This window comes from Peromyscus eremicus, chromosome 15 (assembly GCF_949786415.1).
Source record: "Peromyscus eremicus chromosome 15, PerEre_H2_v1, whole genome shotgun sequence".
NCBI lineage: Eukaryota > Metazoa > Chordata > Mammalia > Rodentia > Cricetidae > Peromyscus > Peromyscus eremicus.
The window spans coordinates 83313128-83457306 of NC_081431.1; positions in this window are offsets into that span (position 1 = coordinate 83313128).

The window sequence follows — 144179 nt, forward strand, 5'->3', positions numbered from 1 at the left end:
TCTATGACTAAGGAAAGCTGCTGAAGCCAGACATGTGTCAGGGGTTTCCCTGAATGGAGGCCCATAGAGGCTATTTTGTGAAGCTGTGAAGGAGAAACCTGGATTGACTTGGAAAACTCAAGTTATTACAGATGCCTGAGTCATAGCATACCTGCCAAGGAAAGTGTCTAACAGGGAGTGGAAACAGCTGAAGAGAAAGAAGTGTGTTGCAGTCAACAAAGTCGAAAGGAGTTAGAGATCTGAAGAGTGCTTTGATATCAGACTTGAAGATGAAGGGTTTGGAGTTTGTCGAGCTGGTTTTCAGTCTTGCTTTGGTCCAGTATTTCCTCACTATGCTTCCTACCCTATGTTTTGGGATAGTAATATGTATCCTATGCCATTATATGTTAAAGTATATGATCTATTTTTTGATTTTGATTTTATGGGGGATTACAGTTAAGCAATTTAATGAACCTCAGAAGAGACTTTGGACTTTAAAATATTATTGAGACTGTGATAGTTTGGGGACCTTGAAGTTGGACTAAATGCATTTTTCATTATGAGATGGTTACAATCTTATGGGGTCCAGAGAGTGGAATATGGTAGTTTGAATGTAATTGTCCCCCATATGCTCATAGTGAGTGATACTATTATGAGGTTTGGCCTTGTTAAAATATGTGTAGACTTGTTAAAGAAGTGTGTCACTGTAGGGGTGGACTTGCTGTGGAATAATCCTTTTTGAAGTGAAGATTTGTCACTGTGATTGGTTTAATAAAGAAGCTGACTGACCAATAGTTGAACAGGATAAAGTTAAGTAGGAAAGCCAGACAAGGAGAATGCTGAGAAGAAGGGTGGAAAGAGGAGTCACCAGCAGATGGAGAATGAGTCACATACAAACAATGGGATAGAGGTGAAATCCTTGAGCCTTGGGATAGCACATAGACTAATAGAAATGGGTAAGCTGTAAAAGCTGGCTAGTAATAAGCCTGATCTATTGGTCAGGCATTTGTAATTAATAAAATGTCCCTGTGTGTTTATTTGGGAACAGCTGGTGGTACAGAATTTCCATCTACAAATGGTGCCCAACATCCAGGGCCATGTAAAGCCTGAAGAAGCTTAAAAAAAGATTCTAAACACACAAAAATGGAGTCTAAGATTCTTGGTAACTGCTTTTTCTTAAGGGGCTCAGTTTGCTGGTGGTGGGCAGAAGCCTAGCTCCTTTAAGAGATGGCTTCCTGACTCAGCATTAGTAGCAAAAACCACATGGCTCTTTTAAAAGTGCCTTCTTCCAAACACTTAAATGGGGTTTATGGGCAGTGGGCAGTGCACTACTTGGTGGCAGCATGGATCAAAAAATTCCTCAGATTTGGGGCAGTAACATGGCTCCTGTGGGATCACCACCATGAAGCTAAGCTCTCACAGACTAAGGAGGGAGGTGGAACCAGCCACCAAATACAGGGTTTTACTCTTAACCAAGCTGCTTAGAAGTTTAAAGTCTCATGTGGTCAGAAAAAGACAGATATATGCAATAAGGACAAATTCAGGTTGAAAAAAAAATCTCTAAATGGTTTACAGTGTGTTTAAAAATAGACATAAGCTTGGGAGAGAGAAAAGAAAGAATATACACAATCAGATTAAAAAAATATAGTTTTAAAGTAAAAAATAAGTCCTTAAAAGGAGAGTTAAAGTAATATAAAAGAAAAAAGCCATATAAAGATGGAAAATACATAGATAGTCTGTATACAGTATGTTATTTTGTTGTCTTTAAAAGTTTTGACTGCTAAGGAAGGAGTAATAGCTGCTAAGAGACATTTGATTATAAACGCTACTGTGTTAAATCAACCTATATGTTCTGAAAATATCTTGACTTTAAAATGGAATCTAAAAGTTATGTTACTTAGGAAAAGAATCTCTGCTTTTATTTCTATATAAAATAAAAGGCAGCCATTTTATGGAAATCCTGGGTATTGACCTGGTCAGTGTCCATCTTCCTGGCCAGTATTAAATAAAGCTTGCTTTAAAAAAAAAAAAAAGCTATAGATTCTTTCATAGTTAGAGAAAATCTGGTTTGATTGAGGATGAACCCCTGAAATCCTAACTCCATATATTAAAAAATTAACCTAAAAAAACTACAATACATTTGAGGTATATTTTACCTGCTTGAACATAAAACAAAAAAATTATCTTTGGCCAACTTGTGTACAATAAACACTCTATTCTTGAATTAATGAAGATATGTATGTTACCTTTAAAAGTTTATGTATTTTTAGAGCAAGGAGTCCAACACCAATGAAAAGAAGTGGTCCAGGAGATCCAACATCTCAAAATACCTGTTACAGTCTCCTTAGAATCCAGCATTCAAAAAAGCTGGCCGGGTGGTGGTGGCGCACGCCTTTAATCCCAGCACTTGGGAGGCAGAGCCAGGCAGATCTCTGTGAGTTCCAGGCCAGCTTGGGCTACCAAGTGAGTTCCAGGAAAGGCGCAAAGCTACACAGAGAAACCCTGTCTCAAAAAACAAAACAAAACAAAACAAAACAAAGCTACAAGGCTGCTGACTGAGATGATCCAGTCTCACAGAATACTCTAGCCAAGACCTAACAATTATGCTGATTTTCTCAAGGTTCCCTCAAAGATTACCAGTGCCCCCTCAAAGATAACCAGTGCCTCCAGAAAAAGGGAAGTAATCTAGAGAAAACAATGTGCAGAATCCAAAAATCTTGGTTATGGATGTTTGTTATAATTTAAGGGTATTTGGCTCTAAGTTGTCATTGGTAATGATCAGGAAAAAAGCTGAACAAAGAAGATTATATTCAAGTATCTCTTTCTGAAATGAAAAAGGGGAAATATAGAAATGATAGGATAAAGTGGTATATTATTGAATATAATTTTAAACCACAAAACAACTAATAGTCTTAAATATTTTACATTTGTTTGCATTTTTGAATATTGATAATTGATACACATTTAAAGTTAATTTTGTTATACTGTATGTGTGTTTCTGTTCTTGTTTGGGTTACTATGTTCATGCAGCTCATTTGAAAATGTAACATATAATTAAAAATACAGATTAATAGTAATCTATAATATTCAAATTATACTCATGTTACATATGTTCTCAAGGTCATAAACAGATATATTTAGATAGATGGTCTTCAAGCACTTCAAAGACTTACAGAATATAGCATTTAATATGCTTAATAACTTAAGGCTTTATATGATAGTGAGACATGACTACTCCTGACAGCACCAATCTACTTCAGAGAAGATAATGGGCATCGAAGAAACTCCATATGGAGTTTGCTTTCTGGTTGTGGCAATAGCTAGCCATGTGGGCAAAGAAATTGCCCTTCCTTCAGTTGTTGACAGATACTGTCCAATCTGAACCATCAGGACACAAAAGAAAATAGCTTCCAACTTTTCCAAGACAAGATAAAACAGTCCTTCAAAATTCTCTACTTCTCATAAAAGTCTGTCAGTTATACTAGGCCTGCAGGCTGAAGATGGATACCCCAACATTACAGAAGAACTTTGGGTGCCTGTCCAGGCAGTAAGCTATCCTTGTCATTAGGTAACAGCTCACCCATCTGGGGTCTTTGGTGGAGTTGAAGACTAGATAGCTAAAATTATAGTTTTCCTTAGGTATGATAAAAAGGTAAATTACATGTAAAACTTTAGACTCACCAAGATAAGATCAATAATAGAGTATTTTCGCTAATTTTGCTAAATACAAATGGACTAGACATTGTAACTAGTTCTTACTTGATATCTTTTTTTTGTATATATAATTTTATTATGTTAAAGTTAAAACCTTCCTTTTTAATTAGACAGAAAGGAGAAAATATTGTGGAAAAAAATTTTTTTTTGTATACTGTGAGGATTTGTCCCTGTGATTGGTTTAATAAAGAAGCTGACTGGCCAATAGCTGAACAGGATGAACTTAGGCTGGAAAGCCAAACAAGGAGAATGCTGTGAGGAAGATGGGAAGAGAGAGGAGTTACTAGCAGATGCAGAATGAGTAAGAAATACAAAATAGGATAGTAGTAAAATCCATGAGCCTTGGTTGGGTATTTAGCTCAGTAGTAGAGTGCTTGCTTAGCAAGCACAAGTCCTTCGGTTGAGTCATCAGCTCTGAAAAAAAAAATCCATGAGCCTTGGGGCAGTACACAGATTAACAGAAATGGGTTCTTGTAAGAGCTAGTTAGCAACAAGCTTGACCTATTAGCCGAGCATTTGTAATTAATATTAAGCCTCTGTGCTTATTTCAGAATGGCTGGCAGGACAGAAACTTCTGTCTACATGGATTTTGAGGTGTCTTATGCTTAAGATACCTCCTAGTGTCTCAGTTCACTTCCTGTTGCATGTGAGTCAGGATGTAAGAACTGTCAGGTACCTTTCCAGCACCGTGTCTGCCTAATCACTACCAAGTCTCTCCATGATGATAATGGACTGAATCTCTGAACTGTAAGTCACCCAATTAAATGTTTTCCTTTATGAGAGTCTGTGGTCATGGTGTCTCTTCAAAACAATAGAAACCCTAAGGGGAAAAAAACCATAAACTGAAATGCCTTTATCTTGCTCTACCTTTATCTTGCTGCAATATAGTTTTAGCAATGTTAGCAGCTAGGTGACTACGCACAGTGTTCTTAAAGAAACCCTCGGCCATACCACCCTAGTGACTGTATCATTTGTAAATTTTAAGGGAACATTGAACTGAGTATAGTGAGTATGCTAAGGGTATGTGGTTAAAGGGAAGCTGCCCCCTAAAATTGTGCCCAGTCCAAGACCATGGTGGTTTTCCTGAGACTTGGAACATCATCTATAAGTATTGAGCCCTCCATTCAGTATAAGTACAATGGCTTTCAAACCATGAGTGCCAGAAACCCAGGGCTTATATCAGCTAATCAGAAACAGAGTTAATTTTTAGGAACTTAAAGACCAATTATACATGGGCATCTTTGTTTAAAAATGTTCCGTTTCTCATATACCAACAGAAAAAGAATCTAATCATATTTCAAGGTCTTACCTGCTACCTAAATATCCCTCTTAACTGTATTAATATATTTACATGCCTTATTTATTATTATTATTATTATTATTATTATTATTACTATTATTACTATGTGGGGGGTAGCTCTGACTGTAGCTCATTCTGTAGACTAAGATGGCCTTGAACTCATGGAGATCTCCATGCCTCTGCCTCTGAAGTGCTTGGATTAAAGGTGTGGGCCACCATACCTGGCTTCTAATTAATTATTTAAATGTTGACTTTGAGAGCCCTTTATGAGTTGCAGATAGTTATTCTTTGCCAGAAGGTGGCTAAAAAATGGTAGTCTAGACTGTGAGTCATTTTCTCATTCTCTTTGTGTGTGTGTATGTGTGTCCATGGTTATAGGTGCACAGGTCTACTTGTGTTTGTGCATCAGCAGAAGACAGAGGTCAGTCTTGGTTGTCATTTCTTATGTGCCATGCACTTTTTTTTAAAGACATCTCTCATTGGCCTGGTACTTACCCAGTGTGCTAGGCTTGATAATTATCAGGCCTCAGAGATCCTCTGATCTATGCCTCACAAGTACTGGGGTTATAAGCACATGTCACAGGGCCTGCTTCTTTATTTGGATTCTGGGCATTGAAATCAGGCCTTCATGATTCCTAAGAGGCTAGCCTTGAACTCATCAAGATACACACCACTCTGCCTCCAAAGGGAGTGCTGGGATTAAAGACATTTTCCACCATGCCCAGATTTATCTGTCATCCCCGTGGTATGAATTTATATAAAGTAAAAATCCTAATTATGTCATATATAATTTTTTTCTTTTTTTTATTAGTTACACTTCTACTTTTCCAGTCAACTAACACTCTATCTTGCCTCAGGTCCTGAGACTTTTCTTCTATGCCTTTTATACTCATAGTATACTTCTAGATTTGGAATTCATTTTGAGTAAAATTTTATATAATTTAACTTAGACTGAATTTCATTGTTCCTGTAAATGTCCAATTGCTTCACTGCACTATAATTTGTTGATAATGATGCATCTACCTCCTCTGAATTTCTTCTGTACTTTGGTCAATAATCAGTTAGATTTATTTGTTTGAGTGTCCTTCCTTGATCTCATTTCTTCTAATATTATACATGTCAATTGATCCATAATGCCATATTATCTTTAGTATAATATTTGCACAAGTTTTGAAACTGAATATATGAGAAATTCCTTCCCTCTACAATTTTTATTTATTTACTTATTTTTCTCTGTGTGTGATGTGCATGTTTATTAATTCATATTTTTGTCTCTGTGGGAGTGCATGTGTGTGTAGGTCACAGATTATTATCAGACTTAATCAATAAAATCCAGGACATGAAAGATGGCTGATCTTACTGACCTCATTGGCCATCTTACACTGAAGATCTTCTAAGACTGGAAGTACAGTTGAGTCATCCTGGCCACTAGGATGCATTGACATGGGCTCTTGGGGATCTGGACTCCTATCCTTAAACTTCCAAGGCAAACACTTTGACTTCTTAAACCAGCTCTAAAGTCTCACTATCCTTTTTAAAAGCTATTTTATATATTGAAACTCCTCTGCATTTCCATATAAAATCTCCCATAATTTGTCTAGATCTTTAAAATTATTTCTGATATTTTAGTCAGAATTCTGTTGATATTTAGGTAAAGAGAAAATTGTTTTTTTTTAATATGTTTAGTTTCCAAAGCACAGAACCTCATATGGTTCCATTTACTTATATTTTTATTTTTCACTAACATTATACTGTTTTCATCAGAAGATTCTTACACACACACACACACACACACACACACACACACACACTTCTTCAGTAATTGTAACTGCTTACATTTATTATTGTTGTTTTAGTTTTGTGTTTTGAGATGATCTCATGTACTGGCTGTCCTTAAACTCACTACTTAGGTAATAATGACAGTGAACTCCTAATCCTCCTGCCCCTTCTTCTCCAGTAATTAGGTAACAAGTGTATAACACTATAACTGCCATGGAACTTCATTTTTTTTTTAATTTTTATTTTGCAATACAATTCAGTTCTACATGTCAGCCACAGATTCCCTTGTTCTCCCCCCTCCCGCCCCCCTCACCTTCCCCCCAGCCCGCCCCCCATTCCAATCTCCTCCAGGGCAAAGCCTTCCCCACAGACTGAGATCAACCTGGTGGACTCAGTCCAGGTAGGTCCAGTCCCCTCCTCCCATGCCGAGCCAAGGGACCCTGCATAGGCCCCAGGTTTCAAACAGCCAACTCATGCAATGAGCACAGGACCCAGTCCCACTGCCTGGATGCCTCCCAAACAGATCAGGCCAATCAACTGTCTCACCCACTCAGAGGGCCTGATCCAGTTGGTTACCCCTCAGCCATTGGTTCATATTTCATGTGTTTTTGTTTGTTTGGCTATTTGTCTCTGTGCTTTATCCGACCTTGGTCTCAACAATTCTCGCTCATATAAACCCTCCTCCATGTCACTCTTCCCCACAATAAGATCTAGTGATCCCACTGTCTTCTGAGCTCTCATGGTATCATTTCCCTGCTTTTCTAGAATCATGTTTCTTCTTTCAGGGCTTTGCTGTTAGTTATTGTCTTATACCCAGGGTGTAATAACTGTTGCTTCTCTCCCTCACTTCTGAAGAGAAGGTTTAGCTCACTACTCAGCTATTCACTCTCTATCATAGACAGGGTCCAATGAGTGATATCTCTTCAACGGCTGTTGACTATATCAAAAGAGGGATTTTGAGAAAGAAAGGGAGGACAGGGCTTTGGTAATGGATCAGTTGGTAAAGGGTCTGCATTGCAAACATGAGGGTGTCTGTTTGATCATTAGAACTTACATACAATAGCTTGGTGTGGTGGCATACATTTGTAATCTCTGCACTGGAAAAGCACAGGCATCTAGACCTTTGAAACTTTGATGCCAGCCTCATCTACTTAGAGTTGTAGGTCAGCCAGAGTTACAAAGTGAGATTCTGTGTCAAAAAATCAAAAAAACAAATAACAATAAAAGCATTAAAATACCAACACAAACAAAAAGTATCAAAGGACGGTTTTCTGTTCCCTCAATGGTAAAATTAAACTATCCATATTTTGGTGCTTGAGAAACTCAGTAAAGCAAACATCTGATGTTCCTTGTGGAGCTGGGAGCATAGAGTAGGTGCTGATGACATAGGTAACTGCCCTTTCATTGGTCTTGAGTTCTGTATGCACTGTGATTCAATGTGGATTATCATCCATTAAACAGATTATTACATTGTTACTGCTTGATGATTTCATACTACTTAAAGCCATCTGTCTTTCACAGACATTGGGCAATACTTTAACATAGATCAAGAATAGGAATCAAAGTCTTCAGGGGCCCTCAAAGCCTTTAATTATAAAATATTGTGCAACTTAATTTTCAACTCACTTGGAAAAGTTGAGAAAACATTTCCCCCATTTGTATGCATTAAACTAAATCTCATGAAATACTTCATTGATTTTATAATCCTTGCCATTAGTACTTAAGTGTTTATATGATTCCATTCCCTAATAGTTAGAAAACTTGTTAGGACATTATTTTCTGTGGTTTTCCTCTCCTCCAGGATTTATTGTCTTTCAAGCACTGCTGGTTTTAGAGCATGTATTCCTTGTGTATACATTGTCTCTTCAGGATCTTTCTCTCTCTCTCTCTCTCTCTCTCTCTCTCTCTCTCTCTCTCTCTCTCTCTCTGTGTGTGTTATATGTTTTGATATGAAAATAAATTGTCCTCCATAAGCTCATGCATTTGGACATTTGCTCACCAGCTATTGGTAACATTTGAGAAGGCTGTGAAACCTTCAGGTGCTGGAGCCTCTTTGGCAAAAGAGGATTACTAGACAAGGGACATGAGGCTCCCTAGACCAGCCCCACTTCATATCTGCTGTTTGTTTCCTGATTCATAGTGCAATTCTGCCAACGACCTCTCATTTCTGCCACCATGATTTCCATTGTCATAATGGACTTTATCCTCTTTAACCACATCTTACAGGAGTTTCTGTTGCTGTGATGTAAAAGCATGGCCAAAAGCCACTTGATGAGGAAAAGTTTTATTTTTCTAATACTTCCATACATTCCATAGTTCATAAGGAGCATAGTCAGAGCAGGAAATTAAATAAGACCAGAAGCTGGAGGCAGGAGCTGAAGAAGAAGCCATGGAGAGGTGCTGCTTACTGGCTTGCACTCTCCCTGGTTGCTCAACCTGCTTTCTTATGGTGCCCAGGCCAACCAGCTCAGAGACTGCACCACCCACAATGGCAGGGCCATCCCGGATCAATCAGTAATTAGAAAATACCCTAAAGCTGGATTTTATAGTGTTGGAGGAGATCTGTTTGTGTTGCTTGCTCCAAGAGCACCAATTGAGTCCTACTTCTTCAGAGAGTAAGAGCGGAGTCCATGTTTAGTTGGCCAAGATGGACCAAAGAGTTTCTTCGTGGACTCAGAGGGAGATAGAAAGACATGCTGGGGAGGAAGAGGAGGAGCCAAGGGTTTTCGAAGGCCTTTCTGTCCAGGAAGTGGAGAGGGGCAGGATCGTGTTTCATTTTGCTCAGTGGATCTCTCAGGTATATTCCCTAATATTTATCCCTGAGTTTTATTTTTAATAAATGACAAAAGAAATCTCAGTATTAAGGAAGCATTTTCTCAATTGAGGTTTCTTCCTGTCAGATGACTCTACCTTGTGTCAAGTTTACATAAAACTAGATGGTAAAAACTGTGAGCTGGAATAAACCCTGCCTGCCTAAAGTTGGTTTTTTTGTCAGATATTTGTTCAATGCAATGAGAAAAGTAACTGATAACACATATGTATTATTTATAATGCATTGTATACATATGCACATGCATTTTGATTTAACCTTGTTAAAATGCTGAGAATTTAAAGTTGTTCTTCCTTCCTTCTTTCCGTTGTGTGGAGGAGAGGGGTCAGGGATTATGTACAGCAGAGATTCTAGTTATTGAGTGCAGCTTAATGGAACTTGCAAGCCTGCACTACACCACAGAACAAGTTTGTAATCTGGAGAAGTAACCAAGGACTCACAATTCAAATGCCATCTCTCAGGTCTTGAACCCAGGAAAGACTTGTAGAGACTTCACTGTTAGAGATGGTACCTCAGTACATGCTTGACCTCTTAATTCCACACATGCACTGAGCAGATGCAGATTCTTACAGTCTATAGTCTCTACCAGCTGAGGTGGACACTGGACTCGTGTGTGTGACAGTGTGGTATCAGAATACAGAGCCTAGATCAGTGGCATGCAGTGCACAGAGGCATTCCACTGGTTTCTGGCTATAATACTCGGGTGTAAAGAGCTGAGGATACACTAGTACATGTCTCAGCAATGTGCCTTTTGTAGGAATAAAATCATTCAGCACTTGGAAAATCATCACCCAATGTGAAAGGGATCAAAGGAAGAGGTCACCATCACAAACATCAATTCTAAGAATGGGTGTGACCACATAGGCAGTGACTGGTACTTCTTTCTGGGCTAAGACCAATCACTTACATCTTAAAAACCACATACCAGGGCTTGAGTGATGGCTTCAACAGTGACATGCTTGCCTTACAAGCACGAGGAACTGAATTCCATCTATTTAACACCTGTAAATAAACGTAGGGCCTGACAGTGGGTGCTTATAACCTCAGAGCTGGGGAGAAGGAGAAACATGGTTTCCTGGGGCATGTTGAGCAACCAGTAGCTCCTAAGGCAACATCTAGGTTAAAGAGAGATGTTGTATCCCCAAACAAGGTAAATAGCAATGGAAGTTGTTCTCTGACCCCACATGTATGTATGCACCTGCACACATATGTACATGTATGCACACACATACACACATGCTCAATCTCATTATATTTTTTAAAATATTAAAAATGATTTAATTCACAATTCACCATCACAACAGCCGTTTTAGGTAGGAATTATAAGGCTCGATTTATACATGAAAATGCTGGGCAATGGGTTTTAAAATTTGATTGTGATATTGTAGTAAGTAATGACAAAACCAAGATTTGATTTGAAATCAGATTTTTTTTGTGTTATAACTAGAAATGCATTGACTTTATTCATTCATGCCTCCTTATAATTTTTGCTGTCTTTGTTCAAGGCAAAACAGCAGAGTGGATGAAATAAGATTTTGGTATAAAAGAAATCTGTGATGGAATAGAGAACTGTTACACTGACTTAAGATTAGCCTAATTTCTCAGAGACACAGGATCTTCAATTTATAAGTATTGATGTAAGGAAATTCATACAGTGAGTACAGAACCTCCATAAAGCAGGTTTGTAGGTTTTGGTTTGAGTTTTAAATTTGTGGATATATTTCTCTAAGTTCTGCACACTGTGGCACTAGGAAATGGAGCCTCAGAATCTATGTCTAAAAGGACAAAGGAGGAACACACAGCACATGGTTTGCAAAAGGAAAGGAATACTTTTTTTTACTACAGAGACCCAGGAAGGAAATATGTTGAGAAGGTGGGCATGAGAGGGAATACATAGTATTACAATGATGAGATTCACCCATGTGTTACAGAATGGGAAGGAAGGAAAGCCACAGTCCTTCCTTGTTGATCCATGCTGCCTAATGAAGATGCTCAATAAACATCCATATTTCAGGCACCAGCACTACAAAGGCAAGCTGTGCCCAGCCATCAGCAAATGGGTAATGAGGGAGGAAAGGCAGATGTGGTTTATCACTGAAAGCCTGCCGGAAACTATGGATGCTTGCATGCCTGCTATATTAGTCATGGTCCTCTAGAGGAACATAACTGATAGAATTAATATATATTTAGGTATGTATGTATGTATACTGACACCCTGTCTAATTTGGCACACACATACACACACACACACAAACACACACACACACACACACACACACACACACACACACACGGAATTTATTAGAGTGTCTTAGCTGTGGTCTGACTAGTTCAATAATGGCTTTTTCTATGGAAAAGCCAAAAATGGAAGTTACTCAGTCCATAACCATGAGGCCACATGTCTCATCTGGTCTTTAGTCTCTATTAAAATCCTGAAGAGATAGGTTCTAATCCTAGCCGAGGAATACATGAGAGAAAGAGAGGACATGCAGGCAGAAAACAAAAGCTCCTTTCATTCACATCATTTTATATGGGCTACCATTAGACAGTATAGCCTGCTGAGAGCTGCTGGTAGAAATGGCGTTACCAGAGGCACAGTAATATACTGCAGACGGCAATTGATAGTTCAGGTGTCAACCAGCAAGATAAATAATTCTCTGATGGAAGAACCCGTCAAGCACGGCTTACAGGGCCACAGACTCTAGGCATCGTTGCTTCTCTCTGTAATTTCACATGTGCAGAAACAGCTGTGGTATCTCTCCTATACATGTACTATACTGTGTAATCTCATGTGATATGTATATGTAATCTCATGATTACATCTCAATCTTATGGGCACATATATCTGTGGGTGGTAAAGAAGATGATCTCATTAAGCTGTATAATTTTGATACATAGAAAATATACTATGATGTTTCATACCAAGATCTATTATTCCACAAGGACTATAAGACACTTAAGCCCTGTTTTTTTTTTGTTTGTTTGTTTTGTTTTGTTTTGTTTTGTTTTTTTCGAGACAGGGTTTCTCTGTGTAGCTTTGCGCCTTCTCCTGGAACTCACTTGGTAGCCCAGGCTGGCCTCGAACTCACAGAGATCCACCTGGCTCTACCTCCTGAGTGCTGGGATTAAAGGCGTGCACCACCGCCGCCCGGCAAGCCCTGTTTTTTTTTTTTATCACTAGCACAGATTATTGGCATAAAGAAAACAACAATTTCTTCTCAGTTATAAGACAAGCCACATACAATTAATTGATTTAAAACCTCAAGAGCAAATTCAAACTTGACTGAATGTCTCTGTGAATGGATAGTAAATTAAGTTTTCACAGATTATGTGCAAGGATGGAGTTTCAGGTGTCTAAACCAAGATTATTAAGCATAAAGGGACCTAAATTACTATGCCAGCTTCCTCTGCCAGGTCTAGCTGATAACAGAGCAATGGCCATTCTCTACTAAATTCCTTAGCAATAAACATTCCACACAAACTTCTAAACTCAATTTATGATATAAAACTCAAGGTTCAATTAACTTACTGTTTATTATTTAGGTCCCAAATAACAATTAATCAATGAATCAAGTCCAGAAGAAATAGCTTTATGTCCAGCTAAACCATGAAAAAAAAATCATAATTAGCCAGTGCTGTAGAAGATGGTCTGCCGCACAGCCTTGAATAAAGAATTACAAATTCCCGTCCTTATGATCTGGAGCTATAAACAGGATAGAGAATATATTTTTAGGTTTGGGATGCTTTCAGTGTGACTGCCTGGAAAAGTGCCAAATACCATGTCCCTGCCTATGTGTTGCCATGGTAAAAAGCTCTACTCTATATTATTTGCTCAAGAGAATGCACTGTGACCCCCAAAATGTAGCTTTTTATTGCTTTTCATTGAGATGATGTATAAGAAACAGCAGAACAAAGGAAAGAAGAAGACAACTTGAGAGAAATAGAGCGTGATCATCATTATGTATATTGAGTCTTATTCCCTCAGAAAGAAACTATTTCTAAAGACCCCCAGGTTAAAAAAAAGTTTCCTAAGCCCCACTACTCTGAAGGCATTCTATTTACAACCCCAGAGCAGTTCTGGGAGCTGGAATCCTGGGCTACATTAGTAGCCCACAATGAAGGTGAGTCTTCCCACTTCAAATGATCCAATCAAGAAAAGGTATCATAAATGTGCATACATACAATTACATCTCTTCTGTAAAGCTTAATTTCCAAAAGGAAAGGAATAACAGGGTCATAATTCTGCCTTACATGGTATAACTGTTACGCATACAACCACAAATGTATTGTATATTTTAAAATAGGTTTTATTTTATTTAAAAAACAATATTTAATCTTTTAATGTTTCATTTTAAATATGTTAAACACTGATATTATCTCAATTGATGTCCCATTACATGATAAAGAGATAGAGGATCAAAAATATCATTTAATTTATGCACAATCACATTTGTAGTAAAATAGGACAGAAATATTCATGTCAACTACTATCCTCATTTCTGCAACTGGTCACATGGGTTTAGCTTTTATTTGTAACTACCTTTCTTACTATCTATTCTACGTTTCCTCTAACCACAGCAAGCACTTCAGTGTTTTTTGTTTTTTGGTTTTTGTTTTTGTTTTTGAGAAGAGACCCATACCTTCATTCCTGAATGATCTGGGCCTTTGTCATTCTGCTAGGATTAGGTATATTGGGATTTCCCACTGACTTTAATCACAGGACATGGTAATACCAAGAAATTCCTTGAAGGGTGTATGGTACACCAGGCATAATTTCCTTCATTGCGAAAAAGCAATTCAATTTCCTGTGGTAGTCAGAATCCATCACCCCTCCTAACAGTTTTAATTTTTCCATAGTCTATTGGCTTAAAAGAATTACAAGCTCAAAGTGGCCAAGGGGAAATCTGAGCTTCCATTTCAACTGAATATTTGGTGTGTCTTGAGTCAGGGGTGCTTCCTTGTCTATAAAAAAAATTTCTAGGTTAGTGGAAATCAAGATCTGGGAAGAAGAAACCAAACCTTTCCCGCTGAGTCACTGGGGTTGATAGTGAGTGGAAAAAAAATCCCCCTTTTCTACCCTTTGATTCCTGGATGAAACAATCCTGTTTATGTGACAATCCATATCACATATCACACATCACATAAAGCACCGATTCAAGCTCATAGTTCCCTTGAGGAACCATGCTCCTGCTCCCCAGGCTATTGTTTATAATTGGCTCTATTGCTGTGTCTTCAGTAGCCCATTCCATCTTTCTGTCAATCCAGCTCCTTCAGGATTATGGGAACTAGGTAAGACCAGTCAGTAGATTCTATGAGCATGGGCTTACTCTCATTCTTTTCTGGCTGTGAAGTGAGTTCCTTGGTCAGAAGCAGTACTGTGTAGAACACCATTATTGTTGATAAGCGCAGTCTGTAATTTCACAGATGGTAGTTTGGGCTGAAGCATTACTTCAGAAGAGGAAAATTCATAACCAGAAAGGCATCTAGTGCAGTAAGGACAAAGTGTCCTTTCCATGAATGAAGTGGTTTAATGTAGTCAGTCTGCTACCAGGTCACTGACTGATCACCCTAGGCTCAGGGTTGGTTCTCTGCTGTTTGAAGATCTGGTACTCAGCAGGTGGTCAGCAGTGGTGAGTGGAAGTATGTGTTGTTGAGCCCATGTATAACCCCATCTCTGCCATTCTGGTCACTATGTTCAGGGGATTATTGGGCAATCGCAGAAATGTCTGGAGAAACAGGATGAATGTCCATAAAATGGTTCATCTTGTTGACTTTATTATTGAACTTCTCCTTAGCTGAAGTCATCTTTTGAAGAACATTTACACGAGACACACGTACCTTCACTGCCATTGCCCACTTGGAGAGATTAATCCACATATGCTTCCCCAGACGTCTTTCCCACCAATTTTCCAATCACTTTCTTTCCAGGATCCTCAAAATCTAGCCAACTCATTGACAACAGCCCATGAATCATTAAACAATTAAACATTTGGCCATTTCTCCTTCCAAGCAAAATATATGACCAATATGAAGATACACACCATTTGATAAATGGGTTGCTACTATGTATATCCTCCTTGATTACCTGATAGGTCAGTTAATACCCACTTCATAATGGGCAGTTCCATTCACATGGTACATTGGTGCCCATTGTCAAACAATGAGTTTCTTTTAAGGCCCAATAGGAGGCCAAGAGCTGTCTCTCAAAGGAAGAATAGTCTACAGATGCTGGTAGAGCCTTGTTCCAAAATCCCAAAGGTTTCCTCTGTGATTCACCTCTAGGTTACTGTCAAATGTTCTAAACAGCCTCCTTATCTGCCACTGACACCTCAGGTACCATCAGGTCTGCTGCATCTTATGTACCAAGTGGTAAATCAGCTTTCACAGAAGCCTGAACCTGTTGACGTGCGTTCTCCTGTTCCAGGCTCTACTCAAAGGTAGCAGCATTTTGAATCAATAGGTATATGGACTGGAGTAACACACCCATGTGATAAATGTGTTGTCTCCAGAATCTGAATAGTCCCACTAATATTATGCTTTAAACTTTTTGATGGAAAGGGCCAGCTGCAATAACTTATCCTTTACCTTAGAAGGGGTATCTCTGCATCTTTCACACCACTGGACTTCTTGAAATTTCAATGCAGTAGATGGTCCATGAATTTTAGTTGGTTTTTATTTCCTATTGTCTGATGCACAAATGCATTACCAAATTCAAAGTGGTTGTTACTTCCTGTTCACTTGGTCCAATCTGCATAATATCATCAATAGACTGGACTAGTCTGTTATTCTGGGGAAGAGACAGGAGATCAAGATATCTTCAAACTGAGTTATGACACAGGGCTAGGAGAATTAATATAACCTTGAGGTAAAACTGTTAAAATGTACTTCTGGCCTTTTTTAGCTGAAAGTAAATTGCTTTTTATGGTTATGGACAGGTATCTAGGAAAAGGGCATTTGGTTGATCAACAGCTGCATACAATGTACAAAAGATGTGTTAATCTGTTCAAGTAAGAATAGCACATCTGATAGAGCAGCTGCAACCAGAATGACTATTTGATTAAGTTTTCAACAGTCAACTTTCATTTTCAACAATTTATCTGTCTTCTGCAATGGCCAGATAAGGGAGTTAAAGAGAAATACGTTAGGAACCACCACCCCTGAATCTTTCAAGTCTGGATTGTGGCTTTAATTTCTGAAATTCCTTCTGGCATATAATATTGTTTTTTCCCCACTATTTTCCTTAGTAGAGGCAACTCTAAAGGCTTGCATTTTGCCTTTCCAACCACATTAGCTCTCACTTCACACATCAGGAAATCAAGGTGGCAATTCTGGCAATTTCTTTGTGTATCTATCTCAATTATACATTGTTTAAATGGGGAAGTAACAAGATGAGTTCTCAGACCCATTGGTCACACTGTCAGACTTCAGTTAAAACTCCATTTATTCACCTTATCTCTGTAAGCCCCTACTTTGACTGGAAGGCCACGATGCTTCTTTGGATTTCCTGGAATCAGTGTCATTTTAGAACCAGTGTCTAATAGACCCTGGAAAGTATAATTATTTCCTTTTCTCCAGTGTGCTGTTACCCTTGTCAAAGACCACATCCTCCACCATGAGAAGGACCAGAAGGCATTCCTTTCTAGGGGAGGGTAGGAGAAATGCCATGAGTAAAATTTAGATACTTCAGGACAGTCCCTTCCTCAGTGAAACCTGGCTGCCTTTCACTAATTGGGTTCTGGGCTGCAAACTAACTCAAATCTGGAAATTGTTTAAGGGTCAAGATTCCCTCTTGCTATGATTCAATGTGGGCTTTTACTCACTTATTTAAGAATTTTTTCTGCTTATACAGATAGAATAAACATCTATTATATATTTTTATCTATTTTGTTCCTGGAAATATCAGGACTGGTTAACAATTACCAAATGTCCATATGTCTCTTGCTACCCTGAAAATCATTTTGTCTAGCCTGCCCATTGTGGATCAGGTCTTATGGACATTGCTTTGCCTCTGATGCCCATTATGATAACTAGGCTCACCTTGCCTTTTGTGATTCAGTGATGCCACATGGACCCTGCTACTTCAGGACCCAATTAAACTTATTGCATTTAATTATCGAATTTAGCAGTGGCAACTCCAACACTAAGGTCTAGTACAAGGAAAAATTCCATGACAAAACTCTTCAAATGTTCTGATGTCCCTCTTCCCTATTTTGTGTCTTATAAGATTAGTGAATGGAATGTCTTCTGGTCCTTCTCATGGTGGAAGATTGGGTTTTACACAGCATTGCAGTTTCCCTGAGCCTTAAATTTCCTTCATCAATACTAAGCCAAAGGATATCAAACATCCCCAACTTTTTTCAGTAGGCCATCTTTTGACAAATGCTTCAGCCAATCGATCAAAAAAATTTGAGACATCTTTTAACTGAATAGCTTTCATATTAAGTCTAGAATGTCTTCTTAGTGGGCCTATATGGAAAAACCCAGCCCAATACAATTTTGTTCCTTCCATTATCCCATACCCTTAAAATCTATTCCCATGTAGATCCCATGGACTTCTGCTGGAATGAATTGAACGCCTTAGTGTTTAGGTACTTCCTCATGAACTAAAATTTCTATCTGCTCTCTATGATCCTGCTAAGCCTTGATTCTGGTTACTGTTCTAGAGGCAAATATTGCTGGGCCCAGAGGGACATCAGTAATATCTTGTCTGGCATTATCTTCACAGTAAGTTATAACAAGTTAGGCAGATATTGAAAAATTATTTCCCTCAAGCAAAGAGAGAGCAATATTGCAGGAGGTTGCATCTTTTGCTTAGATTGGAAAGATAACTTCCTTGGGTAAGAAAACCCTTCATAACACATAAAATTCAATGTCATAAGCCTCAGTAGGGTCTCCACACAAATCTTTATCACAAGTTACTGGATTCCGTTCCTTACCAGTCAATGACATCGTTTTAGCTGCCAGCATTCACTGAGGCTGGGACTTGATTTTTCATTGTAATTCAGCCAGCTTTATAATGAGAACTTATTTCTGATTTACCATAATTTGAACTCGGTTGGAGAGAAGATTCTCTTACAGCGCACACTTACAAACACTTAGGCTATTTGTACATACCTGGAGCTGGTCATTCATTCTTTCCTTTGATACCATATCCTGAGATGCTAGAAGTTGGTTAATATTATCATGAAGCATATTCTTTTTCTTTGTCAGTTTGTCTAGAGATTTTTCTACAAATTACCAAGTTTTGAATAAAAGAGTCTAGTTTCTTATTTCTCACAGTAAGTGCATCATGATAATCAAATACATTTTATCACTAAGATTTTCAAATAGATATAATTATGAAATTTAGTGCTTTCATTCTTCCATAACAGGTTTCAGTAACTAAAGTTGTCAGCAAATTGGAAATCCTATTCCACGGACTTAAAAGAATTCATATTTATGAATCTGCTTTTCTAGAACCACTTCTGATATCACAATCTGTACTAGTCATAGTTCTCTAGAGGAACAGAACTGATAGGATGGATATATAATAGGATGTATTAGAGTGTCTAATCCAACAGTGATTGCCAGAAAACGGCCAGGTCAAGAATCCAGTCTACCTGGTTGGATGTCTCACCTGATGTTCAGTTTACCACGGCATCACAAAGAAGTAGGTTGCAATACCAATGAGGGAATTCCTCTGCAGCAGGAGAGATAAACTTGACAATGAGATCAAGGGCAAGCAGGCAAAAAGCAAAAAGCTTTCTTTTTCTATGTCATTTTATATAGGCTGCCATCAAGAGGTATGGTCTGTATTTAGAATGACTGTTGTGATTTGAATGATCCAGTTAATAAAATCTCCCACAGGTATGCCCAGCTGCTTATGCTTGACAATCAAACTAGCCATCATACCTTCATTTCAGAAATGGATAGGTAATGTTGGGCAATACATGAGTATCTACAATTTGATCACCTTTCCAAGTCAAAGTTCAATCTCTAAGAAATGGTGTATGGAACTAGGTGGCTGTGATGATAAATTTTAACTGTCCACTGGATGTAATCTAGAATCACTTAGAAATGGTCTCAGTGAGGAATTTTCTACATTACTTTGGCTGGTAGGCGTGCCTTTGTGGAGATTTTTTTAGTTGGGTCAGTTGAGGTGGGCAGATCCCCTTGAGTGTTGGCAGCACTGTTCAATGGCTGGACTCTAGATTGAATGAGGAGGCATTGGGGCTGAGCCCTAGCACACAGCAACTTATTGCTCTCTCTTCTTGACTGTGGGTACAATGTGAGTAAGCACTTCAAACCTGCTGCTTCAACCTCCCGAAAGGACTGACTGTACAGTTGTGAGCCAGACAAATTTTCTCCCTTTTTGTCAGGGTATTCTGTCACAGAAATAGGAATGAAACTAAGCCAGCTGTTAAAAAGTCAAAAGTAGGAAGCAACTGAGATGAAGTCACAGTAAGGACATTTTCTCCTTTTATAAAAGCCTGAGCTTTTGTTTAAAATCATAATTGTCTCTGCCCACATCAGAAATTAAAGCCATATTTTTGAAGTTTCACATAAAGTAGTATGTTCCCCTCATATTATTATTATTATTATTATTATTATTATTATTATTATTATTACTGAAAATTTACTTACTTTGGGAGACAGCCCAGCCTGCCCTCCAACTCACTATGTAGCTGAGGATAAAAGCAAACTTCTTATCTTCCTGCCTCTACCTAATAGATGCAAGGATTACAGGGGTGCACCATCATGCCTTCTTTCTGCACCCCTGGGGATCAAAGCAGAGCTATGTGCGTTCTAGGCAATATTCTAAAACTAAATTGCATGCTCAACCCACCTTTTTTATATTTTAAAATGAATAAAACATTTCACACAGAAGCTTTCCAGATCTAAGCTAGCCATTGGCTACCAGGCTTGCAAATATGCTCTCAATGTTACACAATTGTTGCAGAGGGTGAAGAAAATATGAAATCTCATTAAAAGCTATCTTTGGGTAAATTCTACATTCATGCTTTTACTTACCTTCTTGAGGAGACTATATAATAATTGCCACATAGTCCAATTGATTCTGGCAGTTAAAAAAAACAGTGAAGTCTCATGATTAATAAAAAAAAATACAGGTCTAAAGTTAGGAGGCCTAATTCCAATCCTGGAACACAAAATACTGTATAAGTACTCAGGGGAAAAGAGCCTTATTAATATTGTTGATTATAATGCCTGTTTCATGGGGTTATTCAAAGGATCAAGTTATATTCAAATACAGCTGCACAATAATAAAGACAATGATAATAATGATAATAACAGCATCTGATGTTAGCTTTAATTATATTTGCAATAAGTTCTCAATTAATATACACATAGATTTGTCATGATACAATGTCCCATTTAGGAAATGACAGAAATGAAACCACCTCAATACATTATTGGAAGAATGGGAGACAAAGTCAGCAACTCTTCATAATAACAGCTGAATGAGGAACATGGCAAGGCAAGTTTGCATTCAAAAGCAGAATAATGGAATTCGTTTTCTTTTGGATTTAGAAGAAGTTCAGTGAATATCAACTACCTTATTAGCATACTTTCAGAGGATATCACTCATACTCTTCAATATGTAGCCCATATGATTATTTAATTACAATTGATAATGTTAGTATAGAGTACCAACAAAACTAATTTGGGTATAATTTACATTTTGTTCATATTTGAGTGTTCAGTTATGGGCTGAAATGTCATCAGTTCAAGAGATAAACAAGTGTATAAGTTCATAATATTTTGTGTGTGTGTGTGTGTGTGTGTGTGTGTGTGTGTGTGTACGCGGCGCGCATTCCTATGCACTTGTCTGTGCATAAATATATGGGGGCCAGAGGCTAATGCCAATGACTTCCTCTGTAAAGTTCCAAATTAGTATTTTTAAGTGTTAGCATTTAAAATGAATATTTTTAAATATGTTATTCATTCTTTAAGAATTTTATAAATTATATTTTGATCATATTCATGCTCCTCTTCCAATTCCTATAAGAGACAGCCTTTTGCATACCCACCCAACTTGTACTCATTTTTTTTAATTAGTTCAATTTTTGCTCTCCATATACTCTTGGGGTGTGTGGCCATCCCTGACAACAAAATTGACCTTCCAGCACTACACCCTTCAGGACAACTGACTTTTCTCTCTCTAGACAGCTATCAGTTAATGAAGGTTTACTCTCTGGGAGCTGAGAATTCATGCCCACTTCCTCATCCATGTTGGAATTTTATCTGTCTTGAGATGCCCATGTCTTGTGAATGTTGTCACACTGGCTCTTGAGTTTATAGGTGCATTTGTCTGTTGTGTTTGGAAAACATTGTTTCATTGTATTCATCCACCGTCTTTGTCTCTTATAATCTTTCCACCCCTATTCCATTATGGTCCCTGTGCCTTTGTGAAGGGGTCTGATGAAGATGTTCCATTTAGATCAGAACTCTCTATATTATCTTATTCTTTCCACTTTGACCACCTGTGAGCCTCTGGCTCAGTTGATATCTACTGCAATAAGACTTCTCTGATGAGGTCATAGATGCACGAATCTACAGGGTTTCTCACTACAGCTGGTGTACTGGCTGGTTTTGTGTGTCCAATCAACACAAGCTAGAGTCATCAGAGGAAGCAGACTCAACTGAGGAAATGCCTCTATGAGATCCAGCTCTAAAGCATTTTCTCAATTAGTGATGAATAGGGGAGGACCCAGCTGATGGTGGGTAATGCCATCCCTGCCTGGGCTGGTGGTCCTGGGTTTTATAAGGTGGACAGAACAAGTCATTGGGAGCAAGCCAGTAAGCAACTTCCCTCCATGACCTATAATATATCAGCTCCTGCCTCTGGGAACTTGCCCTGTTTGAGTTCCTGTCCTGACTTCCTTCAGCAATGAACGGCAATGCTGAAGTGTTAAGTCAAATAAACTCCTTTCTCCTCAACTTGCTTTTTGGTCATGGTGTTTCATCACAGCAAGAGAAACACTACCTACAAGAGCTAGCCTAGAACTTACCACACAGGTAAAATATTACACTGATTTTCCGATCCTCCACTTCTTGAGTGCTGAGATTACAGGCTTGTGCCACCATGTATTGCTCTGTACTGGGAATCAAACTGAGGGCTTTGAGCATACAAGGCAAGCATTCTACCAAATAAGCTATATATAGTCCCATGATTCCAGTTTCTCTCATTAATAAGTGCAACACGGTTAGAATGTGGGAGGAAAAGATAAACAATCTCTGATTTCAGGACAGAAAAGAAAAAGGAAGGAAAAATATTACATGGTTATTTGTGCTGCCAGACACCGAAGCATCTCATTTCATCCTTGAAGATACCTTAGTCTATGGACATTTAATCCAATTTTGCCAATGAGAATATGTAAGTATGTAAAGTAACCTGTGCAAGGTTATATGATTAAGAAACACTGGATATGGGGTTAGAGAGAAGATATTTGCTCCTTTTCTAGATAACTTCAGTCAAGTTCCCAGCCATCATGTCTGTTGACTCACGACTACTGTGGAATAATTCTTTCTTTACACTGTGAATATTTGGTCCTCTCATTGGTTTAATAAAGAGCTGACTGGCCTATAGCTGGGAGAAGGAGGTTAGGCAGGAAAACTAGACTAAGAGGATGATGGGAAGGAAAAGGATGGGTGGAGTCAGAGGAGTCACCAGGAGATGCAGAAGAAGGAGATGAACTTGCCATACTGAGGAAAGGTATTGAGCCATGTGTTACAGTGTAGATAAGAAATACGGGTTACTGTAAGTTATAAGAGCTAGTTAATGACGGGCTGAATCTATGGCTGAGCTTTCATAACCAATAAGTCTCTGTGTAGTTATTTGAGATCTGGCTAGCATGACAAAACAACTCCACCTACTCATGATAGGCAAAGCATATCCACATAAAACCTGAAAAAGCATATGAAAAGTTTTCAAACTTTTAATCCAGTGCCTTAAAAAAATCTATGATAACGATTTATCATTTATGCATTTTGATTAGGAAGAACAAGGAAGTGTATTAGCATAGATTAGCAATGAGAAGACATCTTTCCTATCTTTTAAGGGTCAGCAAGGACAGCATCTATCAACCAACATGAATAAACCTAAAACACTAACAGGAGATCATTTCCAGGAATGGGAAACGGCCAGCAATACAAGAGTCAGATTCAAGATTTGAATTTCCAACCTATGCCATTTTAATGACATTGTGAAATTTGTAAAGGTAAGGTGGGAAATAAAATGGTGAGATAAATTGGGTGCCTACTCATAATTCATCTCACAAGAGACTCTGTGAATAACATTATTGAACAGGATATATGCCTCATCATATCTGCATTCAATCAAATAGAAAATTAACAAAATCATGTAGCATACATATTTTAACATGGAAAGATATCATTTGCAGTGAATGAATTAATGAATGGATAAAAACAACATAAATCTATGGATTTAAAATTTAGGATTTTTGAAGTGTCATTAAATAATGTTAGCTTCCAATTGAAATTTTTACCTTTTAGAATTCTTTCAACTGCTTCAGTACATCTATGAGTCAATAATTGCAACAAGTTCCAATATAGCCTGGATACCACCATGAACCTTTAAATCTCTAAGTCGATTTATTTAACTGGAGCCTTGATTTATAATTAGAGTGCCAAGTAATAGCCAAGTCCAAGATGCAGATTTGAGCATTTTCTTATATATGCTGCTGTTTTTCTTTCCCAAAATGTATTCAAGGGTTTATTTATTCATGCATGGGTTTTCATATCTTTGGACTCAAAACATAAATTTTTTAACAGCCCACACCTTTCTAATGGGAGAAAAACTAACCAATACACACAAATAAGCATACATATGCACAGAAATCTAAGTTCCATGGTGTTTTCAGGTCATTTTCTAACTTCAAAGGGCTGACAATTTTTTAAAAATTTAGTGTGTGTAATTATATGCATACACATGTGTATGAATATATGCATATATGTGAATGTGCAGTTTGTGAGTGTGTGTGTGTGTATGTGTGTGTGGGGGGGGGTGTGAGAATTCACTCACAAATGCCACAGCGCACTGTGCCATTCAGAAGTCATGTTTTGGGGAGTGGGTTCTCTCCCATTGCTGATGTTTCTGCTGGTGTGGCTGCATATTCCTGGTTCACTGGCTTGTGACTTTTCAGATATTCTCCTCTCTCCGCTTCTGATCATCTCATAAACATTTCTGGGATTCCAGAAGTTTGCCATTAAATCTATCTTCTTATGTGGGTTCGGGGCATTTAACCTGGGTTTTCTGTCTTGCACAGCTAGAGCTTTTACCTGCTGAGCCATGTCCTCAGCTCATCATTTTTAAGTGCATCTGCCCATTATTGCAAATGCAAAGTTTTAAAAGAGAAATACTCTAGCAGGCCTTTAATCGCAGCACTTGGGAGGCAGAGTCAGGCAGATCTCCATGACTTCAAGGCCAGCCTGGGCTACAGAGTGAGTTCCAGGAGAGGCACAAAGCTACACAGAGAAACCCTGTCTCGGAAAAAAACAAACAAACAAACAAACAAAAAAAAAACCAAAAAAAATTAAATCATAGTTTGACGATTCCATGTATCTCACTCTTTTCCTAATTTGCTTTTAGTTGTTGTGATAAACACCATAACCAAAAGGAATTAGGGAGAAAAGGGCTTATTTTAGCTCAGAGCTTATAGTCAGTCTTTCAGGAAAGTCAGGACAAGAAGTCTACATAGAAGCCTGAAGGCAGGAACTGAAGCAGAAAAGAAGAGTTAGTTTGCTTTTTTTTTTTCCAAGACAGGGTTTCTCCATGTAGTTTTGGCTCCTGTCCTGGATCTTGCTCTGTAGACCATGTTGGCCTCGAACTCACAGAGATCTGCCTGGCTCTGACTACTGAGTGCTGGGATTAAAGGTGTGTGCCATTGTGGCCCAGTGTTAGTTTGCTTTCTTTGGCTACCTCAGCTGCTTTCTTATATAAGCTAAGACCAACTGCTCAGAGATGGCCCTGCTCTCAATGATCTGGACCCTCCCACATCAATCACTAATCAAGAGAATGCCCCAGAAATATGCTCACAGACAATCTGAGGGAGGGAAATATTCTCTTGAGCTTCCCTCTTCTCAGATGAATCTAGTTTGTGTCAAGTTGACAAAAGTGAATTTTCACACTATCCACGTGTAAAATAACACTACTGTTGCCCCCATTAACAAAAGGTATTCTGCTAATTCATCTATGAAGGTACTAAAGAGTTTATCTATCAGACAGGTTGTTTTGTTACTTAGTTGTAGGGTAGGATTTTATACTATGTACAGAGGGAAATAGAACATCATTTGAAATAAGAAAATCTGAAGTCATTGGGAAGGCAGCTGTGGTAGTTTTAATAAAAATGGCCCCCATAGGCTCATTTATTTGAATGTTCAGTCATTAAGGTGTGGAGCTACTTGACAGGGAATAGGAAGGATGACTTTGTTGGAGGAAATGCATGATTGGGGGTGAGCTTTGAGTTTCCAAAAGCCAAAGGCAGCCCAATGCTCTCTCTTCATGCTGCCTCTGCATCTGGTTGTGAAACTTTTTTCTACTTCTGCAGCATGATGTCTGTCTGTGTACTGCCATGCTCCCTGCCAGGATGATGGACTAAACCTCTGAAACTGTGAGCAAGCCCCAATTAAATGCTTTCTTTTATCAGAGTTGCCACAGCCATGGTGTCATTTCACAGCAGCTTTTTATAGAATTTACCTTACTCCTTTTGGTGGTTCCAGGCTGAAGAACTTTCACTATAACAATCCTCTTAGCATATTAGGAATCTGGTGCTTCCTATGGCTTACTTCACAAGATGGCACAAGCTTCCTGCTGAGAGCAATTGTAAAGCTATACTATAACTTGAAAAGTGAAAAAAAAAATTGCAAAGTCACTCAATAAAACCCAGGGGGAAACAAAAGGAAACTTGAAAAGAGAGATAAACTATCTCACAAAATCTCCTTAAGCAGCATGGGAAAAGCTGTCAAGTTTGCTTTGAGATTACACAACAGAGGTGATAAGGCAGTTGTAAGATAAATAGAGAAGTTGGAGGGTATGGGAAAATGATTGAGTTCGATGTACAGAACATGTGTGAAAAGCTAGGTGTTCTGAATGCAACACTAATACTTTCCCTATATTTAAACCAATACAGAATGAAGAGGATGCCTGGGGCTCACAGGCCAGCCAGACTATCTTAACTGCATGAACTCCAGAACCCAGTGGAAGACCCTGTTTCAAAGAAACTAAAGCTTGGGAGTTGTTGAGGAAGTTGTCTAATGTTAAACACAAGAAAAACAGGCCAAGGAGCTATCACAACTGGAAGAGAGCTTAAGACACAGCTTGCAGATAGGCTAATTTGGACTATTATAAATTATGAGGAGAAACACATTTTATACAAACAATGAAGCCTAATTTATTCAACTTAATGAATGGAACTTAGGGTTATGATTCCCATAACCCTAATTCCCTATACTCCAAGCTGAAGGAACAGTGGTACATCACCCTGGATCTGAAATAAAAGTATCTAAAACGTTTTCTACCCATCAAAAATCAATAGGTAAAGGAAACGAGAATAGGTGTCTGAAAACTAAGAGAATAAATACAAAGCAAAACTACCACATAGATTACCCAGTCGACATGTTTATCAACACATCTGAAATGGCTGGGCTTGACAATTTAGATTCATTTTGTTGCTTTGATAAAACATGACCAAACACAAAAGCAACTAGGGAAGGAAATGTTTTATTTGATTTAAACATCTAGATCACGAACATCATTGATGGAAGTCAGGGCAGCAGCTCAGAACAGTACCCTGGAGGTAGGAACCATAGGGGAGCAGTGCTTTCTGCCTCACTGTCTGGCTCATTCACAGCACCATGCCCATGGAGTTTTCATGTACATCCCAGGATCATCTACCAAGGATAGTACCATCACACTAGGCTGAGCCTGTGGACATCCATTAATAATCAAGATTCCTCCACAGACACACCACAGGCTTATATGATCAAGGCAGTTCCTCAGTTGAGACTCTCCTCTCAGATGAAACTAGACTCTTACAATTAATGCTAATTAGGGCAATGTGCTAGGGAAATTAAAGTCTGAGAATTACAACAGAACACTTCAAATAATCTAACCCAAATCCTAAAACACAAGAAAATAAAATTAATAGTTCAAACTATATTTATGAGTACGTAGGTGTGTGCAGAGTCCAGTAAACTGGACAGGGTTGTGAGAGAAGGAAACACATGTTTCCCAAAGGAAAGAAGAGCTAGGAAAGGCTCGTGAAATTGGAAGGAAGAATACAGAAGAAGGAAAGGTTTAAGTGGACAGCAAATAGAGGGAATTAAGAGAGAGAAGGCAGTGGTAAGACTCCAACAAAACTAACAATGTATGAGAAAGCCATAGGGAAATCTGATACTTGGTAAGCTAAGTAAACAAAAGTAAACAGATATGATCAGCAGCATGCATGCTGAAGGTTAAATGTCATAGAGAACAGGAAAAACTGTACAGAAGAAAAAGTACAGAATGCATCACACAGGAAGCATAGAGACAGTCTGGAAATGAAAGTCACTTAACTGAAGTGGAAAGAACACTAAAGAGACTCCCTGTATTTAAAGAGACACTGGCTAGGAACTTTTTGAACTTAATGAAGGGCACCAAACTCTTAGTAAACATTTAAAACTCTGCTCAGATATTCAAATACTAAGGATAAAAAAGATGTCATTTTTCTGCATGTGAACATCCAGCTTTGCTGGCACATTTGATGGACATTCTATGTTCCCTGCAGTGAGTGAATTTGGTATCTTTGTCAAATATGAGACAGTTGTAATTATGTGTACTAATGTTTGAATCTTCTACTTTGTTTGGTGCTAGTGCCATACTGTTTTTATTACTGTAGCTCTGAATTATACCATAAAATTTGCACTGTAAATCCCTCCAGGGCTGATTCCCTCATGATTGCTTCAGTTTTTCAGGATCTTCTGTGCTTATATATAAATTTCTGGATTTTTTCCTATTTCTGTGAAGAAAGTCATATCCGTTTTTATTTGGATTTCATTGACTCTGTTGGTAACATTTGGTAGGACGGCTCTTTTTATCAATGCATGAGGATAGCAGAATTTTTCGTCTCTTAATGTCTTCCTTAACCAGAGTTTTCACTGTATAGATCTTAAATTCCTTGGTTAGGTTTATTCATATACAGGGAATTGTGGACAGGAGCGTTTCCATGATCTTGTTCTCAGCATAAGACCCATATCTTTCACCCTACACAAAAATCAGCTCCAAATGGATCAAAGACCTCAGTGTAAAACCTAAAACACTAAAACTGATGGAGAAAAACTACATAATACCCTACAAGACCAACCTGTGAGAAAAGACTTTCTGACTAGGACTCCATTTGCTCAGAAATTAAGTCCAACAATTGACAACTGGGATTCCATTAAACTAAAAAGCTTTTATTAGCAAAAGAGACAGCCAACTGTGTGAATGAGAAGTCCAGAGAGTGTAAGAGGAACCTTGTTAGCTATACACTTGACAGAGGATTAATATACAGAAATACAAAATACAACAACAGCAAAAAAGAATCAAGAAACCAAATGACCCAATTAAAAAATAGGCTAAGGTTCAGAACAGAAAATTCCTAAAAGAAGAAATAGAAATGGCTTAGGGAGATGTAAAATACTGCTTAAGGTCATTAGCAGTCAAAGAATTGCAAATTCAAATGACTCTGAGATATCATCTCACTCCAGGCAGAATGGCCAGCATGACAAAAACAGCTGACAGCAAATGCTGGTGAGAGTATGGAAAAGAAGAACCTTATTCACTTTTGCAAACTGGCTGCAGCCACTATGGAAATTTATGTGAATTCTCAAAATCTAAAACTAGATCTGCCACCTGACCCAGCTGTAATACTTCCTGTCTTATACACCAAACTTGATATTGTGCTCCATAGATACTTGCTCAGCAATGTTCATCACCACTCTACTCATAATAGCTAGGAAATGGAAACAACTTAGGTGTCATTCACCAAGTGAAGGGATATTGAAAATGTGGCACATGTACAAAATTGAATTCACTTTATCTATAAAAAATGGAATCATGAGAATTTGCAGGTAAATGGGTAGAACTGGGAAATATTGACCTGAGTGAGGTAACACAGACAGAGAAAGACAATTTATACTCTCTCTTATCTAGGGATTTCAACTCCGAATCTTTATATTTGTGCACATAACCTGAACAAAGTATAAAAATCAGAAAACAAGAAAGAGAGTATGTGGGAAGAGAGGTAAATAACACTACCAGATGTTAGAAAAAGTCATAAGGAAAGTCCATTATTTCTTAAGCTTGCTTAAAAAGTTATACATATATATATACATACATACATACATACATACATACATACATACATATGTATGTATTCATGCACACATACGTATCTTGAATATAAATATATAGTTTATATATATTTTATATAGTACAAATAAATATATTTTATATATTAAATATGATCCATATATCAGATATAATATATAGTATACATTTACTTTTATATATACATAAAAACTAATATATATATATATATATATATAAATGGAGTTATGCCATTGGGTGATTATGCTCTCTCCCAAAACCATACACTAACTAAAACCCCACTGGGAAACATTCTTCCAAGTTGGTGGTCATGGGAGTCCAAAGGAGAGCAATGTAGGTGATTGCCATTGTCTTTTCTTGTCTGCCAGGGTTTGAAGGTGACCCTATTGCTCAAGGTATCACACATTTGGGCTGGAGATATGTCTCAGTGGTTAAAAGTACTTACTGCTCTTGCAGAGGACCCGAGTTCAGTTTCTATCACGAGTATCTGATAACTTACAATATCCTGTCACTTCTGAAAATTCTTATATATCTGGCCTCTGCGCATATCTGAATTTATGGGTATACATAACCTAACACATAAACATGTGCAGATAATTTAAATACTTTGTATGCAGGAATTGTGGGAATTAAGCTGGAACTTAGCTTGCACCCTTGTCCCCAAGAACTGGCTCTTATCACATCAGAAGCAGCTATGCAAGAGCAAATAGTAGTTCTACCCAGCTATAAAGCAGATGAACAACAGTGACTTACCAAGCAAGATACCCCCAATGATGAAACAGCGACACTTATGTCCTGGGGATAACCCATAGCTGTCTAACTGAACAAAAGGCCTGCTCAAAAGGAGTGAATTCATGCTCAAAACTGTAACCCTAGCCAACTACACATGGCTAGAAAGGTCATAGACCTAGAGAAGAACTGACTACTATCATTTTCTAAGCCAATAGAATTTTGAACTATATTCTAAATATTTATCTTTCTGCCCACATAAAACTGTAGTGCTCACACCTCACCAAAAAAGCTTTTCTGCAGCCAAGGCCACTACAGATATCTACAACTGGTCAAATTGTTGGAGAATAAGTGACTATGGGTACCCAGCTCTGACTGGGTCATTTGTAATGTAACCCTTATACTAAGAATCAAGGAACTGTATGAGGAGAGGGGTGGTGTAGGAGACAGAAGACCTGCATACCTGATACAAGAGAGTATCTTCTAGATAGGTCAGAGAAACTACTTTCATGAAATCTTAGCAAGGTCTGTGTAATGGCTATTTGCTCTGCCAGCAGACCCAGTCACTCTAATTGTGCCTGGCCATGTAATAATGTAGCAACGCCCATGTTACTACCCATTCACCATGTCCGAGCGAGGGGCTTAGGATTAAAAAAAGAGACAAGACAGCGTGTCATTATGGCACAGCCATATCTGAATGGAACGGCAGAAGTCATAAAGCCAGCACAGCTGCTTTATAAAGATCCAGCAGAGCTGAGCCACATGATGGCTGCCACATCACCTTTGGTTTTCATCTCTACCTGTTACATACTTGGGGCACTTTTAATGTTGGGTTGATGGAAAATTCCTTATGAATCATTTACGCCTTCTTCCAGGAATGCTGCTTCTAAGCTTACCCAGGAAAGTCCTGAACATACTATTCCTCCCCACACACTTTGAGGGAGATATCCTTATCTACTTGAAGGTCTTCCTTATGCCTTGGAGGCTGTGACACATAAAGAAGCCAGAAGTCTCTTTATGAGGCTATGAGACATTCTTGAAACATTTGTCCCTCTACTTACACTGTAACAAGATATTCAAAACAAAATAAAATTAAAAAGGTCAACAAGATCCGGTGGCTAGAGGAGTTGGCCACAGTTTAGATTACAAGCCTCTTTCCACCATACACTCAGACAATTATGTGACATACAACTCTCCTCTACATAGAGACATGATGATAAGTAAAGTATGGAGTGTAAAGATGATAAAAGTATGAGGTGTTAAGACCTCCCTCTCCTAGAAGTTAGCTCATGCAGAGCCACTATAATGTCATATGACCAAGGAACAACAGAATGCCAGGATTAGACATATAGACAAATTCTATAAAGATATAAATGGGAACATTGATTGTAATTACTGAAGTTTTAGCCTGAGGATTTTTCCTGGGCAATATGAACACTAAGAGTTAATAATACATTGCTTGAGACATGGCAAAATGCCCAGGGTGGTTGAAGATTTTGTTTTGGTCTAATATCCTTAAAGCAACCAAAACAACCAGCCTGAGCACAGGCTGTCACATGTCTCTAGATTCTCAAAAATTGGGTTATGGGGTTAATGAGTAAGAATGATAATTCTGTTTATTAATGATGTCAAAACTTGGGGGAAAATGATTGGAAATGATAACTCTGTTCTGTCATAGTTTATTAACGATGACTGAAAGATGAATAAAAGGAAGTGAAACACATGTCCAAAACCAAAAATGATATGATCTATGTTTTGGAACATCATGAATGTATCCCTGCTAAGTAAATTCTGTATAAATAAAGAAACACTCTGGCTGTTAGTCAGTCAGGCTGCAAGATTCTCCCGACCACCATGGTCTGGCTCACTTCCTTCTCCTGCCAACTCCTTACATCCTCTGTAGGACCCATCCACCACTCGGGAATGGCTCCCGGCACATTTGTCTCAGTAGAATGCTATTTTTTGAAGGAGGGAAGAGGCCTTAAATACAGGCTTACAGCCCAGTGGAAGAACCTGGAAGGGCAAAAGTTTGCTACAGATGTTTTACATTCTAGCATTACACCAATATACAGGATACGCAAACAAAGAACCTTTGGTAAGCTGTTTATGAGTAATGAAACCAGCAGGGAATTATCATAGGAAGGACATCTGATCAAGGTCAGCAAGCAAGGTAACAGCTCCCCAAGGAATGGGCGCCAGGGCCCAGCATAATAGAACACCAATTGGAGCACCCCCTCCACATGTATCTCACAACCCATACTCTCCTGGCATCTTTTCTCCCACTTGTCACTGTGTCCCAGCCCCCAACTCAACTGGACGTCCTTTGCTGAAACACAGGCCTCTACTGCCAGAAGACCAGGTAGGCTGCCTGTTGACATTCTCCACTTTCACTGTTCTCCAAGCAGATCCATTCTCTCTCATGCTCATCCCTAGCACTACAATAGGTCAGAAAACTCCCCCCACACACACATATGTCCTGTAGTTCCTGAAGATTATCCCTTCCTGACTTCTGCCCTTAAATGGAGCTGCAACCCAGCCTCCCACACCAGCAAGTATTCCTGTGAACACAAGAGCTAGCCAGACCAGTGAAACAGTGAAAAGACAGGGATTACTCTCTCTGAAAATCCAGAGGAGAAACAGAAACCAAGGAACAAAACACAAACAAAAAGACAAACCCAAAAATCAGTACTTAGACCTATAGTAACCCCAAACTGAGATGCCTAAAGGTCAGCTTAAGAACACAATCATTAACAACCAGAGTAATTTGTCTCCACTAGAGGTCAGCTATCCTACCACAAGAGCCCTGAATATTTCAGAATAGTTGAAGCATAAGAAAAAGATCTTAAAATAAACTACATGGAGATGACAGACATCTTTAAAGAGAAAATGAATAAATTGATTAAAAATATTCAGAAAAACACAAATGAGCAATTGGAGAAAATGAAGAAATATCTTTAAAAAAGCCAGGAAAATGGAAACAAACAATGAGAGGAAATGAATAAATTTCTTTTAAAAAGCCAAGAAAAACCAACAGTTGAAGGAAATGAACAAAACTGATCAATCATAAAAATGGAAATAGAAGCAATGAAAAAAACACAAAAACAGAGAATTCTGAAAATGAATTAGAAATTCAAACTACAGAAACAAACTTCACCAAAAGAATACAAGAGATGGAAGAGAGAATCTCAAACATTGAAGGTTCAATAGAAAAAAAATGGATGCATCAGTCAAAGAAAATGTTAAATCTAAAAATTCCTGACACAAAACATCCAGCAAATCTGGGACACCCTAACCTAAGAAACAGAAGTAGGAGAAGAGTCCCAGGTCAAAGGCTGAGAAAGTATTCTCTTTTTTTTTTTGTTTCATTACGTTTTTTTATTATTAAGAGATTTTCTATTCATTTTACATACCAACCACAGATTTTCCTCTCCTCCCTCCTCCTACCCCTCAACCTTCTCCCCCAACCCACACCCCATTCCTGCCTTCTCCAAGAGTCCCCATGGAAGAAAATATTCTTTTTTTTTTTGGTTTTTTGAGACAGGATTTCCCTGTATAGCTTTGTGTCTTTCCTGGAACTCACTTGGTAGCCCAGGCTGGCCTCGAACTCACAGAGATCCACCTGGCTCTGCCTCCCAAGTTCTGGGATTAACAGCGTGCGCCACCACCACCACTCGGCTTGAAGAAAATATTCTTAAGTAAAACAGTTTATTTTGTTTTTTTTTAACCTAAAGAAGGAGATGATTATAAAGATATAAGAAACACAAAATAGCAAATGGATTGCATCAGAAAAGAAAGCCTCCTCACCACATAAAAATCAAAACAATAAATGTACAAAACAAACAAAAAATATTAAAAGCTGCAGGCAAAAACACCAAGTAATGCATAAATGCAATCTTATTAGAATTATACTTTACTTCTCAATGAAGATTTTGCAAGCCAGAAGGATCTGGATTGATGTGTTACAGACTCTGTGAGATCAAAAATTTCAGCCCAGACTACTTACCCTGAAAATCTCTCAATAGCATAGATGGATAAAAGAAAATATTTTATGATAAAATCAAATTTAAATATCTACATACAAATCCAGCCCTAAAGAAGGTGCTAGAAGGAAAACTCTAACCTAAGCAGGCTACTGTTCCCATGAAAACCCAAAACATATATAGTCTCACAGAAAAATCAAAATAAAGGAAGCACATGCACACACACACACACACACACACACACACACACACACACACACACCATCAGAACAACCACCACCACCACAACAACAAAATAACATCAATCAACAATTATTTGTCCTTGTTATTTCTCAATATCAATGATCGCAATTCTCCAAATTAAAGGACACAAACTGAGATGCCTCTGCATCAAAAAACACACTTCAACATCAAGAATAGATATTACTACAGGGTAAAATGTGGGAAAATGATACTCCAAGTAAATGAACCTAAGAAGTAAGCTAGCATAGCCATTTTAATACTAAAAAATCGACTTCAAACAAAATTATTAACTTCTTTGTGCCAACACAAGGACATCTACTTTTATCAAAGAAACACTACTACAGCTTAAATCATATATTGACCCTCACACACTGATAGTAGAAGTCTTCAATATGCCACTCTTAAAAATGGACAGGTCATCCAGACAAAAGCTAAACAGAGAACTGTAGCTGACACACATTATTAACTAAATGACCTAACAGATATTTAAAGACCATTTCAGCCAAATACAAAGGAATATACCTTCTACTATGTACACCATGGAACTTTCTCCAAATTGACCATACTTGGACACAAAATTAGGCTCAACAGATAAAGGAAATAAAATAACCTCCTGCATCTGATTAGAAAACAATGGATTAAAGATGGACATCAACAACAACAGAAACGTCAGAAAACTTGTAAACCAGTTGAAACTAAACAACACTTTACTGAATGAAAAATGGCTCAAGACAGAAAGAAATTAAACTTTCTAGAAATTAGTAAAAATGAATATAAAACATACTCAAATTTATCAGACACAATGAAGGGATGCAAAGAAGCAAGTCCATAGAGTTAATGCCTGCATTGTAAACAAGCAAACAAATAAATTAGAGAGATTATATACTAGCAACTTAACCGCAAATCTTAAATCTCTACATCAAAAATATGTAATCACACCCAAGAAGACTAGATGGCCAGAAATAATGAAATTCAGGACTGAAGTCAATAAAATAGAAACAGTGAGAAAATAAACAAGACAGACAAAACTTCACCAAAACTAACTAAAAGACAGAGAAAGAAATACCTAATTAACAAAATCAGAAATGACAAGGGAGACACAAAAAAGACATTGTGAAATTCAAAGAATCATTAGTTCAAAGTTTAAAAAATATTTACTCCACAAAATTGGAAAATCTAAAAGGAAGGGGTAATTTTCTTAATAGATACCATTTACCAAAGCTAAATCAAGATCAGATAAACACTTTAAATAGTCCTATAACACCTAAGGAAATAGAAGCAGACATTCAAAGTATCCTAATCAAAAGAAATTGAGGGCTGGACAGTTTTAGTACAGAATTCTATCAGATTTTTTTAAAAGAATACCAATACTCCTCAGATTATTCCACAAAGTCAACAAAAAGGAACATTGCCCAATTAATTTTATAAGGCTACAGTTACTTTGATACACAAGACACATAAAGACTCAACACAGGAATAGAATTACAGAGCAATTTCCCTTATGAATATAGATGCAAAAATACACAACAAAGTGCTGGAAAACTGAATCCAAGAATACTTCAAAAGATCATCCACCATGATCAAGTAGGCTTCATTCCACAGGTGCAGGGATGGTTCAGTATATGATAATCAGCAAATGTAATCAACATTATAAATAAACTGATAGAAAATAAAAACTCATTAGATGCTGAAAAGCTTTTGGCAGAATCCATCACCCTTTTGTGTTAAAAGACTTCAAGATATGAAGGATACAAGGGACATAACTAATCATAATAAAAGTAGTGTATAGCAAGCCAACAACCAATATTAAATTAAACAGAGAGAAACACAATTCCACTAAAATCTTGAATAATTCAAGACTATCCACTCTCTCCATATCTATTCAATACAGTGCTTGAAGACTGAGCTAAAGCAAGAAGACAATTGAAGGAGCTCAACAGGATACAAACTAGAAAGGAAAAAAAGTCAAAGTATCTTTATTTGCAAATGATGTGAGAGTATATATAAGTGACTCTAAAAATAGCACCAAGGAACTTCTGCAGCTGATAAACACTTTCAGTAAAGTGACTGGATACAAATTTAACTAAAAAAATTCACTAGCTCTCCTTTACATAAATGGCAAACAGACTGAGAAAGAAATCAGGGAAACACTACTTTTCACAATAGACGCAAATATTATAGGATATCTTGGGGTAACTCTAAGCAAGCAAGTGAAAGACTTGTGTGACAAAAGTTTCCAATCTTTGAAGAAAGAAATTGAAGATGTCAGAAGAAAAAAAGTTCTCCCATGCTGATGGATCAGTAGAATTAACATAGTAAAAATTGCCATCCTCTGAGAAGCAATCTACAGATTCAATGCAATCCTTATCCAAATTCTAAAACAATTCCTCATAGAGCTTGAAAGGACAATTTTCAATTTTCTTCAGAAAGATAAAAAACCTTGGATAGCTAAAACAATCCTGAAAAATAAAAGAACTACTGGAGGTATAACCACCCCTGATTTTAAGTTGTACTACTGAACAGACATATTGATCAATGGAATTGAATTTAAACTCAAGATGAAAATCCACACACCTATAGACACATGATTTTTAATAATGAAACCAGAAATATACATTGGAAAAAGAGAGCATCTTTAAAAAATGGTGCTGATATCTGAATGTAGAAGAATGCTAATAGATGCATACATATCACCCTATTCAAAACTCAAGTGCCAAGTGTATCAAAGACCTCAACATAAAAGCAAATATACTGAGTCTGATAGAAACAAAAGTCAGGAATAACATTGAACACATTGGCACAAGTAAAAACTTCCTGGAACACCACAGGCTGGGCACTAAGAACAACAATTAGTAAACAGAACCTCATGAAACTGAAAAGTTTCTATAAGGAAAAGGACATCATCATTCAGACAAAGCAGCAGCCTACAGAATGGGAAACTATTTTTACCAACTCCACTTTTGACATATGACTAATATTCAAAATATATAAATAACTCAAGAAAGTAAACATCCATAAACCAAATAATCCAACTCTAAATGGGTTACAATTCTAAATAGAGAATTCTTAATAGAATAATCTTAAATGGCTGAGAAACAAAGAAATGTTCAACATCTTTAGCCATTTGGGAATTACAAATCAAAATTATTTTGTTAGTATATCTTACAACAGTCAGAATGGCTAACATCCATAAAAAAGTGATAACCCATCCTGCAAAAGAAAAAATATGGAACAAAGGAAACACTCTTCTGTTACTAGTGGGAATATAAACTTGTACAACCATTTTGGCAATCAATATGGCAGTTTCTCAAAAAAATTAGAATTAGTTTACTTCAAGACCCAGCTATACCACTCTTGAGCATATACCCAAAGAATAGTCCATCCTACAACAAGAACACTTGCTCCAATATGTTCATAGCAGTTTTAGTCATACTAGCCAGAAACTGGAAACAACATAGATGTCCCTTAACAGAAGAATGGAGAAAGAAAATATAGTATGTTTACACAATGATGTACTACTCATATACCAAGGGGAAAAAAAAAAGACAAGGAATGACATCATGAAATTTGCCAGCAAATGGGTAGAACTAGAAAAGCTCATTGTGAGTGAGTTAACTCAGGTCCAAAAGGCATATATGATTTTATTCACTTACAAGTGGATCTTTTGTCAAATAAATGATTACCAAGGTACATTCTGTAGACCTGGAGAGGTTAAATAAAGAGGAAGATTCACAGAGCAGTGGTAGTGAATGCCTTTAATCCCAGCACTCGGGAGGCAGAGCCAGGTGGATCTCTGTGAATTTGAGGCGAGCCTGGTCTACAGAGCAAAATCCAGGACAGGCACCAAAACTACACAGAGAAACCCTGTCTCAAAAAATAAATAAATAAATAAATAACTAAATAAATAAATAAATAAATGAATGAATGAATGAATGAATGAATAAATAAGTAAATAAATAAATGAATAAACAAATAAATAAATAAATAATAGAGGAGGATTCTAGGGGGATGCATGTTGTCCTTGGTTTATGTCCAGTTGTCATCAGAGAATCTTCCTCCCGAAGAAGATGGGAGTAGATGCAATGAGAATTTATATAGAGAGACTAAATTGGAAGTCTATGTTGGGTCCCTCCCCTCAGAGTTGGGGAAATCCCACAGAAGAGGGTATATAAAGATTTTAGAAGTCAGATGGGATAGAGAGCACCAGGAGAACATGGCCCACTGAATTAACTAAGCAGGGCTCATATGGGCTCAATGAGACTGAAACCAAAGGCACCAGGCCCGAATGGGTCTGCACCAGTCTCTTTGCATATATTTTATGACCCTTAGCTTGGTGTTTTTGTGGGACTCCTAGCTATGAGAGAAGATGTGTCTCTGACTCTTTTGCCTGCTCTTGGGACTCTTTTCTTCTGTTTGGTTGCCTTATCCAGCTTTGGTGTGGGGGCTTTTGTCTTGTCTTATTGTATTTTGTTTTGCATGTTTGGTTGTTGTTTCTTGGAAGTCTGTTCTTTTCTGATAGAAGACAGAGGGAGAATCTATCTGAGGAAGAGAGAAGTGAGTACTATGGATATGTTCTGTATGCTCTAAATGTGTTGCTTTGATTGATTGATAAATAAAGTGTTGATTGGCCAGTAGCCAGGCAGGAAGTATAGGTGGGTCAAGCAGAGAAGATAATTATGGAAACAGGTAGGCTGGGTCAGGAGTTGCCAGCCAGACACAGAAGAAGCAAGATGTAAAAGTACCAGTAAGCCACAAGTCACATGGCAACTTATAGATTAATAGAAATTGATTAATTTAAGATATAAGAACATATAGCAAAAAGCCTGCCATGGCCATACAGTTTATAAGTAATATAAGTCTCTGTGTGTTTACTTGGGTTCAAGCAGCCAGCTGCAGGGCCACAGGAGCTGAACAGAAACAGGAAAAAGTTTAGCTACAAGTGAGGGTGGAGCTAGGGGCACTGGAGAGAGGGGAAACTATGGTCAGGATGTGTAGCTAGAGTTTTCTCTCCGGGTTCCGCCAAGCCCCGGCAGTCCGATAGCCCACTTATAAAATAAACACACAGATGCTTATGTTATTTACAAACTGTATGGCCATGGCAGGCTTCTTGCTAACTGTTCTTATATCTTAAATTAACCTATTTCTATTAATGTATAAGTTGCCACATGGCTCGTGGCTTACTGGTGCCTTACATCTCGCTTTTTATGGTGGCTGCTGGCAGCGTCTCCCTGCCTCAGACTTCCACTCTCAGAATTCTCCTCTCTGTTAGCCCCACCTACACTTCCTGCCTGGCTATTGGCCAATCAGTGTTTTATTTATTAACCAATCAGAGTAACACATTTGACATACAGAACATTCCACAGCAAGGATGTATTGTATGAGAGAAGAATATCTTTTCATTAAAAACATCTGCATAAAGACAATATCAGTCAACAAACCAGTGTGGATGGATAGGGTCAATTTCAAAAGGCTCCCACCCCTAGATGAAAAACTACATGGAATCAGTAGCTGCTGAAAGAGAGTGAGTCAGTCTTCTCCTAAGATGACCTCCTAATAGGTTATACAACCAAAAGTGATCAAACTTAAACTTGTGTATATCAAAATCATGATAAATTGGGTTCAGCAAATTGGGATGTGTGAGTATTTGTAACAATAACAATTATAGAAAAGGTAAAGACTTAAGTGGAGTGGGATAACATGAGAGGATTTGAAGGGGTAAAGGGAAGGAGTAAAATTATGCAAATAAAGCATTCTCTGAAATTCTCAGAATAAAAAAATATAAATTTATAAAGGTTGATTACAAAGAGAAATTGAAACTATATTTTTCTTTGCAAGAAAAAATAATGATGTCACCCAAATATATTTAAAAGATGGTAAAACTCAAATTTCTCTATCCAAAAAGACTTCCTTTCCCACCAAAGTATAATAAATAAAAAAACTGATGGAAGATGTTATAAAAACATTTGCTCAAACAACAACAACAACAACAAAAATATGAGTTTGATCCTTGAAATCCACATGAATGTAGAAGGAAATAATGACTTCACAAAGTTGCTTCTTTGCAAAGGAATGTGTTTAATTTAACTGTTTAAGAAAAATTTCTTGTTTTATTAAAAATTAATAAAATGGATGATCTACATGGGTATCTTTATAAGACACCACTACAAAGCCTAATAACAAATGACAATAGATGTGCTAGTTCATGCCTGTAATTCCAGGACTTGAGAAGTGAAGGTAAGAGGATCAGAAGTTCAAGATCATCTATGGCTATATGAGTCTCTGCCTTGAAAAATAAGACTAATAGCATAAAATGTGAGCCAGGAATGTATCAATAGTCATCTCTTTTGGTAGATAATTTAAATCAGCTATTTGCTTTGGAACAATTTATCTTAAAAATTAATGGGAGCCTGGAAAAATGGCTCAGTGGTTAAGGTACTTGTTGTTCTTCTGGAGAATCTGAATTCAGTTCCCAATACCTATGTCAGGCAGCTCAAAATTACCTCTAATTCTGTCTTTTGATATGTGCATTAAATTTCCAAAGAATACATGAAAAATAATATAAAAAGTAAGTTACAAAATATAGACCTATCTTTAAAAAAGCCTCAATATGAGTATTTGAATAAATTTTAATAAATATAAATTCTAACTAAACACAATAAAATAATTATAAATCATCAACTTGATGTTAAAAATAAAAAAGCAAAAGTGATTAGTTACAGGCTGTGTAATCATATAATTTCAGTCTCACAAAATAGTTACCTCCAAACCATGCACATGCATGTCCAAATAAATATACAGGTTTACTCACAGAAGCATTATATATAACCTAAGCCCAGAATAGCAAATGTATCCAGTTTAGTGTGCATAAATGAATGATGTATCTACTTAATTAGCTTAATTTTTGAAATAATTAAATTTTACATAAATAATACTGGAAGGCATACGATGCATATCAGTACCTAAACTTATTACAATTCTACTTTGAAGTGTTTCACAACCAAGCACAATCTCTCCTAACATGAGAAGTCAAGATAAGCATTATGTGTGAAAGCGTAAAAGGAAGAGCTCTTTCCTGTGACCTCAGGCATCTTCTTGAAAGGTGAATTCTGCCCTCTGCACTTGCATTTAAGAATTTTCTTTCATTGAGACAAGTGGCAATAAAAAAGACTTAAGAGTAGGAGTGACTTGGGAAAAGGAAAAGATTGGCAAGAGGGGGAGGGAAGAAAAGAAGGTTATGTGTACAATCAAAGCACATTATGTGTGTGTGTGTGTGTGTGTGTGTGTATGAAATTATGAAAAAAATAATTAAAAAAATTAAGCCTACTTTTAAAGTCAAACATAGTTAAAATTGGATAATAAATAATACCCAAATTCTCAAATATTTAAACACAAGTAGTATATTAAACATCCAAATGTAATGCTGAGTGATGGTGCTGCATACGTTTAATCCCAGCACTTGAGAAGCAGAGGCAAAGGCAGGCAAATCTCTGAGTTCAAGTCTAGCTTGGTCTACATAGCTAGTTTCAGGACATCCAGGGCTTCATAGAAGCACCCTGTCTCAAAGCAACAAAACAAAACAAAAAAGCAATTAAAAAAGAGCCTTTACACATGTAATTTAGTTTTCTTGAACTATCCTGTTTTCTAGTTCAATGATTATATTGTGATTGATTGATATTAAGATGCAATTTTATGTTAAAATAAAATACAATGTCTTATGTGTGGAGGTAAACTTGATTTTGGAGTCTTAGTTTCCGCTATTCTGAAATAGGGATATGGTTTGGATGGAAAAAACTTCAAAATATTTTCAGACAAAAGAATACAGATAGGACTTGTCACATTGAAATATATTTGTTCCAAACTCTCAGCTGTGGCACATCTGGTTTCCTCATTTTTGACAATTGTCTGTTCCATTGTAGAGTTTTGAAAGTACGGTCAAATTTAGAAATGTTAAATCTGCCATGTTGCTTAAGCCATAAAATGATTCTGCCTAGAAAGTATTTTCTGACCCTGTTGCCTGCCAGCTCTGATTTTCATGGACACCAAATTTCATTACTTCTAGAATGATTCACTACATCTCACTGATTATGAACTCCTCAGTAATAGAATTATGTAGCATGAATAATTTTGAGTGACTCTTTTCACTAAGAATGTAGTCTCTGATATTCACTCATGCTGTGATGGCAATGAGGCACTGGTTGGTTATTTTGTCAACTTTAAACATCCTAACTAATTTATAAGATTAACAAATGACTTTCATTTTATCATATATGAAAAAAATTTTGATTATTAAAAGATAATAGTTTTTCTGTTGCCCAAACACATTTTTTCAAACAAAAACATAACCTGCCAAAAAAAGAAGTCTCCTAAATTAGAGTTTGGGCTGGTTTTGTTTTTGTCTTTCCATGGGAATAACATCATCCAACTAAGGAATCTAAAGACCACTGAACAAATGAGATATATGAAGAAGTGCAAATCATTAAAAGAAAATGTCTCCCAAAGTTTTCCTAACAGCATGGCACACATCCAACAGAGTAGAATTTCATAAATTTTTGAAAATATTGTTTCTGCTGCTCTCTACAAACATATAATGCAAATAGTCATTTGTAGTCCCAATTCAATTAAAAATCAGTTGGCTTTGGAGTTGGAGTGTGGCTTTCTCCTCCTCTAAACTCAAGCATGCTTGATACCAGAAAATCCAAAATCTCTATTTTATGTCAAAAGAGTTATCTGGTGTGGGACAAAAGTAAACTAAAATTAAGGGACAACTTTATTGTCACTAATCTCATAATCCTTTGGTTTTATTTTGACTTTTGAAGACTTTTCTTATGATTTAAATATTATTTCAAAATTTGTAAGATTAATATATGTCTTTCTATAAAGATTTTCTGTCATGATATGTTTGTTCATATACAATATTAACTAACTCTACAAATAAGCTTCTCCCAGCTTCTTGTACATAATTTTGGCCATGAGTTTGAAGCAGATAACTAGGAATTTTGTGTATCTCAAATGTTTTTAACAGATTATAGTCCATTAATCTCTCCGAGATCTGCTGCATATGGCATTTAAAGTATTTAAGTGTTTTGCAGTAAACTGTGTTCATTCCTAAGAGTGATCTTTGAAGTCTCCAAAAAGGTGATGGGGCCCCACAATGATGAGTCTATGTAAATTGTGTGGTAACACCATTAAACTGACAAAAACCATCCCCAAATTAGTTTTGAACTACAAACTGCTCAGGACAACTTTTAAAGCTACTAGCAAGGGTCTAACTTCATAGACTACTCTAGACAGAAATTTAGGTAAGCCCTGCACTTTACTATTACACAGAGACTAAACATCAAATGTTACAGCTAGTTTTCCCAGGACTTGACAATTATCTCAATTTTCTCAGGGTCCCATAAAGATGTCATAACCCCCAGACAAGAGGATGTAATTTTAAGAACACAATGCCTATATTACAAGGAGGTGGGGTGGGTAGATTTTGGTCATTTTATGCGTAATAAATGTTTGTAAATGTTTAGAGCGGTTGCAAATTGCTACTGATCATAGTAAGGGAGGAAATTAAACAAGGGAGGTTAGATTCAAGGATCACTTTCTAAAAAGAAAAAGGGGGGATATGGAAGATAGAATGAAAGAGAAACTTATCAAATGTACTTTAAACTAAAAAATAACTATTAATCTCAAATATTTTATATTGGTATGGAATTTTAATGTTGATACAAATTTAAGATTATTTTTTGTTAGAACATACTGTATATACATTTCTTACTCTTGTTTAAGGTATTTTGTATGCTGGTATAAATTTAATGTTACGTGTTATACTGTACATATGTTTCTACTCTTGTTTAATACATTGTATCTATACAGCTCATTTAAAAATGTACTGTATAACCAAGAAAACAGGTTAGTATTCAGTCATCCTTAATAATCAAACTTCTAATCATATTAGGTATATTTTCAAGGTTAAACAGAGAAGTTTTTTAGATAGATAGGTGGTCTTCAAACACTTCAGAGACTTACAGAATATGGTATTTTAAGATGCTTTAATAGCTATAAGCTCTCCTGGTTGCACCAATTTACTTCAAAAAAATATAAAAAAGTAGGCATCAAAGAACCTCCACATGGACTTTGCTTCCTATGTGACAAAGCTAGCCATTCAGGCAAGAAAATGCCCTTACCTCAACTGCTGACAGTATGCTGTCCAAAGTGGACAAGCAGGACACAAAAGGAAATGACCACCAATTTTTGCCAAGACTTTAAATGCTTTCTTCACAGAAAAGTCTGTCAGATACTCTAGGCCTGTAGGCTGAAGATGAATGCCCCAATTTTGTAAAGGAAGCTTAAGTGACTGTCCAGCAAGCAAGTTGTTTCTGTCATTTCTATAGTTTTATAAGTTGTCTGCTCTACCCTTCCTGTTTACTCAGATAATAATTTATCCTTCTTGAGTCTCTGATCAGGGTTGAAGACTACATAGTTATAGTTACAGTTTTCCTTATCAAATTTAGAAAAGAAACTTACATGAGAGATGTAAAATGCATAATGTTGAGAGATATAAAAGCTTCAGTTATTTATCTAAGAAGATGTTTTTAGATCTAAAACATATTTTTAGGATGGTAATAAAATTTATGATAGAAATGGTTTAGGTATAAAATTTTGACTCATCAAGATAGGATAAATAGTGGAGTAATTTCTACAAATTTGTCAAATGCAAATGGATTGTGAATATATCTTAGCTAGTAATTGTTCTTATTATAGAAAGTTTTACTGAGATACAGTTAAGATCTTCCCTTTTTTAGAAAACAAGGGGGAGGGAAATATTTCAAAATATTTCTTTACATGGTGTAAAGATGTCTCACAGTAATTGGTTTAATAAAGAGCTGAATGGTCAATAGATAGGCAGTAGAAAATGAGTGAGATTTCCTGGTACAGAGAGAACTCTGGGAATAACAGATGTGGAGAGACACCAGGGAGACAAGGACAAAGTCAGACACACAGTATACAGGAGATATAACCAAGCCTCATGGCAGAATGTAGATTAATAAAAGTAGGTTAACTTAAGCTATTAGTTAGTTGGGGAAAAGCCCAATTTATAGGCCAAGCTTTCATAATTAATAATAAGTCTTTATGTTATTTTTGGTGGGCTTGCAATCTCACAAATGAAAGTCCAACTATAAACCAGGGTCAGCTTGGAAAAAGGGATCTTGATTGAGAAAATGCCTCTATCAAAATGTCCTTTTGAGATGTTTTTGTGCATTTCCTTACTTAATGATTGATGTAAGAAGGCTCAAACCACTATGCATGGTGCCACCCCTGGTCAAGTGGTCCTGGGTACTATAAGAAAGCAGAATAAGCAAGCCATGGAAACTAAACAAGTAAGCAGCATTCGTTCTTAGTTTCTTCTTTACTTCCTGCCTCCAGGTTACTGCCTTGAGTCCTTGCCTTGAATTCCCTTCATAATGGGCTGTACAACAATTCTTTCATATAAGTATATGCTCTATGACTTTTCCTGGGAAGATTGAAACAGCCTATCCTTTAAGGGTACCCAAAGTTGTACCAAAGTAATGATTACACCAAGGTCCTACTTTCTGAACCAGTTTGTTCATTGAAGTTACTCATAGGAGTGTGGGTTGTGGTTATTTCTGGAATCATGAACAATTCAATGACAGCAAAATACTCAAAAATACATCCTAGCAAGAGAGACGGCTTATAGAAGCTTCATCCCTGCTTCTGTAAGGCATCTAAACTGCAACTAGGTTTTTCAATGCACCATAGACTTTTGCAGATATTTTGGACAGGTCAGTCAGACAGTCACTTTACTCAGCAGCCATTTACCCTTAAATTACCTTGGGGAGGGCCTTGACAACCCTTTGAAGACTTGGGAGGTCATATTACTTTCTATGCCTTATGAGACTCACTTTTCCCTCAAGGAGGGAATGTCTAAGTAAAAGAAATTGCTCTACAACAATATGTTTATTTCTGCTTTCAATTATCTTAGTGGGATTTCTATGCCTTACATGTATGACAGTTTAATTTTGTAAATTTTTAAAGATTTTTTTATGAGAAGGTTTACAATTAAACACTTCCCCCAGCAAAATGTAATACCATTCACTTTATATGAAATACTCAAATGATAAATATGTGAATGTAGGGCAGATTAGTTCCTGCAGGGCCATTAACACTTGGCAAAAGTGAAAAGTGAACACTTAATGCCTAAGGGGTCTTCTTCAGTGTTCTCCAAAATGTTCATGAACTACACAGATGCAATGATGGTAGGATGGCTGTTTGAGATACCACTCAATTATATATCTAGGAAAGAATGGATGGGAAAGTCTGCTAATGATGACAGTGGGGGAAAAAAACAATGCTGACATGTTATATACATTCAATCCATTCCCATGTGGGTTATGACCTATGCTTCTTTCCCAAACTATTGCCACAGTGAAGCATTATCCTAATTAGTTTTATCAATTAAAAAAAAACTAGTAAGATATGGAGGGTGAAAGCTGAAATATCAGAGAAGAAAAGCAGCAGCTGCTAAAAAGTTCTTACCTCTACAGATCCTAAGATCAAATGGGGGGGTGAGTTCCTGTCTCCACCCACCTTATATTCCTGTCTCCACCTCCCTAGTGCTGGGATTAAAGATGTATACCACCAACACCCATCTCTGTTTCACTTTTATGCTGGTTCAATCTCCTATAGTCCAGGGTAGCTTTGAACTCCTGATCATCTAGCTTCCTTCTTCTAAGTGCTGAGATTAAAGTTGTGTGCCACCACTGCCTTGGCCTTCATGGTTAACTAGTCACTAGCTCTGCCCTCAGAAATCCAGGCAACCTTGTTATGTCAGAACACAAATGAATTATCATTCATTTCCCACATTTTGTCAAAACAAAAAGTGAAGGTTTTAACTAACATAAAAAAACTATATACAAATATGTACCTGCCATAATTGCATTAACAATGTTTCATCTATTAGCATTTGACAAATTCAGAGAAATTACTTCATTATATACATTACCTTCATGAGTGCAAATTGTAACTAATTCACTTTCCATTCTAACTTGCGTTATCAACCCAAAACTAACTTTTGATGTCCATCAACCTTATACACTTTACACCTCTTTAGTACATTGCTTCTCTGAGTCTGGTAACAAGGAAAACTGTAACTATATAGACTTCCACTCCATCAGAGACCTGAGAAATATGTAATATTGCCTGAGTAAACAGGAAATGTAGAGGAAAAAAAACTTTCAAAAACAAGAAATAACAGAAACGGCTTGCTGCCTGGACAGTCAGTCACCCAAGGATTCTCTCCAATGTTGGGGCATCCTTCTGTGGCCTACAGGCCAAGAGTATTTGACAGACATTTCTGTGAAGCAAGAATTTTGAAGGACTGTTTCACTTTGTCTTGACAAGGTTTAGTATGCACTCTCTTTTGTATCCTGTTTGTCCATTTTAGACAACAACTGTCAGCAGTTGAGTCAAGGGCAGTTTCTAGGTCAGTGGCTAACTTTTACCACAGAGAAAGTAAACTCCATGTGGAGATGCTTTGATGTCTATCACATTCTCTGAAGTAGATTGGTACTGCCAGGAGCAGATATGTCTCATTGTCATAAAAATAAATTTTGCTATTAAAACATCTTAAATGGCATATTCTGTGGATTTCTGAAGTGTTTGAAGACCACCTGCCCATCTATAACATATCTCTGTTTGAACTTGAAAACACACCTAGCATGACTATAGGTTTGATTGTAATAAGTGACTAACTGCTAACCTGTATTTCTTTTATTATCTTAAATAATTAGTAATAATAACTTTCAAGGAATAGACATTTAAATTACATTGTTAGATGAGTTGTATAGGTACAATACCTTGAACAAGAGTAGAAACATATGTACAGTATGTTCTAACTAAACAACCTTAAATTTATATCAATATACAAAAATCCATATCAATGTAAAATATTTAAAACTAGTTGTTGTTTTTTTGGTTTAAAAGTAGATTAAAAAGTCTACCTTTTTGTCCTATCATTTCTATAACATATATACAGTGTAACAAAAATAACCTCAATTTGTATCAATCTACAAAAGTCCAAGCCAATGTAAATTATTTAAAACTAGTAGTTTCTTTTGTTCATCTAAAAGTATATTCAATAATCTACCTTTTTATCTCATGTCTATATCTCCCCTTTTCTTTTTAGAACAAGATTTCTGAATCTATTCTCCTTTACTCAGCATTTTACCTGATCATTACCAGTAACAATTTGTACCCAATCCCCTAAACAATGACAAGTATCCATAACCCACTGAAAAACTGAAAACCAACCACCCTACCTCTTGGGGATATGGGTGTCATGTTTTTAGAATTGCTTCCTGCTGTCTGGAGGAGACTGCATCTTTAGGAGACTCTGAAAAAAATAGGATAACTGTCAAATCTTGGGAGAGCTAGTATATTATTTGTTGTCCAGTCTCTGTTTGGTGAGAAAGTGAAGGGCTTATCTTAAGTCTTGGCTAGAGTAGTCTATGAGGATGCATTATCTCATCCAGCTACTTTGAAATTGTTCTGAGAAGTTTGTAGTCTAAAGCCAATATTTAGGAGGTATTGTGTTCAGCCGCTTAGGGGTGTTTACATATTCCAAATGGAATTATCTTCATGGGGCCCCATCATACTTTTGGAGATGTCAGAGATCATTATTAGGAAAGGTTATCATTCACTGTAGAAAACTTAAACATCATTAATATCAAAACAGAAACTTTAAATTTTAAGGTAGTACTCTACCTAAAGAAAAGTTTTAAAGATTCAAAATAAAACCAAACAATTAGAAGATAAAGCAATAGAATAGACCCTTTATTTTGGTTTTTCTTCTGTCCCATATCAGGTGGATCTTTTGACATTAGACAGAGATTTTGAATTTTTGTTTTAATAAGCATTCTTGTGTTCAGAGAAGAGAGAATCATGCTCCAACTCCATGGCCAGCTTTAATTTCTAATTGAACTGGGACTGCAAAATGATGATTTGCATTATGTATATGTGGAGACTGCAGAAACAAACATTTAGGAAGATTTATGAAATTTTATCTTGTTGGGAATGTGTTAAGATCAATCCACCTGAGTCTATTAATGGGTAATAGGGATTTATTAAGATATAAATTGAGGAAATACACTTATGAAAACAGAACTGAGTAAACAGCTGAATTCATCCTCTGTTCTGTCCTGGAGTGAATGAACCTGGCTGTCTGATCATGCCAGGAGGAAGGAAGAAGGAAACATGTGACCCCTCTTCCTTTCCTTGTCAGAGGTCAAGTATGAAGGCAAGAAACACTGCCTCCTGCAGGCTGTATAGCCCAAGGTCATGAGTGGAGCAAATTCAACTATATTTCCTCTTTTTGTCTCAATAACAAGGTTCTGAACCTAATGTAAACTATATACAATAAGAATGATTATCAAGAGTCTTCCAGGAGAAACAAAGGGTAATAACATAAACAAAATGGAACTACAATCAACAAGAATAACATCAAATAAGAATCACATGCTAAATGTCCAGACCATAGGTAAACGGCAAATTTCCAAGATTACTCCAATAGCTGTCCTATTCTGAACAATCTAACTCTAGTACCTAATATGTTATTAGCGAAGACGTGAGAGAATTATAACTGTAATTATCTAGTGTTCAACCCCACCAAAGACATGTGAAGGAAAATAATGTTACCTGAGAAAACAGGAAGTGCAAGCAAGCAACTTCCAAAATTTTGCAAGAATTGGGAGAGACAGCTGGCAGCCTGGACAGCCACCTGATGTTTCTCAGCAATGCTGGGGCATCCATTGTTGACAATAGGCCTCGAATATCTGACAGACCATTCCCAGAAGCAGGAATTTTAAAAGACTGTCTTACCCTGTCTTGGCACGGTTCAGGAGTTGCTTTTCCTTGTGTCCTGCTTGTCCAGAAAGAACAGTGTGCATACTGTCAGCAGCCAAGGAAAGGGCAGTTCTTTGCCCAGCAGGCCATTTTTTTGTCAAGAAAAATACACATTTCCAGCATGGAAGCGGGGTGCTGGAGGGGCCCACAGAGATCCATGGAGATACCCCCAAAGCAGACTGCTGGCAATGGTCGAGATACAGCCCAACTGACCTACTCTGGTGATGGGATGGCCAAACACCCTGTTTGCCTTGCTAGAAACCTCATGCAACTACTGAGGGATCTGGATGCAGAGGTCCATGGCTGGGCCCTGGGTGGATCTCTGGGAGTCCAATTAGCGAGAATGAGGAGGGTTTATATGAGTGAGAATTGTTGAGACCAAGGTTGGATGAAGCACAGGGGCAGATGGCCAGATGAATGAAAACACATGAACTATAAACCAATGGCTTGGGGGTCACCAACTGGATCAGGCCCTCTGAATGGGTGAGACAGTTGATTAGCTTGATCTGTTTGGGAGGCATCCAGGCAGTGGGACTGGGTCCTGTGCTCATTGCATGAGTTGGCTGTTTGAAGCCTGGGGCCTATGCAGGATTGCTTGGCTCGGCCTGGGAGGAGGGGACTGGACCTGCCTGGACTGGGTCTACCAGGTTGATCTCAGTCCTCGGGGGAGGCTTTGCCCTGGAGAAGGTGGGAATGGGGGTGGGCTGGGAGGAGGGGGGGCTGGAGGGGGGAGAATGGGGGAATCCGTGGCTGATGTGTGGAACTGAATTGTATTGCAAAATAAAAATAAAAATTAAAAAAAATGAAAAAAGAATACACATTACAATACAGAGTATCTTTGAACCTCAACATTCTCTCGGTAGGAGACCAGTGCTGCCAGGAGCAACTGTGTCTCATATCAACAGAATTCTAAGGTATCAAAGCATTTAAATGCCATATTCTCTCGTTCTATAAAGTGTTTGAAAATTATGTATCCATTTGACATATATCTCTGTAAATCTGGAAAACCTAAATAACATAACTATAAATATGACAAACATGGGTAACTATTAAACTGTAAGTCTTATCTACCTAAATAACCTAAGAACTAAAGTGTCATATTAAACAATCTGCAAACAAATGTACCATATAATAAACAAATGAACAATGACCTCATAATTGTGAAAATATACAAAATATCTTATCAGGAGTAGAAATTTATAGTGCAATATGACAACAATATCCTTAAATATGTATCAATATATAAAATATCCTAAACAGAAGTAGAATATACATACAGTATGATAAATACAATTATACATTTATATCAATATACAAAACACTTCAAATGTAAGTAGGAACATATGTACAATGTGACAATTATAGTTTTTATTTGTATCATTATACATAATTACCTAAAACAGAAATAGAAAAATAATTTTATATTTGTATCAATATATAAGAACCCATACCAATAAAAATTATCTAAAGCTGATAGATATTGATTTAGTTTGTAAGATGATACACTAATCTACCTTATTTTGTTCTATCCTATCTTTTACCCCTTTTTCTTTTCCAAAAGAGAATCCTGAGTCTAAACTTTATTGTTCTACCCCCAACATTATTACAAATTATAACCAACACCAAACAGATGACAGTTATCGCTAACCCTCAGATAATAAAACCTTTTGGGAGAGGGGACATCATTTTCTTAAAATTGCTTCCTGCTGTCTAAGGAGTGACATTATCTCTGTAGGATCCTATAAGAAAACTAAAGCGCCAGGCGGTGGTGGCGCAAGCCTTTAATCCCAGCACTCGGGAGGCAGAGGCAGGCAGATCTTGGTGAGTTCAAGGCCAGCTTGGTCTACAGAGCGAGATCCAGGAAAGGCACAAAGCTACATAGAGAAACCCTGTCTCAAAAAACCGGAAAAAAAAAAAGAAAGGAAAACTAAAGCAATGGTTCAGACTCATAAAGACTAGTTGTAACATTTGTTGCCAGTCTCAGAGCAATGGGAAAGTTTTGTCTGATGTTTTGGCTATAAGTGTAATATGATGGACCGTCTCATCTTAAAACTGTCCTGAAGAGTTGACAGTCCAAAGCTGATCATTGAGTGGTGTTTATTGGCTCAACTGCATCATTATGGACTGGTTAGAGTCATTGTTGTGGGGCCCTATCTTCCTTCTGGAGACTTCAGAAATCACTTTTGGAAAGATTTATTTTTTCACTCTGGAAAACTTGAGCACTACTAGCATCAAAATGGAAAGTTTAAAATTAAAATGACATGACATATAAAGAAGGTTTCTAAGGAATCAAGAATAAGCATGGAGAGAAATAGAATCTTGACAAAAATAGTCCATAAATTATCGAATTTCTTCTGTCCCATTTCAGTTGGCTCTTCTGATAAGAGACTGAATCTCTCAAGTTTTTCTTTTAGCAACTTTGGGATTAGAAAAGGAGATTAGAGAACCACATTCCAATTTTAATGCCAGCTTGATTTGTAATTGTGTTGGGACCATAATGTTTCTGACGGTAAAAAGATATTGATGTTAGGCAGTGAAGTATTACCCTGAAAAGTATGTTGGTACCAAAAGTCTGATAATCTTTGCTTGTAAATTTTTTCTGACCCTTGCTTGTTGAGTTTTCCTTACAACTTATAGAATTGTCATATCAGTGGACAAGCTGTCACTTCTCGTCATCAAGGGGTTTCTCCAGTTCAAATTGAATTTTTATTAATTTTGTTAATATCCATAACTTTTCTTCTCCTGCAGAAAAAAAAAAAGCAAAACCCCTATGCCAATGTAGGGCATATCCTGGTTTCCATTCCAAGGTCAATACATCTTTGAAGTAAACAGATTGATTTAGCTCAGTAGTTTTTTCTCTGTTATCCAGTGTATCTCTGCAGCTGTTGTTCCTTTCTCATCAGAATTGAGAAAATTAAAGGTTAGTAAAGCATTATGCATTCTATTTCTAGGGGTCATTGTTGCATCTTTCTGTTTATTTAGCATATCCATTAAAGTTTGATTATATCTTTCTATGACTGCTTTGCCTGTGGGATTGTGTGGTATACCCATAATATGCTTTATATACTAATAAACAAAAAAATTGTTTCATTTTACTAAAGACATATGCTGGAACATTATCAGTTTTAATTTGTATTCCCATGATTGCCATAATTTCTAACAGGTGTGAAATTACAAAACCAGCCTTTTTAGAACTTATTGGAGTTGCCCATTGAAATCCTGAATAGATATCAGTGGTGTGCTGTACATATTTTAAGTTTCCAAGTTCTGCAAAATGAAACATATCCATCTGCCAAATTTCATTTCTTTGTATACCTTTAGGATTATTTCCTACAGGTAATGGAGTTTGATTATAACAATAACTAGTAGGACTTTTTTTATGATTTCCTTGGCTTATTGCCAAGTCCTTTGTCAAACCTTTGCTATTTACATATTTTTAGACATTCTGATACCTCTAGCACATTTTCTGTTAATAACCAATCAATTTCATGATTACCTCATTCTACAGACCCTGGCAGACCAATATGGGATCTGATTTTCTGTAATTATATAAATAGTGAAGTTAATACTGGTTTGTCAGGAATAAATTCAGCAATTACAATGTGTAAAACAACTCTCTCTGCATATTGAGAGTGAATAATATATTGAGAGGTTCTGTGAAGACCTTTAGTACCATAAGAATGACATATAATTGTGACTTTTGTACAGAATTGTAAGGACTTTGAACCACTTTACTTAATTCTCCTGATTTATATCCTGACTTTCCTGATTTATTTTTATCAATACAGAATGTGGTGACTCCAGAGATTGGTTTTTGCCATATAATGTGAGGAAAGACCTAATTGGTTCTTCTTAAGAATTTTATTCTCTGGCTTTTGAGATAATAGTTTATAATCTCTTCCCAAAATTACTGTAATTTCTTTGTCAAAATATTATCTTTCAATAAAGAGGAGATTTCCTCATTAGTTAAAGGTATTACAATTTCTGTTGGGTCCATTTCCCATCAATTGACAAAGTCTTAATTTTCCCTTTAAAATCAAATCAGAGATCTTTTCCATATATGTCTTTAATTTCTTACTCAGTTTATGTGGTAGAAATATCCATTCCAACATAATATCTGCCCTCTGCATCAAAATCTCTGTAGAGGATAGTCTAGGGAGTAATAGGACCAGAATGCAGTTAAGTTCTGGATTCACACAATCCATATGGGTCTCTCATATTTTCTTTTCTACTAAAAGCAATTCTTTCTTGGCTTCAGCTGATAATTCTCTTGGACTATTTAAGTCCTTGTCCCCTTCTGGAGTCTTCTTCAAAGGTCCTAGTTCATCTTTAGGTATCCCAACAGTGGTGTATAAATTGGAAATGTTTCTGAACAATCTTTGAAAATCATTAAGAGTGCACAACAGATCTCTCCTGATTTGTACCTTGTGGGGTCTAATTTTTTTATTTTTTTGTAGACCTATCTTATATCCTAAGTAATTAATAGAATCTCCTCTTTGTGTTTTTTTTTTTTTTTAGGAGTAACTTGTAATCCCCTGTGAGCCAATCTTCTTTACCTTTTAATATGCTTTCTAAAATACCTAACTTTGGATCAACTAATAAGATGTCATCCATATAATGGTAAATTATAGATTGTGGAAATTATACAGGAATAATTTCCAATATTTTTTTGCATGAAATATTAGCACATGGTGAAGCTATTTAACATTCCCTGTGGGAGAATATTTCATTGATATCTCTTGACTGGCTTAGAATTATTATAAGTAGGTATAATTTGTGAGGACAAATTTTTCTCTATACTTTTCTTGTAGAAATGTATTAAAAAAAATTTTTAAGTCATTAACTATAATAAGCCATTCTTTACATAACAGAGATGGCAAAAGCATCCCAGAATATAGAGAGCCCATAGGCAGAATTATTTTATTTATAGATTTCAGATTTGTCAGCATTCTCCATTTTCCAGATTTCTTTTTAATAATAAATACAGAAAAATTCCCAGGGCTGGGAATTTCTTCAATATGTTGAGCATTTAACTGTTCCCAAACCAGCTGTTCTAAGGCTTGTATCTTCTCTTTTGTCATGGGCAATACCCAACCCATACAGGTTTGTAAGTTAGCTATTTTAAGGATATGGTCATTGGTACCTATGAGAGTTCAATGGCTGTTGTGCTCTGTTTATGTACAGCCTGAACTATTGGTGGCTGTACATACACACACACACACACACACACACACACACATATATATATATATATATATATATATATATATATATATATATTAGCCTTATATTATTATTCATAGAAGCATGAGTTATTTTATGGTCTTCTCCTGAGATTGGAGGAATATTAATCTATATATTCTATGCTGTAACAGACCATGGCCCCATAGATTCATCACTACACTAGCCATATATGGCCTCAGTCTTCCTCTCTGTCCTTCTGGCCTTATGCATTCAACTCATCTTGTGCTTTGTTTTACCTTATATGTAGCTGTAATCCCTAGAAATTAAACATCTGCCTCCTGAAGAGGCCAACTTGGATGCCATGATTCTGGAGTAATTATAATCACATCTGCACCTGTGTCCAGTAAGCCTTCACATATAAGATTATTTTTTTTCTTACCCTTAGCTTTGGTCTTTGCTCATTTATGTAAATCTGCCAAAATATTCATTTTATGGTGTTTCTTGGAATTTTTGATTCACATATCAAAGCCGTTCTATCATCTAGTGCAGTGTAGTTTTTACATTAGGTACTGGATTATTTAATCATCCTGGGGAAGGAGTTTCCTCCTCAGTGAGAGGAAATGACTTGACCATATTTGACTGGGGTTCTGTGAGAGGCTCCCCAAGGCATTTCCTCATTGTAAAGGCTTGCCTTATATGTCTCTTGTTGACCTGCATTTGTTGGTCTAATATTGGCCTTTGCCTCATCTTCTGCATAATTGAAAGTTTATTACCTACCATTTGGGTCATTGCTAGAAGTATTGTTTCTTGGAGAATCCTGTGTATAATTTATTATTATATGGCCTGATCTACCACAATTAAAACATTTGGCACTTTGATGTTGCTTAATGCCTTTGGAAGTCACCTCTCCTATCCAAGCCTGATCATTATAGTTAAGAAAATCAACATTGATTATGCGTTCGATTCATTCTTCTATTGGTGCCAATCTGACCTTTAAAAACACAAGTATCTTTTTTCAGTTTAAATTAGCATTTTAAAAAGCCAAACATTGAATTATTAATAGTCTAACTTCTTGATCAGATATCGCTGTTTACAACTTTAGTCAATCTTTGTAAAAAGTCAGTAAATGATTCTTTCATGCCCTGTGTATCCTTGGGGTATAGCTCAGTTGCTTCCTCTGGTTCTGGAATCTTTTCCCAAGCATTTAAGGCTGCCATATGGCAAATGGATAAGTATGCTCACCAATGGTAGATTGTTTATTTACGTCAGCAAAATAGCCCTCACCAAGAATTTGATATTGGAAATCATAAAACCTCTAATTTTACCTTGCTACTCAAGAACCTTAGCTTCTCTGTAGTTAATTCCTCTGAGGTTATAAGTGGCAATCTGTAATTTTATCTAAATCTAAAGTTCCCAAAGTATAATTCAGACAATGCCTATTAGAAATTATGTATAAGCTTGCTTTCTGATCTTGCTGATGTTCAAACCATTAGCAGTGTCTTGGACAGTTGTGCACTGAACAACTGGAGCAGGTTCCAGTTGAGACTGTCAGCCAGAAACTCATTAAGACTCTAATAGGAGCAATTTATATCTACTAAATTACAGTAAGACATGAGAAGGAATGAGTTAACTCTGAAAATGATATCTTGTTTTATTAAATGAAAAGTGCACTACAGTAATCTTCCCCAAGAATGTGAGAGAAAATTGACCATGTACACTTTATTGCCAAAAAAACCCAAAAAACCAAAAACTTAGCTGCTTCTTTCAATCAGCTTTTCCACTGTAATTTTTGATGATATTCTAATACTGCTGATACCAAGAGTTCCAGTCATTTGGTGTGATCCTATTTCTAAAAGACCCCATATTTAATATCTTTTTCCATATATTGAATGTATACCATAAGTAACTATAGCTTTCTTGATGTCTTTTAAATCTCTCATATGTATAGGCTCCCACCTACATTCTATACATCTTTTAGGATATTTATCACTAGCTGGTTTTTCACAAATAGTAACAGAATATAGCATAGCAGGGGAGAAGTGGGAGTTTTAAACTTTTGGTAAGTCATCTCTAACTGTAAATGTAAAGTACTGGTGATGTTATTTCGCCTCTAACCTCTTCAGTCTCTGTGTTAATGATTTTATTATCAGTTCTAAATAGGGTCTTATAAAGCTTGAAATTGATTAACCACAACTTTATCTAAATTCCTCACCTCCTGTAACATAAATGTTTCCAGTGACTTCATAGAATCAAAAATTTTCTTACTTTCATTATTAATATATGATTCTAAAGATTTCATTTTGTCTATTAATCATGATATCCTTTCTCCACCTGCCTTCCATTTCTGTCTGCATCTCCCTAGTGCTTGATTAAAGGTGTACAACACAAACACCCCACTCTATTTCTCCTTCAGACTGTTTTAATATTGTGTAGCCCATGGTGGCCTTGGATTCTTGATCTTCCTGCTTCCTACTCCCAAGTGCTATGATTAAAGTTGTGTGCCACCAATGCCTGGCCTCTATGGTTAACTAGTGTCTAGCTCTGCCCTCTGACCTCCAGGCAAGCTTCATTTGTAAGAATACAAACAAAATATCATACAACAAAACAAAATTCACATTAACCACCATTGATTCATCACATTTGAGAATGACTTTTATATTTATTTTGGAGTAAAATAAGAGTGTCCATGGCCAAGACAAACAGAATTATGTAGCCCTCAATTCCATGTTCCAATATGCTAACAATTTCATAAAGTTTTAATAGTAACTGAAGAAAGAATGTTACAATTTAAGACACTTTTCAAATACACTGGAGGAAGCATAAGGCCACAGCCAAGTAGGCAAATCTCTGCTATAGGATATAGATGTCATCTGACAGAATCTTAGCCCATTAGTTGGTTTGTACATTCCAAAGAATTTCCTTAATGGTCATAAAGACATTAGGTCACATACAGAGGAAGACAATACTTCACTATTAAGAGGGCCAAAGTTACAGATGATGTGGCTCTGGATTTGGCTGTAGTCCAGAATCTTCAAAAAAATGATGTTCCAATCAGTCACTTACATTTTCAGACTGTTTTCTCCATATATTTCTAGGATTATTTTATTTTTTTTATATTTATTATTAAAATATAATTATTATTGCTTATATTATTTAAAAAATATTACATCATTCCTCACTCACCATTTCTATTTACCTTTTAAACATGTGGCCTATATTTCTTTTATTATTATGTACATATGTATTAATGAATAATTATACAGCTAATACTTGTTGAGTCCATTTAGTATTGCTTTTATGTACATGTTTATTATGGTTGACAATTTGGTAATAAATTATCATTTAGGAGGCTCATTTCTGGGGAGTATAATTCTCCATCACCCAGCAGTTATTAATTGCTTATAGCTCTTCATGTAGAGGTGGCCACTGTAAGATTTCACACATTCATGTGAGGAGATGAATTGATATTGGAATATTTCAGGTCTTGTTTAAGTAGCTTTATGGTTGAGGTACAATGGGTGCAGCTTCCCTGTCATATCTAGGGAACACAATCTTATAGCAGACTTCTTGGTCCTATGATCTTACATTCTTTCTACCCTCTCTTCCATGATGTTGCCTGAGCAGAAGTTGTGTTGTAGATGTATCAGTTGGGGTTAAGTACCTATGGTCAGCAGTTTAGTGCATTTTAACCAACTGTGGGTATCTGAAATGGTCTCTCTGTGTTCCATAAAGAAATTTATTTGATGAGTGGTGAGAGCTACACTTATCTGAGGTATAAGGATAAGTATTTGGAATGCAGCTAGAAATAGCCAAACAAATGGAAACACATGAACTATGAACCAATGGCTGAGGGGTACCCAACTGGATCAGGCCCTCTGAATGGGTGAGACAGTTGATTGGCTTGATCTGTTTGGGAGGCATCCAGGCAGTGGGACCAGGTCCTGTGCTCATTGCATGAGTTGGCTGTTTGAAACCTGGGGCCTATGCAGGGTCGCTAGGCTCGGCCTGGGAGGAGGGGACTGGAACTGCCTGGAATGAGTCTACCAGGTTGATCTCAGTCCTCGGGGGAGGCTTTGCCCTGGAGGAGGTGGGAATGGGGAGTGGACTGAGGGGAAGGTGAGGGGGCAGGAGGGGGGAGAACAAGGGAATCCGTGGCTAATATGTAGAACTGAATTGTATTGCAAAAAAAAAAAAAGAATAAGAAAATAGAAATTGAAAGTAATAAATTGTCATCTAAGATGCATGACATCACTGTCAGGTGTAGTTGAATATGTTTCCAGTGCCAGGCATGATTTTCTTCTTGTTAAATGGGCTTTAAGTTTAATGAGACAGATACTGTTTACCACCAAGTTATAAATATCATTTTTGTACCTTTAAGGATATCTTATCATGCTGGTCATTGCTGTGGAATTACAACTGAGTAGGACTACTGATTACTGTCCTTCCTTGGCAGCCGGCATATTAACTTCTAGTACTACTAAAGCTAGTCCACAGGGAAAAGACTTTTGGGAAATAGTCACATTGAATTGTCTGTGTCATGTTTCTGAAGTACATGGTTTCTTCAACAGTACAAATTCACCTTCAAATTCTAAAAGGCAACCAAAGAAAATAGCAAATGACTGGTATTACTTCTGAACAGGAGTTTCACATGCATGATACTGGGGTTTTTCATTTTCAGTCAAAATGAAGTTTTGTGTATGTGTATGTGTGTGTGTGTGTGTGTGTGAGAGAGAGAGAGAGAGAGAGAGAGAGAGCTCGTGTGTGCTCATGCATACACATGTGAGTGAGCAAGATTTGTGTCATGCTGAAGAGTTTGAACTCTTTTGTAACTAAGACAGCATGATTACTTTTGAATTGGCTGAGTGTTAAGAAACAACTGGAGGATTAGACTTTCTCCTTTCATCTTTGAAATTATGGACCTTAACTATACTGTAGTCTGTTTAGGAGACAAAAGACAACAAAGTTGTTGCTAGGTATGAAACTTTGCATATCTATTAGTGATAATGTTGTGCCACATTGTGCACATATGTTTGTGGGTAAGGGAAAGAGGGCGGGAAGAGAGAAAGAGAGAAAGAGAGAGAGAGAGAGAGAGAGAGAGAGAGAGAGAGAGAGAGAGAGAGAATGAACTGCTGTAGTATCATTTAGCCTTAAAAGAAAGAAAAATTACAACATGGATTTATTTTATGGATCTACCTGAATGACTTATTATGTATGCTTCCTAAATTAAAAGAAGTAAAAAAAAATGGAAAAAAGGTAGTTTCTAAGGTTCCAATTCTTGTTTTTAAGATCTAAATATTTTAATATTATGTGTATGAGTGTTTGATTGCATACCCTTGTGGGTACCATATGTGTACAGCACCTGCAGAGGCCAGAAAAGGTGTCAGATTCTTGGAACTGGAGTTATAAGCAGACATAAACCACAATGTAGAAGCTAGAAAGTTAGCCCATGTCTACTATAAGAGCACCAAGTGGCCTTAATCACTGAGACATCTCTCCAGCCCCTAACGCTGAATAATCTCCCCACTTCCCAGTGGTCCATTTACTATTATGTTTTAACTGTTTACAAAAATATGTTTTCTACTCATATGATATGCTGAATATGATTTTCCCTACCTCTACTTCTTCCCACAATCCCTCCCATCCAGACCGTCCCCTCTCTGTCTCTCATTAGAAAACCAACAGGCTTCTAAGAGATAATAATAAAAGAAAATATCAGAATAGAACAAAACAAACAAACAAAAGGAAAAGAACCCAAAAAAAGGAAAAAAACAGGTATAAAAGCAGAGACCCACTTATCCATACACTCAGGAATCCCATAAAAACACTAAAATTGAAGCCACAAAATATATGTAAAGGACCTGTAGGGTAAAGAGCAGAAAATGTGTATATATATTCAGATCAATTATATACAATTTTAATGTATTATATATGTATATTTATATATGAATAATATATACATATATATTCAGACATAATTTTTTTTAAAATGGCTCTGACACAACATTATGAAACAAGGTACCTCCAAAGTTGACAATGAGTTCATTTGCTGTTGGCTATTTTCTGCTGAGCATGCAATCTATCATTAAAAGTTATTTGTTTCTCCAGTGAGATTCCCTTGAAGAAAATCCAAATGTTCATTTTTAAGTGGTTATCAATTGGAGATAGCTTCTGGGTTAGGTATTATCCTAACTTCTTTCTGCTCCAGGACTCTGCCGAGGGAATGCCATTGCAGGACCCTTGTATGCTGCCTCAAACTCTGGAATTTATACGTGTGTCCATTCTTGTTTACTTGGTGTTCTCCATCTCCCATGGCTCTTATAATCTTTCTGCCCCATCCCACAAAAGATTCTCTGAACCCCAAGGGGAAAGGATTTGATAAAGGAATGTCATTTAGGGCTGAGAGTTCTGAAGTCCCTCATACTCTGCATATTGTCTGGTGTTGGACTCTGTATTTTTTTCCCATCTACTGCAGGAAGAAGCTTCTCTGATGATGGCTGAGAAAGGTACTGAACTATGAGTGCAGCAGAATGTCATTAGGAGCCATTTTATTGCTACATTATTTTAGTAGGGTATTGGTTTTACTCTATGTTCTGGCCTATCTAATTTCATCTCACAGATCAGGGCTTAAATAAAATCAAGTATTGGTTGGTTACTCCCATAAGCTTTTGCTGTGGGATGGTCTGTATGTCAAGTGTGTTGCTGATTGGTCAGTAAATAAATCACTGATTGGCCATTGGCTAGGCAGGAAGTATAGGCGGGACAAGAAGAAGAATTCTGGGAAGTGGAAGGCTGAGAGAGAGACACTGCCAGCCGCCACCATGACAAGCCGCATGAGAAGATCCCGGTAAGCCGGTAAGCCACGAGCCACGTGGCAAGGTATAGATTTATGGAAATGGATTAATTTAAGCTGTAAGAACAGTTAACAAGAAGCCTGCCACGGCCATACAGTTTGTAAGCAATATAAGTCTCTGTGTTTACTTGGTCGGGTCTGAGCTACTGTGGGACTGGCGGGTGACAGAGATTTGTCCTGACTGTGGGCCAGGCAGGAAAACTCTAGCTACAAGATTTCTTCCATTTTACTAGCATATCCTGCAGGCAGGACACCATTGTAGGTCAAGGATTTGTGGATGGGTTGGTGCTTACATTTTTTCCTTTGGTAGCTTGCAGAGTACTCTCCTATGCTGAAGATAATAGAATGCAGGGGTGAAGGCTCTATGTAGAAATCAGGTTAATGTCATTCTCAAAGAATTGGACAAATTTTGTTCTCAACAATGGGAACTTACTGTCAGTTTGTGGAGAGTGCCTTTAGAATAGCCTGGGTTGTTTGAAGTACCGATGGGACCTCTTTGGCCAACTACTCAATTAGGTGTAATCTGTTCCCAGTAATGGAAACTTCATTTAGTGAAAAGAGATGCCCAGTTGGAACTCTCTCTCTCTCTCCCATTACTTAGTGATATCATTTAGATGGTCTTAATATATATTCATATTTTAAGAATCTATTGTAATAGGTTTCTAACTATAACTCATGGCCCTTCTTTTAGCTGTTTCCTCCCCCCAGTTCACTCCTTTACCCCCTATTTCCCTGCCATTCCCATTTGACCCCTGTGTCAATCTATCCATAACTATCTACTCTATTCCCCTGTCCTAAGGTGATCTATTTGTCCCCACTACTCCCTAACTCTATATTTAACTTCAATAGCAAGATGTAGCAAGATGATCATTGACTTAAGAGTTAATATCTACATATAAGGAAATATACACCATATTTGTCTTTCTGTGTCTGGGTTACCTCCCTCTGGATGATAATTTTTGTTCTATTCATTTACCTGACAATTTCATGAGTAATAATTTATTGTGCAAATGTACACACAATTTCTGTATTCATTCTTTTTTGTTTGTTTGTTTGCTTGTTTTTCGAGACAGGGTTTCTCTGTGTAGCTTTGCGCCTTTGGGACTCACTTGGTAGCCCAGGCTGGCCTCGAACTCACAGAGATCTGCCTGGCTCTGCCTCCCGAGTGCTGGGATTAAAGGCGTGCGCCACCACCGCCCGGCTTCTTTATTCATCCTTAAGTTGATTTAGAACTAGATTGCTTCCAATTTCTGTCTCTTATGAATATGACAGCAATGAACATGATTAAGCAAGTCTTTCTGTGATAAGATGAAGTGTCTTTTGGGTATACACCCATAAGAGGTATAGCTGGATCTTGAGGTAGATTAATTCCAATCTTCCTGAGGAACCACCACATTGATTTCTATAGCAACTGTACAAATTTGCACTCTCATCAGCAATAGATGAGTGTTCTTAAACCACATCCTGCTGAACCTGAATGGTCACTTGTTTATTGACCTTATGCATTCTAGCAGCTATAAGATGGAAATTCAAGGGAGTTTTGATTTGCATTTCTCGATTTCTAGAATCCAGCTCTGGATGAGGGCAGGGTCTGAAAATTTGTTGGATGAAAGAACGGTGATGGGAGGAATTAGACATGGGACACTTCTTAGTTTCACTTTAGGAGAGATGGACAGAGAGGAAGTACATCACAGTATGTCATGTACTTCTCTGACAAGAGCCATCCCTGGTGGGACAGGCCCCAGCAGAGGGTATAAGAAGTTGGTAGGGGAAGGAAGTGAATGAGCCAGGCCATGGTGGTCAAGAGAGTCTTGTAGTCTTACTGACTAGCAGCCAGAATGCTACTTTATTTACACAGAATTTAGTAAGAAAGGACACATTCATGATGTTCCAAATCATAGATTATATCATTTTTGTTTTTGGACATGTGTTTTACTCTCTTTTGCTCATGTTTTTGTCATCATTAATAAACTATGACAGAACAGCGTTATCAGTTCCAATTATTTTTCCTCAAGTTTTGACATCATTAATAAACAGAGTTATCATTCTTACTCATTAACCCCATAATCCAACTTTTGAGAATCTGGAGGCATATGACATCCTGTTCTCAGGCTGATAGCTTTGGTTGCTTCAAGGACATTAGACCAAAACAAAATCTACAAGCCACTCTGGGCATTTTGCCATGTCCCAAGCAATGTATTATCAAATTTTAATGGTCAGAGTGCCCAGGAAAAATCCTCAGGCTAAAGATGCTGCAGTTATTATTTAAATTATGGCATAACACAATCAATGTTCACATTTATATCTTTATAGAATTTGTTTATATATCTAATCCTGGCATTCTGCTGTCACTTGCTCATATGACACCACAGAGTCTGTGCATGTGCTAATTTTTCTCAGAAACAGAGATCTTAACAGCTCATTCTTTTATCATCATTCCACTCCATACTTTGCTCATCAATGTGTCTCTGTATAGGCAGAGGTATATGCCACATAATTGTCTGAGTGGAAAATGAGAAGAGGCTTGTAATCTAAATTGGCCAACTCCTCTAACCCATTAAATGTTGTTGACCTTTTTGAGTTTACTTTGTTTTGAATATCTTGTTCCTGTGTAAGTATAGGTACAGATGTTTCAAGAATATGTCATAGCCTCATGAAGATACCTTTGGGTTCTCTGTATGTCACAACCTCCAAGGCATAGTGAAGACCTTCAAGTAGATAAGGGTATCTCCTTCAAAGCAGGGGGAATAGAATGTTCAGGACTGTCCTGGAGAATTTTAGAAGCAGCATTCCTGGGAGAAGGCATAAATGATTCATGAGGAATTTTCCATCAATCTGATATCCCCAAATTGTATAAATATTAAAAGTGCCCCAAGTATGAAACAGGTGGAGATGAAAACCAAAGGTGGCATGGCAGTCATCATGTGGCTCCGCTTTGCTGGACCTTTGTCAAGCAGCTGTGCTGGCTTTATGATTTCTGCATTCTATTCACATATGGCTGTGCCACTTCCTCCTTTTCTGTTTTAGAAAGATGACTGGAAGTACAAGAATCAAAATAAACACAACTCCCAAGATTATTCCAAAATTAGCAATAATAGATAAAACACTAACTCTTGAAAAAAAAGTGAGATATTGTAAAAATCTATTTGTTACCTCAGAAGTCAAAGTGGACTGCAATTGAGCTGAATGAATGGCTATAATTTGTTGATACAAACATTGCATATTTATAACCAGTTAGAAGTGTTCCACAGGCCATGGAGGTGGGACCTACACTGCGCCTAGATTATCTTAAAAACATCATATTGTAAGTGGAGTGACACAAATCCATTTAAATTGTGATTGTCAAGAGACAGTTAATCTCACTTTAATATTTCAAACTTGATTACCCACACATAAAACTGTTCCTTTCAAAGTCTTTACCTTATCCTGTACATTTTTGTCATTTCTTTTTTTGTGATAACATTTTTTGAGAGCTGATTAACATGCTCTATAGAATGAAACTGTTTTACTAAGGCAGTTATGCAGGCATCAACAGTTCTCAAAGTAGTAATTAGTATAGGAATCCCCCAAATTAAAGCATTAGTAAATTATTTAGCTTATTGACAATACTAGTAATTTCTTTGATAACATATATTAAACAGACACCTCAGCCATATGTCTCAGGTTAGGATATTAATGTTCCAGCCTTTTGTTAATAATAAGTGAATGATAAGGGGTAATGTAATCATCTCACTACTTCCTGCTGAAATTGGGGTATAGCTGGGGACCAAAAAGGCTAGAATGTTGACTAAGTCCAGAAGAGCAGATTGCTTCATTTGTTGTCCAGGCTCTGCAGGACCATCTGAATGTAGAGATATACAGGCAGCAGTTTGAGTAGTTTTAGAAGTCTGTTGGAACAAACATATATCAAAGTGCAGAACATGAAGCTAAAAAAATTAAGGAAAATTTTTTTGTTAGGTGTACATTCAGAATTTTTAAGTGCATGGTTTTGGCAGAAGAAAGAGGGAAGTTCCAATATTTATATATAGAGAAAAAAAAGTGCCCCTTTAAGAAAATAGGCAGTTGGGGAAACAAACTACAGATTGATAGTGCTTTTCTCAAGTCTGTCTTAGCCTGTGGGTGTTAGTGGGTTTAAATCTCTTGAAGCACATAAGAACCTTCTTCAAGAGACAAAAATTCCAGATGACATTTTGTTAGAGAAGAATTATGAACCTTTGGAGTCTTAATATAACAGCAGAATATTAAGAGAAAAATCTGAAATAAGTTTCAGTTTTTATACACCTCAAATCATTTTCTTCTATCTTCACTTAAGCCTCTTCATCCTCAGACCTTTATAACTAGCATAAAACATTCTTTATATCTAAGTCTTCATATATGCCCATACTTTAAGCCTACCCATCTCAGATCTCACAAAACTTGACCCATACTCAAACCTTCATGAATTACTTAAACTTTAGACCTATCTTAGACCTACATACCTTGTACATTTATTTTCCTTGATCTATATATCATAATTTAAGCTTTTACATCTCAGATCTTACATAAACTTTTATTTATATATTTTAAAACATCTTTTTATACCCCAAAGTATTTTTTATCTTTATAGTATAAGCTTAATTTCATATCTTATTTATCCAATTATTTAGCAGGAGACATAGTTGGTTGATTACTGAAGCAGTCATTGTAGAATGATTTCCCATAAACAAAAGAATAGTAAAAAGTTACTTGAAACCTGTTTGGTGAGCTATCCTCTATTTGGAATTTGATAGCAAAGCAAATTATTTTTAGAACTGGTAATTAGAAATGTAATCTAAATGACCCAAAAGTGTGATTTGAACAAAGCCCTGGGAGTAAGTAAGAGGCATGGCATAGTTTTGTCTATAGAGAGAAATTTAAACATTATAAATGCCAGGGGGCATGTTTATAAACTTATTTTGTATAGCTCACAATTTAAGTAAATTTTTTTCTTACCAGTTTATAATGTCATTTGTCTTTATAAATTTGAAACTTCATGTTTATCTCTATTAGATTAACCTTAAAAATAATAATTTTGAATTGAAGTTCTTTTAACATTGAAATGAAAGCTTTTAATCATAAAAACAATATATAGGAAGGCTGGAAATTGTATTAATCCTTTTATAGTAAATGAATGAATGAAATCAGGTACAGTAAGAAAATCAGAATAGCTATTCCATGTGTGAAATGAGAAAAAGTTTGTTGCAAACTGTCAAGGGGAAAGATTCTCAGGGTTAACTGAGAATTGGAGAATGCAGGCAGTTTTTAGGGAAAGGTAAGGAAGTTAAAGAGGGAGCTGAGAGGACTTATGAGGAAGCATAGAGGATAAGTGTCCTGGTAACAAGAGTTTCAATCAGGAACATTTCCAAACAGACTGAAAGACTTGTCAGTTGGAAATATCCCAAATCACAGAGGAGAGGCATCCCTCTCCATGTGATGATGGGATGGGTAGGTCTAAGGGAAGCTTCCCAACACACCAGTGTGATTTTTCTAGTAGAAGTAAACAAAACAGGAGCTCCATAGAGACACATACCTAGAGGAAGAGGAGAGACAAATGCTCATATAAGGAAAGGGAGAAAACAGCTGGATAAATGAGAAGGTAGAATTATCCCAAGTGTTGAGATTAAGGTAAGAGTGGGGATCATCTTTTAGAATTTAACAGGGAAGCCTCTTAAAAGAGGGTCTCTAGATAAAGTTGCTTCATGGGCAGTGCCACACATTCCTAAGAGTTCTGAACTATTCTGAACTATGTTAGTCACTTCGTTGTCTTCTTCTTCTTCTTCTTCTTCTTCTTCTTCTTCTTCTTCTTCTTCTTCTTCTTCTTCTTCTCCTCCTCCTCCTCCTCCTTTTCTAAAAAGAGGAGAAGATGGAGTATTATAAGGTGGAGGCCAATCTTTATCATGATACATGGCAGTTTCTTTTTCTAAATCAGAGGCATCTTGAGAAACTAAAGGCTCATCAAATCATCATTTTGCAGATCAAATAAATCTCAATGCTTTAGTAAAGGAATCTTAGAAGGGGATTTTATATGAACAGGAGTCTTAACAGTTCCACACACCTTAACAGGAGACATTTCTTTAGAAACATTGTCAGGTATATCTGTCCCTGATTCTGCAGACAAAGAATGTTTGATAAGTACCCACAAAGAAACTGTTTGAATAAGCCCCTTTTCAGGGCCATGTTTAGTGTACCAACAGCTTATCTTTTACAACTTCCCCCCCCCAAAACTCCTGGGTCTAATATTTCATGATCTGGAAACCAAGGCCTAGTCTTTTGCACAAATTGTAAAAATTCTGGCAATCTGTGGTCCTGAACTTTTATGTCTTTCTTTCTTTCATTCTTTCATTCTTTCATTTTTTCTTTCTTTCTTTCTTTCTTTCTTTCTTTCTTTCTTTCTTTCTTTCTTTCTTTCTTTCTTTTTTCTTTTTTTTTAAGGGAAATTTTTAAGGATATCAATATATACTTGTCTCTCAGAGGAATTAGTCTGTCTCATGTTTATACTTCTTATTTCTTACTTCTTACTTATATTTCTTACTTCTCACATTTCTCACCCAGTCTTTTCTTATACTGGGGGTCTGCAGCTAAGGATGTTGAACACTTCTCTTAAGTGTTTCTCTGCCATTTGAGTTACTTCTTTTGAGAATTTTCTATTTAGATCTGTACCCAATTTTTTAGTTGGGTTATTTTTTCTTGATATCTACTTTCTTGAGTTTTTCATACATTTTGGATATTAGCCCTCTGTGAGAAGTGGATAGAAATCTTTTCCCATTCTGAAGACTGCTGTGTCTCAGTGATGGTATCATTTTCCATGCAGAAGCTTCTCAGTTTCATGAGGTCCCATTATTAATTATTATTAATCAGAAAGTCTTTTCTTGTACCACTGATTTCAAGGCTATTCTCTACCTTCTACCAATTTCAGTGCGTCTGGTTTTATGTTAAGGTATTTGATCCATTTGGAGTTGAGTTTTGTGCAGGGTGATAAGTATGGAACTCTTAGGATTCTTCTACATGGGGTCATCCATTTTTGACAAGCATAATTTTTTGAAAATGCTGTGTTTTATACACTGTGTATTTCTTCACTCCTTTATTATCAATGAAGCTTCCATCATATGTGAATTTATAGTTTCATTGTTCAACATGTATGTTTTTGTTCCAATACCATATATTTTTATTATTATACCTCTGTGGAACAATTTGACATCAGAAGAACTGGTAGCTCCAGCAGTTCTTTTAGTATTATAGATTGTTTTAGCTATCATGGCCTTTTTGTGGGTGTATGTTTCCATATGGAGCTGCAAATTGTGCTTTCAAGTTCTGTTAAGAATTCTGTTGGAATTTCAATGGGGACTGTACTGAACCTGTAGATTACTTTTGGATGGATGATCATTTTTACTATATTAATTCATTAGCATGAAGGATCTTTCCAGCTTCTGATTTCTTCTTCAATTTCTTCCTACTGTGACTTGATGTTTTTATCATGCAATTATTTACCTTACTTGGCTAGAGTGGCCCCACAATATTTATATTATTTGGGGGCTCCTATGAAAGTTGTTATTTCCCTGATTTCTTTCTCGGTGTGTTTGTCATGTGTATAGAGGATGGCAACTGACTTCTGTGACTTTATTTTGTATCCAGCTACTTTGCAGAAAGTGTTTATAATTTATAGGAGTTCCCAGGTGGATGTTTTAGAGTCACTTACATTTACTATAAAATCATCTGCAAATAATTTTTTAACTTCTTTCTTTTCTATTTCTATCACCTTGATCTCCTTCAGCTATATTATTGATCTAACTAAGATTTCAAGTAATGTATTGAATAGGTATGGAGAGGGTAGACAGTCTTTCTTTTTGTGAATATGGTGAAAATGCTTTGAGTTTCTCTCTATTTAAATTTATGTTGGCTATGAGCTTGCCTTAAACTGCCTTTATTTATGTAGAGATATCTCTAATCTCTCCAGGACTTTTTATCACTAAGGTGTGTTGGATTTTATCAAAAGCTTTTGCTTCATTTAATGACATGATCATTTTGTCTTTCAGTTTGTTTATATGGTAGGTTACATTGAAATATCTTTTTCTATACCTTCACTTTGAGCTGATATCTATTCTTGATGTCAAGGTGTATTTCTTAAATTTGGCAGAAGAATGAATCCTGTTTTTGCATTTATTCTGTTAGTTTATGTATTTTTATTTAGGAACTGAGAATACTAATATTGAGAGTCATTAATGAGCCATGTTTGTTGATTCTTGTTATTTTGATAGTTTATGATGTGTGTGTGTGTGTGTGTGTGTGTGTCTATTGGTTTGTATGTGTTCCTTTTTTGATTTGCTAGTCTCAGAGTATTTTGTATTTGTGGTTTTTTGTGAGGGGGGTTATTAACTTCTTTTGGTTGGAGTTATCCTTCTAGTGCACTCTATATTAGTGGATAAATACTGCTTAAATTTGGTTTTATCATGGAATGTCATATTTTCTTCATCAACTATGATTGACTCTTTAGCTGGAAATAGGATTTTAAATTGGCGTCTGTGTTTTCTTAGAGTTTGTAGAACATTTGACCATGTTTTTCAGGTTTTTAGAATCTCAATTGAGAAGTCAGGTATAATTCTAACAGGTCAGTCTTTATATGCCTCTTGGTCTCTTCACCTTGCAGCTTTTAATATACTTTCTTTATTCTCTCCAATTAATGTTTTGATTATAATGTGGCAAGGGGACTTTTCTTCCTAGTATTGTGTGTTTGGTTTTCTGTTTGCTTTTTGTACCTTGATAGGCATCTTTAGGTTAGGGAAATTTTTTTCCATGATTTTATTGAAAATAATTTCTGTGCCTTTAACTTGGGTTTCTTTTCCTTCCTCTGTTCCTATATTCTTACATTTGGTCTTTTTATTGTGTCCCAGATTTCCTGAATGGACTAACCTTAAATTATTTTAGAATTATTGTTTTCTTTAATTGAAGTACCTATTTCTCCTATATTGCCCTTAATGCTTCAGATTCTCCCTTTCATCTCTTGTATTTTGTTGGTGAGGCTTGTCTCTGAGGTTCCTGTTTGAGTTCCTAACATTTTTATCTCTAGATTTTCCTTAGGTTGGGTTTTCTTTATTGATTCTATTTCTACTTTCAGGTCTTGAACATTTTTATTTGCTTCTTTCCACTCTTTGTGTTGTCATAGTTTTTTTGTCAAGCGGTTTATTGATTTCCTTTTTTAAGGGCCTCTATCATATTCATAAAGGCTATTATGAGGTTTTTGTCTTTCAAGTCTCAGTGCTTACTTTGGAAGGGTTACTGAGCTGTAGTGGAGAAAAGTGTCTTGGTTGTTATTGTGTTTTTTTACCTTGGCATCTAGGCATTTAGGTGTGGGATGTTTGTAATTCTATGCGCTGATATCTGATCTTGTCCATTTGAGCAGATGTTTTGTTTCTTGATTTCTGTTGCCTTCTCTAGTTCTTAGGAGTGTGTTCTGGCTGTGTCATGACTGGTGGGGAATTCATTGTTGATTCTGCAAGATGTGGCCAATGAGGACTCCTTATAAAATGTGTTCCTAAGAATTGGAACCTGACACTTAAGAATAAGCATGAGCAACATGGGAGTACACACAATAGAGGAAATCAGGGTATTCCACTAGAATCTGCTTAGTATCCTGGGAAGGGGGACAGAGAGTGAGAAGATGCTTTAACAGATAACCTTTTACAGAGCTGTGGATGAGACTGAAGGATTGGATTTGAAGGAAAGAAGGGAGATGAGAAGATATGCAGTTAGCCTTTCTGCTTTCCTCTAATCATAACACCTTTGGGTGTTATAAGTGCTGTTATAAGTGCTGGCACTTACTTACTGGGATAACATTACCTGATATGGCCACAAGCAATTGAATCAGGTTAGTTGGAGGACCAGAGAGAAACTGAGACTGTGAAAATTTTATTGAGAGCAATCAGATTTTAAATAACCTTACCAGAAACAGAATAAAATGGAAATTGCTGGGAACAATACAGTTGTAGTTGTCATGATACAATGAAGTTTGCAAGTGATACAAGGTACACAAGAATAATATCTAAGACCAGTTGTCCTCTCAGGCTTCAATGCTTCCTTGACTACTAAGGGATCACATAATAAACACATACCAGCCTAAATAATTCACTGACTGGGGTACTACATTGGTCTCTTAGGAACTGGAAGGTGCATTGTGCTTTAGGAATCATGAACCCTAATTTGAAAAACCTATTACACATGCTTCTCAAGACAGCTAGGCCAGGACAACACATTGGTTCCCTACAGGATATGTGTGTATGTATCAGGAGGATGAAGCTTCTACTTCAAGTCAATTATTGTAATATCAGAGATCTCACATAACAGATGATGTGTATTAAGTAGGTTGCTATAAATTGTATCAAATGAATTTTACAATGCAGCACTCTTAGAAATCATATGCTTGCTGGAAGACTGAACACTACTTTTTAAATAAAATATGACTTATTTTTTTATGCCATAAAGTTTTCATTTTTGAGAAGGGTAAATAGATAGTTACATGTGGGATGATTCATATTATCAGTAATAAAATTCTTTCTGAGAGCCAACCTGAGTCTGCCTAAGGGCTTTAGCAACAGCAGTTAAGACATGATCTGGAGATGACCTGGACCAATGAGAGGCAGCCATGACACACCAGCAGGTACATATTCAACAGACCTTCCCCTAGAGTGGGGTATAGAGTGTATAAGGCTTTCCTCTTTCTGAATAAACTGAGCTTGTTTTTTCAACATCCTCTCAGAGTCTGTGTCATTGACTCTGTGCCTACTCACCCCTCCCCCAAAGGGAACAGTAAAGGACCCTGCCACAGTCACATGTTAAACATACATAAATACAGTGATACAGAAGAACATTATTTTTTTGGATAGCTGAATAGCTCTTTCTTTGGAACTAAAAAGTTCCCTTCTGGAAGGATCTGAGTTAGACTCAGGCAACACATAATACTTGTAAGAATCTGAGATGAAACAAAAACTCAAAGAGCTCAGGAAGTTCCTGATACAGATTCTCAAGCCTCATCCCTACATTTACATAAGCATCAAGGATTGCTATAGAGAGGGATCTCTGACCAGCTAAGCTGTTGTTACTTGTACAAGGAGCTCCAAGAATGCAACTTTTGTCCATCATCAGCCAGACAAGTATTTCCAGTAGTGAAGCTGTCTTTTGGACAACCATGCTCCTGTGATGAATGGCTCACCTGTTTTCCTGATGAACTTGTTGGCTCACTAAGTCAGACTTTGGTTGTACCTCATTTCTTTCATCTATTGTCCATGCCCTATCTGAGGGGAACAGGCATTTATTCAGGTCTCCCCAGACAAGGTTAACACACCATAGAGTCATATCCTTAGTGGTCAAGTAGACTTTGTGTTGGAAGGCTGAGTTTGGGTTTGATTACAAATATGGAAAGTTTTACATGTTAATTAAGAATATTTAAAAATCCTATCAACATTTTATATCTCTAGGGGTATCAAATAATTAAATTTCAAATATGAACTATGGTTGATCTTCATATTACCTAGTTCTTTGTCACATTAAGAAGTAGTTGCTATTTCTTGTGATTTTGCTTATCTCACAGAACAGACTATCAATTTAGATTTTCTGGCAATTATATTTATCATTGAAATAATAAATCTATCCCATGGAGATTTTCCTCTTTCTCTGACAAATTACAGTCTGGTGACTTATTGTTATTGCTATAATACTTACTGTTGTCATTGAAAAATAATCTGTAAAATATAAAGCAAAATGGATATGTTTGCTGAATTAACACTATGTGACTCTTCCTTTAAAAACAAATGGATGGTTACTTGTGATTCCCTCAAAGCACTCTCAAGTTCTATTCCATAAGCCCTCTCACCTTTCTTCCTTCTGTTCTCCTACTCTTCTATTTTTCCTCCATTTCCTCTGTCTTCTCCTTCCTTCTGTCCTTCATTCTCCCTTGTTGGCTGTAGCTAGAGTTTTCCTGCCTGGCCCACAGTCAGGACAAATCTCTCTCACCCACCAGTCCCACAGCCGCTCAGACCCAACCAAGTAAACACAGAGACTTATATTGTTTACAAACTGTATGGCCATGGCAGGCTTCTTGCTAACTGTTCTTACATCTTAAATTAATCCATTTCTATAAATCTATACCTTGCCACGTGGCTTGTGGCTTACCGGCATCTTCACATGCTGCTTGTCCTGGTGGTGGCTGGCAGTGTCTCCTTCTGCCTTCCTGTTCTTTCTTTTCTCCTCTCTGTTAGTCCCGCTTATACTTCCTGCCTAGCCACTGGCCAATCAGTGTTCTATTTATTGACCAATCAGAGTAATTTGACATACAGACCATCCCACAGCAGTTAGCTGTCTTTGTGCCCTCTGGTCTCTCATTCTCCTTTATAATTTGTTCTTATTTTTATCTTCCTTTAAAATGCTTTGTTTTCTTCTCCATCCCCTTTACCTTTTTTCACCTTTCCCTCCATTGAGTAGGCACCACATATCACCACAGCTCACATAAATATTCTAAATGTGGTGGGAAAAGCTGACCATCTGAGACCCAGTGCTGGTCATTCAGAATTGTTTCATATAGTGTTGTTGAAATTTCCCTCTCCCCTAGTAAGCCTTCTTGTCAGATCTCTAATATAGACTTTCACCTAAATTCTACTGGTGTTTACCTGACTTACACAATATACAAAGTGTAGCTGAAAGTTTTCCTTTATCCCACCTGGTCCTGCTGCTGCTCAGACCCAAGTAAACAAACAGAGGCTTATATTAATTAAAACTGCTTGGCCATTAGCTCAGGCTTACCACTGACTAGCTCTTACTTTTTTTAATTTTTATATTTATTTGTCATTTTTATTGAAAGTAGATTCTTTTCTCATACAATACAACCCAAACACAGTTTCCCCTTCCCCCACTCTTCCAAGCTCCCACCACTTCCCCTCTCCCCCATATTTACTCACCCTCCATCTCTCTTCAGAAAAGAACAGACATCCATGAGACAATAGACAACAAGACAAAACGGGATACAATAAGATAAGGCAAAATCCCTCATACAGAGGCTAGACAAAGCAATCCAATGAGAGGAAGAGTCTTAAGAGCAGACAAAAGAGTCAGAGACACAACTGCTCCCACTGTTAGAGTTCCACAAAAACATCAAGGCAACACATCAGCCTATTTCTGTTAATCTATATGTCACCATGTGTTCCATGGCTTTACCTGCATGCCTTTACATGCAGCTCTTTGGATGATGGAATGGCGTCTCCTGACTTAGCCTTCCTCTTCCAAGAATCCTCCTTGTCTGCTTATCCCACCTATTCTTCCTGCCTGGCTACTGGCCAATCAGCATTTTATTATTTCACAGCAACAAAGTATATGAGTGTCTAGACATTACATGGAATTCTGCTAAAGTGTAAACTTTTATAAATTTTGTACATGATTACATAAACTTAAGTAAAAGAAACAACTTTTTTTTGCAGCATCAGGGTTTCTTTGGTAGCCTTGGCTGTCCTAGACCTAGACCAGGCTGGCCTCAAACTCACAGAGATCTACGTGATTCTGCTTCCCTTTTGAATGCTAGGATTAAAGGTGGTCATCATCACCACACAGTAAGAAAATGTTTTTTGCATATGATTATATTCCCCTTTTTGCTGATTTTAATGGAGCCCTAATATTTTCAAAGTTATATTTTTCATGTAGTTACACAAACAGCAAAATCTTGATGTTTAAAATCTTTCTTCAACAACAGAAGCCAAGATAATGCACAATATGACCCTGAGGCATTTTGTATCTAGAAATATGGAAAGTGCTCAAAAGCAATCTATGTGGATATGAGAAAAGAATATATAAAATTGAAAACTGGATTCAGTCAAGCAATCAAATAACAATGGTACATGTATAAGACTATAAAGTAAATACCAGTTTATCCACAATGATTTCCATAAATGACTAAATGAAGAAGTAATGCTTTTTTCAGGCAGAGTTATTCCAATAACACTCTCTAGATGTGACCCATCTTAGGTATTGGCAGATGATCAACTATCTCTCACATGCAGTCTTTAGCAGTGCCACTGTGCCACCTGAAAGAAGCCAAAGAACAAGGGACAAATAATGCATTCTTCTGTTTCTGTGACTTATTCAGTAAATGTATGACTGTGTTGGATATTACCATATAACAGAGACTAAGAATAGCACAGAGAAGAATGTGGGATGTTTCTAGCAGGAAATAGTGTAAGGGGAGTAGATAGTTATGTAATGAGTTGAAAATTTCAATTTGGGATAATAAAAACATGAATGGACAAGGATAAGTGTTGTCTAACAAAGAAAATATAATTAGAGCCACTGAACCAAATATCCATCAATGATTGTAATGGTAAATTCAATGGCATATATGTTTTTCCACAAAATAAGTAAACAACACTAGGGGATACAAGCAAGTGAGCTTTAGAATATAAACTAACATAACAAATGCATAAATATGGAGAGCTGGAGAGATGGATTACTGGCAAAATTCTTACTATGCAAGCATAAGGACCAGATTTCAGACTCCCAGAAGCCACATGAGTGACAGGTGAGTAAGGCAGCAAGGCATGCAATTTCAACCATGGAAGGAAGAGACATGAACCTAAGAACAAGCTACGTAGAGAGACTAGCCTTATCTGTGGACTTGGGGTTTGACAGAGAAACCCTGCCTTGATGAATAAGTTAGATCAGAGATCAGGCCTCCATATGTACATGCTCCCTGATATACAAACATACATATACCCACAGAAGCACAGCACACACACACACACACACACACACACACACACACACACACACACGTGATAAGAAAAAAATATGCACATGTAGACAGTCATATAGATAACTCACTTTCTTTGAGTAATTAATGGGCAAACAGGCACAAACTTAATCACAAAATTTTCTCTTGCTTCTACAATTGTTTAAAGTCAGTTTTTTTTAAATCAGCACAAAAAAAGAGCTTTAAAATCTAGTTTAATGTTTCATACATTGTTTTTTCTTACAATTTTTATATAAGTCTATGCCTACTTGTGTTTACTGAGTGTTTTCTGGCTAAGCAAAACTGACTCCTCCCCAGAAGTTCATGACATTTTCTCTCTACATACACCCACCTCATTTCCAATCCCACCATGCATATTAATCAGCTATATTATTGTCTATGATTCTTTTATACATTTATTGATATCTGCAAGAACACATAGGTAAGGGTTACTGCAATTGTGATTCAAGTTTGTTTTGCAAAATAAAATTTTATTATAATTTTTTCTGTCTAAATATGATACCTATTATCATATAGTTTTAATGATAAATAGAATATGTTGGCAGAGACAACCACTGTGGAGTTTACAGTTAGAATTTGATTTTTCTTTCGAATAAGACAGTGCTATAAAGAATGATTTAGTAAATGCAGCCGTTTATATCAATACATCACAGTACCATGGTGCTTATTTACATGGCAAAATACCTTAATGTGAGCTTTCTCAATAAATACCCATGTGAGTTTTACAATTATTAGTATAGCACTGTAAAGCATAATGGCTTTTGCTATACTATTTTCATACATGTTTATCATGTACTTGATCATATTCAGTCCCCATCACACTCACCTGCCCTCTCTTTCAATCCCTGTTGATCCTCTGTTCTTCTCACATTGCCCCTATATAACACAGTTTCCAAAGTGGTCTATACACACACACACACACACACACACACACACACACACACACATGCTCACTCACATGCACACGCACACAGAGATCACATTTTCTTACACAATCATCTCACATCTCACATGTATTTTTTATGACAATATTTCAACAATTTCCCTAGCAAATATTGTAAGACAGTGTTTCATAGGATATATGAACAAATATCCCCCCAGAGAGGGAGCCCATGATAAATCAAAATAAAGATATGGCCAAAGTCCAAATTGGGAAACCACAAGTTTGTTAGGGTTACTTAGGAGGTGTATGGCTGATATGTAAAGACAGCTACATAATGGTAAGTCCCTCTAAGCTTTGGTGATAGACCACTGAAAGTTGGAACCCCAGAGCTCATAGCATGCCTTAATGGCAGCTTAAAGACCAGACAATGTCTTCTAAGAATCTGGGCTTCCATGTGCCTCTGCTAGACAGCTCATCTCATCTCTGTCTCTTCAGCAGTCATTAATTCTCATAAAAGCTTGGAGATGGAAAAGTTATATGCATCTGTTCAGCTTCAGGGCCTTCCTGAAACTTTTCAGTCATTTACTTCTTGAATCTTAATGAGCTTCCCTTTAAGATTTTTCCAGTCTTGAGGAGCAACCCTGCCTTCAGCATTTCCAGAGTCTTAAAAAAATGTCTTTTTGAACTTCTTTGGTCCTAGATAGCTTTGGAGAAAATTGCTGAACAGCAATTAGTTTCCAAAATGATCTATGGACACACATATCCTTCAGAAGTAAAATTTTTATCCATTGTAAGAGATTTGAAATGACAGAACCCTCCTGCTATGTTTTGACTTTCTCTGCCTTCTACTTAAGCTGAGCATCTGCCTTCCCATCAATGAATCAATTATTTTATTTTACTCTCTGAATACTCAATCTTTGCACTTTCTTAATTTTCTATTGAACTGATTTCTTTGTCACTTGTGTATATGTCTATGTGAGTGAGAGGTCAACCATTGGGTTCTTTCTTTGCCATATACTTCATCTTTTAGCCTGGAACTTGACAATGAGTTGAGGTTGACTGGCAAAAAAGCCCCAGTGAAGCTGAAGTTTTCCTGGTCCTGCCCAGTTCCCGTGGTCGCACGGTCCCACAGCCACTCAGACCCAAGTAGACACACAGAGGCTTATATTAATTATGAATTGTATGGCATAATGTCTCAGGCTTCTTACTAGCTAGCTCTTATGTCTTAAATTAACCCATTTCTATAAATCTACATTTTGCCACATGGCTTGGGGCTTACTGGTATCTTTACATCTTGCTTCTCATGGTGGCAGCCGGGAGTATCTCCTCTGTTCTGCCTTTCTCCTTCCTCCTTTCTAGTTACAATGTCCTGCCTAACCTATTCTGCCTCACCATTGGCCAAACAGCTTTGTTTATCAACCAATCAGTGCAACACATATTCATAGAATACAGAACAACATCACCTATCACCCCAGGGATATGTTTTTCTTTGCCTAAAACAGGGATTATAGCCATGAACCACTGTGCATAGCTTTTTCATGCATTTATTTAGTTTTCATGTGTAGTCAAACATAGGGGCTTGTAATGCATGGTAAGCATTTTACCACCTGAGTCATTTCAGTCCTGAGATGTTTGAGAAGTTTGTAATAAGCATTATATAGCAATGTCTTTTGCTAGGTATCATATTGCCCCTGATCAAACTAGCTCATGTCCTGAAATTTGGGTTTTGAGGAAGACCCATTGGAATCACCCCAGTGATACCCTGACCTGTTTGGATAATGTACCTTCTTCTCACACATATAATGATAAGGAAGTTATGACAAGTCCAATCATGCTACAGTATTGCTGTTTCATAGTTCTTGGAGACTGGTTACAAGGAATGGATCCCTAAGGCTAAATTCACTCCCAAATATGGTTTCCTAGTCCATCATTCTTTGCATTTCTTAACTCCATCCTCTGATAAATGATTCTTTTTCAATCAGAAATAGACACATTTCCAGCTGTGAAATGGCTTAGCTTGTTACCTCTTCATAAAAATTTTTGGGGACAAAAGCATTTTCACTTGTACCAATCTCTGTTCTGCTTACACCAACCTTTGACAACCCTGTCAGAGACATGGAGGCCCTTTGCATCCCTGATGCCCCACCTTTGAGACAAAATCCAACCTTTTGATTTCTCCCCACTGTTCTCCTGGTGCTTTAGGCATGGCAGGTTGTTCAGACAGTATCAGCATTAAGAGAAAAAAAAAACAAAAACAAAAACACAGGGCTAGGGAGAGTTCAGAGACCCAGTATCCTCATAAAAGCCAAGTACAGAAACATGCATCCATAATCCCAGTCCTAGGGAGGCAGGCACAAAAGGATGCGTGGAGACTGATGACTAGGCAGTCTAGCCCAACTGGCACATTTCGGTTCAGTGAAAGATTCTGTCTCAAAAGAACACAGTAGAGGTTAGAGAGGAAGAGATCCATGGTGAATTCTGGGCTCTTCATGTAAACACAAGCATAGGCACCAACATGCATGTGCACATGCATCTAACACACATACGCACATACACATAGACATGCATATGCTCAGAGGAAATCATGAATCACAAAGAACTTTTTGTGTCACTGCAGATCTGCATGCACACATCACATCTTCCTGATACAGCTTTAGTTTTATTTCTGATTAGAGTCTTATCCTGAGACTCTTTTGTTAGGAGGATTTATATTTTCAATTCTGAAACATTTGACAATTTTTATTCTAACTGTGAATACTTATCAGCTGTGACATGATAATTTGATACCAGTATACAATGTATAAAAATCAAATTCCTAATCTTTTAAAATTTCTGTGAATATGTATGTAATAAAGAGACACAGTATGGTATATATACCCACATATATAATCCCCACTGGGGGATAATTGGCATTTTTCTCTTGTAGGTAGTATTTTGTGTTTGGAAGTTTTTGAGGGCATTTCCTAGTTGTTCTGTGTGACCAGTACTAGGGCTTAGTCCTGTTCTCTGGTTTAGCTTAGTACTCATTTTTTACTTAGTTGCTCTCTATGCATATCACATATTTCTAAGACTAACAATCACTATTTCAATACAGATCTGTGTTTTAATGTCCTCAGACAAGAGGGAAAATACAGTGTTCTTTAAAGTCTGCTTAGAAACAAGCAATGATTCCTCAACTCATCTTTCACTTTAGCTGTCTTACCATATCCAACTGAAAACGTCTCAAGTTTTCCACTCTGGAACTGAGTATGTCAGCAACTGTGCCTGGAGACCATTTAGATGCATTGTCTTCTAAGTAACAAGTGATGTTTCTGAATTGTTTTGCCACTCTGAAGCATTAGGAACACTTCCTTGACTGGTGGTCCACCGTCCAACAACAGGACAGCCAGCATTTTCCAACAGATTGGTCTCAAAACTGATTCTATATGCTACAGTATTTTGCTCACCACATTTCTCTCTATGCATTTCCACAGCAGTTACTACTTTGTCCCATTTTTATCATGTCACCTTTCATCAGCTATTTGGATGAGATTCAACTGACATTCCTGTATCTGCTGGCTTATCTGGAGGTCCTCCATGCCTGCAGTATTCTATGTGTGCTTCCGGCCTCATCACTGATGCTCACTAGCATGTCTACTTTTCCTGTCTTGGAAGGATAGTCATGTAGTTTAGGGCCCAGGCAGATGGTTTCCTTTTAATTTAGCTTAATAAAGGTCCTGCCTTCAAATATAATTCAATTCTGAAGTCCTGAAGCATAGAGATTCAGAAGGCAAAAAAATGGAGAATTAATGTTAAAATTAATGTTGAAATTAATGTTAAAGTAACATCTCTATGAATTTTTATATAAATACCACTTTACTTAAAGGGTTGTTGTTTCATTCAATAATATTATGTACAAGTCACCCTTAGTAGATTTTCAGATTTTCTTTTCTTTACAGCATGGATTCCTGTCCCACGAGGAATTCTCCTCTCTCCTCCACCCTCCTCTACTCTTTCTTCCTCTTTCACTTTTTATTTCTTTATGTGGTACGAGAGATTGAACACAAGTTTTCACACATGCTAGGCAAGCACTCTAACTATGAGTTACACACTCAGCCTTGGATTCTTCTTTATGGACTTTGAAATACTTTCATCCAATCAATCACCACTAAAGTATACAACAATAAATTGTAATTGCAATTGTCTTATACACACACACACACACACACACACACACACACATACACACACACACACACACACACTGCTCATGAACATGGCAGGTCCATGTAAATAAATCTTATCTAATAATATAACCGGTATTTGGATAAATTTGTTTACTCTCTTCAATATTATTGCATAATCTATTGAAATGAATTTTAGGTTAGTAGATAAACATGTGGACAGTAAGAACATATTATAGAGCTGGACTTACAAATAGGAAATAACACACAGAACAGGCATTATGCTTATCTGATAAATGGATTGATCTCTCCTGAAAAATAGGAACAGGAAAGATATTTCCTTTTGGTACTTTGATTTTACAATGAATGAGAACCCATGTCAGTGAAATTTCACAAGAAAAACAAAAGCAGATGCACTAGAAGTGAATTACAGAGCTGTCTCCTTTCACAGAGAATATGACTATACAAAAATTTTCCATAAACCACTAAATATCCTGTGATGCTGCATCAAAAGAAACTTCCTGAAGTAAATGAATTTCACTGAGTTTAGCAAGGCTACATGATGTCACTGATGATGTGATTCACAGAACCACAAGTGGTATATTTCACAATAAACCTATGCAATCAAAAAGCAAAATGTAGAAGACTGTCATTAAAAATTGCTTAAAGTCAAATAATATTCTTTAAATACAGATGCCTGATTTTTTTCTACATATTGTGTGTTGAGTATAGCCATGACTTTTCTCATATAACTATTTTTTATTCCCTCCCCTTTTTGTCTACCTAGACAGTTTTCTTCTATTTTCATAACACATTTGTGTATATGCATACATATCTAATATATATATATGCTTTTTGTGTCTATCTAGAATTACATATATAATATATATTATTATTTTATGTATTTATACAAAAATCTGAGAACCACAAATGAAAGAAATAATATACCCATCTTTCTGCAGTTGCCTTAATTTGCATAATATGATTGTCTCTGTTTATTTCTATTTTTTTACAAACAGTGTAATTTTGTTTCATTGTGTGTATAAACCATTTTTCCTCCATTCTCCTTCGAGGGACATGAAGTTTATTTCTATAGTTCAGCTGCTGTAAGCAGTGTTTAGTTGTGATCAGGCTCCTCTGTGAAGTTTCAGCTGTTCCTGGGAAACCTTACCACTTCCTAGTGTGACTTTAATGCCTTTTCCCTGTTCTCATGGGGTTCTCCATTAAATTTCCATCTCATACCATTGATCTATGAGCCTATTCCTCTACTAACATCACACTGTGTGTATACTGTTGCTTTAAGCTCAACTGTAAAATGGAAACATGCCCAGCCCCTGGCCTTGGTGGCTGCTACCCCTGCCTCCACCCTCTGAGTGAGCTTTGCATGTTTCACTAATCTTGAGCTGGTGGCAGGTGGAGATGCCAGGCAGAAGACTAACCTGACCATGGGCAGGGCCCTGCGGTGTCCACCCCTCAATAAAAGCAATTCCAACTTTCAAAAAAAAAATGGAAACATGCTTGATCTAATCCCATCATTCTTCTTCAAAATTGTTGCAGCTACTCTAGTTCCTTTGGTTTTATTCATGGATGTTAGACTGCATCTGCTTCGGTATATGCTTTTCCAATTTTATGCTGTATTTCTGTAAGTCCCTTGATTGGCTTTTGACAGAAATTCTATTAAATCTGTAAATCAATTTGGAAAAATTCCTATCTTTATTATATTGAATTTTAAATCTAGGAGTTACTTGTGCCCTCATTAATTTATGTGTTCCTTGGCTCCTTTTATCAATGTTTTATATAAAAGCAAGTCAGTTATTTTTTTTTCCGTATGTGGATGTACATGATTTTGAGCTACCAAGTATAATACATAGGAGATGAACATCTAGCCTTATTATCATTTAATAGATCCAATCATTCTCCTATCTAGCCCAATCTAATAGGAGTGTAACATTACTCTAGGACTTTGGCAGTTTTTCATAAATGTAAATATGCATTTATCATATGGCCCAGAAATTCAAACCTTTGTGATAAGGCCAGATGTATACTTCCAGGATATGGAGTGCACAACATGTCTCATAGAGTCAATTAATTCTATATTTGTGTATGCACTACTAGAATAATGATGGCTATGTTCTAATAAATCTATATTTGTCCTTGATTTGGAGAAATGAAAATACACACTAGTTTATGAAACCTACACACTAGTTTATACAAATGTTGAAATCACTAAAGACAGAGAACAAACCAATTATCTTTTGGCACCTAAATTAAATAAAAGAATATAGGTATATTCATATATTGTAATACTACTAAACATGAAAAAATATTCCACATAACAAAGATTTTATAAAGAGTGAAAGGAAACTGGTCTCCAGGGTAACATACTGTATGACTCACATGACCTTGGAATACAAACTCTAATATTAGATGTGGGCATGGATGTGACCCTCAGGGAACAGAAAAATCTATAATTATGAATACAACTTTTTAAAAATATGATAACAGATACAAGGTGTATTAAAGATACACAGACCTGTATATACACAATACCATATAAAATTAGTTTAAGATCAAAGAAACATTTTCATGACATTCATCCCAGATTCAACTGAAAATGGATAGATCTTCCTTTCAAAGAAACAGTAATAAGAAACTTGCACCCATCTTCAATCTAATATAATCTAATATACCTATGGAAACACATGTTCCCTGCCTCCTGTGGCAAGACTCGGGTTTGTTATGTAGTTTGTGATCTTTTATTTCTACTTCAAAACCTGCCAACTTAATTGAATCAAAGAATAATAGCACTGGGTGGAGGGTGGGGAAGAAGTTCTGTATTTTCCTCATCTTTGCCTAATGTCAATATTATAGACCTTCATTATACAACTCATAACATTAGTTTGTGTAGAAAACTAGGAATCAAGAATTGGCATCTTGAAGTAAATAAAAGAACATCATCACAAAAATGGGAATATAAATGATAATCAAAAAAGCAATAATCAGATATGTAGAAAAATATACCTTCATTTTAAAATATATTTTCAAGAGTAAATCATGTTATAATTTCATAACATTGAAAGTATGATAGTTTTACAGAGAGGTTTAACTTTAGTTTGTGAAAATCATTGTAACAGAATATCTGTATAGGATGAATTACCAACCTGAATTAGGCACCATAACTTTTAATAGAGGCTGACCAAGGAACAGAAAGAGCTAATGGCCTGTGACTACAGGAGCAGTGTTCGAAGCTGAGAAGATAGCTCATCCATAAATTGCTTGCAATACAAGTACAAGTACCTCTGTTCAATCCCCAGCACCCATGTACAAAGCCTGGCATGGTAGTGAGTATTTGTAAGCCTAGATTTGGGGAGCCTTAGACATGAAGTTGTCTGGGGAGTCTTCTGTCAGACAGTCTCACCTAATCACCTAATCTGAGAATCCCATGTCCTAGTGAGAGACCCTATATCAAGAAAGAAGATGGACAACTCCTGAAGAACAACACTTGATGTTGGCCTCTGAACACAAACATGCTTGTGTACCCACACACGTGCACTGACACATACATAAACATCCAAACTCACATACACATGCACATACACACTCCACACTTAGACTAAAAAATACACATCCAAAAATAATTTGATAAAGTGTTAACAAATCCTTAACCTGGATTCTGGCTTACATGTGCTTTAAGTATAGTCTTGGTATCATGACATATGAGTAAATGTTTGTATGATTAAAACAGAAACTTAAAATTGTGCCTGGTGACAAACATGTAAAATCCCATCACTGAGAGCCTAAGCAGAGCTCCAAATTACATGCCAGCCCAGGCCACACCATAAGGACTAGGATCATAATAAACTAAAACAACAAAAACTGACTGAAGAAACTTGCACATTTAGCCTTCAAATACTTAATACTCAGAGTCCTGATGGACTCTTTTGGACTAGGTGAGTCATAATGATGGAGACAAGAACAGCTAAACTTTTAAGCAGTTAAATTCTTCTGCCAAATCAGATCATTAGATTTACAGTGGAAGCAAGGAAATGATAGCTGTGTGAGTGATCCGATAGTAAGTCTCTCTCTTGCAGCTCAGTGATTGCCTTCTCCACCCAGTTACTGATGTCAAATAGGTTCTTGAAGGTGTATGTTGATAGGGAAATGAATGATGTGTAAGGCATTGTTTTCAGGTGAAGAGAAGCCATGCAACAGAAACGGCACAGAAGCCCAGACACTGACTGGCCTGGGGCAGAGCATCTATTCTGGCCACCTTTCTTACATATCTTTTTGACCACTAAGGCCACCCTCTGGTATTGGCTGAGAAGAGCTGAGGTGGGAGTGAACAGTAAGGTCTAGATGTGAAACTCTGTGTGTCAATGGTGCTACACATCACAGCATCACTTAATTGCCAGAGGAAAATCCAGCAGGCCATGGACACATGCAGCACTCAGGGTAGATTCTACCCCATATTTCAACTCAAAGGTGAGGAATATACCTGCACATGCAGACACCGTAAACTTTTCTTAGATCATGTGCATGTGGTCTTAGACCATTGATTTCATTCTATCTTCATGAAACTTACAGTTGTTATTACAATAGGTTATTTATAGAAATGTTGTGTAATGATTACAGTGTGCGTTTTGGGCATTGGGCTGACTTTCTAGTATAAACATGTGAAATTTGCCCAGCAGATAAGTAGAGCACAGAGGAATCAACCGTGTTCTCCTTCTGGGGACTTAACCATGCCTTCTGACTGAAAGCCTCAGTCAATGGGTTGTCTGCCAGCAATTGCTTTGGGCATACTGGATCCCATATACTCTTAGAAATATCTCTCTCCTGCAGCAAGCTTTCTTGGACTGCCATCCCCTAAATCTTGACACAAGACTTATTATTAATTATGAATGCTTGGTGTCAGCTTAGGCTTGTTTCTAGCTTGCTTTTTTTTTTTCTTTAAGTTAAACCATTTCTATTCTTCTATGTGCTGACCCAGGCTTATTTACTTCATCTACATACTGTATATCATGCTTTTCTGTGTCCTCCATGTCTGTCTGTCTGGCCCCTTGCTGGCTGGCTACCTGCTGGCTGGCTGGTTCCCCTTTCCTCTCTGCTGCCAATCCTGCTTATGCCTCCTCTGCCTGGCTATTTGCCATTCACCTTTTTATTATTGCAATCAGGTGCCTTAGGCAGACAAGGTAAAACAGCAACACAGCTTTACATGGTTAAACAAATGCAGCAAAAACCAATGCAACATTTTTACATAGTTAAATATTCTATTCCACAACATTTTCTTCTCTCTCTCTTTCTCTCTCTCTCTCTCTCTCTCTCTCTCTCTCTCTCTCTCTCTCTCTCTCTCTCTCTGTGTGTGTGTGTGTGTGTGTGTGTGTGTGTGTAGGGAGATGACCAAACTCCAGTCCTCTATAAAAGCAGCAAATTCCCTTAATGTAGGAGCCATCTCTCCAGCTCCATACTAGACTCTATGAAAATGGTTCTTAACCTGTGGTTTGTGATCACCCATTTGGGGATCAAAGGACCCTTTGACAGCCATCACATATCAGATTTACATTGTAATTTATAACTTTAGCAAAATTACAGTTATGAAGTAGCAACAAGAGTAATTTTATGGCTGGAGGTCACCACGACATGAGGAACTGTATAAAAGAGTCACAGCATTAGGAAGGTTGAGAACCACTGCTCCAATGAGTTCTTGGTTACTGAAGAAGCCTAGAAGGAGATAATAAAAAACATTCTTTTAATAATAAAGAGAGGAAACACTTTTCTGGAGTGTTTTTATTTACCTTCTTTCTAGAACATAGAATAGTATCACTACCTACCTGTGCATTTGGCATGGTAAGAAGGCATGCATACACACAGCTTGCCTGATCAGGCTCACTGAAGCTGGATTTATGAAGCTGCTCATTTTCCTATGCACAGATATCAGTTCCCATGGTAGGTGCAGACTTTTCATGCTTGGATAATTACTAAAAATGCATTTATGGGAATGAACAAAAATGAGTGCATTCAGCAGCCCACAGGCACACAAGGACACCCCAGGCTGCACTAGGTCATAGCAGAGCCATTAGGAACTGACAAAGGAGAAGCAGGGTGAAGCAGGAATCAGGAAATTGTCATTTATATATAAAAATCAGGAAAGAGCAAGAACCCAAGCCCGGGGCCCCAAATAAATTAGAGTGGGCCTAATGAAAGGCAGGCGGTTGAGCACAAGGGAAATTGAATCTCACTTTCCTGCCTGCTCCTGTTTGTGTGCTTCTCTGGTAATTGACCATTTAGGAGCTGATTTGAGTTTTACAGCTGTCATAATGGCCAAGTGCAAGGCAATCCATCATCCTCTTTTCATCAAACTTGGTCAGAGTCACTTTGGATGCTTATGACTTGGTACCCATTCTGAAACTCCTGTACAGTTCCTCCTGATGGCATTGCTTTCTTGCAAGGTGCTCTTTCACCAAGAACACTAGCATCTAAGAAGCAGAGGGAAAGGACTCCAGAAAAGTTTGGGACTGGCAGTGTAGGTCTGGGAGATAAATCAGCAGTTATTATGTCTTACTGTTCTCCTACAAGACTAGAATCCAGTTCCATGTACCCATGAAAAGTAGTTCAAATCCCCTTGTAATTCCATTTCTAGGATATCTGGTGCCTTCTTTTGGCCTCTGTGGACAACTTTACTCATGAGCACATACCTATCCTTACACACACACACACACACACACACACACACACACACAACCTGTACATGCACATGCACAACACACATGCACATGCACAACATGAGTGCACACATACACAAACACACACACATGAAAAAAAAATAACTCTATTAAAGAAGATTATCAGCATTTTGTCAGGGTAGAGATTTCCCACTGCCACCTTCCCCAATCTGAGTTTTAACTTTTTATGGCCCTCAAATTAGGCTAACCTGGGATTTGTGGCTTTATTGCAGAAAATAATGAATAATCAGGATGTTTATGAAACACAGTTGGGCTTTACTACAGAAACAATAATGTGGGAAAGAGGAAAAGAGAGGCTCATCAGAAGCAACGACACCGGAGACCACTGGTGTGGACTTCTCAGAGGCACTGTGCATTGAGTTTCACATTTTCTACAATAGGCATGCATACAGGCTTGGTGGAATTTGAGGTTACCATCTTCAAGAGGATGCTAAGAAACCTGAAGAGGATCACTAGATGCTTCCTGCAGGGTACTTGACAAGACCAGAACAGATAAGGAAAACTCTAAATCACAGCAACACTGGGAAGTAAAATAGCTTCGCTGTAAACAACTATCATGTCTGCAATTCACAGGGGATGTATGGAGAGAGGAGTGAGAGCCTCCTGGAGGTCCCGTGCATTCAGGTTACACCTGGGTCACTATGGCTCTAACACAAAAGATCTGTGCATATGAAAGGAATATAAATTGTTACTCAGTGACCTTTACAGCAAATGTTCTCACCTGATGAGAGGTTTCAATCAGATTCTGGTCTGAGGGGATCTTTTCTTTCCATGCCCATGTAAGAGTTTCTTTCTCTCTATCATCAAGAGTCAGCCATAACCAGAATCTGAGGGCATTTGTGTCCTTGTGGTGCAGAGAAACCATTTTACCCCATGTTGCATTATCATAATGGCCATTTCAATGGCTTTTTTCCTTTCCTTTTGTTATTTTCTTAAGGCAGTCTCTCTCACTATGTATATCACACTATTCTCAAACTCATGATCCTCCTGAATTATCTTTCTGAGTAAAGCTCAATGTGTACAGGTGTGGTGTGGTGTGGTGTGTTCAATGGGTGTATGTTTGTGTAGGTGAACATGCATGTAAGGGGTACATATGTGAATACGTGTATGAGGATACCAAAGGTCAATCTTTTTTTTTTTTTTTTTTTTTTTTTTTTTTTTTTTTTTTTTTTTTTTTTTTTTTTTTTTGGTTTTTCGAGACAGGGTTTCTCTGTATAGCTTTGCGCCTTTCCTGGGACTCACTTGGTAGCCCAGGCTGGCCTCGAACTCACAGAGATCTGCCTGGCTCTGCCTCCCGAGTGCTGGGATTAAAGGCGTGCGCCACTACCGCCCGGCTCAAAGGTCAATCTTAAGTGTCTTTCTTCAGGAGACTTATACTCAGGTTTTTGAGACAGGATCCCTCAATCACCTGGACTTACCAAGTCACCTAGGCTGCTGGCCGGTAACCCAGGATTTATCTATTTCCATCTTCCTGCTTGCATAAACCTCAAAAAGGAAGAGTTTTTCAAATTTGTTTTCAGACACTTCTAGAATTAGCAAACTGTATAACAGATTTCAACGTGCTTTAATTTCTGGAGTTGTGTTCCTATATAGTACTTTCTCTTATTCTTTCTTTCCTGACAAGCCCTATGCTACATTTCTAACACTCTTTCTGGATATACACGTGTATGTGTCCACATGCAGCATATACATACATACCTGTGCCTGAATTTCATCTGTGTGGAGGTTGGAAGAAAGCCTCGGGTGCTGTTCAAATGAATACTCTTCACCTTATTTTGAGAAAAGTTCTCTCACTGGTGTGCAGTTCACCAGTTGGGTTAAACTGGCTGGCCAGTGAGCCCCAAAGAGCTACCTGGCTTTGCCCACCAAGAGCTTTGCTGCCACTATACACATGGTATAATGGTTTCTGGGAAATGAGCTCAGGTATTTAGGCTTACAAAGCAAATATTTTATCAACTGTCATATGTATCCACCCTCTCTTTATTCCTATGCTTTGGAAAACTTAGAATACACACTTGCTTTTCTTTTCTGACCTAATAACCCCTTTCCCATGCTAGATCTTAGTTTAGAGGTCAGAGTTAGAAGTTATCCAGGATGCCTGCACTGACTGATTACTACAAATACAGATTTGGACAAGTTTGCTTCCTGCCTTGAACTCAACACTTTGTTTTTCTTTCCGTGAGAGGGTCACTTGTTTTGTATCATTAACTGCTGTAAATAGAGGAGGTAAAACAGACACACTAGGGTCTATAGCAGTGGATATGGCTGTCACCATCTTCATACCCAATCGTCTACAATGTATTATGTCCATCATAACAAAGTCTTTAGTTAAGGGGAGTGGGAAACACCCGATAGATATCAATACAGTACTCATTAAGGGGTCAAGCTAGTATTTAAATTGATCTCTCTCTCTCTCTCTCTCTCTCTATGTGGTCAAGTATCGAATCAGGGACACATGCCACATGCTGCCTGCTAAAAGACCAGTATGGTACTAGTTCAGCCTTGGCCCTTGAATTGTACAATTCTAAATGCAAACTACATACTGGGTACTGTAATAAGCAGTCTTTCCAATTCATAAATTGATGTTTAGTAAATGATGTGTGTATCATGCAGGATGACAGCATCTCAGATCTGTTTATGTTTCAGCCCTAGAACCTGTGAATGCTCACTTACATGAGAGCAAAAAAATTGCTCATGTGATCATTTTAAGGATGTTTGGAACACAAGGATAATCCTGGGTTGTCTGGTTGAGCTCTAAATTAGACACGTTTGTCATTATAGGGAAAAGGCAAAGTCACCCTTCCTGTGACTTGACAGGAAGATGTGTGTGTGTGTGTGTGTGTGCTGCAGATGTGTGTGCACAGGTGCAAAGCTCTAATTCTCATCACAGTCACTAAGTCTTCCATTCCAATGTTTAAAAATGATTTTTAAAAGGAAACATTCTTATGTTTATCCTGATATTAGTGATGGAGTATCTAACTATCCACCACTAAACTGATCTTAGCTGTAGACATTTTTTAGCTTGTTCATGTTTATTAATATTATCACCATTATTTAAATTTTTCACATAGTATATTTTGATCATATTCTTTCCTCTCCAACCCTTTCCAAGCCTTTGCCACCTTTCTACTCATGCAAGTTCATGTTTCTTTCTTCCACAAAGAAAAATGAAGAAAACAAAATAAAACAAAATCAAAAAGAAAAACACCAAACCATAACAAAAACAACCACAACAAAACCACACACACAAAATCAATCATGGAGTTCATTTTGTTTTGACCAACTATTCCTAAATTGAACATGAGGCCTGTCCTGGAGTATGGTTGATAAACTCAGTGTCACTCCATTAAAGAAAAGCGATTTGCCCTTTCCAAGCTGGTATACATTGTAAATGTTTTTTGTTTGTTTGTTTGTTTTTGGTAATGGGTGACTATGTATGCTCACTTCTTCTCCAGGCTGAGATTTCTGTCTGCTTGAACTTACTCAGATATTGTACAGGCTGTAACAGTGTCTGTGAGTTCATCTGTGCGTTGACACTACTGTAACTGGAAGATGCTATTTTTTTGGAATCATCCACCACCTCTGGTTCTGACATATTTTCCTCCTCTTTTTCCACATACATCTCTGAGAGCTGAAGAGGCAGAATTTGATAAAAAGCATCCCATTTAGGGATGAATGCTTCAAAGTATTACACTGTCTTCACAATGTCTAGTTATGTCTCTGTGTTAATTATCATATCCTTCAAGAAGAAGTTTCTCTAACAGGTTTGAATGATGCACTGATCTATGGGTGTAACATTGTGGCACCAAGAGCCTTTATATTTCATTTAGCAGAATAAAGGTAGTAAAATTGCCCCTAGGGCCCGTGACCTGTCTATTCCTTATTTCTTGACCTCTTTTATAGTTTCAAATGTGGGCTCCATCTAATAGAGTGAGCTTTAAATACAATTTAAAAATTATATTTAATTAAATACTATGGTTATTACCTTAGCATTTGTTGACACTATTGCACCAATGTATCTTGCAGGAAGGTTGCAGGATTCATATTTGGGGGACACTGATGTTTATGTTTTTCTCTTGGTAGCATGTAAAGTATTTTCTAACACTATGCATGCTAGTCAGCAGGGGTGAAGCTACTAATTTGGAATCAGCTTGATTCTTCTATGTTTGATGACATAAGTAAGTGGTGTCTTTAGCAATAAGGTCTTGCTGTCAGGTTGTCAATGGTAACCAATAGCATTGTCAATAGTTTGTAATGTTTCGGGGGTCTATGGAAATTTTAGCCATGACTCGCTAAGATACAGCCCATTCTTCGTATTGGAAATTTTACTTCATGTCATAGATTGTCTAGTTGGAGCATTCTCTCCCATGTTATAGGGTAACTGTATTTTAATACCTGTAATATGTTTTGGGTAGCTTCTAGAGTAGTAGGTTTCCACATGGTTTATTAACAGGCCTTTCATATTAGTTGATTCTCTTTGTACTCCCTTCTTTATTCTGCCTTTTAATCATCTCCCTCATTTCCTATTCTATTTTCTTTCCTATTCTGTTTTCATATTTTCTACTCTATTTTCCTCTTTATCCCTTAATAATATCAGATTATATTTCCCCTTCCTTGAAACCAATCTCCACTCCTGGTCCCTTACGAGCTACCTAAACTTGGTAGATATTCTTAATTTAATACAAATAACAAAAACTTAAAACCTCATACCAGCATATAAGAGAAAATACACAATGCTTATATTTCTGATGGTCATTATCAAGAAGAGGAAGTATTTTTTTATTATGAATGGGTTTAAACCAAATACATTGTGTCAAATAATTCCTTCTCTATGTATTGATTTGATTGTATAATTTATGCCTTGAGTTGATCAGTTATTTTATTTTATAATGTTTAAATATTCTTGTTTAGTCAGGGTAAATCCTTCTGTGTCATGTACACAATACTTTTATACAGTGATGCAATTAGTTTGTGAATATTTTATTTGGCCTTTTTTTAACCTGTTTTCATGAGCAAATTTGATCTATAGTTTCTTTGCATGTCTTCATCTTATTTTGATAAGGGTAATGTCTGTTTCTCAGTGAGTTAGGAAGTATTGTCTTTGCCTGTGTTTTTCCAGACACCCTACAGAATAGTTTATATAATTTTCTTTAAGTGTTTAGCAGCATGTACCAGCAAGCTTATCATATTGAAATTATCCAATTTGAATTTTTTTATTACTGATTCAATTTCTTTTACAGATATAATTTTATTCATTTCTTTTGTTTGTATGAGTTTTGACAGATTGTGTCATTCAAGGAGCTGACTCATTTCAGAATGTTTACCAAATCTGTGATTATACCATTCCCATGGTTCTACTCTATTATCTTCTTAATGTCGAATGAGTGCTGACATGATCTTTTTTACTTACTGACATTACTTGTTGTTTTGGTTTCTAACCCATCTTTTAAAATTGGTCTATAAAAGTAATCACTAATATCAATCTTTATACCTCAACTATTGGCTTTACTGATGAATTTACTGGTTGGTTTCCTATTTATGATTTTATTTACTTATGTTCTAAGTTTTACTTTATTTTATTTGAAATTGACTTAACCTCCTTTTTTAGATTCTTAAAGAGAAAGCCTTTGTTATGAATTTTAGAATGCTGTAATATGTACATTCCATGTTGTAACTCATGAATTAGTGCTGACTTCCTGAACTGTATAAACCTTGATAATTTATTTCATCATTTTTTAGTCTAAAATACACTATTCACTTAGTTTGAGAGGATTTCAGTTTCAATGTTTCTTAACAGTGATATTTAAGTGTATTTAAGGGATATTTAGGAATTTGAGAATTTTATATTAGATTACTAGTGGAGGTCAGTTAGTGCAGCTCCTTTTTTGTTTGAAAATATGGAACATTCTATTTTTTGAAATTTATTAAGATGAATTTCATTGGATGCCCTACTGAAGCAAAGAATTACTCTCTACCAGGGACCCCATAGCCACCTCATTGAGCTAGGACACAAATTGAAGGAAGAGCAGCCAAAGAATGCAACACTCACTTATTAAAAGCAAGACTAGACATCTACACAGAGAAGCACCTCAAGCGTAACAACTAGAGACATTTGAATCCCAGCACAAAAGCGCAAGATTCCTCCAGAACCCAGAAAAATTATAGAAATAGGTCCTGATAAAAGCAATTTAGCTGAAGCACATGAAGAGGACTTCAAAATAGCAATCATGAATGTGTTCATGGACATTAAGAAGTTACAAACAAATTACATAATGAAGACAATAAAAACATAAACAGTTGAATGAAATATTGAAAACAATTTAAGACATGAAAGTAGAATTTAGCAAGGAAATAGAATCACTAAAGTAAAATAAAACAAATAAAACTAAAAGCAAAAGTCTCAGTATGAATAACAAAAACCTCAGAGGTAAAAAGTAAAAATCATGGAAGAGAAAATTTCGGGTCTTGAAGACAAAGTAGAAAAAATGGACACTCCTGTAGAAAAAAAAAATGTCAAATCCTAAAAAATTTAGACACAAAAGATCCATTAAATCAGGGACACTATAAAGAGAACAAATATATGAATAATAAAACTTGAAGAAGCAGAAGAATTCCTTAACAAAGGCAGAGAAATATTTCTAACCAAATTATTGAAGAAAATTTTCCCAATCTAAATAAGGAGGCACCTATCAAGGTACAAGAAGTGTACAGAAGACCAAATAAACTGGAACAGAAAAGAAATTCCCCACAACACATAATAATCAAAATGTACAGAGCAAAGAAAATCTTAGAAATGTCAATAGGAAAAGACTGAGACACATATACATTCAAAGACAAACTAACAGAAAAACACTTCAAATTATTCTACAAAAAATAAACTAAAGGATCATTTCCAAATTCTTTACAAAGTCATGCAAAGGCTCCATGAAAAAAGAAAATTGTAGCCAGTATCTCTTATAAAGACAGATACAAAAACCCTCAATAAAATACTTGCAAACCAAATTCAAGAACACATAAAAAATACACTATCATTTGAGAAAAGCCACAGCCTACAGAACAGGAATGAAATCTTTACCAATTATATATCTGACAGAAGGTGAGTGCCTCAAATATGTAAACAATTAAACAATATGAACATCATGAAAACAAATAGCTCAATTTAAAACATGGGGTACATAACTGAATAGAGAGTTATCAGAAGGTGAAACACAAATGACGGGAAACACTTAAATGTTCAGCATCCTTAGACATCAGGGAAATGAAAATTAAAACTGCTTTCAGTTTTATCGTCTTATCCCAATCAGAATGGCCAAATCAATAAAACAAAACAATGTCAGCACATGCTGACAAGGATGTGGGGAAAGAGAAACACTTATTCATTGCTGAGTACAAAGTGGTACAGCCAATATAGAAATCAGTGTGGTGGTTCTTCAGGATGCCAAAAATCAATCTTCCTCAAGTTCTATCTATATCCCTCTTGGAAATGTACCCAAAGGACTCTACATCTTACTACAGAGACACTTGCTTATTCATATTCAATGCTGCTCTACTCATAATAGCTAAAAATTAGAAACTTCCTTGAACAACAGATCAACTAATAATGATAATGTAGTATATTTACACAATAGATTAGTATTCACCTGTTAGTGAAAAAAATATAGTATTCAATTTGCAGGCAAATCGATGAAGCTAGAAACAATCATCCTGAATGAGACTTTCGCACAGCTCAGCCTTCATCAGAGAAGCTTCTTGCAGTAGATCAGTGCTTCTCATCCTGTTGGTAAGCATCCCTTTGGGGATGCTTATCAGATATTTACATCATAATTCATAACAGGTGCAAAATTAAAGTTATGAAATAAGTTTATGGTTGGGGGTCACCACAACATGAGGAACTGCATTAAAGGGTCATAACATCAGGAAGGTTGAGACCCACTGCAATAAATGGTCATTAGCACAGAGATCCACAACTGGACAATGAGCAGTCAGTGAAAGACTTTGGAGCACTTAGTCCTAAATGATACATCTCTATCAAATCTCCTTCGCCAAAACTCAGAAACATTCTCAAAGGAGGATGTAGAAAGATTGTAAGAGTCAGAGATGGTGAATGACTCCAAGGAAACATCTTTAGACACGAAAGGGCTGATGCATATATAAACTCACACAGATTGTGACAGCAAGTGAAACACCTGTATAAGTTCAAACCAGACAAAACCCCATCTGAGACACAGAAGTGGACACAAAGTCCCACCACTACACAGAAAGCTATTGGAAGTTCACACCCTCTTGTTGAGGAACAAAGAGTTTTCTCTAGTGGAGTGACACTTGGTATATCAACTATACTCCACCATAGGCCTCATGCCCAAGAGTAGCCCGGCAATCTAAAGGAGGCTCTGTGATTTATTTTGTTTGTTTTGGAATGTTTTGTCTTATTGAGATTTAGGTTGTTTTGATTTTTGTCTTTTGTCTTTTTCCTTTTGAAAGAGAGAGAGAGAATGAAATATGAAGTTGGGTAAGGAGAGAGGTGGGTAGGAGGTAGGAGGAGCTGGAGGAGGGGAAATTATATGATCTAAATATTTTGCATGACAGAAAATTTTGAATCTCAGTAGACTTGATAAAAAAAAAAGATGCATTTCCTTGCTATGAAGATGCTCTATACCGGTACTATTCCATACTGTATTCAGAAAAGCATCCAGTGTTCCACAGTGGAAAAAGTAACCTAGAGGTGTCAATTGGATCACATCGCTTGCTGGTTTTGAGGTGGAATGATAGTGATAATGCGATCTTCCATTTGGCCATATGTCATAAAGGGCTGTCAACGTCTAAATCTACAACAGAAGATTCTTCTGCTGTTTCTGAGCATCATTGTTCTTTTCATTTTTATATAGCAAATTTCTCTGAATTAAGACTTTCCTCCCATCCAGGAGGAAGGGACAGGCACCTGCAATTTAAAAGGTAGGTACATCACATGTCTGGGAAGGCTAGAGGGTACCGAATCTCTCAATGGCCACTACTTTAGCCCTATAGAAAATGCAGACTTCAGGGGGAGGAGACTGACCAATTCATCTATAAGAGAAAATTCCCAGATTTGTCTATGCAGTGAGTTCCTGGGCTGCAGCTGTCCCGAGTCCCCACCACCCATGCAAGGGAGGGCTTTTCTTCTTCCTTCCTTCCTTCCTTCCTTCCTTCCTTCCTTCCTTCCTTCCTTTCATTCATTCTTTCTTTCTTTCTTTTTCTTTTTTCTCTTTGTTTTTTGAGACAGAGCTTCTCTGTGTAGCTTTCACTGTCTTGGATCTCACTCTAGACCAGGCTGGCCTTGAACTCACAGAGATCCACCTGCCTCTGCCTTCTGCCACCTGTGAGTGCTAGGATTAATGGCATGTGCCACCCCTGCCTGACTAGGGGATGGCTTTTCAATGATGAAGCTGCTTTCTAATCACCCCTGACCCTGTAATCCCACACCTGTGCAGCTGTTACTAACCTCAGTAAAACACTTTGTTTCACCAAATTAGACTTTGTAGTAGTTATTACTTTGGCTGGTAACAGGTTTCTTTACTCAGGTGAATTGGCATGTATATGTTGTATCTCCCTATGAACAGTGGGTCACACAACACTAATGGATTCTGACACGTATTTCTGGCTTATTATGTTTGATGTAAAACTGCCAACAGTTTTCTCTGTACATTGTGACTGTAACATTCTTGCTGTGTAAGCATGCTGAATCCTGATTGGAATTAAACTCCTTTAATGTGAAGCTGAGTCTTCATTACCTGTGGCAGCTGAGCCTGCAGCCAATCAGTGTGAAAGCTGCCAAAATCTCACTGACTGTAGTAAGCAAAGTTAACTTCCGGTCATTTCTGTGTTTCAGTTCCTGCTTTTTTATTTTAAATACAAGATGCACATTTGATGAGATATAACATTCTGAACCATTTTTAGTTTGGAGGCCATAATTAGTATATAAAATAGAATTGCTAGTGAGCATCATAAGTACCAAATGACCAAACAGAACTCTCACAGCAGAGGGCACAGAGTAATTTACTGATTTTCTTTTTGTGTTTCGTTTATCATTATTAATCTCTCTCTTTCTCTCTTTCTCTGATGTGTGTGTGTGTGTGTGTGTGTGTGTGTGTGTATGTGTGTGTGTGCGTGTGATGTTTGTGTAGGGACAAGCACATGCCATGGCATGCATAGCTAGTCAAAGAACAATTTTGTGCAGTCTATTCTCCTCTTCCAAATTTTTTTTTTTTTTTGGTTTTTCAAGACAGGGTTTCTCTGTGTAGCTTTGCACCTTTCCTGGAACTCACTCTGTAGCCCAGGCTGACCTTGAACTCACAGAGATCTGCCCGCCTCTGCCTCCCGAGTGCTGGGATTAAAGGCGTGTGCCACCACCGCCGATGGCGCCATCTTAAACAAGGTCAAAACAGACAGGACATATGACCTCACCACCATCTTGACTAAGGGCAACAAAAGGTCACTTCCTGACTCAGTTGTGGACAGGGGCATCTTCCAAATTTGAAAGGGCCCTGGATATTGAACTAAGGTCACCAGGCTTGCATGGGAAGCATCTTTGCCAACTGAGCCATCTCACTGGCCCAACGGAATTATTTTCCCATCTGATTTCAAAGCTCCACTGATTTCTGTTTCAAAGTATATGAGATTATTTGAGCAAGTGTTTGTTTAAGCACAACTGGACTAAAAAATTGATCCTGAATGATGAATTATGATAAACAATGTCCTTAAATCAAATTTACTATCAATCTATCTTTTGACAGTGTTAGTCAACGACATGGTATCCCCGCCTTAGACCATTTGAAGAACATAAGAGAAACTGTGGATCTTCTTCAGTCCTTCTATCCACTTCATGAAGCACTGAGGGTCGTGAGTGTCTCTGATTTTCCTGCATTGAGTTCACAGAGAATCTATTAGTTACTTTTCTCATTACTCTGACAAAATCTATGAAAATAGAAACTTAAGGAAAGAAAAGGGTTTTTTTCCCATTTACAGTTTGACGGTCAAGTCCACGGCATCAGGAAAGTGATGGTGACAAGAGCTTGAGGCAGCTGGTCCATTACATCTATAGTCAGGAAGCAGGAAGACAAGCTGGGACTCATCTCCCTTTCTCCTTTACTCAGTCCAGGACCCCACCCCATGGCATGCTATGACTCACATTTAAGGTTTCATTCTCAGTTCACCAGATCTAGAAACACCTTCAAAACTGTGCCCAAGGTTCTGTCTCCTAGGTGAACCTAAATCTTATTAAATTTCACAGTATTAACCTATACATGGGGGCATTTAAATCTTGAGTTTTCTGCTACCAGATGGTGCATGATATTGATATCAAAAGCTAATCTGTGGTATGAAAGACCATATGATCTTTAGAGGACATGTAAACACCAAGGCTGAGCCCTGGAAAGAGACTTCAGTTGGCCAGTTACAAAAATAAAAAATAAAAAATAAATGATTCCTACTCAAAAGACAAGTTACTGAAGTAGAAAACAGAGAAACATGGGACAAAGTGGGACCTAGAACCGTCTTATTAAATAAGAAACACAGAGCTGATTCAGAGAAGAAAGCCAAGAGGTCAGAACTAAGAGCCTTACCCTTCCTGCTTCAGCTATCCTGCTTCAGGCAAGAGAGCTCTCCGAAAAAGAGGCCTACTTCCTGTGTGTATGTCTTTAAATAGTCTAGATGTTCTGCCTTCTCATTGGTTGTAAACTAAACACGTGACTGCCTTGTCATTGCCTGTATGTACCGCCCTCCAGGTCCTTAAAGGCATGCGCCACCACCACCACGCACTTGCTATGGCTCTATAACTCTGACCCCCAGGTAACTTTATTTATTAACATACAATTAAAATCACATTTCAGTACAAGTAAAATACCACCACATTTCCCCTTTTCTATTTTAATAAAAAGGAAAAAAAAGAAAAAGGTTATAACTAACAAAAGAAAAACTATATACAAAAGTACAATAACTATATACAATATATACAAATAATAAATGTCTAAACAATGTCTAGTCCAATTGTATTTGACAAATTCAGAGATAATAATTTCATTATCCTATTTTGTTAAGTCCAAAATGTATCTAATTCACTTTCTATGCTAATTAATCTTCAACTAACTAACCTTCAACTATAACTAACTAATCTTCAACTCCCTCAGAGACCCAAGAAGGAAATAATATTAACTAACAAAAATAAACACAGAAAGTGCATGCAAGCAACTTCCAAAAAATTTGTGAGTTGACAGAAACAGCCAACTGCCTGGACAGTCACCTGAGGTTTCTCCGCAATGCTGGGGCATCATCTTCAGCCTATATAGGCTTAGGATATCTGACAGACTCATTTGTGAAGTAGGATGTACACAAGGTCAACAGTTCAACCTCACATTGGATGAGAGCAGTCCATGCACCAGAAACACCTGAATTCCACTAATGTCATGTCATGATTCAGGATTTTAAATTCTGGAAAATGTTGATGGTTTTTTAGTTCAGCTCTCCATTCTTCTTGGCTGTGTACATATGGCTTCATCTCAGCATCCCGTTCTTCTCCACATCTCTCTATCAAATGCCAGTCTACTATTGAGAGGCGTGAGCTTAGTTACTCTTCAAGAATAACTGTTTCAGCTGCTGTTCCATAGCACATCAGAAGCCATTGGCCCACTGCCTGTTCAGCTGCCTTCGAAGAAAAGGGCACTGTACCTTTTCCGAGTTGCGAAGGCCACGTCAGGGATGGTGCCATATTGTCCTGGCCTCAGAAGATGCCTTTTGATAAAGCCATAACCATGCTTGTTTAGGCAAGAATCAGTAGTCCTTTGTTTCATGTCCTGTCTGTCCATTTTGTCATCAGTTGATTCGAGGATACTTTGTTGTCCAGTGGCTAACTTTTGCCACAATGAAAGCTAACTCCATATGCAGTTTCTTCAATGCCCATATTTTCTCTGAAGTAGATTGGTACTGCCAGGAGCTGACATGTCTCATAGTCATAACAAAAAAGAAAAATTTTCTAAGTTATTAAAACATTTTAAATGCCATATTCTGTAGATCTCTGAAGGGTTTGAAGATGACCTATCTAAAATATATCTGCTCAATCTTTAAAACATATCTAATATGACTACAAGTTCTATTGTAATGTCTAACTACTAACTATCATTTCTTTATATCCTAATGGTAATAATAACATTCAAGGATCAGAAAATTGCATTGTTAAATGAACGATATAAGTACAATTAGAAATATACATATAGCATTATCTAACAATATCAATTTCAATATATATAATTTGTATACAATATAAAACAATCCAATCCAATGTAAAGTATTTAAAACTAGTAATTGTCTTTTTCTTCTTCTTTCATTCTCTCTTTTTTTTTAAATAAGAATCTTAAATCTAATCTGCTTAGTCTTTTTCCTAACCCTTGACAACAACTTATAACCAACCCCCCTAAACAATGAAAATTATCCCAGACCCAAAACCCATTAAAAAGACCAAAAAACCACCCACCCCACACCACCTCTTTGGGAATGTGGGCGTAGTATTCTTAAAATTGCTTCCTGCTGGGTATGGGCGAAGTTATCTTTATCCTGAAAGAAAAATTTTAGGTTAATTGTCAAATTCTAGGAAAGGTAACTATATCCTTCATTATCCATTCTGTGTATAATGCCAAAGTTCAGGGTTTATCTCAAGTCCTTATTCAAGTAGTCTTTGAGACTGGATCATCTCAGCTAGTCATCTCAAAATTGCTCTGAGCACCTTGTAGTTCAAAGCTGATCTGTAGATGATGTTTGTCAGCTTAGTGATGTTATTATTGTCCACGTGGAATTGTTGTTGTTGTGGGGCCCCAATTTCTTCCTGGAGACTTCAGTTGATGTTAGGCCTGGCCGTGAATTCCTGCAGAAAACTGATAAGAGACTCGAACACAAAGACATATATATGCAGCTAATTGAAGCCTTTTTTTTTAGAATTAATCAGTACTCTATATGACCATTCATATCTTAGCAAAGTTTAAAATGTGTATATATATATATCTATATATCTACATATATTAATCTTGTAAGTTTTGATATAAAATTTATACTTTAAGAAAAGTTTAAAGAATCAGAATAGAATCAAAGAGTTGAGATTAGTAATAGAATAGTCCCTTAATTAATTTGGCTTTTCTCCTGTCTCATAGCAGAAGATGGCTCTTTTATTCTGGCATGATACAGGGAGTTTGCATTTTCCTTTTAACAACATGCTTGAGTTTAAAGAAGGAGAGAGCCATTCTCCAACTCCAAAGTCAGCTTTAAATTTTAATTGGACTGGGACTATTAGAAGACCAATAGTGTTAAATCTTTAGAGAAAAGCAGAAACAAACATTTAGGAAGACATAAAATTTTTTAGATAATATATACCCATACGCCATTTCACTCTGCTTCCTGGGATAGATGATTTGTCCCTTTTCTTCAGTTGTCTTATTTGTCCAGTGTTCTTCAGATTCCTTAACCTTCATTCTCCTAAAAGACAAAAACAAAAACCTTTCCCCAAGACTAATTTTGCACAATGTTTCTTTTTGGCAAGTTATTATCTGATTAAATGAAAAGACATGTGTTACTGGTATAAGTTAGTTTAAATTGGATGTTCATGTTGGTTGATGAGCTATCACCTCCTCTAATTAAGAGGTTTCTCTTGTTCAAATCGAACCTTTATCAATTTTGATGGTACTCACAACTTATCTTCTCCTGTAGAAACAAAAGCAAAACCTCATCCCCAATGTAACACATACCCTGGTTTCCATTCTGAGGTCAGCACATCCTTAAAATATATAGGCTGATTTAATTCTGTAGTTTTTTCTATTATCCAATGTCTCTCTGCAGCTGTTGTTCCTTTCTCATTGGCATTAAGAAAATTCAAAGTTAATAGAGCATTATGCAGTCTATTTCTAGGGATTTTGTTGCCCCTTTCTGTTTATTTAGCATATCCTTTAGAGTTCTGTTTGATCTTTCTATAACTGCTTGACCTGTAGGATTATGTGGTATGCCTGTAATATGCTTTATATTGTAATAAGCAAAAAACTGTTTCATTTTAACAGAGACATATGATGGAGCATTGTCAGTTTTGATTTGTGCAGGTATACCCATGATGGCCATAACTTCTAGCAAATGAATGATTACAGAATCAGCTTTTTCAGAACTCAAAGCAATTCCCCACTGAAATCCTGAATAAGTATGGATAGTGTGGTGTACATATTTCAGTTTTCCAAATTCTGCAAAGTGAAACACGTCCATCTGCCAGATTTCATTCCTTTGAGTACCCTTTGGGTTACATCCTGCTGGTAATGGTGTTTGATTGTAGAAGGAACAAGTAGGACATTTCTTTACTATTTCTTTGGCTTGTTGCCAGGTTATGGAAAAATCCTTTTTTAAACGTTTACTATTGACATGATGTTTTTTATGACATTCTGAGGCCTCCAGCACATTTCCTATTAATAACTTATCAATCTCATCATTGCCTTGTGCTAGAGGGCCTGGCAGACCAGTATGGGATCGAATGTGAGTTATATATAAAGGATGACTCCTTTTCCTGATTGTATCTTGTAATTGAATAAATAATGAAGTTAATTCTGAAGCATCAGGGATAAATTCTGCAGTCTCAATATGTAATACTACTCTTTCAGCATACTGAGAGTCAGTTACTATGTTGAGAGGTTCTGAAAAATCCATTAATACCAACAGAATAACATATAATTCTGATTTTTGAACTGAATTATAAGGACTTTGAACCACTTTACTTAAATTTTCTGATTTGTAACCTGCCTTTCCTTGTTTGTTGGCATCTGTATAAAATGTATGAACTCCAGATATGGGCTTTACCCGTACAATTCGAGGCAAGATCCAATCAGCTCTCTTTATAAGATCAATTCTATCGCTTTTGGGATATTTGCTGTTAATTTCTCCCAAAAAATTACTGCAAGCTCTTTGCCAAGGTTCACTTTCTGTCCATAATTTTTCAATGTCCTCCTGAGTTAAAGGTACGACAATTTCTGCTGGGTCTATTCCTGCTAATTGATGAAGTCTCAATTTTCCTTTCCAAATCAAGTCAGAGATTTTTTCCACATAAGTTTTTAATTTTTTGTTTGGTTTATTTGGTAAAAATATCCATTCTAATATAATATCTTCCCTCTGCATTAATATTCCTGTAGGAGAATGCCTAGAAGGTAAAATAACCAAAATGCAATCCAGCTTTGGATCAGTACGATCTATGTGCCCTTCATGTACTTTCTTTTCTACCAAGGCCAATTCTTTCTCAGCTTCAGGTGATAACTCTCTTGGACTATTTAGGTCCTTGTCACCTTCTAAGGTTTTGAACAAATTATGCAGTTCATCATTTTTTACCCCAACAATAGTTCGTAGATGAGAAATATTTCCAAATAATCTTTGAAAGTCATTAAGAGTCTGTAGTCTATCTCTCCTAATTTGCACCTTTTGGGGTCTAATTTTTTGTAGCTCTATTTTATATCCTAAATAATTAATAGAATCTCCTCTTTGGATCTTTTCAGGAGCAATTTGTAATCCCCAGCAAGGCAAAATTTTCTTTACGTCTTCAAACATTCTTTCTAAAGTATCTGCATTTGAGTCAGCTAGTAAAATATCATCCATATAATGATAAATTATATATTTAGGAAATTTTTTACGTATCACTTCCAATGGCTGTTGTACAAAATATTGGCACAGAGTTGGGCTATTCAACATTCCCTGTGGGAGGACCCTCCATTGAAATCTTTTAACTGGTTGAGAATTATTATAAGTAGGCACTGTGAAAGCAAATCTTTCTCTGTCTTTTTCTTGTAACGGTATTGAAAAGAAACAGTCTTTTAAATCAATAACTATGAGAGGCCATCCTTTTGGTAACAGAGTAGGCAGAGGAATTCCAGATTGTAGAGAGCCCATTGGCTGAATTACTTTGTTAATTGCTCTAAGGTCTGTTACCATTCTCCATTTACCAGATTTCTTTTTAATAACAAATACCGGAGAATTCCAAGGGCTGGTTGATTCCTCAATATGCTGAGCATTTAACTGTTCTTCTACCAGCTCTTCTAAAGCCTGGAGTTTCTCTGTTGTTAAAGGCCATTGCTGTACCCATACAGGCTTGTCTGTTAACCATTTTAAAGGTAGAGCTGTTGGTGTCTTTGGAAGATCATCAGTTGTTGTGCCCTGTTCTTGTATAATATGGATGGCTGGTGACCACTCAGAATAATGCCTTCTAATATTTCTCTCAGAAACATGTGCTAATTTATGATTTGTTTCTGAGATTGGAGGGATGTTAATCTGAGTATTCCATTGTTGCAACAAGTCTCGACCCCACAAGTTCATAGCTATGTTAGCTACATATGGTTTCAATTTTCCTCTCTGTCCTTCTGGACCTATACACTCGAGCCATCTTGCACTCTGTTTCACCTGAGATAATGTCCCAATTCCTAACAGTTGAGCATTTACCTCCTGAAGAGGCCAAGTTGGATGCCAAAATTCTGGTGCAATTATGGTAATGTCTGCACCTGTGTCTACCAGACCAGACAACAAAACACCATTTATTTTTATCGATAATTTTGGTCTTTGTTCATTAATAAAAGTTTGCCAAAAAATTTTCTTTATATTTGCTCCTGAATTTTCTATTCTCTCTGTTTCATCATCCTGACCAGCATGACTTATTCCAATACGCATTTGGTTATTTAATTGCTCTGGGTTGGGGTTTCCTCTATGACTGCAGGAAAGGTTTGAACTGGATTTGCTATTGGGGCCTGCATGAGGCCCCTCTGGGAGTTTCCCAAAGACTGAGGCAAAGGATTACCCTGTCTGTCCCTTGTTGATCTACATTCGTTGGTCCAGTGTTTTCCCTTACCACACCTTCTGCATACTCCAGAAGGAAGGGGCATTCTGTTGCCATTGTTCCTTGAAGAACCATTGTTTCTAGGAATGACCTGTTTACAGTCCCTTTTCAAATGTCCTTGCTTTCCACATCCAAAACATCTAACATTCCTCAAACCTTTTGAAATTGCTTCTCCTACCCATGTATCATCATGCTCATGAGCTTCAACATTAACCGTATCTCTAATCCAATCTTCCAAAGGTGCAGATCTTGCCTTTAATGGCCTGATTATTGTTTTGCATGCTGCATTCGCATTTTCAAAGGCCAAAGATTCAATTATTATCTTACTAGCTTCTGAATCCGGAACCATTCTCTTTACTGCTGAAGCCAGTCTTTGTAAAAAATCTGTGAAAGATTCTTTTGGGCCTTGTACAACCTTTGTAAATGACTCAGTTTTTTTTCCTGGTTCCTCAACTCTGTCCCATGCATTCAAGGCGGCTGTTCGACATAAAATTAGGGTTTGGACATCATATAAACATTGTGTTTGTGCTGAAGCATATTGACCTTCTCCAATAAGCTGATCCTGGCAGACTTGTATTCCTTTATCCCTCTACTGCTTTTCTATGTTTTTAGCTTCGTCCTTGAACCAAGTTAGCCACTGAAGCCTTTGACTGGGTTCAAGAACAGCTTGTGCCAGCTCCCGCCAGTCCTGTGGTACAATCCTATTATATGTTGACCAAGAGTTTAACATTTGCTTTACATATGGGGAATGCATACCATAAGATACTATTGCCTCCTTAACCTTCGTAAATCTATCATTTCAATTGGAGCCCAAATATTTTGTGTAGTCATTTGATCAGGCGACTGCTGTACGGTTACTGGACAAACTAAGGGTGACTGTGTGAAAACAGGCTTTCTTTCTGTAACCCTATAATCCAATCTTGAAGCAGCTTCACTGTTAGTTTGTTCTGTCTGAGTTTTTACAGGTTTAATAGTTTTTTCTAAAGCTGTCATCCTGGCACTTAAATTGACTATCTTTTTAAATAGTAAAATGAGGATAAACATAGTAATAAAATGCATAATTCGATCAACAGTAATCTTCTCATATAGCTGTTCCATTGTCAGACTGTCTAAAATTGCAAACAAAGCCCAATTTTCTTCCAATGTACACAGAAAACCCATTTTTTTTTAATGTGGAAAAAAAAATTTTCTTTTAAATAGTTTCCTTTAAAATATCTGATATGTTAAGTGACTTACCAAGTCCTTGTAGAACAGTACCAATCCGAGGGAATTTCAAACAGCCACCTAGTGTCCGAAGTGTGAGTCCAGAGAGAGAGAGAGAGAGAGAGAGAGAGAGAGAGAGAGAGAGCAAGCAAGCCTAGCCACAAGTTCTGCCTAAGAGCTTGAATCCAGCCACGTGTTCCTGCTTGAGCCTAGTCAAGCCTTGGCTCTGGCTACCTTAAGCTCCAACCACGTGCGTTGGTTTTACAGGCAGGGGCCCTGTTCAGCAGGGCAGGCCTGAGTTGTTTGTAGCACTGGCTTTAAGCAAGTAGCTCAAGGTTAGTCCTGCCTGAGGCCAAGCCGACCTGGGTCCCGGCTAGGGAGCCGGCCGCCCTGGCGGGAAACCAGACCTGCCGGCCGCCCTGGCGGGAACCCGGACCTGCTGCCAAGCCAAGTTAAGCGGTTTTAATGGATTCTTGTCACGTTGGGCGCCAAATGTAGATGTAACCAACCGTCTTATTAAATAAGAAACACAGAGCCGATTCAGAGAAGAAAGCTAAGAGGTCAGAACTAAGAGCCTTACCCTTCCTGCTTCAGCTACCCTGCTTCAGCCAAGAGAGCTCTCCGAAAAAGAGGCCTACTTCCTGTGTGTATGTCTTTAAATAGTCTAGATGTTCTGCCTTCTCATTGGTTGTAAACTAAACACGTGACTGCCTTGTCATTGCCTGTATGTACCGCCCTCCAGGTCCTTAAAGGCGTGCGCCACCACTGCCACACACTTGCTATGGCTCTGTAACTCTGACCCCCAGGCAACTTTATTTATTAACATACAATTAAAATCACATTTCAGTACAAGTAAAATACCACCACATGCTATGGCTGATTCTAATTGCAGGAAATAATCAACTTATAAGGAGAAGATTTGGCTTTAATATGGAATTTTTGTGCTTCCTTCCTGTGATCTGTGGGCTTCATAGCTTTAGGCCTGTGACAATGTAGCACATTCGTTTATAGCAGAGCCTATAAATGAAAGAGAAATGGGTTATTTCCTTGCCATTACATTAAAAAGAAATGAACAAAAAACATTATAAGAACAATAGGCTGACAAGCCTAGGCTAATTTCTCAGTCACACATGTCACGCAAGCACAAGAATCTGACTTCAATCCCCAGTGCCCAAGAATGTGCGGAGAGTACAGGTGTGTGAGTATCACTTGAGGAAAACAGAGAGAAGAGGACCAAGGCTGGCTAGCCAGTCCAGCTGAACCAGTGAATCCTAGATTCAGAGAGAGACCCTGTTTCAACAAGCAGAAGGTGCTGAGGAGGAATTACACTTGAGGTTTTCCTCTGGTCTCCACATTCACATACGTGCATGTGTACATATGCCTAAGTAGATACACGCACACACACACACACACACACACACACACACACACACACACGAGAGAGAGAGAGAGAGAGAAAGAGAAAGAGAGAGAGAGAGAGAGAGAGAGAGAGAGAGAGAGAGAGAGACCATAAAATGCATTTTTAATTAGCACATGAAGATATTTAAAACATTAAATGGATCCAAAAGATGCTTTCTTACAAAAAGGTAAACAAGCCTGTTTCTTTATGACTACAACTTCTGGGATGAAGAGGGAAATACTGTATCCATATGTACTGAAAACATCAGATCCCACACCAGAGAGTACCACTTGCTCACCAGTGACTTAACGGACCCATTCTCTGGCTCAGAACAAAGTGCCTTTGTTCCTGGGCAGCAGTCGTTAAATTAGCTCTCCCTAGTTCTCTCTCACTATTTCATCAGCCTCTCAGTGGACTGAAACACCAGACTTGTTAGGCTTGTAACTTGACACACTCTAGAATTACCTGGGAAGACAACCTCAACTGAGGAATTTACATAGATTATGCTGACATATGGGCACATCTGGCCAGGATTGTCTTGGTAATTAATTAATGTAAGAATGGCCAGCCATTATGGGTGACATCATTCCCTAGGAAGGAGTCCTGAACCATACAAAACTGGAGAAAGGCAAGTGGGAGCAAGCATGAAGCAGCATGTGTGCACTTATTTCTCCTGCTTTTGACTCTGGATAAGAGTGAAGAACAGCTTGAGTTCTACCTTGACTTCCCCGTTAATGCTGGAGTTAAAAGCTGAAAATCCTTTCCTCCCCAAAGTTGTTTTGGGTTCATATTTAATCAAAGCAACAGAACAGCACCTCTTTCCTGACCTTTGCTGCTACCTTCTTCTGCTTTTGAGTTTTGCTATATCCCAAAACTCTTTTATAATCAAAATTGGGTTTTTATTATATAGCACTGTTATAGATATGGATTAAAATCCAGAGGGCACACATTGAAATCTCCATGTTTTCATGTCTCAGAGCAAAGAATCGTACAATGGACACATAGATAGTGGTAGATATAATTTATTATAAAAGACAAAGGGACTCCTGGGAATGGAAGTGGGCCACTGAAAAGGGCAGCGGCTCTAATTTCCCCCGCCATGAGCATTTTGGGTCATTTGGGTCATAGCACTCCACCTCTCTAGCATTTGGAGATCTCCTAGGATCTTCTCATGCATGATGTTTTGGACATACATTTCCATTCTCCCCTCCTTTAGTTTCATTCATGTGTTTCTCTTGCTGCCTCTGGGCTTTTTGCTCTCTGCCCTGTGTTCCTACCTTATGTCACACTTCTTTCTGCAGTTATTTTGAATCTCTTTGGGTTTTTTTATAAACACAAATAAAAATATTATCAATCCAATCAAGGGCATGATGAAAGAAAACTATACTCTGACTAAATTAGTCTTGACTGCTCTTTCTATCCATCTTTACCTCAATTCCAGAGTGATCTAAACTTCTGTTCAATCCACTCTTACCAAAAGGAGCTAAGACGATTACTGAAAACCTCTGAATTGAATTCAGAGTTTTCCTCTGAAGAAAATGGACTGGCCCACTATTTGATCTTGTAGGAAAAGGCACAAAGCAGCTTCTCGTTACAGAGCTCATTTTGGGCTAAAAATAGTTCAGACTCAAAACACAAGAAAGCAAATTTCCCCAAGAGCTGCTGTGGTATCCCCACACTATTTACAAATGGGCTATTAAAACCAATAAAAAAAATTAAGGTAGGGTATTATGGATACAGTTATTCAGGACTCCCAGAACCAGGCACTTACCAAGTTCTCGGCTAAGAATATGTAGAAAAAATTATCTATCGCACATTATTCCCTCTATTAGACCTTGCAGCTAAGACAGACCCTCACTGCTTAAACACACTAACAGCAGCAGCAAACACTAACAAGTCTCCTTGAAATTTCTTTGCAGGCTTCACATGCTGTAGAAATTTTCATCAAACTTCACATCTTTCAGCTTAAGAAACTCTGTTGCTGTTGTTTCTTTTTGAATCACAACTTCTTCACAGCTGAGACTCCAATATCATGACCAGTGCCCAGTTACACGGGTGTGATATCAGAACTCACCCCATTGTGTTTGCTTACAAGACTCTTCATGCCAAGCTCTGATGACCCATTCTGCTAGCAGTCCTTCTGTCTAAAGCTCAGAAGGAAACCATTAGGAAAGCCAGTCTGACTGGATCCACAGTGATATGGCTACAATGCCCCAAACTCAGAAGGCACATTCACTTCAACAAAGCGAAAACCATTCTTTAACCATAACTTAACTAGATTTTTAAAAATGTAAAGGTAGCTGAGCACTGGAATTTATGTCTCTTAGTCTTCTCACTGTGGATACAATGGAAACAACTGCCTTGTGTATCTGCTGCCTGGACCCTCAGACTCTGAGCTAAGGAAGCCCTTCCTTCCTTGGGTTTGGTTTTTCCAGGCATTTGTCAGAGCAACCGGTGCTGTCTCCAAATGTTAGGAACTGACTGGAACGTTCTTCCACTTCATGTGAGTTAGTTAAGTTATGGTTAAAGAATGGTTTTAACTTTGTTGAAGTGAATGCGCCTTCTGAGTTTGGAGCATTGTAGCTAATGCGTGTGTACAACCTTTCTTGCCTAGATTTGCTTGTCACATAAACTCATTTCATTTCCATAGTATACAAGTTACAAAGAATGCTTCAGATGAAAACTAGCTGTTTAAGGTCTCATTTTATAAGAAACTCAGTTATAATTACAAAGTGAGAAGAATAGATGACAACATAAAAATTTCTATAGATAATATGTCATTTCTATACCCAGGGTTTAACATCTCCTTATCTGGAATAGAAAGTCAAACACAAGAAAATTGGGTACTTTCAGTTCAATTTCTAGGCCAAGTAAAAATTAAAAAAAATAAAATTTCTTAAATTTTCTTCTGTACAGTATAACAGACAGATTTGAACTATTTGTGAGGATCAATAAGTATGTTCTGTAGCACACTAACAAATAATACTACAATAAACTGTATAGTTCTAGAAATTGACATTCATAGGTCCACCAATCACAAATGTTGGCTGTTTAAAATTCACTGATACAGAATCAGAGTGGATAAAGAATTATATTTAATAGATGTAACTAAATTTACTAGCCATCCTACACACAGTATACACATAATGTCTGTGTCATTATTACAAAAAAGCTAAAATCTATCTAGAAAATTGTTGGTTACTCCTATTAGATCCATACTATTATTCTAACAGCGACATATTTAGCCAGGCTGGTCATTGTTGTAATTTGCAAGTTCACATCTAGGTGAGAACATCTGTGGCATCTCTCCTCCAGGAACCTAAAAAGTATCTTCTGTCACCATGAAAGCCACAAATCAGGAAGGAAACTTAAGGATCAATCTCAGGTGAATTTCTCCACATCCCATATGGAGGTCAGGGGTAGGGTTGAAAGGAGTTAGAGCATGGGGCTGGTGTTTAAATACATTGTATTCATGTATAAAATTACAAAAGAAATAAATAAAAATCTAAAAAAAGTGGTAAATGTACACAGATATTTGTTTTCTTCATGAAAAAGAAGTCAAATATATTTTGCTAATGTGGAATTTATAGGTTGCTCTAGAAAATAAGAGTTATAGGATAAAACTGAAGGTAATAGAGAGTTGTAAAATGCCTGTAAAATAATTTTCCGGATGTGTATTTGTGAAGACTGTGAGAAAAATTTTATGTGTTTATGAGAATCTGGACATTAATAATAATAGCACACTGACTTTAAAAAATAAGACAAGGAGGGACTGGTGACATTGTCCAGCAGGTAAAAGCACTTAATGTACAAGCTGACAACCTGAGTATCATCCCTGGAATGCACAGTGGAAGGAGAAAACCAAATCTTAACAGTTGTTTTCTGACTCCACCATGCACTTTGGCACACACATGTCTGCAAATACACACACACACACACACACACACACACACACACACACACACACGCACATACACACACACACACAATAATAATAACATAATAAAACACTAGACTTAGGTTCTCATTAAAATATCATCTCTTCAAGCATTGCTATACTATATATATGAAAATGAAGAAATGTGTATGCTGTCTGTGGTATGGATATGTGTGTGTGTGTCTGAGTGTGTGTGTGTGTGTGTGTGTGTGTGTGTGTGTGTGTGCATGATCCTGTGAGTGCACAACCTCCAGTTCTAGCATTCTACCTTGAAATAAGGTCTCTTACTTTTCATCTCCGCACGTGTCAGGATAACTGGCCTTTTCACGAACCCCCAACTTTTCCTCCCATTTTCCTTTAGAAGTGAAGAAAAACTTTCTAGCACCCACTTTCCAGTGATGGTTAGAGGGATCCAGAAATAGATTTCAGGCTTTCACAATAAGCTTTCTACTCAGCAAGTCGAGTCCTCTCATATCCTCAGGGAATTGAATATTTTAACCTTTTGTAAAATTAACTGACAATTCAAGATTGTGTGAGTCTTTTTCAGAATAATTTCCTGTAGTTTATATTATTTATAAAAATTTTTAGCACTTCGGTAGCTGAATCTTCATTTAAAAAGGAAGGTATTTTACAACTATGTACCTTCTTGTACTTACTTGCTTTTGAAGTTTGCAGATGGTTACTCTGGTTAACTAAGTTAGCCTGTACGAACATTGCTAATGTACATAACTGAAAAGCCTTCCAGCAGATTGATCCACCTAAACTTTCCTGTGGTGATCTACTTAGCAAACTGCTTGTGTTTGATTCAGAAATACAGAACTGAAATCTGAAAGGAAGTCAATTTAATTTTATGAACAGATTTACAGGATGCCCAGATAGCTCCTTAGAATCTTCTGTAATCTTTGAAGCTTCCACTAATCAAAGATTTCCATCTGTGACTCATGAAAAGAGCAGGAAAACATGCACTCGTATTAGTGAACTTACCTTTAATTTTTTTAAAAGTTATGGATCTATCTTTGGTTTCCCAAAATGGCAATCTAGAGAATATAATAAAGACTTCAGAAAAATGTGGTTTAGCCACCTAATAAACTGCTTAAGCACTCACAGAGTTCACTCTGCGGCTAATTCCCAGAGGAGTATCAGTTGGAAAGTCCTGACAGCTCACAGCTTGGATAAGAATGCTTATCTAGCATGCATGATGCCCTGAGTTTGATACCCAGCACCACATTAACCAAATGTGATGATGTACGCCTGTAATCTCTGCACATAGGTAATGGAGATAGGAGAATCAGAAGTTCATTGTCACTCTCAGCTTCATAGTGTCCAAGGCTGGCCTGGGCCACATGAGATTTAATCTCATAAACAACGAAAGAAGAAAAGAAGGAAGGAAGGAAGGAAGGAAGGAAGGAAGGAAGGAAGGAAGGAAGGAAGGAAATCAAACCAGAAATTGGCAGAAAACAAATTTCTTTTAGAGTATCACAGAGTCTGAAGAATTTTACTGGACAAAGTATTGAAGTATTAGGTATGATACTGCCAACACCATAGTGTGCCATTGTGTTCATCATCTTGTCTTCTATCAAACTGTTAAGTATGATGCTGCCAACACCATGCTCATAGTCCTGTCTCCTAAGAAAGAAGAAAGGTCATGCACACTTTAAAACTGAAATTTGAAAGGTGATTGCCTTGGCCAACTGCATTTCCATTGGCTCTGATGGCAATGAGGTCCTTTGGACCAGAATAAGCTGCTTCTGTAACAGTTATTAGAAGATTTATGACTGTCATCATAGAGCTTCATGGGTCTCGGACTCTCCCAAATCTTCAATGACTAAGCACTGCAAGGATCTAGAACATTACGCCAGGATACACTTCCATGAAATCAGAGGTGCGTTCAGAAGACCATCAAAGCAGCAGGCATTGCACCCCAGTACAAGACACTCACACAAATTACCAGGAAAACACTTTCTCCAAAGCACATAATACTGTATACAACATCAATACTTCTTGTCCACTAGAAAACTTTTATCTTTCTCCTTTTTTGTGTGTGTATTTTCTGCTGTGCTAAGTCATTTCATTTTTCACAAGAATACTGTGGGGTTGTGTAAGTTAGCTTTCGTTGCTGTGGAAGGATGCTGGACAGAACAAGTGAAAGGTGGAGGAGATTTTGTTGGATTTTGGTTTTGGTCCATCATGGAAAGGAAGATGTGGTAGTGAGGAGCATGGAGTGCTGAAGTGGTGGACTGCCTATATCACAGGAGTCAGGAAGCAGAGAGCTGACTGTCAGAGACAGGTTAATAGAACCTGGGGACCTTCTCTAGCGATCTACTTCTTCCATGTAGCCTCCACTTCTTTCTTATCTTTTAAAGATATATTTAATTTTTAATAAAATATTATAAAAGTTTATTTAAAAGATTATGATATATTTACATCTTTTCCCCTTCCTTTTTTCTCTCTTCAAATATGCCTTAATAAGCCTGCTCCTGCTTGCTACCTTTTAAGTAAACGAGCTCTTTTTTTAAATATTAACATGTGTGTGTGTGTGTGTGTGTGTGTGTGTGTGTGTGTTCCTAAATACATAAATACAACAACTTTAGTCTGTGTGTTACTTGAAGGTCTATGTTTTCAGGACTGAACATACATTGTTGGATAACCAATTGGTATGCTCATCTCTGGTGAAGGCTATTTCTCCAGTTCTCAGCATTCCTTAGTTGACTGAAGTTCTTTGTCTAGGGTTGAGGCCTCTTGAGTTTCCCCCTTTCCACATTAGCATGCTGATTACTGTTATCTTTGTTCAGGTCATGCATAGGCAGCCATGTTTGTGAGATTTTATGGGTATGGCTTCTGACATTACTAGGAGACACAATCTCACAAAGCCCCTGATCAGCTGGCTCTTACAATCTTTCTGCCCACTCCTCTCGGTGTTCCCTGAGCCTTGTGTGCAGAAGTTATGTTGTAGATGTGTCCATTGGGAATGGGCTCCCCAGCTTTGTATTTTTATTGTTGTGGTTTTTATGTAATGATCTCTGTTGCAAAGGGAAGGATCCTTGACGAGGGGTGAGGAATACACTTAACTGTGAATATAAAATCAACATTAAGAATGTAGTTAGGGATTGTGCTGACTTTGTAAAGTGGTAATTGTAGGTTCTCCTCCAAGATCCATGAGTTCACTAGCACTGGCACCTGGCTAAGTTTCCAGTACTATGCATGTTTTCCCTATTGTTCAGCAGGTCTCAGGTCCAATTAGAGAGGTGTTGGTTATCACTCAGGTACATGTCATTACTATACCATCTTGGTTATTGTATGATGCTTGTAGTTTATGTGACTCATAGACATAATACCTGGGCAGAACTATTGGTTGCTTCCCTCCTTCAAAAACTTGCTTTGTTTCTTCTGGTATCTTGAAAGCTAGTCGTCAAGCAGGAGGCTTTCAGGAAAGATCCAGCTCAGGTCCTTGGGCCCTGAAGTGTTTGTTATCTTAAAGAATCGGGGGATGAGCAACTAAAACCAATGACAACATAAGCCCCATCTTTTAAAGCATAGCACAATCCCCCAAAAAACAGCACCACTGGCTAGGAAACAAGTGTCCCATTGACAGAGTCTGAGGAGACACTTTTCATATTCCAACCACACCAAAACTTAAATCTGTGAAGGGCCAAAAATCAATGATGTCTCAAACATAAAAAGTTATTCTGCTAATACCAATGAGATCCAAGCCCCAAAAGGAGAATGGAAAGCTATTCTTAAAGTATTAAACCACTAATTATTATCTTGCTAAACTTAAGATATTCTGACCTTTCAGATGATTAGCTTTACGCTACCAGAGGGAAAACTATCTGTGCAATGACTGCACAAGTATGTTGTATTTCCAGTCAACATGTATTTGAGACTAAAGAACTGACTATGTGTAAGCTATTGAATTAAGCCCAGTAAAGCCCTCTCTACTAGGTATGGTTATAACATCTTATAACATGAATTAAAGGGACCATAACTCACTAAAAGTAAATTCTCCATGCACCTTTGTAGAAAGCAATGATTGACAGGTGTAACAAGAGCCTCAGTGGTCCATATATATCAATTTATTGAGAAATTCTATGGGAAAAACAGACTCACAGATACAGGAAAAGGTAAATCCAGTTGCAGAGTTGTTGCTTAAGTTTTCCTGCCTGGCCCACAGTCAGGACAAATCTCTTTCACCTGCCAGTCCCACAGCCGTTCAGACCCGACCAAGTAAACACAGAGACTTATATTGGTTTCAAACTGTATGGCCGTGGCAGGCTTCTTGCTAACTGTTCTTATAGCTTAAATTAATCCATTTCCATTAATCTATACCTTGCCACATGGCTCGTGGCTTACCGGTATCTTCCCATGCTGTTTGTCATCATGGCGGCTGGCAGTGTCTCTCTGACTCAGCCTTCCACTTCCCAGCTTTATTCTCTTCCTTGCCCCGCCTATACTTCCTGCCTAGCCAACGGCCAATCAGTGTTTTATTGATTAATTAGTAACACATTTGCCATACATCACACAGCACTTCCCCTTTTTTTTTTTTTCAAAAAGGAAGGTTTTTAACCTTAACAAAGTAAAATTACATATCATTTGGGAATTTGGGCGTAGTTTCTCTTACTACTTCCTGCTGGAGGGGGGCGCTGTATCTTATGGGGATACAAAGAAAATTTTAGGATTATGGAATAGTCCATGAGGCTGTATTGTCTGAGCCAGATGCCTTCAAACCATTCTGGATGTTGGATCATCTGGGCCATGGTGTCATTGGAGACCTTCAGGGGGTCTTGGCTGGTCAAACCTGATGTATCTTAATCTTGAACAAATCCATAGCCTCTGGCTTTCTGTGGAAACAAAAGAGACTCTTTTCCAAAGCAACATATTTTTATATCCAAATTTTGAAGTTAAAGTATCTTTAAAGTATACATATTGGTTTAACTCAGCTTCCTTTGCAATCAAATATCTCTCTGCAGTTAAGAATCCCAAAGACAACACAATCCAGATTCTCTGTGTAATATTCATCTTTACGTGGCTTATTTTCTATATTAATTTTACTGTCTCTTTAAAGACTTTATTTTTTAAAACTATGTATTTGTTTCTATAACTCTATATATCATCCTTTTTGTCTCTTTCAAGCCTACGTATCTTTTACACACATTGTAAACTATTACATCTGAATCTGTCTTATTGTGAATCTTGCTTTAAACTGCAGCAGCTGTGGCTGCTGGCTCCGCCCACCTCAGCTTCCCAACATGGCTACGTTTACCACCAGCTCTGGGAGCTATCATGGGTCTATGCTTTTATCCAAGCAGTGTGTAGTCCAGAAACCTCTTTTTTTTATTTTGTACCTGCAAAGGCTAAATCCACCATGCAGCTTAATGTGCCACTTGCAGAGGCCTCATTCCTGCCATACTGCAGGTCGAGCACACACGCTAGGAACCCACCAGTAGCTCAAACCAGCAGCTGCCGCTCATTTGAGAGAGACAATTAGGAACTGTTTTTAGCTCCGTTTTAGAATCTTTTTTCTCAGTTTTTAGGTGGAAACTCTTGCCACCACGTTGGACGCCATTTGTTGCTTAAGTTTTCCTGCCTGGCCCACAGTCAGGACAAATCTCTTTCACCTGCCAGTCCCACAGCCGTTCAGACCCGACCAAGTAAACACAGAGACTTATATTGGTTTCAAACTGTATGGCCGTGGCAGGCTTCTTGCTAACTGTTCTTATAGCTTAAATTAATCCATTTCCATTAATCTATACCTTGCCACATGGCTCGTGGCTTACCGGTATCTTCCCATGCTGTTTGTCATCATGGCGGCTGGCAGTGTCTCTCTGACTCAGCCTTCCACTTCCCAGCTTTATTCTCTTCCTTGCCCCGCCTATACTTCCTGCCTAGCCAACGGCCAATCAGTGTTTTATTGATTAATTAGTAACACATTTGCCATACATCACACAGCACAGAGTCTCTGGAAAGCTGGGGACCAATCACATGCTATTTCAGGCCACCTGATTTGGTCACCACCCAAGAGACCAAGACCCCCTTTCTCCTCCCTTTTAAATGGTCACCTAAGCAGATAAGTAGCCCCGTCTCTATCAGGCCAGATAGTCCAAGGTCATGGATGGAGTGAATTACCACTACAGACAGGTCCACAGATATTACTGATATTTAATCAACACTACTATATGGTGATTTTTCTAGCTCCCCTAAAACTACACTCATTACCAGTGAAAAGTGTCTTACTGGTTTCTACCCCTAGTATGGTTTAGATCTTGTCCTTTGGCCTCTTCTTTCCACTTCAAAAGTATCTTTTCCTGAAGGTTCTTACATGTCTTATAATCAGGAACCAAAGTTGTCCAAACTGAAAGTACTACCCATCCTTAAGTAGACAAGGATGGGTTCATATCCACCAAAAAAATTTCAATGGAACCCATGGGCTAATTCTTGGCAGTAGTGGCATGCAAACCATATGGAATTTAAAACTCTTATTAAACTGTGGGAAAGTTCTGCCTTGTAATATGTCAGACCTCACATAGTTTCAATAATAAAGAAACCAGCAACCAGTAAATGAATTGTGAAATTTGTATTCAACAAAAACACTTGAGGCAGGAAAGATGGCTTCATCGATGTACAAACAGTCCAAAACAAAAAAATTAGCTCTGTAATAAAAGGATCTGAGTTTGAGCACTTGTACACACACACAAACACACACAGACAGCTGGGTGTGGTGGCACCAGGGAGGCAGAGAGACAGATCCATGGAGCTCATTGACCACCCAGCCTAACTGAGTAAGGGATCCCTGAGCAGGGAAAGACCATATATCAAAAGTAAGGTGGGGAAACATTGGGAAAATGCCCAAAGTCTGCCTCCTACCTTCTTAGGCACACATGGGACATACATCTGCACATAAGTGCACTCACATATGAACATACACTCACACAATTAAAGGAATATAATACAGATTTTGGTCTCTCTTTAGTGTAAGTTGGGAGCTGAGTACAGTGCTGAACTATACTAATGGCTCTACTTTGATTTCTCTCCATTCTAGTATTATAAAGAGACCAACAAGAAATGCTGCTGCTCCCACTAGTTCTTCATACTCTGTCAGCAGATGCTGTAAAGAAGAGTCTCATAGAAGTGTAGAGTGGGTTGTGAGGAGTGCTAACACCTGCCTTGTGTGCACTAAATGGTGTCAAGGTCAGGGCTAGATAGTCTGAGGCTTGTTCATTTTTATGTTTCTCTGAATAGATCTAAAGATCACCATGGTTACCTGCATTATGTTAACTGCACAATTAGACATTGCTATAAATCTGGCCACTTTGCAGCAAGCTATTGTCTTCAGCTGCATCTTTTCTTAAATGTGTATGCACTGCAGTTCCTTGTTTACTATTGAGACCACTGTTTAGTCCAGATCATTTTTTTTGCCCTGATACCTGATCTGAGATAAAGTAACCATTTCTGTTTTATTTTAATTAGTGTCCACATGGCCCATAATCTTCCTTTATTTCTTTACAATTAAATAAATATATACCAGGCGGATCTCTGTGAGTTCGAGGCCAGCCTGGGCTACCAAGTGAGTTCCAGGAAAGGCACAAAGCTACACAGAGAAACCCTGTCTCGAAAAACCAAAATAAATAAATAATAAATAAATAAATAAATAAATAAATAAATAAATAAATAAATAAATGTATATAGACTTACATAAATGTATATTACTAACCACACAGAGAGACTTTTTTACTTGAAAAAAGTCTTGGTATGCAATCTGACTTGCCCCTGTTTCTGCCTCAGTCTTCCCAGTGCTAGGATTACAGGCCTCTGTTATAGCATACCACTTGCTATTATATCTGACATAGTTTTTCTACAACCTTATAGACAGTTGTTTGATGATTAGCTCTCTGTTTTTTAATGAACTTTGCCCCGTGCTGTTGTAATGGTTAATTTGGCTACAAATGTAACAGGATCTAAAATCACCTGGAAGTCAAAGCACTGGCATGTTGATGTCAGCTATGCTCACTTTGGTTTAACAAGGACGATTTCCCTGAACGATGAACTAGATACTCTAAGGTGAAAGAAACTCTTTCCTCCCCAAATTATTCTTTGGTGATGGTGTTTTATCACAACAGCAGAATTCTTAAGTTAAAAAAAAAATGAACAAGAAATGATATTGTCTATATTGATGCATTTCTTCCTATAGAGATATAATTGTGACATTTACCATGATGTTGAGTTCTTAGGCTAAGGGCTTTGGGGTACTTCACTATCTTATTTTTAAGTAGCACTATCTCTGTCTTAAAATAGACTTCAGTTCTAGTTTTCTCATCCTGTGTTGTAGTTTGAATGTGAAATGTAGCTACTGCTACTAGACAGTTACAGAACTTTTAGTAGGTAGAGCATTTATGGAAGAAGTAAGTTATTAGGGAGGGACTTGGGGTTTTACAGCCTGTGGGACTTCCTGCCTTTACTCTATTCCTAACAGTAAATACAATGTGACCAGCTTCTTCATGTTCTTACTTTCCCACAAGGGGCTGAATCATTTCCCAGGCAGTAAACAAGACAAGCTAGTTCTTGTTTATTTTGCTTCCTGACATGTATAAGGATCCTATTCATTATAACTTAGGAAAAGCTTGCCATGTCATTCTTTGAATCCCAAAAGGTATAAATGAGCAACTTTTCTCCCCATGCTCTAAGTTTATTTTTAAACAGTATGTACATTTTAAACAAAATGTTAAAGGGGAACATGACATGCAACATAGGAAAACACAATTAAAACACTGTTGTTCTGGTAGATATAAGTAGGAGAGCCTGAGACTAGACTTGTTTAGTGTCTTTTACATTTTGAGTAGTCCTAATGACCAACAGCAGAATCTGCTGAGTTAATAAGCAAGGCACCATAACTTTGGGAAGGAGAATGTATGTCAGTCCCCAGTGAGGAGCAAATGATGGAGATACCACTACATACATGTGTATACAGGTAAAAGTTAGGAATGGAATCAAGCCAGATAAGACTTAGACAAACTACATGAAGAAGGTAACACCAAGGAATTGCAGAACTGATCCCCAGATGAGCACAGAGACCTAAGAGAGAGATAAGGGTCTTAAAACTTATGGGAACATTGTCCAGGGATGTTGTGGGATGTTTTTCTGTATGCTGTGAATATATGTTGCTCTGATTGGTTGGTAAAGCTACATTGGCCTATGGTAGGGCAGGATGGAGCCAGGTGGAAAAATTCAAGAGAGATAGTGAGAGGAGAAAGGAGAGGGAGCAGATTCTATGAGCTGCTGGCAGGAGAAGCAAGATTAGAAAATACTAGTAAGCCATGGCCACATGGCAACTTATAGATGAATAGAAATGGCTTAATTTAAGATATAAGAGCTAGCTAGCAAGAAGATTAAGCCATAGACCATCCAGTTCATAGTTAGTATAAACCTCTGTGTGTTTACTTGTGTTTGAGCTGCTGGAGGACAAGGCAAGACACAGGAAAACTTCCAGCTACATTTGGCACCCAGATGTGGTAGCAAGATTTTTCACCAAAAGCCTGAGAAAGCTTGAAAAGAAAAAGATTCTAAAATGGAGCTAAAAACAGCTTCCTAAATGTGTCACTCAGACAAGCCGTGAGCTACACTATGGCGGGTTCATGGCATACAAGCTTGAGGTAAGCAGCAAGGCAGATTCCCACAGTGGCACACAATGGTATCTACAAGCTACTCAGTGCACTATGTGGTGCATTCGGCTTTTGCTAGAACAGAAATGTTTAAAAAAAAGGTTTTTGGGCAACATGTTGCTTTTTGGAGACATAGACACACTGCTTCCCAGAGTCGGTAGTAGGCGGTACTTCTACCATGTTGGAAAGCTGAGGTAGGCAGAGTCATCAGCCAAGGCTGCCATATTGATCCTAGCCATGCAGTTTAGCAGTTTAAAATCTCTCCTTGTCAGAGAAAGATTATAGAACCACAAGGAGAAAGGTTCAGATGGAATAAAACTCTAAATGGTTTACAGTGTGTGTAAAAATGTATTTAGGCTTAGAAGAGAGAGGAAAAGGAGGATAGACAGTTTGTAAGTAAATAGTTTTAAAAAATAAAGTCTGTTAAAGAGACAGTAAAAGTAATATAAAAACAAACCATATAAAGATGGAAATCACACACTGAGTCTAGATTATATTGTCTTTGGGATTTTTTAAAATTTTTTTTATTTTTATTTTGCAATACAATTCAGTTCTACATATCAGCCACGAATTCCCTTGTTCTCCCCCTCCCACCCCCCTCACCTTCCCCCCAGCCTGCCCCCCCATTCCCACCTCCTCCAGGGCAAAGGCTCCCCCACGGACTGAGATACAGCCATACCACCCTGAACGTGCCCAATCTCGTCTTTGGGATTTTTAACTTCAGAAAGACATTTCATTGTAAAGGCTGCTGAGTTAAGCCTTTATATATATATATATATATATATATATATATATATATATATATATATATATATATATATATATATATATAATTTTTTAAAGGTATCTTGACTTCAAAGTTTGTGTTTAAGGATGTATTGTTTTGGAAAAGAAGTTCTGCTTTTATTTCCACAGAAGACAAGACATGTGGATTGCTTCCAGGCTAATATGGTTTGATCATCCAAGACCCCCTGAAAGGTCTCCAACGACATCATGGCTCAGATGATCCAATATCAAGAATAGCTTCAAAGCAACTGGATCAGACAATGCAGGCTCACAGACTGTTCCAGTTAGGACTTGATGATAATTCTTAATTTTCTCAGGATCCCCATAAGATTGTCAGCACTCTCATCTAGCAGAAAGTAGTATGAGAAGCTATGCCAAAATTCCCAAAATATTGTTTGTAAATGTTTGTTTTTATTTAAAGGGAGTTGATTATAAATACAATCACTTTCTAAAAAAGAAAAGGGGATAATAGAGATATGATAGAATAAAAGGGTAGATTTTTAAACCTACTTTTAAAGACCAACAACTTGTTTGAAATGCTTTACATTGCTATAAACTTTAGTTTATTATAAATTTAAAGTTAATTTTGTTATACTATGGAATACTGACATGTCACATAAATTGAACAAGCAGGACCCATAGGAAGGTGACCACTGAACTTTGCAAGGCAAAATGTTCTTCAGGTTTCTGATTCACAGAGGAGACTGCCAAATATTCTACAGGACACAGAGAGACGTGACTAAAAATCTCTAGGGCTATTGGCTGAAGTTGGATGCTCTAATGTACAGAGAAACTTTGGATGACTGTCCAGGCAGACACCTGTCTCTGTCATTTCCAGAATTTTGGAAGTTGCTTACAATGCAGTTCCTGTTTACATAGGTAATATTATATCTTTTTGAGGTCTTTGATATAGTTGAAGACTAGGTAGTTATAATTATAATTTTCCTTGGTTATGATAAAAGATAAGTTAGATATGAAACCTTAGACTCACAAATAAAGGATACATAGAATATTTTCTTTGCATTTGCCAAATATAAATAGACTAGATGTTATAACTGTAATTCTTGATTGATAACTGTTTTGTTATATGTAATTTTACTAGGTTAAAGTTAAAACCTTCCTTTTTGATTAGACAGAAAAGGGGAAGTGCTGTATGTTGTGAATATATGTTGCTCTGATTGGTTGATAAAGCTACATTGGCCTATGGCAGGGCAGGATGGAGCCAGGTGGAAAAATCCAAAAGAGATAGAGGGAGGAAAAAGGAGAGGAAGCAGTTGCTGGGAGCTGCCAGCAGGAGAAGCAAGACGTGAAAATATCTCTAAGCCATGAACACATGGAAACTCATACATTAATAAAAAATGGCTTAATTTAAGATATAAGAGCCAGCTGGAAAGAAGCTTGAGCCACAGGCCATCCAGTCTGTAATTGATATAAGCCTCTGTGTGTTTACTTGGGTCTGAGCAGCTGCAGTACCAGGCAGGACACAGGGAAACTTCAAGCTACATAGGGAGAACATACCATGAGAATGTGTACCACTTGCTGCCTTATCCATATCCTCAGCCTTCCACATCTCAGACATGGCTCTGCTCTCTTGGCTGCAGCATTCATCATACTAGGAATATGAATACCTAACAATGATTTAAGTTCTAAACTGAAAAAAGAAAAACAATATTGGTGTCAAATACAAGTGAAAAAGCACAGAGAATGTGCAAGATTCAAAACTGATTATTTCCTTAGTCAACCACACCAGGCAGACCTTATTGCTGGTTCTGGACAGAATTCTGCTTCACTATACATCAGAACAAATAGCTGGACTGTGGCAGGGCACACACTAGCATTTTTGTCTCACACTCATTTGTTGTTTTTATTCCTTGTTCTTATTTGCACTAAGGAATATTAAACAGAGTTATTCTAAACCATACACTAAAATATGTAAAATCTTATTCTTAAACTGTCAATAACTCAGATTCTCAAAATCGAATATCATTCAGCCCAAGGATGATGAGCTAGGCCTGTAAGAATGTCTGCTACACAAGCTTGAGGATGCAAATTTTGATCTCCATCACCCACATAAAATGCTAAGCATGGCTACATGTACCCATGGGGAGGATAGAGACAGCAAAATCCAAGTATCTGCCTTCCAGCCTAGCTCTAGGTTCAGTGAGACACCCGGTCTTAAGGAAATAGGTGGAGAGGTATAGAGCAGGACACCTCAAGACCTACTTCATAAAAATCACACACACACACACACACACACACACACACACACAGCTCTAAGAGAACTACTTGGATCATCTACCTCCTTTAACTATGTGAATGTGCATGAGAATTTAGGATGTCATTGAGAAAATATCTCCTAAACACTGAAATTCAAACTGTTATGGACAGAGAAATGTGCAAAGATAATGAGAAATCTTCCAAGGGAAAAGCTGTCTCATGATTGTGTGTGTGTGTGTGTGTGTGTGTGTGTGTGTGTGTGTGTGTGTGCAGAAGGCAGGTGCAGACTATGCTGACTTCCAGCAGGTGTATCTCAGAGCAGCAGATGTATAGCCTCAGCCAGGACTTTTTGTTAACAGTAGGTACAGGAAGTGACATCAGCGGCTGTCACAGAGATGAAGATCCTCAGAAGCTTCCATGGAAACATTACTGAATGTTACAGCTAGTACACAGAAAAGAAAGGCCTGGGAAGCTGACTCAGGTAGGAAAGAGCTTGCTGCAAAAGTGTGAGGACCAGAGTTCAGACCTTCAGCATCCACTAAAAACTAGATGACCTTAGCAATTTATCCATAATCCCAGCATGCTGCAGGAGGACACAGGAAATCTCTGGAGCAAGATGGCTGGCCAGTTCAGCTCTGGGGATATTGAGAGTCCCAAGTTCCATTTATATGGTAGAAATCATTTAAGAAAAACTCTAGACTACACCCTCAGGATCTAAACACATGTCAGAATATGTAAACATACACACTGCATAAGTTCATATAAAAAACTGTAAATAAACAGAAGGGAAATAAAAATGTGTGCAGTATGGGCATGAGTATGCAATATGGACAAATAAAAGGAAACTTGAAGTTAACTCACAAAAATTATAAAATAACCCAGTAGTCTGAGGAGAGCTGTGAAGTGGATGAAATGAATGTTCCACCATTGCAGGCTGGAGTGAGCAGAAGATGGCTAACAAGTGGGAGTATTCTGTGGCTACTCATTACTTGTTGACCAACCATGCTTGAAGCTCTCATCCTTCAACATCAACTAATTACTGTGATCATTGATTTCCCATTAGAAGATTCAAAGTAATGTCTTCGTTATCAAAGCATTCTGGTAAAGAGCCAGGTGGTGGTAGCCATGCAGAGAGCTTGGAGCTTGGCTCATGAAGGCAGTGACCAACAATGAGTGGAGCTCTGTGTTTCTTCTCTCAGGTGTTGATAACATAGTGTTTACCAAGGGTTCTGGTGCAGCCATCCTCAGTGAAAGAATATCTTCCCTCAGAAAATGGAAAGAGCATTGACTTCTTTCCCAAAAGGTCATAATGACAAATCAAAGTACAATTCTACCAAAGTTCACCTTGGGGAACCAATGACTTTATTGGGCTTATGAATAGAATGTGGGTGATGGCTTATAAGCAGGAATGTAGATGACTTGAAAGCAGCCACGTTGGAAGCCTTTTCCAGGCAGGAAAGATGCCTTCTTCATACCTGCACATATGGAATCCTTCTCAGTTAACTTCCCCTAGCACATATCATTGTATCACCCCTTAAAGCCACTTACAATTAAAGCAAAATAATGTAAAAATATCTCGGAGGTGCTACAGGAATCTCAGGTGAAGGGCCAACCATCCTCCTTAACCTCTTTTTCTATAAAGGAATGTCAGCAGTCTTGGTGGCCTTTGGAAAGTTGACAAAACTGCTCTGATGAAATGGGAACCGTTTTGCTCAGGAAACTGCATCTTATACCTTCCACTCCACCATTTAGTAGAAGCCATTGCTTCCTCTGATCCCTACATTTTCCATCCATACAGTAATAACATTTTCTCTGTCTGTGTCTTCTCCAGGAAATATTTCTCAAAGGAATATTGTATATAACAAAGAAATAGTGTCACTCTACTTAGCAACTACTGTTTGAACTAATTCAAAATGCTTTTTTTAGTAATTAGTACATAACATTGGTACCAAGAGACAGAATCATTTTGGTGATTTGTGAGAGGAATATGAAAGATTTGGGAAATGCAGTGTAGAGAAGCACTAGAATTGTGTAAGCAGAGCTCACGGAGCCATTATGATGGAAGTGAAGTAAACCAGAAACCCCATAGAAATGTAGACAGTAAATGCCTGGCTCATGGGGTGTCAGATGTAGATGAAGACTCTATCAGGAATTACACCAGTGACCACAAGAATAAATGAAGGCAAAAGTCCTCTTGAACTGGTATGGGAGTGGAAATAAGTCATTGTTCTTTCATTTAATGCCATAAAGTTGGCTACTGAGATGTCTTGGCAGTTAAAAGTGCTTAATATTCTTACAAGGACTGGAGTTTGGTTCTCAGCACCAATGTCAGGTGACTCCTAACCACTTGTAACTCCAGTTCCAGAGAACCAGATCTGGCCCTTGTGGGTAAATGCACACTCATGTACATATACTCACACACAAAAATAAAAGTAAAACAATTTTGTAAGTTGTAAAGGAAACAAATCACAGAGCTCCTAAAAATAAACAGATATTCCTTTACTAATTTATTTTTTTCAAATATTTATAGCCAGATATTGAGGTTTTCTTAAAGGTAGAGTTAAATAATAACCAAATATCTGAATTTAAAAAATCTCATTGTGTAGTAAGAATTACAGATTGATACAAATTCAGCCTCTGGTGTGTTATTGCAGAGACTATGTCTCAAAACAAACACATCTCAATAGACGGTTGTAGATGTGAAAGAGTCTCATGTTCTACTATTCGTGAAGTACTTTGTGTGACTCCTCTGTGGAAAGCAAACCATAACATAAAACACTAGAGTTATATTTCAATTCTGAGCATTACTGAAATATTAATATTAGACTTTTCATCCTGCTGGGTCGAATGAGAATGCCAGTGAGTAAGAGAAAAATCCTAATGTTCCTTAGTCTCCAGGATTTCCTCATGCTCTCTGTGTTTGAGCCCATATGTCACATCTATCTACTTTTCTCAAAACAATTAAGACACTTTGCTTTTTGTTAAGGAATATAAGGAACTATAACATGAGCATTTCTTGAACCACAGTTTCAATATGAAAAATCTACAATAATGCTGTGCCTACCCACAAATACAGTGGGTTTCAGAGCAGATTAAAGAAATTGGGAACTTACCAGGAACCACAGTGGAGCATTTGATCCTGGAAGATAAAGGAACTTTGTCATGGGGATGTGGAAACATGGGAACATAAATAACTTCAGGAGCTGGTGTAGGATCATGAGCTGGTAGCAACTGTATCCGACTTAAAATCCTGTCATTTTCACTTCTGATGCCTGTGATCACAAACAGTTGCCCTATTGTATAATGAGTGTATAGGAGACACACACACCATACACATTTATGCAGGTAATGACTTTTGAGGAGGTTCTGCCACATCATAAACACTTGGCATAAATTTCTAAGTTAATATTGCTTCCTGCTGTTTTCATCATAAAAATCAATACTAATATATAACAAATTTTATAACTTAAAATGTTATAAATTATGCTGTTTGTTAGTTTCTAACTATAAGATATATACATTTTTCTAATATTAGAGAGATATATGCCTATGTATGTGTGTGTTTTTAAGAGAAGTTCTTCTTCTGTTTCTTTATGCAACTGTCTATTCAAGTTCATCCTTCATGTTTAGCTATTGGAATGCCCAGTTTCACTTTGAAGAGGTGATGATGGGCTAGGGAGATGGCTGTTGGCAATGTGCTGGCTGAACAGGCCTGAAGATCTAAGCTCAAGTGCCAGAGATCACATAAAAAAATGGACACGGTAGTGCACACACTTGACATACCAATGCAGGGTATAGGCGTACAGGGGTTCAAGGCAGGAGGTGTCCCCCAACTTTCCGGCCCTAGCTTAGTAAATTGACAAATTCCAGGTTCAGTGAAAGATCTGTCACAGAAAATAAGGTGAAAAGCTAGTGAGGAGGCAATTGATACTGACCTCTGGCCTTTATATATACACCCACATGCCTGTGCGCCTGTACACTCATATATATGCACAAAGTGGAAAATTACTAGTATTCATGACCAAAGATGAAAAGACATACTCCTCTAACAGAGGAAGAGATGTGCTGGTCAGAATCCTCCAGGACAAGCACTGGGGATCCCTAAAGACAGTTTAGCTCATAGATGCTAAAGCTCAGGTTCTTCACTAGAAGGCCCTCACCTGACAGAGCTCCTCTTCCAAGCATCCTTCATATGTCTTCACACTGTGGTAGGAGAAATGCTGAGCATTTCTCATAAGCAAATTGCATTGTTAAATATTTGACATAGTTTTGGAATGTAGAAGATGCTGAGTTTTTATTACATTGTATTGACTATTTCAATCACATTTTCTAGGTTTTTATAACTTACCATGAAGAATCAAGAGGACCAACTGAGAGTGAGCATCCCAGGATCCTTTTTCCAAAAGGAATCCTTGTCTCAGGAACATGGCTTGTGGGACCATAGATTGGGTAGTAAGCATAGGTTATAGTGAATTCTACAGACTCAACATCAGCTATTATCACACACTGTCATTATTGAGCCCTTCACTGTATTCAGTCCAAGTCTTAAAATAACTTTCAGGAAGCTAGGAAGATGCCTCAGTGGGAGTGTTTACCCGACACACATGTGGGCCTGATTTCTGACAAACTGAAAAGCTTGATGTGGCAGCACAAGCCTGCAACTCTCAGTGGTGGTGACATTGGGGGCACAAACAGTAGGATTCCTGGAGCCTACTTGGTGAAATTCCAGGCCATCAAGACACTTTGTCTCAAGCAAAAGTGGGACTGCACTGAGGTTGTGCTCTGACTTCCACATGTATGTGGGCACATGTGAATACACGTAAATCAAAAAACAGCTTCCAAACATGTTGACTCCTTATGCAAATCCTCACAGGGTTTGGTGATGGAGTCCAAATGCTTCAGATATGAGAGATGTAATGCTACCTAGTGAGTGGGTGGATCCAGATTTAATGACATGTGTCATTCTCTCTTATAATTTAGGGTAACACAAAAAATCCTTTACTAAGACTATTTTAATCCAGAATACTAAGATTAAGATTAAAAGCAAGCAATCATAATAAAACAAAACAAACAAAAGTGGGAAGCCAGAGGCTAAGGAGTCAGCCCTGTTGGTAAGGCACTTGCTGTGAGACTTGAGTGTGAGCCTCAGAATCCACATTTACAAAACCCAGAGTGGTGTTGCACATTTCTGGTCCCAGAGCTGGGGGTGCAGGGACAGGTTGATCCCTGGAGCCTGTTCCAAGGGTGACACAGTCTGTGAGGCTGATGGCAGGACTTGATCTTCCCGATTTGTAGAGCCCTGGGACAGCAGTAGATTTGCCTTCTCTCTAGGAGCGCCTGAGTCCCTCACCTTGGTGCTGGTCTTGTGGCATCCCAGCAAGCACACTGTGAGGGTTTTCTTCACTGAGGATGGCCCTCTGCTTTGCTTGCCTGCTCAACTTCCTGGTGGGCAATGGGTGCCTTAGTGGTGTCCCCCACAGTCTCTAAGTTATTATTATAATTCACATCCCCCTGAAACCATCCATGGAGCAGTCCTGCGTAGGTCTCAGTGTCTGGCACTACTGCTTTCTGGAGCGAATGGGGCCCAGCTGTCAGCAGAGAGATTTCTGTTGTTTCTTCTTCCCTCCTTTAGGTGAAATGCCTTAGGTGTAAGGGGAGAAATAGGGAATGGTCTATTCACGAGTAGATGTGATAGTTCATTTTACTGACTAATCTACTGGTATAATAGATGGCAGTCTGTTAGCCACTCACAACTGATAGGTTAGAATTCTTTGGAGTATCCTGCTCGGACACTTTTCACTGTGATAGAACACAAGGTCCAGTTCCTGACTCACCTACCATTACTTCTTATATTCTTTCTCCCTGTTCCATCCTGGACACTAGCCATCCTGATGAGATGACATTCCCAGCCAGTTTTGGCAGTGTCCACTAAACCACTGGAAAGTCCAGGCTGCACACCACAGAGCTAGGCTACATTAATTATTACAGCAACTCTACTTCCTATCTCAGATCTATTTACCTTGTCTGTAGCATACAGATGTTCAGGGTCACTACTGTAGAAGCATCTAAGAATCCTCAGAGCTAGAATAACTCCAAATACCAAACTTTCCCAGAGCCACGGGTAACTGAGAAGTTTAGACTATGGGGAATACCATATGGGATACTTAGGCAGGAATCTGATTTTCAAATATGCAAAAATCATGCTTAACTTTCCATAGAGAGAGGTGGGGGAGGAGCCGAATGGCAAAACCTAGTATATCCACAGCCCTGTACAGACTCAAAGCAGTAAGTAAAGACAGGCGGTTGTGACACCATGTGCTTTGTTAAGCAGAGGCAATCATCAGACACTGCTGGGCATGGTGGCTCATGCCTGTGGTCCCAGCCTTCAGGAGACAGAGGCAGGAAGTTCTCTGTGAGTTCCAGCCTGATCGATATAGGAAGTTCCAGGCCAGCCAGGGCTATAAACAGATCCTATGGTGGGTGAGTGGTTAGCAGGGAGACAAAAGGAAGGAAAAAGAAACAATTAGACACAATTTTAATAATTGTTTTTTCTTTAGGTGTAAAGCAAATTCATACCCTAACTATCACTTGGGCATTGACAGTGTTGCACCTGAGCTGGTCAATCCTTCATTCCTCTAAAATAATTATCATTTAAAGTGTGTGGGTGGGGAGGTCATGCAGCAGGAAGATGGAGAGAGATTTCAAGAGTTAAGAGAGTCTGCTGCTCTTGCAGAGGAGTGGAACTCAGCTCCCAGATCTCATATTGAGTGGATCGCAACCTCCTGCAATACCAACTCTAGAAGAGCTGACACCGCTGTCTTCCAAGGCACTCACACTCACATCTACATACACACACACACACAAACACACACACACACACACACACACACACACACACACACACACACACATTCTAAAACTTTAAATCTTTAAGAAAATTAAAAATAGGGCTGAAGAGATGGCTCAGTGTTTAAGAGCACCTTGTGCTCTTGCAGAGGACTTAGATTCAGTTCCTAGCTCCCACATGATGGTTCAAAACCGTCTATAAGTTCAGTTGCAGGGAATCCAAGTCCCTCCTCCGGCCTCCCTGGAAACCCAGCAGGTATATACATGACATGCATGTAAGCAAACACTCATAAGCATAAAATAAGAAAATATTAATAAGTTAAAAGGAGATAATCATAAAATGTGAATGAATTAACAGAGGCTGATAGGTCGATATTAGTTGATAATAACGTAATTTTTAGACAGACTAAAGTCAAGAATTAAGAACAACAACAGAAACACATATTTATATATTATATATATTTATTATCTATTTATTTGCAAGGCACATTACTGCTCTATCTCCTCTGGCTCAGGAATTTCAGTCATAGAAGAGCACAGGTAAGCACTCACCAAGGCTTTGAGCAGAAAGCAGGGATAATGGCATGATGAAATTTCTCCCCTTGTGAGTAGCTATAATGGTGCCTTCAGAAGGCTACACTGAGCACATAGCTCAGTAGAGGCAAAGATGAATAAATCCCAGGTCCGAGATGCCACTGCTGACACCAGAGTCAGTGAGGAACAAGGAAGTGAGAATGGAGTGGGTGTGTCCCTCTACCAGTAACAACAGAACAGAAACATCTTCTCACTGTTCCCTCAACCCAGGGGGTATGCTGCTGTTCTGAGGGCAAGCAGCATAAGACAAATGTGTAATTATGGCTTGACCCACTCTTCTACTTTTCCATTTTCATGAGATGCCACAATTCATTATTTGCATTGATATGTACAGAAGGATGGTGATGCCTTGTTGGTATTCATTTATTCAGCCCTCTGTAATCTATATTTAATGGAGTACCAGACTGTGGCATAATAAACCGTTTAGAAAGATAGTGGCTGCATACACAGGGGTTATTGCCTGCATAACCTGTACTTATTTTTCATTACAAACCTAAAAGAGCCAAGTATAATTCAAACAAGCAAATGAAGTTAACATTTAATGGCTTGAAAAATGATAGTTTGAGTTTGCACTGTGCTAGGTCCCGAGTGGCTGTAAAACAAAGAAAAGGAGTCCACCTGACACTCCCCAACTGCTAAATAAAGTTCTTTTAAGTGCGCTGTGAAATACTGATGCCAAAGCAAACTATGACATTCTGCTTTGTTGAGTCCTAACTAGTCCTTTAATTGCATTGACTTGCCGTGAAAGGAACTCTGGCCCCAGGGCAGTCTCTCTGCTCAGGAGTCTAGAAAAAAATCTTCTCTCCAGTGCATCAGTGGTGCTGAATATGCACCAGTGTCCTGTGAGTGTGCGAAGACAGGAGCAGAAGTTAATGTGACAAAAAGTCACCTTGAGCCCCACAGCATCACGTGACACATGATTCTCCAGTAGTGCCCTGAGCGCAACCCAGCACTGCCAAAGATGAGGGCAGCATTGTAAGGTCTGCAAGCAAATACATTTATTCAATTCAAAACTCGGTCCTTTTTCCTGAAACTCTTTTTCTAAATTCATTGTGTCATCATTTTTACTGTGAGATACTGACGATAATGCCTGAGAGACTTGGGGCTGGGGACATGGCTGGGAAGATCGGAGCAGTTGCTGCATGAGAGTGAGGACTTGAGTTTACATCCTCAGAATCAAACAAAAAGCCACTTGCAGGTACACACCATACTATAACCTCAGCCATTCAGAGACAAGATTGCTGCATCAAAGCAAGAGTGCAGAGGGTGACACAGCAGGACATTTGATGGCCTCCTCCAGCCTCTGTCTGCATGCATGGGAGCATGCACACATAACACACTCACATGTACAGAATCTCTTCCCCACCTTCAAATAACAATACAAGCAAATAGATTACAGACTTGAGGTGTTTCTTGTTTTACAGAGGTGGTACAGTGCTGTGTACTGTAATCTCTGTACTCCAGCAGCGGAAGCAGGATCAGGGGTTCTAGGTCACATCTGGTTATAAAGTGAGTTTAGCGGCCAACCTCGACTACATGAGATCATGTCTCAGAAAATAAAAGATAAGTAACTACAAGAAAATGATTATCATCTGTTCAAATAAAATAATACTCATGTCAATTTTCAAGGAATCCAAAATTTTTTGAAAAACCTGCCTTGGGAATTATTGTTCTCAAGAAATGATATGAAATAAAGTCCCAAAAGTGATGTTGTGTCTGTCATAGCATTAATGACATTTACACTTTTTGACCTTTACGTCCAACTTTGTCTATGATTCTTGTCATTTTATGTCACCACTGTCATTGATTGGTTTTCCGTTTCCTGAGAATTTAGTAGGTTGTGGAACATTTTCCTGTATACATTCTCTGACCTCTCATTTCCTCTATGCAACACCAGTGTCTTCTGACATGACATGTCAATAATGCACATTATTGTCTCACATACAATAGCCTTTATTTGGGTAGGAACAACACTAGCAATCAATCATGGATTTGATTTCTGTCACAGTGAATTTTTTTACGTCTTATAATCTGAAGAGTAAGATGCAAATGTTTAATAAGCAAATTTATTAGCAGATGCTAGGGATTTCCACTCTTAGATATTGGCAATGAAAGAACTGTCCACAGTTATACATGACTGAAAACAACTCATAATAATCAAAATAAAGTCTACAGATAACTCTAAGTCAATGATAATTTCCAACCAATATTTTTAGATTCTTTTACATATAACTTACATATCACTTAATTTTATTACATAATATTTATTACATGTAATTTATTTTTGTTATATTTATATACAAATTTACATAACATAACTATATAATATAACAAATATAAAATATTGTATATAATATATGTTTATATTATTTAATATTTTCATGTTATTTTTACATATAACCTCAATGTGTTATGCCATTCTTTGAGACTAGGAAAGTAATACTTTCTGGTGACCGCACAGGTAGCAGGCAGAGATAGGATCGGCAAACCCTGACTTTTCCATAGCAGAAGACAAAAGGTTCAGTATGAAGACACTTGATTGCAGAAAGAAAAATGACAAAATCTAGTCTAGAACAGACCTGGGCAAATGAACAAATAAATGCCTCCCCGTTAAGCACAGAGGCAGAAGGGACAAGTGGTCATGCAGCTGAAACATGAATGTGTGTCCGTTACCAGGACATTTGAGATTCCCCTTGGTCGGTGCTGAGTCTCAATAAAAGAAAATAAAAATGGACTCAGAAGGAAGCTCAGGAACCATTTTGTTGGAGTTTGAGTGGCAAACAACAGAGCTAGCAAGCTGTAATCTTGGCAGCTGCTTGGAGGAGAAAGGTAGATAAGGCAAGAAAGTCATACCTTCTGTGCTAGGATCCGGGAAAGCGGGTGGGTTTAGCAGTGGGGGTCAGCAAGCAGCCACAAGGCAGAGGGAGTTTCCAAAAAAAGATTAAAAACACCTAGGAAAGTCATGGGAAGGGAGTTTATTAAGGCAGGGAAAAGCCCTCTCAGTGACAGGAGTGATCCAGTGAGCTGAGGGGAAAAATTCAGAAAGCACTGGGCCGTGAAGGGTGTGGCCATTAAAGACATTTAAATGAGCACTCTACCTGCCTCCCTCCTTGCACAAGCTGTTTCTTTTCTTTTTTTTTTTCATTCTTTTTTTAATTTTTATTTTGCAATACAATTCAGTTCTACATATCAGCCACGGATTCCCTTGTTCACCCCTCTCCCGCCCCCCCTCACCTTCCCCCCAGCCCGCCCCCCATTCCCATCATCTCCAGGGCAAAGCCTTCCCCGCAAACTGAGATCAACCTGGTAGACTCAGTCCAGGTAGGTCCAGTCCCCTCCTCCCAGGCCCAGCCAAGAGACCCTGCATAGGCCCCAGGTTTCAAACAGCCTACTCATGCAATGAGCACAGGACCTGGTCCCACTGCCTGGATGCCTCCCAAACAGATCAGGCCAATCAACTGTCTCACCCACTCAGAGGGCCTGATCCAGTTGGTGACCCCTCAGCCATTGGTTCATATTTCATGTGTTTCCGTTCGTTTGGCAATTTGTCCCTGTGCTTTATCCAACCTTGGTCTCAACAATTCTCGCTCATATAAACCCTCCTCATTCTCACTAATTGGACTCCCAGAGATCCACCTGGGGCCTAGTCATGGATGTCTGCATCCAGATCCCTCAGTAGTTGGATGAGGTTTCTAGCTCGACAATTAGGGTGTTTGGCCATCCCATCTTCAGAATAGCACTGATATTACCGTGAACGAAGGCAGTTTGCAGAGAAAGATTGCAAGCCCCTCCTCACTCTGGCTTCACTTAAGAAACAGCTTGTCTCTCACAAGGAGCCTGGAAAGTAATTTCTTCTTCTCCTCTTTTCTTTCTTCCTTTCCTTCTTTCTCTCCTCTTCCTCCTCCTTACTTCCTCCTCCTCCTTTTAGTGGGTGTGTTAAAGGACTCTATGTAGTGTGGGTGTGTGGAGAACAGAAGTTGACATTAAGCTTTCTTCCTCATTTGCTTCTCTATCTTATTTTTTTAGTAAACTAGTTTTCTTTCTGAGCCCAGAGCTCGCCATTTGATTAGCACTAACTGTCCAGTGATCCCTTAAGATCCACCTGTCTCCACTCCCCATCCAAGTTTTATATGTGGGTTCTGGTGACCTGAAATCTGGTCCTCATACTTGGATAGCAAAAACTTTATCCAGTGAGTCATCTTCCTAGTCCAGTGAAATGTTTATTTGTACTGCAAATAGAGAAGTGGTTATTCATTTAATCCTTACAAAAAAGTATGAGCCATTTTCTGTTTTTTATTCCTATTTTACAGAGAATAAGGCCAAGATAATGAGAGACTATGTGACTTGCACAAGTTCAGTTTGGGATCCAAATGTACTTGACATTTGAAGGCAAGCAAGTTACTATCTAATCTATTCCTGCAGCCACTGAAATTCTCTGCAGTTTGGAGAGATGGCCTGTTATGAATGATGATAGTTAAGCGTAAATTAAGCTTTTATTACTGGAAATATTAGCAATATATGTGATATTATAACCTTTTATATATTTTCAATTCCCTGTTGTCAAGGTGTTTGTGGTCTCTGAATGCATTGTATTGAGACTATTGTTCCTTCATGTTCAATAAGAAATAATAAACCTGACACAGATTCAGCTCTTTATTGTTTATATAAAAAAGTCTTTTGTAATGTTTTCTCATCAATAACACTTTCAAATTCAAAGATATTTGTTTAGTTTATAAATCTTTGGGCTTAAAGTCCCCTGTAGATTAATTTTTACAGAAAATGGAGCCTGGAGTGGCTGAGCAATGTGCTTTACCTCATACACTGGTTGATAGCTAAACACACAGTAATATCTGAGACATCTCAGCATCTGCCTTTGGTCCCATCAGCAAAGGGAAATACATTGTCCACTGGCAGACTTCAGCATGGCTTTCTGCAGAAGGAAGATTGGTTTTGGTTGTATCTGATACCAAGTAAGACAAGGCATTGATTGACACATCATGCATGGTGAGGAAGAGAAACAAATAAAACCTTCTTCCACACAGACTTAAACAATGCTTTACTACCAATGTGACAGGAAAGATGGGCCCCTGATGAAGTAGGACCTTGATTGTCCTGGGGGTAACCAACCATTTTCTGATTCTGTTGGAGGTCCCCACCTTCACAGAAAAGAATTCACATCTGGTACAATAAGCCTGATCAAAGGACTGTGTCTGCAAGGTGGAAGGGAAGTTAATCAACACAAAACAGAAAATGATACTGTGTGTTAGACTTCTGTACAGAAAGCCAACAGACACCATCTCTCTGCCTGAATTCCTGGATGGTCTCTAATGTTACTCCAAATTTACTTTCCATGAGCTCTAAACACAGCCACTATTACAGTCCTTCACTGGGACCATTAGCCCTGTAGCAATTTCTTGTTGTGAAGACGGAGGGGGCAGAGTGTGTAGCAAGTTTTCCACCCACACTGTTGGCAAATAGGTGATCAAATGTCAGGCACAAACTGGACAGCTAAAGATTTTCTTTGTGCTGAAACAATGTGATCACTGTGACATAAAAACAATGTTCTTTTTTCTACTCTCTGACCCGGAAAGAGAACAAAGTTGACTTAGGACACTGTTTAAAATTCAGCAACACAATTATCACAAATGCTGGGCAAGGCAAATCTTCAAAGCCAGAAAATGAGAAACTCAAAGAGTAATGACTAAATCAATAGTACCTGTAAGCTGGGTTGGGGAAATGCCTTATTTGTGGTATTGGTAGCTCACTGTGACACAGGGAGTCTTACTCAATGCTTAGGCACAGATGGGCACACACATCGTATCCAGCTAAACGGGTTTAGAAATATGACAGGATAGGAAGAGAAACCACACTTAATCCTGTACTTGGGAGAAGGCAGCTAATAAGTCTTAGACATTCTTATAGACATTCTTGATTTGAGAAGGCTGTACAGACAAGAGTTGTGTAGCCATATCTAACCCTCTTGAGAATACTGTGCTGATGCTGTAGAAAAGATGTTCCTCTTCATTCCTTGTTGGCCCAGTGAGTGAGACTACAGATGGAATTTACCGTGGCTCTAAGTGTGAACAGAAAGATGAGGACTGAAAGGTGGCTGAAAAATATGCCTTAGGTAGTAAGTAGTTCTGCCAATAAATAGTTTGCAATGCAAGTATGGAGACCTGAGTTTGATTCCCAGAGCCCACATGAAGTTCCAGAGTGGCATGTGCTGAATAATCCCAGGGCTAGAGAGTTCTAGACCAGTGAGAGAGAGAGTATTCAAAAAACGAGATAGACAACATCCTGAGGGAAGATACACCAGAATGTGCTCTGGTTTCCACACATGTGCATTTGCACGTGCATGAGACTTGTATACACATAAACACACACAAAGATGTATGCTGAAAACAGGGGTGATAACTTAAAAACTCTTAACATGGTAACAAGGCAAAAATGGAACCCTTTGCTAAATTGTTGACACTTAATTTTGTTTGGTTAACATGTATTAAATTGTGGTACGATGCCCTATTCTAAGGAATTTTTAATTCTTTTATTTTTATTCATGCATATGTGTGTATATATATGCTAATGTGCATTTGGGGTGTCTATAAAGGCCAGAAGAGGGTCATATCCCAAGAAGCTGGAGTTGTGAGTGGTGTGGCCTGAACTTCCATCCTCTGCAATAACAGCAAGTATTTTTAACTGCTGAGCCATCTCTCCAGTGCCTATCCTATTTTTGTACTTTTGTATAAAACATAAAGAAAACCATCATAATGTATGAATAAATGATACACTAGGTTTATTACTAAAATATGAAAATCGTCTGTATCGAACCTCACATGAACCTAGACAGGTGTAGACTTTGTGATTCAGTCCACCTGGCTTGGCATTCAGCTTACTGGAGCAGAGGGCACCCAACTAAGCAGCTCTGTGAAGGAAAACAGGCAACCACAGGAAGGGATAGAACTTCCCCTAATTAGCATGTTCACAGGGACAATGCCTCTCCACATTATGCACAACCAAGCTGGGCTGCTTTGAGGTGTTTGACTGTAGGAAGACGGGGGTCTCTCTCAGTAGCAATGGGTTACAGGTGCATGGTGTTGAATGACAAAGGAAGGGCCATAGCAGCAGACCTTTAGCAGTTAAGGCAGCTGTGCCTCTGGCTACAAAGGGTATGCAGGGTTGAGCAAGACGGTTGGATCAATGTTTCTGAGGAAATATGAACAAATGTCTATTCACCCCCAATAGGGCACCACCAGCAGGACCAAGAAGAGATTCCACTCAAGTCTAGCTTGTAACAATGAGCTCAATTAGAGTCCTTACAGGTGGTTGGTGAGGGGTCAGTTAAAGTTGGTGAGGGGTCACATACAGGTGGTTGGTGAAAGGTCACTTGTGGTTGGCAAGAGGTCACTTATGGTTGGTGAGGGGTCACTTATGGTTGGTGAGGGGTCACTTATGGTTGGTGACGGGTCACTTTTGGTTGGTGAGGGGTCATTTACAGGTGGTGGGTGAGAGGTCGATTTTAGGAACATGGTTACTTTATGCCTAGCTTCATCACTAAAGAACATAAAATCTCCAATTAACTGTTAACTGCTTATAATTCTTAGGAAGAGGCAGGGTCTGGAGAGCCAGTCCCAATAGTAACTATGCACTGTCTAAATCCATGGGGAGGGGGAGGCCTCATGAGATGAGTCTCCTACATGATAGACACTTTATAGGCCAATCAAACTGACCTGCTGACAGGTGAAGTGGTCAACAGCCATGTCACCCCTGGAAGACACCATTTCATAAGAGAGACGCTGATTTAAAAAAAAAAAAGTGGATAACAGGTAACATGAGAGAGCAGAGAACTGACTGACCAGAAATTACAGGGAAAATAAATATATATGTGTATCAAAGGAGAGATGCCATATGAGGAAGCAAGAGCTTTCCTAAACAGGCTACTGTCAGCAATACTCACTTTCAAACTCACCCTTCTCACATGATACACTAACTTCTAGGACATCCTCCATTCCCTGAGTCTGTCAACAGCTATGGAGTGTGTCTTGGGCTAGAAATACTACAGCAGAGTCAAAGCAGTTTCTGACTTTCAAGGAACTCCGAGGACAGCAACGGATTCACAGAGTGTATTTTGAAAATGGGAAGTGCTTTTCTGTGTAGCATATGGTCCCTAACCATCTTCTCCAGTCTGGACTTGAACGAAACTCTCTTCCACCAATTACTGTCCCCTACTTTCTTTCAGTAGAAGGCATTGGTAGTAGGTCCTCCAGGCACTGGTAGCAATGGAATGAGCCTGGCCAGGCCCTCAGAAGCAGGTGGCTGGCCACTGATGCTGACTGATGAATTCAGCATCCTGAGCTCACTGCTGTAGTAGGTGTGGAGGGCTTCCTGGAACAGGCTTTCATGTGGAGGACAAGGGGGCCTCTGTTCCAGGAGGTTCACTTGGCAGTGAGTACCATGTGAGTACTGGGTGCCATGTGAGTGTAAACAGGTGCTGATCTGGGACTGGATAAGTCTAATCCACAATGTTCATCTTGAATGTTGTGAATCAGTAAGTCAGCATTTCTGTACTAGTGGTTGTTAAGTGAGTCTGTGCTTTAAGTTTTAATGTGATCTCCTTCCTCACCCCCCTTTCAATTAAGAATCCTAGTCAGAGGTAATGTATAGCACAAACTTCTAGAATTAGTGCTGTCAATCAATCAAATATCCAAACTGGGATACTGATTATAAATACAGAGGGCAGTGGCTACTAGGTTAGAGTGATGGCTGAGAAACAGGAAGCAGAGAAGTTGAGCAGATGGAAACAGCAGAGCCAAGGACCTCCAAACCCTGGGGTCCTAACTACAGTGAAGAGGTGAAACATGACAACACTCAGTTTGGGTTATTTTCCAATAGAGTTTATTACATAATGATATAATAGACTTTAAAATGGCTTTGAAACTTGAGATTCAGTAAATAAGTAATCAGGATACCTGCACTGGAAATTTGGAGATTCCAACCCTAATTAAGTGACCCACAGCTCTTACCTGGTCCCATAGCTGAAGCACAGGCCTTTCTGATTTCTCTTTCTCCTGGGCTTCCTGGCCCCGATCAATTCATGAACACATAATGTCCCTTTCCCTCTCAGACATACTACGTCCTATTTGTGATAACACTATTTTCGTTGCCTTCTCAGAACTGTGAAACCAATAACAAAACCAAAGGCCAGCTGAGCGGTGAAGGAAAGTGTATTCTTTGGTCAGATCATCTAGAGAAGCTTGGAAAATAACAAATCAGCACACTCCATCTGCGAAGGCTAAGAATCATTTGAAGAATAAAGTGAAAGAGGCCAGTGAGATGGCTAATCAGTTGAAAGTATGTGCTTCTAAGTATGACCAAGTGAATTCCATCCCCAGGGCCCACCTGATGGAAGGAGAAAGCCTTCTCACAAGTTATCCTCTGACCTTTATACATATGCCTTAGCACCCATGCAAACATATACACAAATAATTATAATAATAATGATGATGATGATGATAAAAATATCTCTAGGTAAAGAATAAGAGAGAAAATGAAGGTCTTCAGTGAATGTAAGGAGATTATTAGTGTTTTTTTTTTTTTTTTCAAGGCAGAAGTTGGATCTACCATGGATATGGAAAGCACCTTCCTTTAATCTTTATATATAACAAGGGATCAGTTTGGGGCGGAATTAGGCACTAACACTAGCGTGTAAGAATTTTTCTGAAGAAATTTTAGTTTTTAGTCTCAAGGTCAGAACCCTAATAGTCCACAAAGCAAGTGTCCTGCTTCCTAACTTCAATAGACCAATAACCCAAAAAGTAAGAGTGAAAAACAGAAAAAGGAGGTTTATTTAATGTTGCTGCTTTCAGAAGAGAAACAAAGAAGGTTAGTATCCAAATTAGGTTTAAATTAAAAGCCAAAGGTATGCATAGCTAAGCAGTCTTGGTAATGGTATGGTCCTGCCCATTGTCATTGTCTCAGCTCCAGACTCTCCTGTAAGGTGTTCTGACAAGTTCTCCGAAATTTGTGACATCTTTCTGGGAAACATGTTCCTCCTCTGGTTGGACGCAAGCCATGAGATTTTTCACTGTCTCAGCATGAGAATCCTAGGGAAGTTCCAATTTCTTGAGCTCCATTGTTCAATAGAATGATTGTTAGAGTAAAAATACTCTTGGTTATTTGGGCCAGGGCATTCAACTGGCCAAGAAGCCGTCCTTAGAAAGGCAGGCT